Genomic DNA, 144179 nt, shown 5'->3' with positions numbered 1-144179 from the left:
GATGGATACAATGTTACACCAGTTTTGAATAATACTTAACTTTGTTTCACATTGATAACGTTGTTAAAACTGAAGTTTGCGTAATCAAGTACAATTATGTACATGATAATTGGAATAAATGATCGAATACGCAGCCAATTTGATAAATTATACACACGAGGCTATTAGCTGAATATCTTATCGTCAATGAGAACAGTATTTATATAAAGATTTTCGTTTTTCAAATGTCTCCAATATGTAGAACTTCACATCATTTTGTATATTGCGTTTAATCTTGAAAAATGCTAATTAAAACTAGACCACAACTGTGTAAATAAAACGTACATGAATAACAATTTCAACATCTCTGTAACATGATGTTGGAACAGTTTTCTTTGCAAACACACTGAACTAGCAAAATCAACATAGCTAACTAAATTAATAACTGACTTATGTTTTGCTTCATAGCCATAGTTTTAAGGTTTTTAAAGGATAAAAGTTATTTTCAAAATACATTTGTACGTTAGATAGATAAATAGATAATGATTATTTACTACTGTTACAGTTCTGCTATAATAAGGAAGAGCCATTTCTGTTCTGTGATCCAGAAAACTTAATGACGGATGCCTTATTGAATGATTATCAGACAACCTATTACAACGAGAACAACTATCTGAACAACTCGTTTTCACAAACTGTACTCACGACACAACCATATCTGAGTGAAAGATCAATGTACAGTGAGTATCCATTTTTTTCACGTGTCTGTATAGTGTCAATTTTATATACTACCGAAAGTTACTATCAAGCGGCGTCATCTAGTAATTCTGTCATTTATTTTGCACATCTTTATTGCTCAGGTTTCACATTGACTTCATACTTCAAACAGCAAGTTATTGTCATATTATTTTCTACTCAGTATGATATTGCTAAGTAAAGTATTATTCATATATACAGAACTTTGGTTTAATTATATCGCATTGAAAGTTAAAGATTGTTTATGATGAGTAAACTATAAGGGAGAATAATTGCCTATTGAGAGAAACACAAATATAGAAGATAACGTTTCGATAGTCTTCCATCTTCTGTCTTCAGGTCTAAGAGGAAAGCTTTGTAAAACGTCGACTTCTACAATTAGTGTTTTTTGTACAAAAGACAGTTGCAGTCTATTCCAGTTTATTCATTATAATTACTTTGCGTAAACAATCTGTTGAAGTTTGCTCATGTTATTTTAATTTGCCAAGCAACAGCTTAGGCTTATAATCAATACCATTAAAAAAAAATGGAAAGAATTTGTGCATTTCATATAAAGCTAAGAATTCAAACATGATTTTTATGAGCATATACGTACTTTTGCTCACCATATCTGCATTGCTTGAATGGCAAGTAGTTACCCAAATTACCATGCGAAAATGCTTGATGCACTTGTATGGAAGATAGTGAAAGTGAGTCAGGTGGCGTTCAAATGCGTGATGAAGAGGCAATGAGATGAGAATGCTAGCTCTCCATCTAATGATGATGCCTGAGATGATAAACCTGGACTCAGCAAAGGTAGGTGTAAACAGGTTTGACAATGGGAAGCATATGTCCCAGTTGCACTGCAATTAGGTTGGAGCATTGGAAATGTACGTCCAAGCCATAGTAAATGGGTTAAAATACTACATGCAGATATTATCGTTAGTGCAAACTGAAACAGAAAAAAACATTTTTTTTAAATGTTAATTAATACAAGAATTCAAGATATTGATATTTTAAATGAAATGAAAACTAAAACTGCTTCTTCAAAATGATCATGAACTAAAACGAAAAATCTCAAAACGGCAACAGTAATTGGTAAGAATTTGTTTACTGGGGAAGGTTTCAACCAATTTTCTCTCAAGACCAAATGCTTTAAGTTTTCTTATGGTATTGGAAAGACCAATAATGGTCAGTTTACTTATAACTGTCGGTACTGAGTAAACTTTTTTGTCACATAAAATCACAATGGCGACTAATTACTATAAGTTATTTTTATAATTTATACTTATTTATTTTGCATTTTATTCATAAATTTAACAAAGGATGGAATAGATTAACTGGATATTTGTTCTTGATATTTTGAGTTTGTCATAAATTTGGAGCATAGTTACTAAGTGATTTTTTTATATATCTAAATATAAATAAACCGATTTTAAACAGAACAACAGAGATGAAACTAATATATCTTATGGAACATATGAAGATGTTGCTTGGTAACACGAAGTGACGGCTTACTTCTAAAAAATAGTAATGCATTGAAAACTATACACTCAATAAGATTTTTCTCTTTCTCGCATATTGGTATTGCATATAATGCTTCAAGTGAAATAATCAAACAAAAGAAAATAAATTTTATATACAAATGAAATCCCAGATGGAGATAGAAGTGATACAGAAAACACTTTCAACTTATAATGACTAAATAAGAAACGAGCCACATTCACAAGAAATTCTCAATTGTATATTGGTAGTTATAGAGATAGTTAAGACATCCACACTAATTCATTACGTCATGGAGGAAACATCCGAACGCATGACATTAAGACTAATCATAGTTCTTTACAAATCTTTCTCTTCAACGAATTCCCAAGAAGGAGAAATGCAACAGAATCTGGACTGACGCACTTTGCGACACATGCCGTTACTAACGTAATCTTTAGTAGAGTACTTGAGCTCGTGACTTGTCTAGAAACACAACACCTAAAGTTAAATACCTTAATGTAATTAGTGGTTTCTCTGAGAATTTGTTACGTTCACAAACAACGATAGTCCACACAATTTGCACGTATATGACACTCACTGGTCATTACGTATCTATAAATCATTCGTTGATAATAATATAGCAGAAAAATGGTAAGAATATTACATATGTTGAGTAGTAAGTATCCATTTTTAACAATAAGTGATTATCAAGCTTACAGCCTACGTGCAAGTAGTTTCAACCAACGAGAAATAAGCTCTGGAGAAACATTTCTGAAAATATCTCCAGAAAGCTAAAAGTATAGTTTTCTAGTAACAAACAAACACAGTTAGTTAAATGAAACCTTTAAGCTTTAATGGATTAAATATACTTGTAAAGTTAAATATGATATTTAAATAATCATCATTTCCAGGGCATTAATTTTCATTAATTTGATTATTTGTAATTAAGCACAAAGCAACACAATGGGCTATCTGTACTCTGCCCACCGCGAACATTGAAACCCGGTTTTGGAGGGGTGCGAGTCCACAAACATATCACTGAAACACTGGAAGGCAATAATTTTCAATGTATGCAAGGTAAATTATTGACTACAATACTTGTCTCATTCAAATAATGGATAATATGTATGATAAAGACTGACATTAGTAACAGTGCTACAATAGTTGTCTCCTTAAAATAGCGTTTTGCTTGTAAAAACAAAGCAGATATATAAGTTCAAGTACTTCAAAAATATAGAAAATTGCGATTAGTTATAATATTCGCAAAGTGGAATTATTCTCAGTAAGATATAACAAAAATAACATCATTTTCCAATGGAAGCGCTACCAGTCTGTAAAAAATATGTATGTGAAAAGTACATGGTAATGTGTTAATTGAAATGTGTAGTCACGAACTGTTACACAGAATAACAAAAACATAGTTATATGAATACAGGAGAACCATATATAATTTATAACGTTAAACAACTGAAACTGTAAGCTTGTGTGTTAACTTACTGAATGATTTTTAGAAGTTTAAATTAAGACATTTTTTTAAAATATTTAAGCTACATTTGTAGACTGACTCGTCCGAACTTTCGACCAATTGTGTATGTTGGGTACAGTTTCACCTTACTGACTAGAGTATATTAAGCGTTTTTATTCTAGAGTAACCTTAAAATACAGGAATTGTACTCTATCATTTATAAACTAAGCTCTTTCATGTTATGGATTATTTAGTAAGCTTATTTGTTATAGCATAATAGTTGAAAATAGTATTATATTATATTTTTGTTCTATAGTATATCTGGTAAAGATAGATGGTAAATCTGAAAGATTTATAAATATGTCAGAAACTTCTGATATTTTGAATTTATCTAAATTATAACAATTTCATATCATGTAAACTTACTATGTTTTTCAAATGTCTTCTTTAACTTTTGTTTCTGTTATGAAGTAACTTAGACTAATCGGTCTTATTCTGAACACGTCAAATGAATAAGAGTGAAGTGTTTCCATGTGTTGATAACCCACAGCTACAAACGATCAGAAACTCGTATAAGTAAGAAACTTTAGTAGTGATCCATTAATAATTGCTGCAAATATTTTGATTAATTAATGAAAAGCACGGATAAAGTTTGTTTATAAACTGTACTCTAAAAACACAAAAAATTGACTTTTATTTACATGATATGTTTTAACTTCAAGTGAATCTTTTATAAAAATTGGTAAGTGTTGCTATTTTAAAAAAGTGACTATAATAATAAAGTGATTGGTTAAACAGAGAATCATTAATATATTATAATTTGTTGTTCAAAATTATTTACTACAGAGTTTATTAACTAGATGTTAAAACTAAAGATATGAACGAAAACAGAGCTATATATATAAAAGTTTAATAAAATAATATGTTGAATCCATAAAGCCAAGTATTATAACAAGTGAAATATGAATTATATTGCGTACATATTGTCATAAAGTGAAACAGTCAGTTTGTATATTAAATTATTCCATATTATTTAGAGATTTAAGCAAGCGCCCTTTTCAGTTTGAAAAGATGGTATGTAATGATTATAAAAATGAATTAAAATGTCAAAACATATAAATAAGTATGGTTAAATACTAAAAGTGAAAACTATAATAAGTGTGTAAAGCGCCTTGTAACTCAGAAAACACAATCAGCTGTCTGGTTCAACATTTATTAAAACGATACATTATATGTGATAAAATTTCTCAGCAGTACGTTAAATGTGGTAATAACACAATATTCCTACGAAAGACGGGTAATAAATCTAAATAAATAAACGTTATCTATAGACATAAGATGAGTCGAAATCTGTATACAATCGTACATAAACATTTCGAATTTAGCACCGAGAAATTGAATTTTTATATTAATCATTTTAAAACTTTACTAAAAACAATCATAACTTAATAGCTATTCTCTTAATTAGTTGTTCCTATGAATCTTCATGGATAAATATCAAGGGTAAAATTAACACCTGGTGTGTAAGCTCACTTTTTTTTTGTTTACAGCTTTTATGGCCACTAAGATGCTCTATTTTATTAGGTTACCTATGACATAGATAACAGAGTCTTCCCAAGCTCAAAAATATTATCTTTACGAAACAAATATCCAATTTATCCGGATCTTAATGTTTTCTGCTTTATTCACTGTGTTCTACACAAATAGGATCCGATTTTGCGTTTTCAAACTGCTTAATCCTCTTTTCGTGTAGTAACAAACTGTATTAAATTTCCATAAGATTTCAGTATTCTTTCACAATTTCCGTGCATCATCTATGTATTATATCAGCTAGCTTCTTTAGCCATATGTGATACGACGAAGAGTTACTTCGTTTGACCGTATTTCTATTTTATGATAAATATTGTTTGAAGGTTAAAGTATATACGATCGATGATTTTAACAAGTTATCTCACAATAGTTGTGTTCTTTAAATTAATGCAACTCTAGACATTCTGCTACGTATACTTTTTGAACAGAAAGTAGAAGCTTGCGTGACGTAAGTTACGCGTAGATAAAAATACGTATATAATTTTTTAATCTCGACTACTGTTAATTAATATCATATATGTCTACTTTCTTGAAATACTGTTAAGTTTAAAAAGGTATCTTCAAAAGAGCGTTTTTGAAAAATATAGATATTATCTTATTAGTTTTAGTTTCGTATAAATTGAGTCAAGGTTCTTAAACCAGTTTTTGTTCTCATTATTTAAGTTGAAGACATTTCGTTAGTTTTTATTGGAAATAAAATAACTGATTCAGTTATATCAAATATAAAATAAGAAACTCTAATAAATAATAATAACTCTTTTATTAATATTCAACGCCCTTGTATATATAATATAAAGAAACATGAGTATTACAAATGTTTAACATAATATATAACATAAAACAATTGTAGACAAGCCAATTTATTCGTTTGTAGTGTGGCACAAAAACTTAATGTGCTATCTGTGCTGTGCTATCCCGGGGCATCAAAACCCAGTGTCTAGGGTTATAATTTTGTAGGCTTATCGCTACTGTTCCTTAGGACAATACATAATACATAATCATTATAAGTAATCAAAGCCTTAACTAAAATGTTTGTATATTTTGTAACAAATAAGATCATTTTTATTAAGATAGAATACAAATACATTTAGCACTGTGAAATTGAAAAATACATGTTGTGTTAAACATCTACAACTGTTTAATCATATAGGTTTTACGAACGTTATGAACAAATTATTGGAACAGTAAACAGTTCATCAGACACCTGTAAAAAAATGTGTAATTCAACATTACGTCTAACACAACAAAACCTCATAAAAACATGTAGCAACAAATTATCATAAGTAGCATCTGTAGCCTTATATCAGTTCATTTCAAACAGTTAGAACTTGGCTGGCCCTCCACGTACTCTAATAGCCTGTACTAGACGACGTGAAATGCTGTCGATGAGGTTACTGAGGTAATCAAACGTAATTTTATTCCCAAATTACTATTAGAAAACGCTGCAATTTAGCTACAGTAGCTGGTTTAGAGTCGTGTTTGGCAATTTTCTGTCTCTGTTCTGCCCAACAGTTCTCAATGGGATTATAATCCGAAGACTTTCCTGGACATAGTCAACTGGTCGTGATAATCCAGTACAATACATTCACTGAAGGCAGTATCATTGTCATCTTAAAAGTTATCGTCAAACTTGTTCTTACATATAGAGCATTTTTTCCACCATGATGAATAGCTGCTCAAACTTGCACTGTATTACTTCTTATGTGTTACGTGTGGGAAATACAGTCTTTCCTCGAATTCTACCATAAGTTTTAACAAGCTGTAAACAGAACTCATCTGGAAAGATGTCCCAACTGTAAATCAGCATGTTGTCTTGCCCTGGTAACAGGGTGACGGTGATGAATTCTGGTTAATATTAGTTTGCAAATAACTCTTCTTACAGAATAACTTTATTTAGTCAGTCTTATACTCACTGTTCTTCTGGGTATCCTGAAATGAAAATGTTTATATTATTCCTGTCATAAGGTGTTGCAAGACTTCTTTCGACCTTAACGTGTTAACCTCATCAAAACACGGGCTCGGCATGGCCAGGTGGTTAGGACGCTAGACTCATAATCTGAGAGTCTCGAGTTTGAATCTCAGTCACTCCAAACATTCTGGCCCTCTCAGCCTTAGGGGCGTTATAATGTGACGGTTAATCTTACTATTCGTTGGTAAAAGAGTACCCCAGAGTTGGCGATGGATGGTAATGACTAGCTGCCTTCCATTTAGTCTTTCACTGCTAAATTAGGGACGGCTAGCCCAGATAGCCCTCGTGTAGCTTTGTGCGAAATTCAAAAACAAACAATCATCAAAACACGGTCATCTCTGACAGCAGATTTTCAGCATCTACCAATAGACTTTTCTAAAATAATATTTCCTGTATTCCTATGGCGTTACAGGATTATGGATCAAGTAAACTGAGATACATTACTGTTATGGCAATATCCATTGCTTGATACCATTTCTGGACAGTCGAGTAATTTGACGCCCTATAACTTCTGGTACTTGACGAGTCATGACTCTACACTAAATTCAGAGAAACTGTCTGAAAAAAAGCATCGATCTGTTCCTAAAACTATTGTACCAAAAATGAAAACGCCCTTTTGTTTAAAAAAAAACCACAAAAGCAGTTGTGTATAGATGTGTTTTAACGAAAAAATTGCTCAAAACAATGTATACAAACTCGAATTACAAGTCGTACGTGTTTTTTCGATCATACACTGCCATCTCTCTCTCGGATATTTAATCAATAATTACACTGCACAACATTTTTTTTTTTTAAGTTTTCCTTCCTGAAAAGTTTTTGCTGATTGTGACAGGTACCTGGTGGGTATGCACAAATATAGTTTTGGTTTTACTTCATCACGTAGGAACTCTGAGAAATAGACAGTTAACTGTTTACCGGCAATATCGTATTCAATTGTGTTTATGTTTCTAATACGATATTAAGTTCAACATAATTAAAGTGTTTTTCTTTTGATTTTCGTTTGTATTCAATATCCGGTGCATCACGTTGCAATGTCCAACAGTAGTCAACAAGCATTGACGGATTCCAGTTGTCCTGATATCGTTTTTCCATTGTAGCGATGTCCTGGTGAAACCTTTCACCGTGTTCGTCACTGACAGCACCGAGATTTGCGGGGAAGAAGTCCAAGTGCGAATGGAGGAAATGAATCTTGAGTGACATGTTGCACTTCATTGTTTTGTATGCTTTGAGAAGTTTGTCTACCAGCTGAATGTAATATGGGGCTCTGTAATTGCCAAGAAAATTGTCAACAACGTCTTTGAAGGCTTTCCAGGCAATCTTTTCCGGTCCAACTAACAGATCTTTGAACCACTTGTCACTCATAACATGTCTGATCTGAGGGCCAACAAAAGTGCCCTCTTTAATCTTGGTCTCAGTTATTCTTGGGAACATCTGTCTTAAATAGCGAAAACCTTTGTCTTCTTTGTTCATTGCTTTCACGAAATTCTTCATAAGTCCCAATTTTATGTGAAGAGGAGGCAAAAAAATCTTTGCTGGGTCGACAAGCGATTTATGCGCCACATTTTTCTGTCTTAGAACTAACTTTTGAAGGAGCGGCCAGCTCTGTCTAGAATAATGTGACTTTTGGCACGACTGTTCCATTCACAGATGAAACAACAGTACTTTGTGTAGCCGAGCTGCAGTCCCAGTAACAGAGAAACGACTTTCAGATCTCCACAGATATTCCAGTTGTAGTTGCTGTACTGGATGTGCTTCAGCAACATTTTCATGTTCTCGTAGATTTATTTCATGTATGCTACGTAGCCAGTAGGTAATGAAGGGTGAACGTTGCCATTGTGTAACAGAACAGCTTTGAGGCTTAACATTGATGAATCAATAAAGAGACGTCACTCTTGCGGGTCATGGTCACAACCCAAAGGAGAGAACAATCGTTCGATGTTAACACAGGAACAGAGACTGCCAACTTGTCCAAAGAATTTGGATATATCATCTTGGCGGTTTCGAAAAACAGAAATTTTCGTACCTGGTGACAGCAAACACTATTTCTGCAGTCTCGAACCCAGTAATTCGGCTTTTGCTTTTGACAGAGCCAAATATCTGACCAGATCGTTTAATTCTGACTGTGTTATAAGATGTGAATTGCCTGAGGAGCTCAGTTCAAAATCCGGATCAATGTCACTGCCAGTTCCTTGCATTGCAGTTTCTTCATCTGGTTCGTCTAAGGTCCATTCCTCTGGTGGTTTCGGAATTGGAAGACTGTCGTCATGTGGCACGGATCTCATTGCTGAAGGCAGATTAGGGTATTCAATTGACTTCTTGTTTATAGCAGAGAAACCAAGCACATTAGTCAAATAGAAGTAACAGTCCGTCACATGGTCTTTCTGTTCTCGTCATATCATCGGGACAGCAAACGGCATTGTCTTTCGAGTGTCTCTGTCGCACAACAAATTTGAAGCGCCCATTCCTGGTCTTGATCATCAATTTTACAGCCGAAGTACAGAGGATACGCTTTCTTCAGAAGAGCAGTCATTGAGCGTCTCTGATGAACAAGCTTATACTCGCCATAAATATAGCAGAATGTATCGCGGCTGTTACGACATTGACGAGACGTATTGACCTACACCAATCGTCCTGTAAAACGTCTATAACATCTAACTTACTTGTTACAGTGCTACTGAGCTAATGCTATATTCTGAAACAATACGTACACACTATAAGGTCTATATTAATCTAATGAGCAGCATATGAGTATGCAAACCACTTTTATAGCCTGCTGAGACAGTATCAAGCTGGCTCCGGACTGCCCAGGCGTGCCCGGGCTGCATACTTCCACAGAACAACTTCCAACCTGGTCTGATTTCATGCCTGAACATGCCCAGGCTGCATAAAACATTGTTTATAAGTATTTTACAGAAACGAAAATTTTTTGACACAAATATAAGAAAACACATGACAAAACTGAAGATTTTGATGAAACGGTACGTCATGGTCAAATTTGGATGTGATTTTTGTGATCAGAAGTCAAAAATCTATAAGGAACACTCAACAGTGTTCAAGAAGCAAAAACTTTGTTTTGCAGTGTTATTCACTGAATGTAGACCATAACATCAATTTTTTGTATGGTTATGGTTATGCAAACATTTTGACCAAGACTGTCTTGAAATAATAAGTTTTTAAAAATAATTTAATGTCGCTCACAATAACACCTTAGCATATTACCTATGAATAGTACGTTAGGATATGGCTCATGGATAATATCTTAAAAATGCTCATGGATAGATATAGGATATTAATTCAAGCTAACAAGTCAAAAGATTGCCTATGTATAACATTTTAGGAGTTTGCTCAGAGATAACACATAAGGACGTTGCTTCATGGACAGCTATAGGGCAGTGCTTAAAGTTAAAAATTAAATACACTGCCTGCGTTAAAGCACTTTATGATACTCCTGCGAGTAATTCATTCATTAGGATATTTACATGTAATTGCATCGAATATCATGTTAAAATGTTTACAGATAACACGTGAAAATGTTACTTACAAGTTACTCGTTACGACCGTATCTCCAGTTTTTAGTATTACACAACTAAATCTTAACTTAGAGGATTTATATTATTGCATAAGATATTTCTATATTTGATAGTTTCTTTCGCTCATAGTAAAACATCAATATCACGTAATCTGACTTTTATCACATATAAATTCATGTTAGTACACCGATCAATGAAATATAGGATACCAACAAGGGACACCTACACTTCAATTTAAAACTCACACTTCACTAAAATGGCTTCGGGTATCAGTAAACACAGTAATTTGGATTATAAGTCAGTTCATTTATAATACCGATTTGCTATTGCTAAGTTACACGGTGTTTATAACTCTTAACATGGATCTTAAATTGTCGCTAATTGTTAATCAATATAAAAAGTATAAACATTTAAACCTGTTTGTCTGTAGTTAAGAACAAAGCTACACATTGCTGAATGTATGCTTTGCTCAAAACATGTATCGAAGCCCGGTTTCTAGCGTGTAAGTCTGCCTACATACCGCCTTGCCAGTGGAAGCACATATAGAACTACACATACCAATTAAAAGTAAAATTACTCATTACTAATAACATTTATCTTTTGTACCCATTTACATTTACTTCCATTTATTCATATTAGTTCTATACAATTCTCTTGTTAAACCAACTCAACTTTTCTATTTTCCTATCAATTGTTATTTCTAGATAAGGGTTCTACAACGTCATCAGAATTTCTACCAGTAGTTACCCAACATAACACAGATTGGTCTGATCACAGACTTACTCCGCATTGTAAAATTAGTGATGTCAAGGTTCCAGACAATATTTTCTACAGCCCTATTGGTATGTTTCTATTATATTTAGCATTAATTTAGATATGAATTGATTGATTAACGATTTAGGTAGTGCGATGTTGCATGATTGAAATTTATTACAGAATATGCCATAAATGTCATAAACATAAACGTCGTCCAACGTAAAAATAAACAAGAAGAAATCTTTAATAGCTGCGGCTATAACCAGATCTTAAATCGATCAAGAGCTAAAAAATATGAATTTGAAAAACAAAACTCAGAACTATTCTATAAGCCGCAATGCCATAGCTATTAAAAACTTAAACTCTACAATTTCCTAAAACTATTAAATCACAGGCAGTATTATAATTTCATATTTTCATAAATTTAAATATTACTTATTCATAAAATTATACACAGGAAGTTCTGTAAATGCTTAATCAAAAAAATGTCCATTTACTTTGCGATATGCTGAGAAAAACTCAAATAAATTCTTGTTGTTTAAATCTCTGAAAAATTATGTTTATGTAAATATGTTTTCTTTTGTGATATGTTTCATATTAACAGAGACCCGAAGAGTATAAACTTTTTGCAACAGTACTTGTTGTTTTTTTTATAAAAGTGTTTCTAGAATATTGCAAAATAATTATAATCAATGACACCGAAATATATATGTCCATTTGTCTTAAGTTTAACATTATTTAAGCCCCTATTAAGTACAGCCTATATTTGATAAAGAGATAAACTAGCAATGTAACTTGCCTAAGTTTGTTGCTTTAGTTTAGTTAAGGTCAGACTTTACCGTACTTAACACTATCAGTAATGGAACCTATAATGTTATTCCACGACCTAAAGTTAAACCTTGTTAATGACTTTAATAAACTTTTATTATATTGCTATGCAAAATGTTTACCAAATCATATTTATTTAGATCTACCTTTTCATTAAATCCTTTGAATTGAAGTGCATGCGTATTTTCAGGACAGACAAAACTGAGTATTATTATTATAATAACTTACAGCATTTTTGTTATTTTTCTTAGATACTTTGAAACAGTCTATATTATTGATAGTTTCAGCTTAGTTATGTTATTTTATAATAAATAGATTCTTATACATGTGGTGATATCAGCTCCCAAAATCACTTGAATATCGATGTCGGAAGAGATCTGGTCTCATGTTTTTCTTTTGATAATGAAGAACACGTGCCGAATTCTGGTAAGTTTACAGCCTATTTTGTTCGTGATCGATCGAAATCACAGTATCTCAAATATATATATATATATGTGTGTGTGTGTTCCTATATTGAGAACTACCGCAGTGCTTTGATAATTAAGTATTATTTTTAACCTATGGCTTCAGAAACTCATCAAAGTTTTATAGACTCTTACTAAATAATTCCAAATCACTAATACTTCAGGTATTATGTTGAAATGAAGATTGTATTTCTCAGATTAGATTATATGTATTTTAAACTTGTGATTGTTTGCACCAGTAAACTTGTATTCTTTCTTTAGAGAATGGCATAAAAAAGTAATTGTTGTTTAGAGCCTATCATGTAGTGCCTATTGTAATATGTGTGATTTTGAGCACTAAAATAAATTTATTTTCATGTAATTTATTAAGAATATTTTGCGTCATTATTTAAATTTCATTCAACTGAACCTGGAAGAATTATGACTTACATGTCTTACTAATTTAACACAAAACTTACGCTAGAAAACAAATAATCTTGCATAGCTATAAGTTTTCATCGTATCAATTAAATATTACAATTCTGAAAAGAATGTAACAAGTTTTTGTAAACTTTACAAGATTTGTTCAGTATTTTTTCTCCCAATAATATCTTAATTATTATGTCTGATATTATATACTATCTTCAAAACATAAATGTGGCTCTTGTTTTAACAAGTAAATAAGTTCCATAAGTGGAGTTTTTGGAAATTGTATGACATACCATAACACAATAATTTAAGCTTTCTCTAATGTCAAACAAATTACTTAATTTGAAAAGATATGAGTAATAATGTATCATAAGCAGAGCCACAACAAGTAATTCGTGTAGAATAGAATGGCTAGACAGTTGTAAAAACTCACTAAGCTATGTTTACTTTTGAGTGCAAGTGAATCTAACACAACCGAAAGAAACAGATTAGTTATTTCATCTGTAGATGAATTTTGGTTAACACGTACTACAAAAGCATAATATAGGTTGTAACATTAACATATACCAACAAAATGTAATCTACTACTATGCCTCCGAACATATAACATAAGAGGTTAATCTAATGCTTTAACTAAGTACTTCTAATAGCACGTGAATATCTTGTGTTGAAACTATGCACATACACCCCAACGTGGTTGTCTAGTTCTGTAATTATGTGCATATAGCATAATGTCATAATATTGGTTAATACTGAGCTGTAAATATCGACAAGTACTAAAGGTGGATAATAAAGGGCTTTATATCATAGTCTTACGTATAAATATTTGTTTGTTTGCATTGACAACTACGGCGCTTACAAGGCAGACTAAATGATCTTAAAGTCCAGGCAATATTTCTTACAGCTCTATTGATATATTTCTATGATATTTAGGAGTTCTTTATATATAAAGTTTATTTTATTCAATATTTTAGGTTGTGCAATATTGTATGGTTGAAATTAATTACGGAATTTGGTGTAAACACTTGTGTTTATACAACTCTTTCTCGTGTTGTATTATATGTATATATCATATTATTGCATAATTTCGCAATTTTTTCTTCAATTCTTTCAAAAAGTCTGTAGTACTGACGCTTTAAGCTAACCAGATTACTTTACAATAATCATATTCTTGTGAGTGTGACGACGTCAGTCCCAAAAGTGACTTGAACACCGATAAAGAAAGAGATCTGTTCTCACGTATTTCTTTTAGTTATGAGAGATTCGTGCAAAATTCTGTGAGTATGCTGCTTTGTTAGTGATTGCTCGAACAAAGTAACTATATGCATTGGCTATATAAACTTATTATTACAGAATATGTTTAAAGGTATACTTTATACTATACCAAAATAATCCAGTACTGTGACTATGTACATGCATCACTGGAGGTTAATGTAATGCTGTGGTTATATCAATATATCGTAACAGCTTAATTTATTGATGCAAATGTGTACGTATAGAATAACATTATAATCTACTGTTGTAGGTACTTGCATTTAGCATAACAGCATAATTCAGTGGTATGATTAGGTACATATAACATAAAAGCGTAACCTAGTACTGTAACTATGTACGTGTAGCATAAAAGCATAATCTAATACTTTAAATATATACATGTACCACAGCTGTATAGCCTAGTACTGTAACTATTTAGATGTGTCATGACAACATAGTCGAACACAGTTTCTAACCTTTGTATTAGGAACATTAGAAATCGCTTCATGATCTAATTGTGAGAGAAAGATTTATAATTTTGACTAGGTAAACTAATACTAAATGTAAAATTAAAATAAAGTATTTAACAAAATTTTAGATAAAAATAAATATTTTTAAATATTCAAAGCTGAAACTTGAAGGCTATTAGAAATTAAACATTTTCGTGTCGATTATAAAAATAAATTATCTTCTCATTTTGAAACGTTTTATATGCATTTCATTTATATATGTCCTCTGCTGGTACAGCGATAAGTCTAAAGGTTTGCAAAGCTAAAATCACAGGTTGTCTTCCCCTAGGTGGCCTCAGCAGATAGCCTGATGTGGTTTTGAAATAAGAACACACACTCATGTATATGCATGAAATATAAAAATTAAAAATTTTGAAATTGAAAGTATTGTTTTACACGTCTATGCTACAGTCCTTCCAAACTGCTTTCCTCTTAGTTGTGTCACCAGTTACCAAAGACCAATGCATTGTTCGAAGAGGAAGGCCACCAAAAACTGATGCTAAATGTCGAAACCGTCAAGGTGAGGATATACAGTTATGTATATTTCAAAATATAATTGAATAGAAGCTGTAAGAAGTTTTCTTTTACAGTATTTCTCACGAAAATGATCAGCTCTAACATTATTTTATTGTGTTTATCAGGCAATATTTCTTACAGCTCTATTGATATATTTCTATGATATTTAGGAGTTCTTTATATATAAAGTTTATTTTATTCAATATTTTAGGTTGTGCAATATTGTATGGTTGAAATTAATTACGGAATTTGATGTAAACACTTGTGTTTATACAACTCTTTCTCGTGTTGTATTATATGTATATATCATATTATTGCATAATTTCGCAATTTTTTCTTCAATTCTTTCAAAAAGTCTGTAGTACTGACGCTTTAAGCTAACCAGATTACTTTACAATAATCATATTCTTGTGAGTGTGACGACGTCAGTCCCAAAAGTGACTTGAACACCGATAAAGAAAGAGATCTGTTCTCACGTATTTCTTTTAGTTATGAGAGATTCGTGCAAAATTCTGGTGAGTATGCTGCTTTGTTAGTGATTGCTCGAACAAAGTAACTATATGCATTGGCTATATAAACTTATTATTACAGAATATGTTTAAAGGTATACTTTTATACTATACCAAAATAATCCAGTACTGTGACTATGTACATGCATCACTGGAGGTTAATGTAATGCTGTGGTTATATCAATATATCGTAACAGCTTAATTTATTGATGCAAATGTGTACGTATAGAATAACATTATAATCTACTGTTGTAGGTACTTGCATTTAGCATAACAGCATAATTCAGTGGTATGATTAGGTACATATAACATAAAAGCGTAACCTAGTACTGTAACTATGTACGTGTAGCATAAAAGCATAATCTAATACTTTAAATATATACATGTACCACAGCTGTATAGCCTAGTACTGTAACTATTTAGATGTGTCATGACAACATAGTCGAACACAGTTTCTAACCTTTGTATTAGGAACATTAGAAATCGCTTCATGATCTAATTGTGAGAGAAAGATTTATAATTTTGACTAGGTAAACTAATACTAAATGTAAAAATTAAAATAAAGTATTTAACAAAAATTTTAGATAAAAAATAAATATTTTTTAAATATTCAAAGCTGAAACTTGAAGGCTATTAGAAATTAAACATTTTCGTGTCGATTATAAAAATAAATTATCTTCTCATTTTGAAACGTTTTATATGCATTTCATTTATATATGTCCTCTGCTGGTACAGCGATAAGTCTAAAGGTTTGCAAAGCTAAAATCACAGGTTGTCTTCCCCTAGGTGGCCTCAGCAGATAGCCTGATGTGGTTTTGAAATAAGAACACACACTCATGTATATGCATGAAATATAAAAATTAAAAATTTTGAAATTGAAAGTATTGTTTTACACGTCTATGCTACAGTCCTTCCAAACTGCTTTCCTCTTAGTTGTGTCACCAGTTACCAAAGACCAATGCATTGTTCGAAGAGGAAGGCCACCAAAAACTGATGCTAAATGTCGAAACCGTCAAGGTGAGGATATACAGTTATGTATATTTCAAAATATAATTGAATAGAAGCTGTAAGAAGTTTTCTTTTACAGTATTTCTCACGAAAATGATCAGCTCTAACATTATTTTATTGTGTTTATCACAGAAATAATCTGGTTTAACTTATATTTTTATTGCAATTCTCAAGAAAAAGCGGTTTCAACGATACTGTTGTATTTGTAATCAAACCTCACTTTAACTATATAGATCGAAAATAAATTAATTTAAAAACTAACAGTGAGGACAGTCCTACTATAGCAACCTAACTAAAAATATTTAATCACGTAAACTACAGAACTTTTCCCCACATTATTTCACATAGTGGGGAAAAAACAACATATACAGTTCACACGATTTTTATCAACATTTTTTGGCCTGATGGTTTCCAATGCCTCGCCAACTTTCGGCCTTTAAAGTATTATACTGTATTTGTAAATAACGTTCCATTTTCCAGCCCAATTGACGAGTTCTGATACTGTATGGAAGGCTTCTTATCCATTGACTTATGAGGGACAAAAGATAGATTTAAATGCTATTTTCATATACCTCCAATTCTGAATTTAAAATGGAGAAATTAAGAGCAGCATAGAAAAAACATTCTGATGTTTACACGGTTTTATCAGAAAATTCAGGCCTTTTGGTTTTAAACACTTAACCAGATTCTGACAGTTAAACTGTAAATTCAACAAATTTCATAAACCATTAGAACAGACGACTGAAACTCACAATGATTAAACCGTATTGATTTATCACTTGGTGTTGTAGTTGCGTTATAACACTGATGATCAAATCCCGCTACTTGACTGAATTAGCTAAAGAGTTGGCGATAGGTTGTGTTCAATAGCTACTTTCCCTCTATTATATCAGATCAAAAATACGGATACTTATCGCAGATAGTCCACGTGTAGCTATGCTCAATTTAATGAGAGATAAACTGTTTATAATAATTCTTCCATCGCCTTGGTGACAATTATTATCTTCCCTTGCATGAGAGTGTGGAATTTTGTAAAAAAAGACATTCCCCTCTTAACCTTTCCAAAGTTAGCGGTTTCAAGTTTCGAATGAGTAATATAATATAAATTCTTCTACGTTGTATATTATTATGCATCTAGAAACTAATCGGCCACCGAAAAAGTTGTTTATCATACACTTGGCAAAGATTTAACAATATTCTATTAATATCTTATAACATTCAAAACTTCAATACAAAAATAAAATAACGTAAATCAACAACTTGTAATCTTTGGCTGACATACCTTCCAAAGCAACAATTTAGAAACTGTCCTAAGAAACACATATAAATAATTGATAAATAAATAACAAGAAATGTTTCCTTGATTACTTCACAAGATAAAGGTACCTAGCACTATAATTCTTGTGCTTTACTTCCTTCGTATGTCAACGAAACTATGTATCAATTGCTTAAAATTGAAAATTATGTAATCTAAGACCACTAATGGTAAAATAACAAAACAAAATACAATGTTTTAAGGAAAATGGTAGGTTATATCCGTAGGAACACTAAATAGCCCCAACATTAGAGTTGTTACAAGCAGTTGCATAACCATTAAGTAGTAATTATTACACTTTCATTGTTTTTCAGAGTATTCAATCCAGGAAAACTTGTTAAATGTGTATCCATGTTTTAGAGATAATAATTCTGGCCAACCCTAATCTTTCGACATATACAGAAACAACTTTGGATTTCAGTCTTCATACTAAACGATTCCCACGTGTCTCCAAAGATATTTCTGTTCATTTTTCTTTATGCTACATCAAACTCACTTTATCACAATTTTAGAAGTTTTCTTAGAAAAATAAATTTCTTTGATAATAATAAATGTAGAAAATGTACATTATTGAAAAGGAAAGAAATGCCATTTATCCATTAAGGAAGCGATTTAGGAAAAATATTATATAATAAGATTCTATTATTTCTTTTAAACGGAACATTTTTCGGTCTTTTCCGTCAATCCTGGTACAAACACTTTGTAAAAGGTATGATGGAAAAACTTGAAGATGGTATGATTGGCTTGTTTCATCAGATAACTTGAAAACACTACTACGTCAGATAATTTACGACCACAATTTCGTTAGAAAATTCAGAGGTTTGTTTGAAAATTTGTTGAAACCTCTGCTGTTATGAGACAATGTCCGCTGTACAGTCAGTTACCCTATATAGATATTTATTTCAAGCAGGTTTCGAATAAAAAAATTCAGCTGACTTGATAGATGCTTTAGAGATATGACTTGTTCACTAACTTTCAACATTCTTATTTTTGGTTGGCGCTATATACTAAAAATTGGGATAATAACTTTATTCTACATGTCCATGTTTTAAGACATGTAAATGTTCTAATTTAAGAGACATGAATTTCTTTTCATATTATCAAATCAAAGATATTAATATCCCATAATTGAGCTTTGATCTTTTCTAATTTCTCACCTTTGTGAAATTTGAAAGCTGCTCTCTTAAGAGATAAGATATAAATTTAAATTACAGCAGTTCCAAATAAGGCCTTGTTTTGTGATCCGAATTATAGTTGTAAAATTCCAGGTGGAGCTGTTTCTAATAAGAATGTATTCCCAAGACGGATGGCATTCAATCTTCTTATGTCATCTTCAGGATAAAAAAAATTATGTCAAACTGAAGATGACCTGAGGAGATCAAAACGTTTTTCTGTACTTTATTTTAATTAAAAAGCTAATAATCATACCACTCCTCTTGAGAATACATTTTCACTTCGAGTGGGTTTCTCGTCATCACGAGTTTCTAATAAGGTCTTGTTTTGTAACATATATTATAATTCTAACACTCATCGGTTAAATAATTACTAATTTCACGACACCCCCTTTTTCACATATTTTTCGAAATAGTTATAATTTAAGCTATCCTAAATAAATGTTGTTTCAATGTACGATACTTATTAGTTTATGAAGAATGGTGCAAACATTTTAGTAATTCTATACGTATTAATGGATACCTAACATAGTTTCTAGTAATTTTATACGTATTGATGGATACCTAACATAGTTTCTAGTAATTTTATACGTATTGATGGATACCTTACATAGTTTCTAGTAATTCTATAGGTATTGATGGATACCTTACACAGTTTCCAGTAATTCTATGCGTATTGATGGATACCTTATATAGTTTTCAGTAATTCTATGCGTATTGATTGATACCTTATATAGTTTCCAGTAATTCCATACGTATTGATGGATATCTTACACAGTTTCTAGTAATTCTATGCGTGTTGATGGATATCTTACATAGTTTCTAGTAATTCTATGCGTATTGATGGATACCTTACACAATTTTCAGTAATCCTATACGTATTGATGGATACCTTACATAATTTTCAGTAATTCTATAGGTATTGATGGATACCTTACATAGTTTCCAGTAATTCTATGCGTATTGATGGATACCTTACATAGTTTCCTGTCCCTACTTTTTCAGGTGCAACATCAGGTAAATTATGGGAGTTTATTCGCGATCTTCTTCTCAATCCAGTCTACAATCCAGCTTACATTCGATGGGAGCGACGAGATGAAGGAATGTTTAGGTTTGTTCAATCAAAGAAAATCGCCAAGTTGTGGGGTGACCGAAAACAGAATGCTGAGATGACTTACGAAAAGTTTAGCAGGGCTATGAGGTAATAATGAAACATAAGTTTCACTTAATTCGTAAACATAAAATAGTTTAACGGTAACTAAGGACAATGCCTTCGTAATTTTTTTATATATATAGTTGTGAATCTTTAGAACGAAGTCTCGTCAAATTTGACCTTTTTTTTTGTACTCAACAATGTTTTGTTACGGTTTAAACGCCAAAAACTGGCGGGTCGTTAAAAACTAATACTTGTGTAAATGTTCTTATAATAATTGAAGTTAAAGCGCAGACAGTTTTTTTCCACATACTTCCATTGTAATATTAATTTAGCTTCCAGTCATAGTTCTCAGTATAGACATATATATATGTATACTAAGCTAACTTATCAATTGTTCATTACAATCATAAGATCCTTAAAGTCTGTTTCTCCACTTAAACTGAGAAACATGTCATCAGTGCGCAATACCAGACACACAAGCAAGTTGATAGTTATTTCCAGAATAAATCGCCCTACTATAAGTAATTTATACCATTGATGTCATGGTTCGTAGCAGTGAAGGCTTTTATTTCCCAGTCCTCCTTGACAAACCTGTTGGTAAGTCAGAATCTTCTTGGTAATCAAATGCGCATTTATTAAGTATGTTACCTTTGCCCACAAGGTCTCTTTTTAAGTAACAAGTTGCTATGATGTCATGCAAGTGACATCACAAAACTTCTGTTTCATTCAATGCCACTATACTTGGCTTCAAGTATTCCCTTATAGCAGTTCATATCAACAAAAGATTCAGTATAGCTTCACACGATATCAATGATGTAAATGTCGCCTTTGTTAAAAAAATATGGATCTGAAACCCATGGTGGACAGAGTACAGATAGTCCATTGTGTAGATTTGTGCTTAAATTCAAACAACATGTTTTTTGTACATAACTGAGTGTATTTATGATATCATATCACACAATATCAAAAAATAATAGTGATCATTTTTCACTTAAGATGAGTATTTAAGAACCAAATGTTCAATATGGTGGAGTAACATACAGATCAAGTGACATCGGTACAAAACATCTTTAGAAATGGGTCTTGTAAGGTACATTCAACCCTCGAAAAAAAGATATAGATATAATACCGTCCGACAGTTCAATAACACTTTGTTAGCATATTTCGCCTTAAGCCTGAACAGGCTAACAAATGAAATATTACCTATGTTAATAACATCTTCCGGAGTTATTGACCGATAATATTATTATCTCTCTCAAACTGAGAGATGCATAATATATTAAGCAATTTATTGGAATAGCAAACACTTTTATCAGACATCTGTATAAAAATATGTGCAATTCAGTATTTTATCTATTACAACAGAATCTTCTCAAAACATAATTACTGACAAAATATAACATAAAATTATTATAAATAGCGTGTGTAACCTTATACCAGTTCATATTAAACATTTGGTTCTTGTTTAGCCCTTGTTGTATTCTAATAACGTCTAAAAGGCGGCATGGCAGCTGTCAATCAGGATATTGATCTAATCCACCATGATTTCATCCCACCTCGTGACTAGAAGGCACTGCAGCTAAGCTACTATTTTTATGGTCATTTTTGGCAACTTTCAGGCTTAGTTCTGTCCAACAGTTCTCAATGGGATTACATTATAGAGACTTTAATGGCCATGGTAAACTTTTTGACGTCCTTTTGATCGAGGTAATCTTGTATAATACATGCACTGAAACACGGTTATTGCCAAATTGACGTTTCACTGGAGGATATAAAGAGCATTTTCCACATCATGATGAACAGCTGCCCAAACATGTACTGCACCATCTTCGTGTGTTCTCTGTGGGAAACACAATCATTATCTAGGCGAACGACGAAAACGAATCTTACGATCAACTTTGAAAAGCTAGAAACGTGACTTATCCTAAAAGATGACATGTCGCCAATTTCCTAACTGTAAGTTTACACGCTGCCTTGCCCAAATAATATTGTGAGAGCGGTGAATTCTGGGTAATATCGGTTAGCAGATACTCCTTCTTACAAAATAACCCTGGAGCCCTATAACTTTTGTCTTTACACGAACTACAGAAAAATTGTCTGAACAAAATGTTGATCTGTTTATAAGGTAATTATACCAAAAGCACACCCTCTTTTATATACAATAGGTTTGTATATGTGTTTGACTAACATAAGCTCAAAACACCTTATACATACCAAAAGAACAGCTGTACATGTTTGTCCAATCATACTCTACGCTGTATTTAAGTATGTTTTACGTTGTGCAGTTTAGAGTTCTTGAAATTTGTCCTATTTTCTGCACTGTTGTAACATGGCCCACTTTAGACTAAAACTGTCATACACCAATGTTTGTAGTTGTTGCAATATAGCAAACTTTATACCAGTATTGGCTTATACTGATTTAAGTTAAAACAAGATTTTTAATTATTATATGAGTTGTATACTTATATGTGTCTAAGCTGCATAACAATCAGTGAAGATAATATTTGTTACTACTTAATAATTTGACGTTATTTAAAAATTAAATATGTTTAGGCATCTCTGACTTTTATGTATACTTCATAAAATGTCAAGGGAAAGTACAAAAATATATTTTGAACGTTTCTTGATATACTTTATGGTAGAATTATGAAATACCATGAGGTTTTGTAACTATTTTATGTAAAGAGCTTTAGCATAACTTGAAGTGCACGAGCTCTTTCTTTAATAGGAAGATTCCATATAAGAATTTTTTGTTTCCAATATGCTTAATTATGTGATTTCTTAAATGTACATTTTGTGGAGAAATGCTTTGAATTGGAAAGCATATAAAACTTTCTAAAAATTTTAAACATGTTCTAGATTACAATAAATATATATTAATTTTTATGTTCAGAGCTTCAGTAACTGTTCTTTCGAAATGATATATTAGTTTAATAAAAATTAGACATTAACAAAAAATAACAGAATTCCTTTATCGCATAGATTAACAAAGATGTTAAATTTTGTTTTCCTTCACATTAGTTTTCCTATACGATCCAAAATAAATTGTAAAGATGCTTTCATGTTCTTTAATTTTTAAAGTAATCCTTTTGTTTACTAGAAGTTTTTCTGCTTTCCAGATGAATATTACAATTGGTAGGTATTCAAATGATACTCTGAATGTGTTAGTTTTATGCTATTGCGATCAAAACCCAAACTATTTATTTAATACGGTGTACTAAACTATCTGCATTTGTGTTTTTTATAAATATTTGCAAGCATGCAAAGTCTACACTAACAAATACACTTTTAAAAGATATTAATAAAATTCCACAGCTATAGATTTCAAAGAAACATTTGTATTGAAAGTTGTACAAGCTATGGAAATATGCAAACCATGAATAAGAATGTTATTAATGTTCAACTTATGTAACCACTAGCACTCACATTTTCACGTCCTGTGTTTTTATTTTAGATATTATTACAAGAGACAAGTTTTGTTACCAGTATTAGGGAAAAGGATGGTTTACAAGTTTGGACCTAATGCAACAGGATGGAAGCCAAAAGAATCGAATTATTTGTTTTAATTTCCCTAGTGTATCTCTTTTTTATATGAGTCATTTGAAGCATTTATACCTGTAGAAGCAAAATGGCGTGAAAAACATTTGTAGTCCGGATCCAAATGTTAACCAATCATTTATTTTCCTGGGTTTGTCAAGTTTGTTGATAGGTGGTTCACTTGTTTGCGAGTTATGAACAGGCACGCACGTACAAACTCCTCAAATAATGGTTTATATATATACACATATATATATATACAAGTGAAAACGCGAGAAATATATATATTTAATTAGCTAATCTAATGGTGAGGTTATTGTTGAATTTCGTTCTAAATGCATTGCTTACTCTGATAGGAAGTTATTATACGTAAAGAAAGCAAACACTTGAGAATTTTTCGTGGAAAGGTGTATGTTCATAAACAATCATTTATAACGTGTTGCGCCAAACATGAACACGAACTAAAAACAGCAGAGTAGATTTTTACTGCATGTTCCATAATGGGACAATGGTAAGGTTACGGGCTTAAATCCAAGATTTGACTCCCCTCGGTGGACACAGCAGATAATCCAGTGTGGCTTTGCTCTAATAAAAACAATCTTCACTGTAAAATAATAAGATTTATCAGAATTTCAATCCAAATACATGCGATGGACTGATTACCTCACATACGAGTCGAATGAAAATATATTTCTTTCTAATAAGATTCTGCTACTAAATCAAAATGTCTTTTAAAGGTTTTCCCCGACCCTTTGTTTAACCGTGTGTCTGACATATAATTAAATAACCGAATAGGTGAGTGATAAAAGGAATAAAAATACTATTTTTGTTTACTAACTTTAACTCATTTCGTGTTATTACCGTACTGTATACACACGCTAGTCGGTTTGAAGACAGGTGCACCAGGCCGTTAACATGCGGAAGTTAAAATAAGTAGAAGTACACCTTTGTTTTCTTCATAAAACGTCTACTAATATAAAAATTTGTGAGCTAGAAAAAAATAGTGAATAGGTACAAACTGCTTAAAAAGGATGAATGAACTAAAACATGGAAGGTCAGTTGAACTGTTTTTAATTCACGAAATATGGCATTGTTTTTATTATTATTATATATTTCCTTTAGCTTCAAGTGGCTTATGTGAAAGTTTTGTGTTGAAATGATATAGAATACTAGCAACATATATATATATACTTATGTGGTTAGTATCACAAATAAAATAAAAAAGTTGTTTTCGACATTAAGTTTTTCAAACTCTCAGACAGTAAATAGTAAAATGTAACCTGTAACCTGTTCACAGGTGAGCTTAATATCAGGGTGTATAGAGTTACGTGGTTGAAAAATTAAGTGTGTGTTCAGTAGATATGAATACAACAACTGTGTCGTCAACATACCTGTACCAGTATAGTGGTGGGTGTAAGGCTGAATTGATCGCTTGTGATTCAACCTGAGTCATAAAATGTTGACTAGAACTGTTGACACGGGATTCTCTATACTTAGGTTATTTATTTGTGAGTATGATTGGTTATTAAACATAAAGTTAGTTTGGTGGTAGTGAATTCTAATTGATTGATGGGGATGTGTATCAATGGGTTGGGGTCTTGGATATAAAGTTCTAAAGCCATCCTGCAGGCTTCAGTGGTTGAGACTTCTGTGAAGAGGTAGATTACATCAAAAATGGCCATTAAGGTTTTATGATTTAGTTGATTAAGAATCGATTTAAAGTTAAAAGAGTCTTTGAAAAAGGAGCCGGCTGATGTTACATATTTAGAAAATGCCCACGTTATGTATTTACCGATGCTTTAGTTAAATGATTCATAGGTTAATTCTTTACACCCCAACATTAAGTTCACCTGTGAACAGGAAAAAACTAACCAAACAGCATTTCTTAACCTTAAATCACTAGAACTGATACACAATTCAAAACAGTTTGTTTTGTTTTTAATTTCGCACAAAGCTACTCTTGAGCTATCTGTGCTAGCCGTCCCTAATTTAGCAGTGTAAGACTAAAGGGAAGGCAGCTAGTCATCACCACCCCCCGCCAACTCTTGGGCTACTCTTTTACCAACGAATAGTGGGATTTACCGTCACATTATAACGCCCCGACGGCTGAAAGGGCAAGCATGTTTGGCGCGACGGGGATGCGAACCCGCGACTCTCGGATTACGAGTGGCACGCCTTAACACGTTTGGCCATGCCGGGCCATCCTGTACGAGTGGAAAATCCATAGAAAAATCATCCATACTGGATTATACATTCCCTGGGACTCAGCACATGAAATAAAACAAAAACTCAAAATATTTATTTGGTTTCTTGATATTTTGAGTTCACCCGATAAAATTAACAATGAAATCAACAAAATAATACAACACTTCATCAACATCAACAAATTTCCTCCAAAATCCGTTCAAAAAAGTATACACTCACGCCTGGATCAACAACAAACAAACAACAATAAATCCTTAGATACAAAAAACTACAAGACTTTACACTGATGCATACATATGTTCCTGACATCAGCGAAAATATAGCCAACATAACCATAGAAAATACCCAGATATTAAGTAGGGAAACAAATATAAACAAACTCAAAATCAAAGAAGCCCTACTTATACAACAACTAAAACCAAAATTAAACCATTATAAAGGAAAACCTTTATACCTATACTAATAAATATTTAACTGTAACGCCCCCCTACAATCCAGTATCCGTTATACTCTCGTCCCTAAGACACGTGCCCGGCAACGTTCAGTTGCAAATCTCTCTTTGTTCAGCTGAAGATGGGCCTGGCATGGCCAAGTGCGTAAGGCGTGCGACTCGTAATCCGAGGGTCGCGGGTTCGTGCCCGCGTCGCGCTAAACATGCTCGCCTTTCCAGCCGTGGGGGTGTATAATGTGACGGTCAATCCCACTATTCGTTGGTAAAAGAGTAGCCCAAGAATTGGCGGTGGGTGGTGATTACTAGCTGCCTTCCCTCTAGTCTTACACTGCTAAATTAGGGACGGCTAGCACAGATAACCCTCGAGTAGCTTCGTGCGAAATTCCAAAACAAACAAACAAACAAATCACCTGAAGATGACCAAGGAAGGTCGAAACGTTGATCTCTGCTTTATTAATAAAAGTGTTAATGCCCATACCAACCGTTCTGAGATACAAAAATATTTCTGCTTATCGCTTCTAAACATGACATAAAGGTTATTACAGTGGTATATTTCCTAAAATGGAGGTATTTTTTATTACGTTATACTGTTATTGATAAATATAGAGTATTTTTCCTTTTGTAAATATTAAAAAAAACACAAGATGTATATTATATATTTGTTAATATATGCCTGAATTTAAATAAAGGTTTATATTTCGTGTGATTATAAATCGTAATTTAATTACCGTAAGATTTTGCACATGACGATTAGAACTGGAATTATCATTTACATGTTTTTTTTGCAGCCAGACAAAATTCTTTAAGAATATCAACTTGCCTTACACATTTTGTATGTATGCACTTATAACGTAACCTGTGTATTTTAAAGCAAATTCTGAAATAACAACTTTAAATACGTAGTTATCATTAACAATATAATTTGATAAAAGTCTTATTTTTATCCATAAACATCAATACTTTCCTTTGCTTCAAAACAAGGTAAAATATTTTGTCATTTTCCCTGACACGTTTTTTATTACTATACAAAGATAATCCAGTACTACGTTCCACTGAATAAGTTTTGTTAAATATAAAGGTTATATATTCTATGTTTTTCTATATTTTGTGCTATTTTAGTTATTCTTAACTATATATTTTTGAGTTAATTTTGTTTTAATTTCTTCAAAGTTTTTTTTGACATTCATCTTATCTATTCAGTAAGAAGAAATACAGTTTATTCTGTGCAAGCATCAGCTAGTTTTGGTACTCGTGATTGAGATCCGGCATGGCCAGGTGATTACAGTGCTCGACTCGTAATCTGAGAGTCGTGGGTTCAAATTTTCGTTACACCAAATGTATCCGTCCTTTCAAGTGTGGGAGCGATAAAATGTGCAGTTAATCCCACTAGTCGTTGGTAGAAGAGTAGCCCAAAAGTTGGCGATGGGTGATGATGACTGGTTCCCTTTCCTCTAGTCATACAATGCTAAATTATAGATGGCTAGTGCAGGTAGTTCTCGTTAGCTTTGCGCGAAATTCAAAACAAACAGACAAATATGAAATTGGAACTCTGTATGACGTCCTATCGTGTATTATACGGATTCATCATTCCATCCATTGATAAAGTTAATTTCTCAATAATGTTCATTCTTAAGTGGCTCTTGCTAAAAATAACAACAAAATACCAGGTTTTTAGGTTTTGAGAATAGATTACCAACTTAAAGGAGTTTAGTGAAGTGGAGCTGGCACGGGCATGTCCTACCTGTGTTTTTTTTTAGCCTGAACGGCGTACCGCCACTACTTCGAAAGAATCCCACTTTACACGATTAATTGTGTTCTGGTACTTCTTTATTTAGCATTACACCATTGTTAGCTTGTAAGGTGTTTTCACTATTAGAAATGAATGAAATTATTAAGCTAACCTGTGATTGTGTAATGAACGGGTATTTAAAAGTACTTTAGATTTGGAGATATATTTTTATTAAGGCTTAACAAATTGAGATTTTCCTTGTCACTTCTGCTAGGCAAATATATATGTATTAGAGATCGATATGGCTCTAAGGGTATATAATATAGGTAAACTAAATGTTATTTAGTGACATAAATCAGTAACTGATTCTGAACTCTGAAAACTGATTATGGCGACCTAGAGTTTCACCAAAACACGTAGAATAATTTTACGGCACACTTATTTTAATAAATAAGATTTTTTTAGCAATTATCAACACTGTGATTTCGTTTTTTAATATTTTAATTGTCCGCAAATGTCGTTTTATGTAGTTAATTATAAAGGCATGCATTCAGTTTTTTAAATAGCTCATTTTCTTACGTCTTAGGTTAGCTAGTGTCTTAACAAAGAATAAAAATATATCATTTTATACAGAGAACATCAGCTAATTCTATTAGGCCTTATCTAAGAGGAATTATATATATCCTTCTCTACCCATGAAATTAGCCAGATTTGTTATATCTCAGCCAAAGTAAAAGATTTACATTTATAAAACATGACCATTTAGCTTTGATTATAAATAAGAAGTTACAGATATCGTCCTAGGTGCATAACACGCGCTATATTTTTTGTCTTAATCAAGAACTAATATATTTCTTGCATACACACGACGAAAAAGAGATTTGTTATGTCTTAGCCAAAAGAAATATATTTCATTCTATACAAATGACATGAAATAGCTTTACTCGCTCTTACACTGTCAGAGTTTTAATTATATGAGTGTACTTGGATTTTCTACAAAAGGTGTCTGTGATTTACTAGCAATAAAGTCAAAGAATAAACAAACAGCACACGATTCATTTGTTTTAAAATAATATATTCAAAACAAGTCCGATATAATTGCAAAATTTCTTTACATTACAGGATATCACAGCTTTATTTAAAACTTTAAATAATTATCTTTTCTTGTTAAAAGTCCACATTGGTTGATTCAATTATTTTAAAATTTAACATATAGGATGAATTATTTTCTCTACGCTTATCACAATAGTATCAGTGAATAATTCACTTACGTTACCCAGTATGTTACCACATTTCTATCAAGAGCTTTAAATAATTTTCTCTTTTTCGTCAAAGTCCACACAAGCGGGTTCAGTTGCTTTAGAACACCCCTTGACAAGACAAATTATGCCCCTTATCTCTGTTAAGCTGTGAAACTCATTATACGACATCACCCGTTAACACTAATCACTCACACTCTGGCTAATTTAACGTTTTCTTTCACTAATAATTTTTTTTCCTGACTTGTGCTCGCTGGGTCACTATATGTACATATATACACATATATCTTACCTCAAACTTTCTAAGAATTACGAGATACCATGATGTAACAATACATTCATATAGTAAAAATAAAAAAATTGAAGTTTCAAGAAAGATAACATCGACAGTATTACAACAGTTAAACTAGCTACACACACAACACCCGACTCTTGCCGAGTTACGTATCGAAGTACGTCATAATTATTGTATAAGTATAATTACTTATACTATAAGTATAGTATAAACTACCATGCACACGGCATAAACTAGATTTTTGATGTCTCAGCTAAAAATGAAATATATTTCTTTTAGCAAACTCGACATGACCTGACTGTGCTATGACGTAGCGAAGAACAAATACATGCTATTATATACATACACAACATTAGATAGCTCTGTTACGCTTTAGCTAAGAAAAATCATATTTCTGTCTAAACACATGGCTTTTTATATCTTCCGTAAAAATAAACAGGAATGCACCATGTTAAATATTAAAGTGAGTATATTACAGTATCCTTCTTATCACCTAACACTGTTTACAGTTTCTAGGGTTATGTTAGTATATACAGTGACACTTTTTAGATACATGTATTTTAAAATAAACTAACTTCAGATTTCTCAGACTGATGCCGAAATAACGTGCCATGATCTGCACGATCGTTAGTAGCCAATCAAAACAATCCGGTAGTTCAAGTTGTTGTATTGACAACATAAGTTTTAGATGGCTGAGTAGACATAAATGTTCATTAATCCCACCTCGCGCCATCACAGCCACTTCTCAGAATAGTGTTGAACAAAGGCATATCAGTTTTAAAACTTTGATCAACAAGTACTCGCATTCAACTAAATCTGTATACATAAGAGTATAATGTCCGCCTACCTGCTCGAACACTTATCCCACACTTTTAGTCCGATTTGGATGAAACTTCACATGATTTTTCAACATCATAAAGGGAAGTTCATAACAAAGTTTCATTACGAGTTGGTCTCTTACAAAAAACGCTCATGTAGTGCATATGTTTACTTTATTTAAGAAATAAGTCGATAACAGCTTTATGTTGCACAAAATGAAAAATGTTATAACATAGACTTTCCTTAAAATTAAGAGAAGTAACAGAACCTTATTTTAAAACGCTTCCCCCTAAATCACTTCCTTAATAGATAAATGGTACTTATTTCATTTTTAGTATATTACATATTATTATTTATCTCGGACGAGTCTCAGATTCATTATATTGCATATGCTAACTTATTACGATTTCATACAGCCGTGAATGTGATTTGAGTTTAGAAGTTACGTGAATGTCAATACATATCAAATATGGGGCATTTCCTAACAACGTGTTTTATACAGAATTTTCTTTCTTAACAAAAATATATTTTAATTACAAACAAGAATACAACTTTTATTAACAGCTATTACATATAATGGTTCATATACAAGAGCTTCACAAACTTACAAGCAATAATACGTTTTCTATCTCTTTTCAAACTGAATCTTTTTCTAGACGTTTACGGAGAATAAATTAGTTCTATGTTGATAAACAGGTGCACTTTCCTTGACGACTAACTAGCTTGAAGCATACGGAACTTTTTCGTCGACCACTGTATCTAATGTCCTCGTAGGAAGACTAATGTTGGAAGTCAATTCACAGAAGTTAAAGAGCTTGTATATATAATGTTCGAAACCTACAAATGATCCTGTCAAATACCTGTAGTTTTCTGATTAATAAGCGTTTGTCACAATTCTAGCTTCCAAAGCTTATAGTATACTGAGTGTAGCTGACCAACAATATTCTCTTACTGTTTCTCGAATAAGCTAGCGTTTTCTCAAAACATATAATGTTGATTCTTACTCTACCGAATCTTCTACGAATTTAGAGAACAGGCGGGAGTTGCGCAATACACATCCAATAATATAAGTCACATGCATTAAACTGAAACAAATATATATATTAAAATAAATATATAACATTAAATCCATTACATATAATCTACATTTTTACATTTATTATTACTAATGAAATTAATTTTCGTAATAAAACTTTAGAGTTGTGATAAAGTGAGCTTAATGCAGAATTTCAAAGTGAGTATCTTACTGAAGAGGGACCAGCATGATCAGGTGGTTCAGGCACTCGACTCGTAATCCAAGGGTCGCGGGTTCGAATCTCCGTCGCACCAAACATGCCTGCTCTTTCATCCTTGGTGGCGTTATAATATTACGGTCAATCCCATACGGTGAAAGAGCAGCCCAATAGTTGGCAATGGGTGGTGATGACTAGCTGCCTTCCCTCTAGACTTACACTGCTAAATTAGAGACGGCTAGCGCACATAGCACTCGTGTAGCTTTGCGCGAAATTATAAACAAACCAAGAAAACCTATTGAAGAATCATTGTAATATTTCAGAAGTGTAGTGTTTTTTCTACTGTAGAATTCAAGTGTACGTTATGAATAGAACTGTTATGTGACTGAATGAATCGTAAGTCTTTGGTACAGAGTTTGTTGTATACAAATTTGAAGAAAGTTTGTAGTAACTCGATCTTCGTAAGTTTCACAATTTTTTTTTACTTCAGTATGAATATAAAATGATGAAAAACATCAAAAATCATGTAAAAGTGACTTATTACGGAGAAAGTCTGAAACTTTGAGAAAGAAAATGAAACGTCAGGATGTAAGTTATAAAAGAAAAGAACAAAAAGGAGATAGCCTTGTTCACTAAGTTATGAGGCAAGATTCAATGAGAAGAATCCAGGAACAAACCAGAAATACAGAAACACATCAAACTGCTGTTAAAAGAAGTCCCAAACAATTTCGTGACAAAGAAGCACATCGTTGAGCTCGCTGAGACCCTGAACGAACAGGAACAACCATTTGTTAACTACGTGAAGTTTTAAGGAATATAAGAAAAGTTTAAGCACCTGATGCTAGTATTGACAAGTGCATTTGTTTTATTCACAAACAAACTTTCACTTTAATACAGTAGTTAATCTATATGTTTAGAAGATCTCTCCCAGAAACAAAAATTCATTTTTGATCCGGGATCTACTTGCTATTTAAATTTTGAGTTTGAATTATGTTTTTCTCACTTCTTGATTAAGTTAAATTGTAAATTTGTTTGAACATAATAGACGTTTTTGTCATTCTGTCATATTCACCGGTGAGGCTTTACCTTTAATGTTTTTTGAATTTCGCACAAAGCTTCTCGAGGGTTATCTGTGCTAGCCGTCCCTAATTTAGCAGTGTAAGACTAGAGGGAAGGCAGCTTGTCATCACCACCCACCGCCAACTCTTGGGCTACTCTTTTACCAAAGAATAGTGGGATTAACCGTCACATTATAACGCCCCCACGGCTGAAAGGGCGAGCATGTTTGGCGCGATGGGGATGCGAACCCGCGACCCTCAGATTACGAGTCGCACACCTTAACACGTTTGGCCATGCCGGGCCCCCCTTTACCTTTAAAAAATAAAATTTTATTTAACGTTAGATAGATCTACAGTTTAACTCTCACCAGTAACGTGAAAATGTAAAAATCATATTATCATGTCAACGAACTCTTATTTATTATCATCTACCTAGTAATTTTATACTTTGTTTAGTAGTTTTACTGATTTTGTTTTTGTATCTACTCATGATGTTAATCTTTAAGTGGTCGTTAAAAAAGACAACTTTCTTAATATGATGCATCGAAAGCTTTGCTGTTGCTTTAGTTGTTTTTTAATGAAAAATTATCAAAACTACTTTGCTTGTTTGTATTTTATAAAGAACAAAGTTACTCAAAGGGTATCCGTGCTATTCCCAATGGAGACGAAAACTAATAACTGTTGATAAAATATAGACAAATAGATAATACATTCATTTAAATTTGTTACTGGACGAAACGTTTAAACATATTATCTCTCAGCAAACACAACCATTAACACAAAATCAGATCCTGAGAATGAACGTGCTGAGAAATTAATCATCCTATTGTTAGTAATATCAAATATGTTAGTTTTCCATCACTTTAAATTATGAACTCAAAATTATTTTAAATTTCCAAAATCATTAGAACTTTTGATAAAACGTAGCACTTAGTAGCATAAAGAAGAATGAACAGAAATGTATTTGGAAACACGTGGGAATCGTTCAGTAGGAAGATTGAAATCCAAAGTTGTTTCTGTATATGTCGAAAGATCAGGGTTGGCCAGAATTATTATCTCTCAAACTTGGATACACATTTAACAAGTTTTCCTGGATTGACTACTTTAAAAAACAATGAAAATGTAATAATTACTACTTAATGGTTATGCAACTGCTTGTAACAACTCTTAATGTTGGGGCTATTCAGTGTTCCTACGGATATAACCTACCATTTTCCTTAAAACATTGTATTTTGTTTTGTTATTGTGTTATCAGTGACCTCATCTGCTCTCAGGCTACATAATTTTCAATTTTGAGCAGTTGAAACACAGTTTTGTTGGCATATGAAGGCAGTAAATCACAAGAATTATAGTGCTAGGTACCTTTATCTTGTCAAATAATCAGGGAAAGATTTCTTATAAAATCAATAATAAGCCAAAATTTATCTATATGTGTTTCTTAGGACAATTTCTAGATTGTTGCTTAAAAGATTTTGTAGCCAAAAATTACAAGTTGTTGATTTATTTTATTTTATTTTTTATTACTATTTTTAGGAGGAATGAACAGTAGTGAGTTTAAACACATTGGTGACAATGGTTTTGTTATAGGCAACTGTCCAGAATCAGACTACAATCTTGTCTTACTCTTGGGGCAAGGATGAACCTTACTTGATTTTATTATTTATCAGAATCTCTATCATACCATAGACTCTTTAAGTATTTTAAGCTGTGAAATTTGTGTGTTTTTTTTCTTGTCTTGCATAGTAACTGTAAATTACACTTTTTTCTTAAGATAATGGTAAAACTACGTACCTCAAATATTTCAGAATAATCTTTTTCATAGAAGTATAAATACCAAAAATCATACGATGCACATTGCCTTCCTAAAATAATTTAGCACAGTTTTAAAACCGTGTTTAATAAATGTTAATTTACAGCACAACTAAAATAATTATTCCAAGCATGACCAACCCATCATATTATTCATATTATTATTGTTCATATTATTCAAGCTCTTTAACCTTAGCTATGTGTTCATTTACAACACAACTAAAATAATTATTCCGAGCATGACCAACCCATCATCGTATTGCAATAGGACAAAATTCATTATCAGTGTTTTTACTCATAATGTGAAAAGTGGTACATAATTCATAGCTTTCCATCGTTGCACCTTCACCACGCTGTAAAGCCAGATTCCAATGTATTCTTTTTCATACTCGTTTTTGGTAATTTAGCATGATATTCATTCCGTTTTATGAAATTACTTTATAAAATTTTGTTTCGCAATTTGTTACTTATTGTTTTAAACTAGGTATATTGTTTTGTTCAATATCAGCTAATTTTTCCTGCCACTGGTTAAACCTTCAGGAATAACAAAATCTATTTAAGATAATATCTTTATAAAATTTAATTAATTAATTACTGCTTTCATATCTTTTTGATGAAAAAAATCTATTTCCATCCAGATCTAGGGATATATAAATATGTACATAAGAGAGTCTGGAAAAGTCTAATATAACTTCACAGTTTCAGAAGTCTATAACGATTTTAGTATTGACATCAATGCATGACCACTTGGTGAAATAGCTCATTTACAAGTAAATGTGAAGACGGTTTGGCCTATTATGTTATATACAACTTTTTGAAAGTTGTTTTTGAAAAACATTTAGTTTACGATGTTGCAAACAGCTTATGTACAGGTGTGTATGAAGAAGGTTTAGCCTATGTGGTTGATAGAACTTATTTACAGGGAATTTACGGGTGGAAGTGAAAAAAGTTTGATCAGCAATGTCACATGTAGCTTACATACAGACATGTGATTAAACAGCTCTTGACTGTGACGTTCTGTGCATCTTATTTACGTATCTTCAATCTCCTAAAAGCCTGTTCTATGTGTTATGAGATAATGTTCATATTATTAAACTCTTTAACCTTAGCTATGCAATAACTTAGGTTGGTGTTTTCCAAACTGTGTGGCGTACCCACTGAAAGTATGTGTACAGATGTCTGGGCAGAAGAGCACGGTAATAACAACAGAAGAAACATAAGAGTTGGAAACGATGCTGTATGACAAAACTATCACTTTGTTATCAAACCAGTTTTTTATTTCGTATTTACTCACTACTTACAAACATTTTAATTAAAAATTATTACAAACAGGTTAAACAGTTGCTGATTCTGCTGTTGTCATTTGCGAAAATTCTTTTTGTTGTGAAACTTGGCGGAGTTAGAAAGCGCCGCGACTAAAAAGAATGGAAAAACACTGACTAAGATAAATGGAATAGAAAAAAAGAAATGCAATTATTTTATTCAATTTAAAAAAAATAGGAATACACATGTTGTAATATTAACTCGTTTCTTTGCAACTTTTACTTTAATCAAAGTATTTTTTGTCAATAAATCATTTCTGAGTTAAAATAAGCTTTCGGTGTCAACACTTTCCATTTTTCAATTATCAAACAAGATCACCGCAGTACAAAAGTTTAGAATACTTGCATTATATTTCTTCTAAGTATGTTATGTCTGAGGTTTTTGTGACAAAAAATGATTTATATGATATTGTTGTGTTTTTGTGCTTATATTTTACCAACAAAACAGAAATTCAGAAATTAGTGAACAAGGTTACCTTTCTTAGGAATTAAATGGTACATTTACACTGCTTGAAAACTACAGTTCATGGATCTTAAAGTTTACTATTTTCTCAAACTGACGAGAACTATCAACAGATAAAATTATTAGACTTAGGTAAGAGTAAAGTTTTAATGTATTTATAATTAATTACTAAAGCTAATATTTATCCAATGAAAATATAGATTTGAAATAACCTTTTATAAACATAGGTTTTATACATCTATGTTCGGCCCGGCATGACCAGGTGATTAGAGCGCTCGACTTGTGATCTGAGGGTTGCGGTTTCGGATTATCCGTCACTTTTAATGCTAATTACTTGTATGGAAAAATGAACCCTTTAAACACAGGTGTAATATTTGTTTTTGAATTTGGCACAAAGCTACACAAGGGTTACCTGCGCTTGCCGCACCTAAATTAGCAGTGTAAGATTAGAGAAAAGGCAGCTAGTCATCACAACCCATTGTCAACTCTTAGGCTACTCTTTTACCAACAAACAGTGGGACTATAACATTATAACTCTTCTAAGGCTGAAAGGGCGAGCATGTTTGGTGTGACGGGGATTCGAAACCGCGACCCTCATGGTCTATTGGAGAGCATCCTTAGATTATGAATCCAAGGATTCATGGTTCGCAAACGTATTTTCCAAAAACACACAACTCACCTCAAGATCATAAATGCTATATGAAAGTCACAGTCAAAAACAACTCTTCCATCAGATGAGGATAACCTAAGAGATAACTGTATGAGCTGTTTATCAAAGTTCTTTCTCAAGTCTATAAGGTCAAAATTGTGAGCATTTGTGCACAGATAGCCCTTGTGTAGCAGCGGGTAAAATTCTGAAACAAACAAACACGTTTCTAAACGAGAAGAATAAAATACTACTTAGAATGAATTAGGATGATTCTATTAACTAGTTGGAGCTATTTTTTCGAAATTCGATAGGTCTAATTTATTAATCAAAAATTTGGAGGGAAGGCAAATAATGAGTTTTCAAACAAAAATCATCGACCATTTGCTTAATAACAAAAAATATTGTTCGTCGAAATTTCTAAATCACCTGCACACCTCTTTGAAGAGATGGAATGTGCTACTAATTAGTTAAATTATTATGTGTGTGTTTTTTAATGGATTTTTGTATTGTTTGTTTGTTTTTGAATTTTGCGCAAAGCTACTAGAGGGCTCTCTGCGCTAGCTGTCCCTAATTTAGCAGTGTAAGACTAGAGGAAAGGCAGCCAGTCATCCCCACCCACCGCCAACTCTTGGACTATTCTTTTACCAACGAATAGTGGGATTGAGCGTCACATTTAACTCCCCCACGGCTGAAATGGCGAGCATGTTTGGTGAGACGGGGATTCGAACCCGTGACCCATATATTACGAATCGAGTGTCTTTCAAGTTCAACTTCTCAACTGATAAAAGACCAACGAATAATTCATACTTCAGCACTAGATTTGTAAAGAATACATCTAGTGTGTTAACTAACATTTCTTCCGGCAATTTTTTTTTTTTTGGAATCAAAATGTACGAAATGAAAGAAAATATGTAATTCCTTTAGAAATATATTGCTCAAACGCTGTAATACTTCCCAACGTCTTCAAGCAAGTTTTGAGTTGATAAAGTTCTTTTGGTTTTTAGAACAACAACAGAGACACCTTTCTCCAAGTTAGAAAACAATGCGCGTTAAAGCATTTGAAGTTTGTAAAAACACACTGTTTCAAACAGCTAAAATCTGTTTCGTTGTTGTTGTTATTGTTGTGGATGTTTACTTTCTGCGTCTATACATTGTAATATCGTATTCACTAGGCTATAATCTCGTAATTAAATATTACTGGTTTTAATTCAATAAGCAAATTAAGTAGCTTTAATTGACATTTTACTTTTACAATAGGCTCATATCTGATACTTAAATCATATAAACATATCAACTAAAAATATCGACAATAAAAGTACTATTTCGGTATGGAACAAATGTTTCATCTACGTAACAGGAATCTCAAAAATGTTTAAGCAAACCCTATTTAATATGTGTTTGTTACCGTGATCTTAAAACGAAAATAATTCAACTTCGACTGTTATTTATATTTTAGTTATAAGGTTCATCTTTATTAATATGTAGTTGTAAGTGTTTTAAAATTTTATACCCGAATCAACTGCTGAAAAAAATTATGAATTACTGTTGTAAGAATGTTGAAGCGTACAGCTATATATAGTAAACTGACAAAATGTTTAACATCTGTCTTGAATCATGAAAGGCACTAACGTATTCTATCTTATTTGCAATTTCTAGATGAATTCTGCATTAATTCACCTTAGATATTGCTGAAATCGTTTATCTGCGAATTCCCTTCAATATGGGAGTATTACAAATGAAGGCATGAAATAAAAAGTCGTCAGACTTCTCATTTTGCACATAGTAGCAAAGTGGCTAAACAGGTGTGTTGAAAATATCTATTAGAGTTTGTTTGTTAAAGGAATTCTCGCAACACTGCACAACAACAATCTAGACATGGTCGTCCTGAATATTAAAGAGACGAATAGAACAACTAATTGATTTGATTTCTCATGTCAGCAAATAGTTAGGCGGCCCTTGTTAAGTAACAAGATGAATAATAACACGAGTGGCATAACTGTTTATTTTCTAAGTTTATTTAAACATAGTAATAATTAAACTACTTATTAATGAAACACACACAACATTATAAAATGAAATCGACACATTATGCTTGCATAATTTTGTTTTTTAACGTTATTCGTATTTCTCACTTAAATACTAACGATGTTCTCTATAATGTAGGTAGTTGATTACACCAAATAATATTATCTTACAATAAGTTGTTTTGACTTATCAAGTAAATGATACGTAAGCAATCAAAAATTAACGTCTACAAATCATATTAATGTACAACAATCCAGACTCTTTTCTATCAGTATTATTTGTGTATGTCATATAACATTTCACACTAGTTATGTCCCTATTATTGAAATTTTTCGCGTGAATAACTTCTTCAGGTTTAAAGCTTAATTAGTTACTTTTTTCTGATATTATGGTTAGCGGGAACAAAATTGATGAGTTCAGGGATAAAGATTAAATGGAAGGCTACAATAACATGAGTGTACTTAAAACTGGTTAGATTTGAAAAATATTAATAATATAAGCTATTCTTGCTTAAAAATCCAGGTTATGAGTTATATAATAGTGACAGACGTTTTTACAAGTGTGGGGTAGATCATATACGGAATAAACATCAGTCTGTTGAAATTGAAGACAAAAAGAATGACATTCAAGAGGTTGAATCTGTATGGACTACAATCAGAGGTTTCAATTGTTGAAGACTTTGATTGGCAATTATTATGAGCCATCTGATCAAGCAGATTGTGACATTGAATGAGGTAAGAATTGTAACTGACGAGCACAGCAATGTATTACAATTACGAGAGACTTTAATTTTAAATACCTTGATTAGAAAGTGAGGGGGAGGGATTTTTGAAGTAATATAGATTTTTTTTTTTAATATCAAATGATAAAGAGTCAACCAAAGAGGTGCAATTTATCATTTATAGTAAACCATAATGGACATGTGTCTGCGAGAGTTGAAATGAGAAGACATTTATGAAAGACAAATCATTATAAGATAAGATCCTATATGTTGCTACACGTTGAAGTAAAAAGAAAAGAAATTTGTTTCTAATTTTAGGAAACTCAGTTTTGAGACCGTAATAAAATATAACGGCGAGCATGGCTAGGTGGTTAGGGCGTTCCACTCATAATTTTAAGGTCACGAGTTCGAATCCCCGTGAAACCAAACTACCCTCGTCTAGCTTAGCCAGAAGTTTGAAAGCAATCAAACTGATAAATTATATGTCTTGGTGAATTGAGATAAGAAATTAAAAATATGATGCGAGATTGACGAAAGATAAATTTCAAATTATATTGCTCTTAATTCAAGGTAAGCATGTTCCTACCAACAAGAAAATAATAAAATGGAAGATTAAATCTGATTGATTATATTACTAAAAATAAGATAAATAAGGGATAAATACGTTATGTTTAAAATATTTAGTGGCAAGTAGGATGGAATATTTAAAGAAATATAGAAAAGCTGAAGGTGTGGATAGAAAAGAAATTAGGAAATATAAAAGGTCTTAGGACAAACAGTTAGTGGAAATGTAGTTTTAACTGAAATTATGTTATAAATAGGCAAAATATTACAATGGAGATTAGGCACTTAAAGAATGCTGTTGACAACGTTTTTGTAAAATACTATGAAATAACTAAGCTTTTAAATATTTTATTTTTATTTTTACAAGAGACGATGTTAATAATATTTCTGGATTTGCACATTATATTTGAGAAATATTATAATGGACGTGAATTATATAAATTTTAAGCCCCTGACAGCGAAAAGCAATACTGAGAGATCAGGAAAGAGATAACGCATAAGTACGTATAATTTAAAGACAACAAGGGACCATTATAATAAACTATAAAATAAGAAAAAAACACTCAAAGCCTGTCTTTATTATTCAACTATTTTCAAGCCTTCCCTAAAACTCCTTTAAATTAACTGCATTTACTACATGTGAAGGCAACCCAATATATTGACTATCTACCCTGGATAAAACATGAAGCTGTCTTGATTAAAAATGACCTCTACTCAACCAAAATTTCTATGGATGTCACCTAATCCTACCATTATTACTATTTAATATTAAAAAGAAGTGATGCGTCAATTCTTCTTTAAAATCTTAAATACCTCAAACAGATCCCTCCTTATTCTTTGTTTTTCAAGATAAATAGATTCAGGGGTCTTAATTTATCCTTATATGACAACCTTTTCATTCCAAGCATATTATTATAGTAGACCCCTTTGAAACTTTTCCAATAATTCAATGTCCTTTCTAAGCAAAGTAGCCCAAAAATGAAAACACAATATTCCAAATATGGTCTAACCAATGACCTTTATAATGGTATTATAGTCTCTTTGAGTTTGTATTCAATATTTCTGTTGAAATAGCCTAAAATCCTAAGGCATAAGAGACTGATTAACAAGTAAATGTGAATTTGGTGTATCTGGATTTTCGGAAAGTATTTGATGAAGTGACACTTAAAAACCGTAATCTACACAAGCAATAACCACTTTACAAAATGTCAAAATATTAAAAAGGCAAAATATGTCTTTAGTAAAACAATGCTGACTATTGAACAAATTTGTAAACATTGTTATTTTATTTTAAAAGTATCGTTTATCAAACTATAAAAACCATTTATCAACACTGATATAAGATTAATAGGCCTTTTACCACAAGGAGAGTTTTGATCACCCCTGTATAGAAAAGTAACATCAGCCAACTTCCTTTTCCGGTATTATCCAATTATTAACAGACTTAGAAAAGATGGCAACAAGTGGCTCTCATATGGTATTCTTAATACTCTTCAAAACTCTTGGGTAAATATTAACTGGCTCAGAAGACTTATCATTCTCTAACATCCTTAGTTTTCTTCTGAGTTTGTTTAATCAGCTCTCTCGATCTTCTGTAATCCTCAAAATTTTCCATCATTACAACCATCTTAAAGTTTTATATTTATAATACCTTTCTTTCATTTAATCCTTTACACCATTATTGAGCATTCCTTTCTCTGTAAGGAACATGCTTGTCTTGAACATTTCAAACACATTTTCAAGATGTTTCCACATTTAATTAGTGGTTCCGTTAAATTCAACTGCTAAATTCACAGCACGCAACTCTTGTCTTACTCTCATCAAAATTAATTTTTTGATGTTGTTTTGAATTAAGTACATAGCTACTCAATGGGCTATCTGTGCTCTACCCGCCATGGGTATTGAAACCCGATTTTTAACGTTGTAAGTTCGCAGATATACCGCTGAGCCATTGCGGGGCTAATGTTTTTGAAACGGTAAATTAAATATTGTTTTCTGACGAGTATAAAAAAAAGACCAAAGATTAGATATGTGAGTTTCTTCCTTTTATTTTTATGTCTGAGGGTTGAAGAATCGCTATATTACTCATATTTCTAAATAGATGGATAAAAGTTTATTAGAAACTATATATATATACCAGTTAGCCTTACTTCTATAGTTGGAAAAATTGAGTTTGATAGAAGAAACTTTGCAAAATCATTTAATGAAATATTATATGAAGAAGGAATATCAACATGGATTCACTACAGGGAGATTTTTTTGTTTTGAGTTTCGCACAAAGCTACTCGAGGGCTATCTGCGCTAGTCGTTCCCAATTTAGCAGTGTAAGAGTAGAGGGAAGGCAGTTAGTCATCATCACCCACCGCCAACTCTTGGACTACTCTTTTACCAACGAATAGTGAGATTGACCGTCACATTATAACGCCCCCACGGCTGAAAGGGTGAGCATGTTTGGTGCGACTGGGATTCGAACCCGCGACCCTCGGATTACGAGTCGAACGCCTTAACACACTTGGCTATGCCGGGCCCACTATAGGGAGATCTTCACTTTCTAGCTTGTTAACTCTTGTGGATAGATGTGGCACTCGACTCGTAAGCTGTGGGAAAATTATAAATTATACTCAATCCCATTATTTGTTGTTGAAAGAATAGTCTAAGAGTTGGCGGTGGATGGTGATGACCAGCGAGCGTCTTCTCTCTAGTTTTGTACTAATAAATTAGGGACGGCTGGTAAACAGTATTTACTCCCAATTCGTGGATTTCTCTAATCAAATGGTTGAATTAACAGCCACTCTTATAACGCATCTACATTCTAAAGTTCAACGTCTTGTGACAATAGGATGTGAGCCATTGACCCTCAGATTCATAGTCCAACATGATAGCTATTAGGCCACGCTCTGCCTCTGGCGGACAATATCCTCAGTAGGTGACTATGTTGACGGCAATAATACTCACGTGAAATGATTTTAATTCACGTTACCGACCATATTCACCTCGCCTGATTATATTCAAATCAATTTCTAATGATAATAATACCACTTGACAATAGCCATCACGATAGTAATAAGAAAAAATATAATGATACGAATTGACAATATTCACAACAGTGGAAGTTGATGTGATAATAATGACATCAAATAGTTCACGAACACTTTTTCACAGGCCCTCTTAGAGGTTTAGAAAGGTCCCAGGCTATAAAAATAAACGATGCCACCAATAGCCTAAAAGAAATGAGAAACATAATTTGATTATTGTTGTGTAGCATACATTTATTACCATGATTTAAAAAGTCGTGAAATTTAAGAAGTGCCTAACATTGAGGCTCAATAACTGACTTGGTTATACTAGCTGATAGTATTCACAGTAGCAGTAACTGAAAATGCATCTGAAGACAGCTCCCTCTGCAAGTCATGATACTCTGCAGGCAAACACGTTTAAGTAAATACACAGTTTGAAATGAGTAAATGTATCTCTAAGATAGTGAAAATTCAAATATATTCACATAATTAAGGAAGTTTTTTATTACTGTTAATATTTAATACAAAACAGCTTTTATCAATTAAATGTATAACAGTGTCACCTGGACAAACGGAATTTTGTTGTTGTTTTAACAGTTAAAACTTTGACAGTCTTTTTTTATATGCATTTTTGTAGAATTACGTTTACAGAAGATCTTGATAAGTCTTTTCTTCAGTTTTAATTGTTTAGTTATATTCGTATAATCTCTCAGTATTGTTAAAATTGAGATTAAATATCTTTATATCCAAAAATGTTACAAAAATACACAGGCTTTCATAGGGTGTCCTAACTTTTTCACATGACTGTAGGTGTCAGAGTAACGTGTATGAGGCTGTTATAAAAGTTATGCACGTGACGTCATGCACCTGACCGGCTTTGTTTATTCTACCATATTGGACGTAATAACAAATTAGTGAAATAACGATGACCTTATTTTCTGTTAAATACTTAGAACTGAATCGTGTAAATAATATCAGTTGGTTGAACAAAATACAGGGCTGACGTAGTTACAATCACATTCCTAACATATTAAACGTATTTTCTTCCGGAGAATGAAATTATCATGAACATTGGGCTATCTGTTGTGTCTGCCAAGGGGAATCGAACCCCTGCTTTTAGCGATATAGATCTGAAAACGTCTCACCGTCTCACCGGAGAATATCATGAATGAATATTAATCAAAGAACCACAAAAGCTACAAGAACATGAAACATATTTTGATACAGACCCAACCAACTCATCAAAAACAACACTTTATCCCAATCCACAGTTATGATTATTTATATATATATATATATAAACATGTGGTTAATGTGTGAACTACTGGTAATGTAATTTAATTTTTACCATTTTACTGTCAAACAAGATCACTAGTTCACTAATCTGAAAATATAACTTTTGTTATAAATTGTGTTGAGTCATTTTAGCAAATTAATTACACATACATCAACACATCATCTCAAAAACTGTAAATATATTTAGCAGCCTGTAGGTGGTGCTTGTTTAATGTAAATATTTGGATAAAATCATACATTAAAAAACTTTACTAGTATATGTACATGTAGCGCAACATTAGAATGCAGACGTTGTGTAGATAAACAATTAGATCTAGATTCAGGTCTAACGTCCCGGCAGAGCGTGGTGGTTAGGGTACTCAACTTGTAATCTAAGAATCACGGGTTCGCATCCCCTTCACACCAAACATACTCACCCTTTCGACCGTGGGGACGTTATACTTGGTAGTTAATCCCAGTATAGAGGTTTTGCGTGAACCTATTAGTGTCACGTGACCACAACGAGGTTTGTAAACATACCGCCATATTGGGTGGTAAGTGTTCCGCATGACTGAACGAGTTAACAACTGCTGTATTCAGTACTATTCACATGTAAATGGATGTCGCTGGCTTTTCATCACTTGTAGCACACCTGACAGGTGCTGAAAAGGCCAGGTATGAGAAAAACGTGAAGGAACTGGGTGTAGGAGACCCGTATATGCTCCCGCCACGTGTATTTACGCCAGTAATATCCAGCCAAGACAACGTTGCTCAGAGTCAGACTGTTGCCGGAGTAGATCTGCCAAATATTACATATGGTGACATTTATATATATTTGATAAACAGGACTTCCACCTATACAAATGAAAGTCTAAAAGGTTACAAAAAACTTTGTAAAAAGAAACAATAATCACATCAGGTTGTCACTATTTCGTTATTGGCTTTGGTGTAAATTTTAAATTCTATGAAAGCAAGGTTAAGCAGCCCAGCAGCAGCTTCATGTCTCTTTTGTTGTTCTTTTCTCCTTTTGGTCACTTCTTTCCTGTTTTCATATTTACACAATTCAGCAGCTTTTCTTCTCTTCAGGGGAGAACGTGTAAAATGAAATATGGAAGGTACATAGTCAGGTGATAGGGGATCGTCACTCTTCGTCCCTGAAAAAGAGTACAATAATTTAGTTAAGATATAGATCTACAGGCATCATCAGATAATATTTATATATATAACAGATACACTGTACACTTTTAACTGAATATATATATATAACTGAATATGCTGAACATTGTTTAACAACTGAACGTACAGTTAAAAAAGTAATTATTTGCACACATTTTTAATCTTGTGCCAGTTGTGGTTTTCTGATGAATCACTTAAATTGGTCCTTTAAGAGATATTAACATTTTATCTTAATGTACAAATGGAACCTATATAACCTATTCATCATGAATGATATTGTTCCTTCAGTAAATTTACTATTCAGTTATTTAAAAGTAAAAGAAAAGTGTGCAAAAACATTTCTTTGACTAGTGCTGCAGTGTGTTCTGCTATACATATATCATGCATGTAAGTTTCAATTTATTCAGCCTGGCTATAGATGAATTATACATACCTGACACAAAATGTTTACTACAAAGTCTGGTGTGCTCTGTGGGTGTCCAGTTTTTCCTATTGACAGCTGCAATCCATCGTCTTCTTCGGTCGGGATCTTTAGGAAATCTGTAGTATGACACATTTTCCACCTGTCCATGTCGATTTGAACAGTTAAACGCACAACACGAGTGTACCATCGCGCACTTTGACTATGAATCACCCTTGTGTTGGAATATAAACACGCCGAGCGTGCCATCCATCATGGCGGTCAGCGGTAACTAGGTCAAGAGTGACGTCACACGCAAAACCTCTATACGTTGGTAAAATAGTATCTCAAAATTTAGCGGCGGGTGGTGATGACTGTCTTCTTTCCCTGTAAGTTTAAACTAGTAAATTAGGGTCGGCTAACGTAGATACCCCGGGTATAGCTTTTGGTGAAATTAACAAAAAAACAAATACACAAACAATCTAGACTTAAGAATAATAAATTTGATAAACGTTATAAAAAAACCTAAAACACAAGTCGATTCTCTTTAAAACGGCATGAATCGTCTAGATACGTGAAATACTGCTAAGTAAGTTTGTTTTTGAATTTCGGCCAACCTACACAAGGACTATTTGCGCTAGCCGACTCCAGTTTAGCAGTGTTGGACTAGAGGAAAGGCAGCTATTCATCATCACCCTCTGTCAACTCTCTGGCTATTCTATTACTAACGAATAGTGAAATTAACAGTCACTTTGCAATACGCCAATAGTTGAAATGGTAAACATGTTTGGTGTGACGGGAATTCGAAACCGTTACTCTCAGACTGGTGGTCGAGCGCCCTGCACTGGCCATGCAACGTTCTAATATAGCGTTAATGAAGGTATACCAGTGATATAGTGTTAGTGAAAGTTGTTGAAATTGTAAAGTAATATATAGCAACGATATACTGAAAGTAATATCCGTCATGTAGAACATTAAGTGATAATTTTTAACTGGAAGTCAGTGTAATAGTTGATATAGAAATAAGTTTAATAATGATTCTCATGTTGCTTCGTTTCTTAATTCAACTAATTTTAAAGACTATCTCCATCTTGAAAAGTCCTTCATCTGAACACATCTTTATAATCCACGTACATGATTAGTTTTCATGACCATCACATACTTTTCCAATTGTGACAAAGTCTTAGTGACATCAAACTACCTCCTAAATATCAAATAATGTTGAAATGTGGTTTTGATGCAAGTATTATTAAGATTTAAAATCTTTTTTGTTAGAATATTTTAAAGAACCCTATCTAATAAAAATACAACTACATGGAATCAGATATTACTGTGACGTCATATTAATATGTCATATCTGTGATCTGGCATTACAGATAAAACATACAAATAAGTTATGATGGTAAATATTTTGTATAAAGAAAGCCAAGTAATTCTACCTTGAAACTTACAAACAGAAGGATCAATATATATTTATATATATATATAAATCCAGATAATGCAAGTAAGAATAACTATAAGTCACAATGAAAAAATAAGTAAAGAAACGAGGACCAGGCATATGGTCCTGAGAAAGTAGTTAGTATTTAAAAAAAAAGCATGTAGGCAAATTTAAGGATAAAAGGAAATAACAAAAAATACATCATAAGTCAGAAAACGAAGCAAATCTCTCGTTTAAAACTCGTAAATTTCTAAAAACATCTTTTCAGGTGTAAAAAGTAGAGGGGAATTAATTTTAACAAGTAAAAACTATAAAGGGAAAGAAAAAAACAGGAAGGTGGTGTCTACTGCAATTGATGGAAGGCTTTTGCTGCATTATAAGAAATCTCGTGAGTTAAAATTGTAGTTGCTTAACGAGAAAATCTCTAAGGCAAACGGACAGAGAAGAGAGCTTATCTGTGTGAAAAGGTTTATCTTGTGTCAGAAGGAGCTGTACCAGCCAAGTAATATATCATTCCGCTGAAAAATCCCTGGCATACCATCTTCTGCAGGTTGATTCTTTGGAGATCTGGTATGGAAAGGAGGTGGACAAATTTCGGATGACTCCACCCAACCATGTGAAAGAAGGTGGACCAGTTTAGATGTATTGTGTTGACTGGGATGTTCCCCCCTAACACGGAAAAGGATGTATTGTGTTAGCTAGGATGCCCCTACCCGATCATGGAAAAGAAGGTGGACCAGTTTAAATGTACTGTGTTGGCTAAAATGTCCCCCTCCTAACATGGGAAAGAAGGTGGACCAGTCAGCAAATCTACACTTAAGAATGTCATTTTACACCCAACTTAGTGACGCATACTTTCAAGATGGGAGAAGATCGTACCTGGTATGTGCGTTTTTTTCACTAGTGTGTTTCTCCAAGAAGAGAAGAGCACACTCCAATCGAATTCTTTAGACACTTTCCGAGGAGTGCTCATCGAGGTTCCTACATCAAGTCAATGTGAGATTCTCAATAAGATTCCTGTTATTAGGTGTTTAGGGGTAAGATATCGTATCAATACTAATATTTTCTTACACTGAAAATATATTCCCGATAGATACTTTACTTTCCTCACATTTCTAGTGCTTCTTTTATGTCAACTTTGAAGACTGTTTTCTACTTTAAATAGGAAGCCAGCTGCCAGCTGTGACAGTACAATATGTTTCAATGGATCGTTGTGTGCTTGCTTATTTACATGATACAACGCAGCTGAACCAAGTTGAAACGTGGGTAGGTGAAAGTTTTAAGGCTAGTACGAGCAAACATATTTTCGCATATTAAAGGCTACACTGAGCAAAAATAGCAGTTATGTAAGAACAGAAAGATATTCTATCAAAAATAGTACGAAACCAGATATTTTAGAGTATGTACAATAATCTGCTATAACTTTCCATATGGGTATACTTTTAATTTTTTTTTAAAACGGTGGCTAACAAAAATTTTGCGAATCTTATTACATTATCTTTCCAAAATAAAATTTGTATCAACCAAGCAAACATTTCGAATATTCTGAATTCATCATGGATGGATACAGAGGGGGGAATGTGGTGATGCATCCCCCCCATTGGCCATACCAAAATTGTGTAGGTTAATGGGAAATCAGAAATATAAAGTACTGATGATCTCAATTAGAGTATTTTTGCTGTATGTTTACTTGTAACATGTTATTTAGGAATATATGAAAGTTCATTGTCACATGCACTATGTTGTGTGATTCAATATAATGCTGTACGATTGATTACTTTAACTTGATATTTTAGAATAAAATCAATAAATGAGAGTTCATAGTCATATATGTTTCTTTTCTTTGTTTCTAAATTAATTCCATGAAATTTACGTTGCAGTAACAAGAAAAAGTTTACTTGGGGTCGGGTTTAAGTCGCTGTTACTTAGTCGCTCATCCCCCCACCAAAAACTCCTGTATCCACCACTGGAACTCATCCAATTAAAGTGGCAGACGAATAGAAATCCGTTTTCTCCGTCGTCTCTTGTTATAATTTCCTTTACGTTTCAGCCAGTAAATTTCAACTTATCTCAGTTAATTATGCTGTAGTATATTTGATGTGTGAGTGTTTTATTATAGCAAAGCCACATTGAGCTATCTGCTGAGTCCACCGAAGAGTACATTTGGCAGAATTCTGTAAATCGAAACAAACCATTAACTATAAATATAACTATGTAAATAAAACTCAACATGTAACATGGTAAATGATAATGAATGTAACATCTAAAATCAATCTTTAAATAAAATCAGGAATAACAACTTCATATAAAGTACAAAATGTCTAAATAAAAATGTCAAAAAATAATTTATTGAAAAAATATTGAGAAATAAACATTTTTGCAAATATAACATCAAATAAAATTAACGTATATTATGTGTTTGTTATTTCTGTATTAAAGCCATATTGGGCTATCGCTTGCGTTCTTCAGTGAGAATAATTTAAACCTTGACATGGGAACTAAATGGTATTAAAAGATAAAAAAAAAACATGGTAGAAGTTGTATGATGGTAATCAAATGCTAGGATTAAATGTGTTCAAATTACTTGTATGCAATTGAAACCTAAAGTTGGCAAACATCTCATCCAGTTTTTAAGCATTCCGTTTCAATGTTTTCTTTATCTCTTTGTGAGCAGTGCTTTAACAAATGACTTTAATGTCTATAAACATAAAATTAATTGTTCATTAAACGCTTTAAAAATACCCTCTAAATATAATATAATAATAATAATAAATTTATTAAGCAATAAATTAGACACAAAAAATCAAATAACAATATAAAACCATCAACAAAGAGTTAACTCGTTCTGTGATGGTTAAACACATAATAAAGTAAAATCAAAACTTACAAAATCAAAATAAAGTTCCCAGAATATTATCATCAGTATTTAAGATCCATTGTTTTAAGTATTTCTTTTGATTAACACGATTAATAGAAGATCTTATACTATAAGGAATAAAATTATGAATACGAGATGCCAAATAAAGATATTGATGAAGTGTAACTGTTTTACGTGGTGTGGGTACATTAATTGGAAAAAAAGATTGAAGTCGTGTAAAATATAAAGTGACTTTAAAAGGCCTATTAAAAGAAACATGCATTGTAGATAAAGCTAAAAAATATAAATAAAGTTTATCATATGAAAGAGGGGAGTTAAATTTACTGAAATCGGTATCAAGCCTATGGGTAAAAATAAGAGAGAAAACACTTTTTTGCAACTTGTGAATAGGAATTAAAAAAGTCTTATATGTACCACCCCAAATTGAAATACAATATTGTAAGAAAGATTGAAAGAGAGCATAATATACACTTAACAAAATATGATAAGGAGCACAATGACTAAGTTCAAAATTAGCATAGAACTATATTTTAATTTATTAACTAAAGAATTAATATGAAATTGCCAATTTAATTTTCGATCTAAAATAATTCCTAAATATTTAACAGAGGAAACTTGAGTCAATTTGGGACACTTACAATTAGAGTAAGTATAACAATCATTGGAATGATAAAAAATATAAGGAAAAGCTGGAATGACACCATAAAGGTTAAACTGAAGAAGAAAAGATTTAGATATATTTAAGGATAAGTCATTACAGAAAAGCCAATTTTTAATTTTATTAAGATCACTAGAAATAATGGCTTCATTAATTAGATTTGGCTTACTATAAACAACAGCAATATCATCGGCATAGGCTTGGATATCTCCAGAAAACTGTTGATAAAGAATATCATTTATATAAATGAGAAATAATAAAGGGCCCAGAACAGAACCTTGTGGTACTCCAACATTAATTGTAAGCCAATCACTATAATTATTATGGATACAAACCGATTGCTTTCTATTGTGAAAGTAAGAAAAAAAAAACAATCAAAAACAATGCCTCTAAAACCATAATAAGATAATTTATTTAACAAAATTTTATGAGTAACAGAATCAAAAGCTTTGGCTAAGTCAAGAAAACAGCAATTGGATGAAGATCAGAATCCAAAGCTTCTGTAATACTTCCCACAAGTTTAGCAACAGCAACCTCCGTTCCAAGCCCAGGCCGAAAGCCAAATTGAGAAGGAGACAAAACTGAATGTCTATCAAGAAATGATAAAATTCTAATCTTCCTAAATTTCTCAAATTGTTTAGAGAAATGTATTAATAAGGAAATAGGTCTATAATTCGTAAAATCAAAAATATTACCAGATTTATAAATAGGAATGACCAATGATAACTTTAAAGCATTAGGAAACTTCCCTTGAGTAAAAGATAAATTAATTATAAAAGTCAAAATTGGTACAAAAAGATTAGCATTAGCTTTCAAAATCTTAACCGAAACACCATCTACACCATTAGAAGCTGAATTTGATAAGGAGAAAATATTATTCATAGTTTCAGATACAGTAACAGGATATAGGTAACAAGAAGAAGAAGGAGCAGGAGGCATGCCCTGAGAACAAAATTTAGGATCGGAGCAAGTAGATTTAGCAACATTAACAAAAAAATAATACAAATCAGATAAATCAGTAGTACCAAAATTACAAAATTTCTTTTTTTTTTTTTTAACATCAATAATAGAGTTAACAATATTCCAATTCTGTTTAATAGTTTTAGCATTCTTAAACAGGTTATGATAATAAGTCCATTTAGTCTTACGGGTCAAGCTAACAAATTCAGCACGACAATTTGATGAAGTTCCTTAAGACCCTAAGATATGTTATTTTTTTCTAGGAAATGAAAACACATAACTCACTAACAGTTTGAACAATAAGTTAACTGGTTAAATTAGAGAAATATTAACTTTTTAATGAATTATGAATGTTCCTATACTGAACTAAATGAATATTTATGGCATTAAAATTAATTTCAAACAAACAATCACAATGACAACTTATTACCTTTCCTTATTGAGATACTGTCATGTTATTAACAAACACAATTACAGTTCTGAATGTTTATGACACAATCAGTTTATGTGTGACAAATACAATTTCATTTCACTAAACTTAACTAAATGAAATAAATATGAATTTGAAAATGTGGTATATTTTGCTGTTATTTATCAAACTTTCAAAACCTATGTACCTTACTTAAGTTTTTATCATAGCGAAACATTCATATCTCATACCGGAAAAAGTTTGAGTTACAGTAACAATTTAAATTATTTATATCATTTATTATGTTTCTCTCAGACACAAACCTACTCAGATCGACCAATACAAGAAGTAATTATTGAATATTTCAGTTATATTAACAACTAATAAACAATAACATGTCACATTTTAAGATGTGAATCATAGTGTTATTAATTCATAACAAGTTAGTGTAGAATATCCTGTTTGTTGTCAACATTATACATACCTGTTCTACTGCTATTTAAAAAGTTAGTGTCGAACTTTGTCTTCATCCGTAGATTTTCACCCTCAACACGAGAAGTGGCCGTCGTAAACAGGAGACAGATGAACGGATAGACAGACACCACGGTTCACAGTATATATAAAACAAGTAGTAGGTGATGTTCTCTGTTCAATCTCGATTGGATTTCGTACTTCTTTGTGACCTAACACTGAATGAGTGTCACAAAATTATAAAGACTAAAGTATTTCTGAGAAAACCTGTTCGTATAAATTTAAAATTATGTTTTACTTAAAATTTAATATGTGGGTGTGCACTCAATATCTGAAAACTGCTCACAAGTTGGGGTAGTATAAAAACAGATAAGTTAAAAAGATGGGTTAAAAAACAAAAAGCACGGAGCAATACTGTGATAGGTAATGGCTCTTTTAAACTCACAATTTATGTTTTAGTTCCAGATTAGTTTTAACCACATATCATACACCTGGCATTTCGCCTGAGTGAAGACATCCGAATTTATCTTTCTTCATGGTTTGTCCATATTTTCACGTATGAAGACTGCGAGGCCTGTTGTACTAACAAAACAAAGCGCCATCTAGTAGTAAGAGCTAATGAAATATGGAATTGTTCATTAAAATACACAGAAAAGTTGAGTGACTTAAGATTTTCGTTCATACTCCAACATAGTGAAGAAACACACCACGAACTTTAAATTTTAAAAATTCTTTGTAAGGCTAACACTGATCTGGAATAAGTACTCAAAGAAACCATCTACATCAAATAACTTTCATAAGCACCGAATATTATGTAGTCTTCACTAAAATAGCTCATTTTAAAATGTTTACAGCATTTTTATAGTAAGTAATTTACTTAATCTGTATTTTAGTTTTTATTAAATGATCGTTGTTTCAGCACTGTATTTTATTTAGTTAGTTGGAAATGATGTATTTTTTATTTTGCTTTAAATATTGAAGATGGAATCTGTAAAATATTGGAAAAGTATATAAAAGAATTTCTTCATCTCAAGTGCAGTTATGCTATTTACCGTCAAACATCGTTTTCCTTCAAGTACACTGATTGCTAATGTCTTGATATGACTATATCTAAATAAACTGTCGCCTGTATGCTGTGCCTCTGAAACATGAGATTTTAAAGTTAAAAGGTCAACGTTGACATTTGCTTTCTTTCAGAATGCAAACTTCGATAAGTCATTCCAAAGTTTTTCCACTTCAAAGAACCAAACCGAAATGTGCAAAATTCGTTAGCTTATCAGATTTATCTTAAGAGATTATTGGTTTGTTTTAAATTTTGTTCAAAGCTATTCGAGAGCTATCTATACTAGCCGTCCGTAATTTAGCAGTGAAAGAATAGAGGCACTTAGTCATCACCACCCACCAACCTCTCGTTCACAAACGAACAGTCCGATTGACCGTGACAATATCCCCCCCTTCCCCGACTCACGTGATAAAGGGGGAGCATGTTTGGTGGAACAAAAGTTGGATCAAGGATTTCGAACGAAACATGGATAGAACAGACAACTTACTGAAACAGTTCAGTGTTATACACCAAATAAATGTTACAAAATTAAAATTATTGAGAATATCTGAGTAAAGCTGTTCGTACAGATTTATAATTATTTTTTGCTTAAAATTTAAAATGTGGACCAAGCCCCATCTATTAGTATTGTTTTTCAATTTCGCGCAAAGCTACTCGAGGGCTATCTTTGCTAGCCGTCCCTAATTTAGCAGTGTAAGGCTAGAGAGAAGGCAGCTAGTCATCATCACCCACCGCCAACTCTTGGGCTACTCTTTTACCAACGAATAGTGGGATTGACCGTCACATTATAACGCCCCCACGGCTGAAAGGGCAAGCATGTTTGGCGCGACGGGGATGCGAACCCGCGACTCTCAGATTACAAGTCGCACGCCTTAACCACCTAGCCATGCCGAGCCCTTTCTATTAGTAAGATCTAATGGACATATGAGACTTCCAAGAAAACACAAAAAATGTTGTGTAACCCCTGTTCTTCCTTTACAGAAAATTCTACCTCTTTTACTTTTTATAAATTTATTTCTAAGATTCATCATAATCCTCTGAGCCCTATAGAAATATTTTAAAAAAACTATCACTAAATAAATATATTCATGTTATATCGTCTAGCAATACTATTGTTATTCATAACTAAAATGACCACTTAATCAAAACGTTAGTTATTCTTGAGAACTCTCTCAGATTTAAAATCCTTATCAATGATCCTTAATTTATTACCACGGGTATGAAAACCAGGTAAGACGGTACAAATGACATTTTTTGATACTATTAATTTTTCTTTAAGGTATAACTGAGATCACTTCAAGAATAAAGTGGTAACGTTGGATTTTGTTGCTATGATCACAGAACTGTTTTACCTTATTAATGATATGTTTATTTACTTGTTTGTATTCCTTGTATTCTTATGTATCGTAAGATATTTGTATTTCAGTAAAAACGTACAGCTGAATGGTTTTAAAAAAGGGAGGGTGTTGACATTGAGAGAAGACTGGAATCTGAAAAGGTCACAAGGTGGAGAAGTGTCCTCTTGGGTATAGGTTTTTCACTACTGTCACGGCAGTGAATCATATTATACCATATTATAGTAAAGCCTCAAGTTTAGAAAGAAAAACACAGTATAGAATCTTAAGAGGTACTGAATAAACATTAAGCTGAAAATTATTCTAAGTTCACAGAAAGTATAGATAACTGACAATTTAACCTTTAGTTTGAGAGACAATCAGCACGAGGCGACAGCAGTAAGTAGTAGTACGTCGTTGTAAGTTCGTTACATATGAATAAAAGAAAGAAATACTTTGAAACTTATAACAATAAACTTCTTCTTTAGCATTAGTAGAGATATTATTAATTAAGATACTTACATTGCTTTGACATCAAAATTGTTAGTGATACGTCATAGTGTAGCTCTCGCTGTAAAAAAAGAAAAATTATAGTTTTGTTTTTGTATTTGTTAACTGAAGGTTTACCGTGTCTTTAAAGACTTCAAATGTTGTAAAATGAATGTAGATTTGGTTAAAACATAATAGAAGATCCTAGTCTTTAACTAGGTTTTGTTTTGTAAATGAAAAACAACTTGTAGAGAAAATGAACAACTAAGTGTACCCTCACTCACGTGTAAACACACGTTACGGGAATTTAGGTTAATATATGTTTCATCCCTGAAAGAGACTGAAATTTAACCAGGAGTGGTCTGAAAAGTCAGTTTCATTTCGCCTCCTGGACGACTTAGAATTAAGTGGTATCTAACTTTAGAGAATTTTGGATTATCGTGGAGGACCTTTCTGATATTGGTTTAACTAGTAGGATTGTCTCATCAGGAGAAGTTAAGAGGAGATCTGGAAATAAAAAACAAAGGTAGAAGAGTTACTTAGCTAACTCACATCGTACCTTTATACCATATTAACCTTATTCTTGAACCAGATGTAATTCTTGCAGGTGGATACATGGATTGTGTTGTTTGTTGGTTTTTTTTATAAATATATTCTAACTTGATTAGACACGTTTTCTGTCAACGTCAGTTATGTAGAGTTACAGTGATATGGAAAACCTAACACTTAGGGGGGTTATTTAGGTGAAGGAAAATTTGGTTCAATCCAAGTATTATATCAATCCTGGTTGTGGTTCTCTACAACAGTTAAGAAACTTAACCTGTCAGTACTTGTACAGATGGAAATTGAGAAAAACCGGTTTATCTCACATATTATATTTACCTTGGTTGTGGTTCCAGTAGAACAGTTAGAAAATGTAACCTTTAGTGTTTATGTAGGAGAAAAATGAGAAAGACTGATTTACCTCAAACGTTATTGTTGACATATTAGCTTCTTCTATATCTGTTGTTTACGTTTGATTGATTTATATAAAGAGAAAAGAAAATGAGCTAATACTAAAGATTACCGGACGTTAACTCAGTAAAAAGTAAAAATTTTCTGACTTTAAGTTTATAACAAGTAAGAATTACCAGACGTTAGCTCAGCACCGAAGTTTTCAATTTGGTACGAAATAGGTAATATACCTAATTTTGTTTGTTTGTTTCGGAATTTCGCACAAAGCTACTCGAGGGCTATCGGTGCTAGCCGTCCCTAATTTAGCAGTGTAAGACTAGAGGGAAGGCAGCTAGTCATCACCACCCACCGCCAACTCTTGGGCTACTCTTTTATCAACGAAAAGTGGGATTGACCGTCACATTATAACGCCCCCACGGCTGGGAGGGCGAGCATGTTTGGCGCGACTCGGGCGCGAACCCGCGACCCTCAGATTACGAGTCGCACGCCTTAACACGCTTGGCCATGCCGGGCCGATATACCTAATACAGAAAGTCGGAAGATATAAATAAAAGCACCACAGCTATCTACTACTCTGTTACTCATTATCCCCGAAACCGTTAGCCAAAAGGCCAGTTTTCATACATATAATATAGTAGGCCTAATGATGTTATTCGCTAGGAGGCCAGTTTGTTCAAAGAATTATTGCAATAAAATGGCGTCAGGAACCCTTTACCCCCTCGTAGTTACTATAGCGACACGCAGTTATATACCACATATGGATAACTGTTTAACATAATAACAAAGTTATAATAACGCACACCCCAGAATCATTTCTAATGGTAAAATTGAATACTGTTAATGCTTATTGATATGCTTCACAGTTATTACATTGACGCACGATACACTGACGTAACAAACTGGATTTCTAATCTCCAAAACGAAGCAGTAAATATACAAAAAAGTATGAATATTGAGTAACGTATGTAATATGATAGTTGCTATTGTTTTGATTATATTAAAGCCGGGATATTGTACTCTGTTAGTTTAAGGTTCTTAAGGCCGCTTGAATTGCAATACGAGGTTGGTGGGTTCGTATCCCTGTCCCACGAAGTATGCTCGCGCTTTAAGCCGACTTACCTGGAGATGCCACACCTTCAACAATGGTAACTAAGTTATTTTGAGTTGTTTATAACCATAATCTTGGATATTATGGAATGGGAAAATTAAAAAGTGATCAAACAGACAAGAACGCAGATTCCAAAGTGAGTAAAAAGATTTACTGTTGAATCTTTCATGTAAGTTTAATACGAATAACTCGATTAAGCCACTATACTGCTGGACGATATTCCAATACGCTTTGAGCCTAATATGCAATTTATATGCATTTGTACACAGTGACAGTAGCGCTCCCAACACAAACTGCTCTCCCTTTCTTCAGATTTGTTCTGGATCCTCCATTGTCCTTTAAAAGTCATATTTCGTGGCCGAGGAAGTTTTCAAAATCATTCACTTGGGTCTATTAGATATTCCAATCCATAAAAAAATGATAAGTTAATCAGGTCAAGAAGGCTAAAAATTAAGGTTAACTACACTGAGCACGTAGAACTAAAACAGTCATCATCAAAACTACTAAGAATAATCCTAAACTACTTCTCACGACAACAAAGTATAAAGGAAAGGGAACTAAAATACATAACAACAGTGCAGTAGCGAACAATTTTCCACTAGTTGCACAACTTTACAAAGGATTGTTGAAGCTTAAGCGTTTTGTTAAATTTTTGAACTTTTTCGAAAATAAATTCGAAGTTATCACTGCTACAAAAATGTGTTTGTTATTTTGAATTTAACCATTTTTCTTTATCTTAATTTAAGATGGTGAATTTGAAAATAAAAGTTTTCATAATACCACGCTGTCTTTAAATCCGCACCAAACGGAAATCCAATACAACAAAGTTCACGAGGCCAAAAAATCGAAGTCTTTCGTAAATACATAAAATTGAGATGGCATACTGTCTATTTATATGGTGAATTTTATTCTTTGTAAATATACATTCCTGTTAGCATTTAGATTTAGTGCAAGTGTTATGTGTGTATGTGTTTTTCTTATACCAAAGCCACATTGGGCTATCTATCAACTGAGTCTACTGGGAGGAATCGAGCCCCTGATTTTAGCGTTGTAAATCCATAGACGTACCGCTATACCAGCGGAGGACGCAAGTGTTATGACTTAAATAGCTTAAGTACAGCAAAATGTTATCGCAAGTTTATTTACGTAAATCTTTACGAATAATTCGTTTTGTAGCTCAGTTGTTGTGATTTTTCAGATGTTGTATTATTGCACCATGTCACTTAGAAGCTAGAACAAGTTTAGATTTTCCTCATTCTTTTAATTGAGTATTATTGCATGACATTGTGTGTGTAGAATCGTTTACGAAGTTTATAGAACCTGTCTCATTATACAAATTACATATTGTGATGTTTAATATAACAAATATTTCTCACTTTGACAGATGTAATTGTATTTGTATTCCATCTTAATAATAATCATCTTATTTGTTACAAAATACGCAGCTATATTTATAATAAAGGCCCAGCATGGCCAAGCGTGTTAATGCGTGCGACTCCCCGTTCGCATCCTCGTCGCGCCAAACATGCTCGCCCTTTCAGCCGTGGGGGCGTTATAATGTAACGGTCAATCCCACTATTTGTTGGTAAAAGAGTAGCCCAAGAGTTGGCGGTGGGTGGTGATGACTAGCTGCCTTCCCTCTAGTCTTACACTGCTAAATTAGGGACGGCTAGCACAGATAGCCCTCGAGTAGCTTTGTGCGAAATTCAAAAAGAAACAAAAACAATTTATAATAAAAAATGCGTGTAGTTTATATGTATGCAAATATACAAGTCACATATCCACGTGGGAACCTAAGTCACATCAAATTATATTTGCGATTGTTAGCCTTTCAACAAAATTATTATAATACACCTGGCTTTTTCGATAAGTTTTATTATCGCAACATAAAAAGCAGCATTGCCTGATCAACCAGAAATTATATCTGTACGGTCCAAGCATGGAAAACATAGTTTCATTGGCGAACAACGAATATTTCTACAGAGTTCGAATGAGTCAGCTATCGAATTATAATAATCGGTTTTCCAACAACAATAATTTAACAGACACTGAATACAGTCATTTCAAATAACCAGTGCTTGTTTACAGAAAACACTCTCAACAATACTTAGATCGTTTTCTCAGCAGCAGAGAGCGCTAGCTTTGTTACTTCAAGTTCGGTCGTGAGCAGGATCGCTCGGACGTGGTGCCGCCACTTTCGCCTGCAGCGTTCGACCGGATTTGGCGCTGATAAATTCAATATGGACGACCTATCCAGTACTAGCAGAACCTAAAAGTAAAAGATACCATTGTGAGATGTGAGGAGAGACATTTTATTCACGTCAGGCGCTTTTAGCGCTTCTTTTCGATATGGGAAAAGAGCAAGAGTTACTAGAGGCAGCAAGAAATGGAAATCTATCTGTTGTAGAAAGGATTTTAAACCAAAGAGCTAGAAAATCGGGACCACTTGCAAGGTTGGTTTAGTATTGAAAAAAAAAAAGCTAGTTCAAGCTTTGTGTGTTTCTGTGCAGCCGCCGTTATGGGAAGTAGTTGCAGACAGTGTATGTTGTAAACATAGAGCAGATTGTTTGTGGGATGTTAGAAAAATAAGACACAAACAAATCTTCTAATGCATAATAAGATTTTTAAATTTATATCTTTTTTATATTACAGGAAATATGTTTGTAATAAATTACTTTATATTGAATTAGAAACATGTTTAGAAAATGTGGCTTCGTGACGATGTTTCTCCTACTACGTTCTAGGTATATTTGGCTGACAAGTTAAATATCTTGTATAGTCTGATGCAGTTTTCTTACTGTCAAACTGGTATTATTAATCAGTTAGTTTTTGTTGTTGTTGTTGTTGATGTTTTTTGGGGTGGGGAAGCGGATTTTCTGTGAAAAGAGGAATTATTCATAAGTGGTTATCTCTTAAATCTGGTATTGTTGATGAGTGTAGGCTGTCAAACTCTATTGTTAATAATATATTTGTTATACTGGCAGTTTTCTGCCAAATTAAGTATTATTAATAGGTATAATATTGTCATGATTAACTACATTTTGTTAACAGGTGCCTTTTTTTGTCAAATTATGTACTGTAAAAAGGCGCAGCTTTTCTCACTGATACAGGTAATTTTCTGACAAATAAAGAATTATTGGTATGTGTCTACTATCAACATATATTGTTAAGATACGGTTCTCTGTAAAATTAAATATTGTTAATACTGTTGGTGTAGTGTAACTAGGTGCTTATTTTGTTATAAAAAATCAGTCTGGATTCAATAATGGATCGTTGTTCCTTTGTAATCTGTTAATTTTTTTTCCCCGAAATGTTGTCATAATCCAGATGACAAAGAGGATATAAACTTGATGTACTTATATTTTTAAAAAGTTTTTGATAAGGTGCCACACATATGACTAGCTAAGAAAATAACATTGGCAGGGTTTGTGGTAAAATATTAAATTAGATTGTAGGATGTTGGATAAGATTAATCAATACTTTATAATTAATGGAGTTCACTCAAAACGAACTCTTATTACTAGTGGAGTACCTCAGGGGTCAATACGTGGACTTGAGAGTACATTTTATGTCCGTGTGTGTTCATTAAAAGCAGATGAGATGAATCCGTTAATAACTACATCGATATTTACAATCCATAAAACATAATTATCCGTATTAAAGTGGTCAGAGTTGGTTTGACTTTTAATAAACTTGACTTAAAAAATGTTTAGCAAAAAGATATTCATAGTTACACAAATAGCAAAGGTGAAATATATTGAGGAAACAACTCTTTTACAGTTGGTAATATTTTGGACTGTTGATGAACTGAGGTAGCCCAAAATTGTTTGTTTGTTTGTTTTTGGATTTCGTGCAAAGCTACACAAGGACTATCTGCGCAGCCCAAAATTCCACTTGATAACAAATCAATTAGGTTTTTGGTAGTTTCAGCTTTTATTCGTGTTTGTCGTTAATGACTAAAAAGTTTCATTTAACTTTTAAACGAAATTATACGGAAATTGTAACTAAAACTGAGTAAATTATCAAAACAATAAATCGGGAAATGTACAAAGCTGAAGACGAATTAGGATGGAGGAGGGGATACTGTCCTTCAAGAGCGGGGAGTGTGTGTGTGTCCAATGTGCCGAAGCACATGACGTTTTTAAATGACACAGATTTTGAATTCTCTGCTCTTATAAGATATTTGAACCTATAACTTTTTAACGTGGTGATTTTACGAGCAATTACAAAGAAAAGAGAAATCCTGAATATATTAACGTACATCTTAACAAACGCCTCATGTGCGGCACTACTAGTCTAATGTTATTTCGTTTGCCATGATTGATGTGCTGTTTCTGAGTTTGGTGCGACTTTTTCATATCTAAAAGTAAATAAAAATTTTAATGGACAGCATGAATTAAATAAGATGTGCCAGTCATTGTTTGTCAACACTTTGTTACTTGAACAATATAAATAATTCACGAATCATGTTTCCTCTACTAGATGCTGTTGCTTGAAAATCTTCATGACAGTTATTAGCTGTCAAACTTTCATCAGCTAATTTCACAGTGAACAATTATTAAACTAACTACGTATCAAAGCGTCAAATCGATGCTCACTAAAGACTTATTGATTGTACTTATCAGATCTTCTCAGACGTTTGAAAGTTATGTTGTTACCATATTTCAAAACTATAGATGGATTGATAAATACATTAGTAAAGGAATATGAATAATTTATTAGATAGAGAGATAGATCTTGTGATTCGCTGCAGCAAAATAGTATTAATGTGTTTTTACCTCAGTTATTTTAAATTAGTTTGATATAAACTGTATATATTATTCATTTGTGCTTATTTTATGCAACTTTAAACGTACTTTGATATAAGGTTGTTGAATAATCGAAACAAGACTGTTTTCTGTTTGACAAGGGAGGCTAGAAAGGACATCCTTTACGGGTCGAAAGAGCCTTTGATGTTACTTAATTTATGTCATAAATAATCAGTTTAACATCTTGTAATAGTACGCATTATATACTTATATAGGATTAAGTAATAACACTGTTTAGAGGTACACCACATACCATTCTTCATAAATAAATAATATTTTTGATAGTATTTCGGTTATAATGTTATTAGTGTCAATACTTATGATAAACTGTGTTTTTAGTAATGAAATTACACATCAATCTACCTCAGAAGAAAATATCCATTTACAACTTGTTCTTGATTTATATTTACAGAAATAAAAACAGTAAATTATTCGTATTAATTACATCGATCAGTCCTACAGTATTACAACCACTAGAATATTCATATGAATCGTATTTGAGTTATCTATAGCTTTTGAACCAACAATATTTTGTTGCTCATTCCAAAGTGTTTTTATAGCGATAAATTTTAAATCCTTGCGCGTGTGGATATAATTTGTGCGTTCTACATGTCAACTCAATTATTTAAAACACGTTATATCTACTTATTCAAAATTGAGACAAATAGTTATATTTTGCTCCGAATGTTTACTTTTTTTTTAAGAAACCACCTACTAATTTATTTATATCCAGAGATCTCATTTACCTCTACGTATGTATTTTTATATACAAAACTTGTTGTTTTTCGAGCTTAGCAACTTTTACTTTACGAACCAGTTGCTTACTTCAATATTATGTTATTCTGAGTGACTTGTTCGGAAGCAAAATCGGTCCATGGCCTTAACTTCCTACTTAACTTTAATTAGGAAAAGTTGATTTAATTCATTTTACGAACGCTGGAATAATTGAGGCAGGAAGCGAAACTGACACTTGAATAAATATATTACAATCTCATATATTTTAAACATGTCATAAAGTGTTAGTTTATTGTGAAATAAAGACTGTATTCAGCGTTATGTTTATTAAAACTCCAGTTTTAAAATCGATATTTTCCAGCTTTTGCTGTCTAAATTACAAAATAACCGTATATGTAATTAAACTCAACATTACGTCTAGTTAATTTTTAGCAGTTTAGAAATTTTATAAGCCACTTCGGGTGAATTTAGTCAGTTTTTCTTCCACTGTTGTCATATATTGTAATTTTGTAGTTGTGTTTATCTGCTACTGGTATCCTATACACATGGATATCAATAGATTATTTGGACCTTCAAGGCTTCCATGGGACTCCGATCCTTAAGAGAATAAATATTTAAACCCACCCTTTATGATTTCCAGAAATAATCGATTCTCCCTCTTCTAGAGTGTTGTCTTCCACAACTCCGACTGTAGCCCCATCTGTAATTCATCTAATATGTCAGAAAAATAAAGCTGTCTTAACAAGAACCTCGCCTGCCATTTCCATATCTTAAACTTTTATTCTTTTGTTCTACTATCTTCAGAATACAGCAGAAATAAATAACAGACGTCCCACCCTCGTGGCACAGCGGCATGTTTGTGAACTTACAACGCTAGAAATTGGGTTTCGATACCTGTAGTATCGTACTATGACTTCACATAAAATTTGTCCTGCCCTCCTATAATATCCTTTACTATCACATATTAACGTTCAAATACATAGATAATCATATACTTATTAAAGATGTAATAATGTGACATTAGTTTGTTTATTGTCTCATAAAACACTGTTACGCGTTAGCCATTGACCTTTATACATGTGCTGTGAAATCATTGAAACGTCGTATATCAGCGTTCAGTACATAGTTATATTGTTATAATTGAGAAAATAATATGAAATTAGTTTGCTTTATTTCGGGATATGCGCTGAATGCCAAAAACATTTTTTTAACAATTTAATTTCAGTTTTGTTATGTCTCGAATTTTTATAGCTTTTATCGGTCTACACAGTTATTACTGTAACATTTCATTTACAGACACATTATCATTATATTAATATCTTAAACATAATTTTGTATTTTTTCAGACAATTTTGTTAAATAATTATCGTGTTTCGTGTTTAAGTTAATTATAACTGTAGAAAATATGATCTTTTATTGTCTACAACTGACAGTTTTACTGATTTTTTTCTATTGCAGATTGCCGAAAATCTTAGATTGTATAAGAAAATATCATTAAATACGAACTATAATGATTAGATGGTATCTATTTTTCATGAATACCATTCTTTTCTATTGAATGTTTCCAAACACACTCCTGATTTATTAAAGAAAATAATACATAATTAAAAGTATAATAATAAGATGGGATGCGTGTTTTATGAAAAAAAAATTTTTAATGTAACCAGGTTTTTTATTCGTTAGTTAACTGTACCGCATTGAACTCCAGAAAATTTTGTCATTTTAAACTTCACACAGTGTTTCAATTAAGGTCTAACTAGCAATTTGTATAGAAGTAATTACCTCTTTTGACTTGTAAGCACACACTAAAATTCTACGAGTTTTATTTATAGTAATATAACACTACCTTGATGGCTAAAGTTACTTATCTACTAGTTAATATCTCTTCCTCATGTGAGTCTCCGCTAGGACAGCTGTAAGCCTTCGGATTTACAATGCTAAAATAAGGGGGCTCGATTTCCCTCGGAGAACTAAGCAGATAGCCCGGTGTGGTTTTGCTAGAAGAAGAAACAAACAAACTTTCTTCATGTGAAGCGGTTTACAAATCTAGGTGTTTTCTATAATAGTTAATCATTCCGACTTGCTCCTTTTCTGCCCCCCGCTAGTACAGCGGTATGTCTCCGGATTTACAACGTTAAAATCAGGGGTCCGGTTCCCCTCGGTGGGCTGAGCAGATAGCCCTCTGTGGCTTTACTATAAGAAAAACATACAAACACACTGCTCCTTTTCTTATTTAAATATATTGCATAGTCACGTTTATAGGTATATTTGTATGTGTACAGTTGTCCAATAATATGCAAAACCGAGGTGATTATTTTGACAAGTGCTCGACATTCGTTAGTCAGTATGAGCTTAGACTTGCTTTCTTCTGTGCCGTTTCTTTCCAAACAGTAGCATCTTCATCTTATTTAGTAGCTATATCGTTTTGATGAACAAAGCATCATTATCTTATTCAGTCTAAAATTTTGATTATTATACTTATGTTTTCTTATGTGTTAAAAATCATCATACGGTATTTATGAATGTAATAATTATCCTTGTAAGTTTTTACAAAAATATAGAATACTGTACGTACATACGTTTATATCTGTTTGATTTAAAGCAAAGCCACATTAACCTGTCGGTTGTGCACATTATGGGGATTCAAACTCTGGATTTTTAGCGTTATAATCTCGTAAACGTACCGCTATTCCGCTGAGGGACGCAAAAATCAGTTTCTTTCTTCACTTTAAATTACAATGTCGTCAAAGACATTTTATGAAAATAGTGTTTCTGAGTTTTGATAAAGTAGTTTAAACATATACATTAGATTTGTTGTTGTTTGTCAAATGCAGTAATTGTATAGTTTAACCACACAAAGCTTTTAATATGTCTACGACAAAATGTGACTAAATAACAGCCTGAAACCATCAAGGCATAGACTCCGTTAGATTGTACATTTTGTGATTTTCCCTAATAGTATTGTCTGCTAATTCGTTAGGGTTTAAGGTAAAGGTGTAAGTGCTGTGTAAGCTTTCTCCAGTACATCTCCACAGATTACCAGTTTAGTTGAGACCGAGATTATGATGTCCAAGAAAGACAATGGAAATATTCTTCATAATCTTAAAACCAGTCACGAACAATACTAGAACATTGGGTAGTGAGTGGCATTGCTGTATTGGAACAACCCTTCACTCTGAGGATAAAAAGGAGTGCAAGCGGTGCACTTAATCCCTGAGGATACTCAAATATTTGCGGAATGTAATTCGACTATTCAAAGAAACCACGTAGCCAAGTCTTGTAATAAGAATGGATCAGGTAGTGTCCATCGGTTAGCTTTCACACTAAACCTAAGTGTTTTTTAGCCTTGGAGAAAAATCCGAAGTCAAAAGCCATTGAGATGCATTCTACATCATTACTCCACCTCCAGCAACTTGCATAGTGCAGGGTTTGTGCGGGCTTTAGAAAGTCTGGAAAATTTTGGGAAAATTAAGATTTACCTCAGGGTTTTGGAAAAGTCATGTAAAATGAATTTTTTCTCCTATTAGTGCTATAAATCAGTGTTCTCCACAATTTGTTTATTTAAACCATAGTTGGGGTACCCGTTTCCTTGACTGAAGTTATGTAAATTCATGATTAATGAAAGGTTATCTTAGGACATGAAAAGTTTCTTCCCTTATATGTAATTGAAAAAAATGCAAAAATATACAATACAGAATTGAAAATTTGTATGTATTCCTGCATGAATACAGTAAACGTCCATATCCTACGATGTAGCTACATAGACATACAACAGACAACAGAAAGTGCTATTATATTTATCGGGTCATCCCTTAAGAAACGTCCGATTTTAGAATCAGAAGAAAGACAAGATTTCAAACAATTTTAATGTTTTTTAATCAATAATGTTCCATTATTATTAATTACTTTCTGTCAACGATTCACAAGCTTCTGAATGCCATTTCTGTAAAATTATTGGGGTTTGGAGGAAAAGAATGTAGAGAGGGTAGTTTTGACATCTTCATGTTTTTCAAGCTCTTTTCCATCAAGGTAGTTCTGCAGACTATGGAATAGACAATAATCAGATGGGACAAGGTCTGGAGAATAAGGAGGACATGGAAGTTTTTCTAAGTCTAGTTCTTAAATCTTTGTAGATGTGATCCTTGCTGTATGGAGACGTGCGTTATCCTGGTGTAACACAACACCTTTACAATTGATAAAAGTAGATTGATAGAGATTTTGTAGGTCCTAGAGACGATTATTAGCTGGCACAGTTAGTAAAACTATGGAAACGTAAATAATTTGTTCAAAAATATGTTTCCAGATATTAAAATTGTACTCAAATTCTCTTGTGGAGAGAAAAAAATATGCATATGTGAATTGTTTTGGACTGGCCCCTTATATCAAGTCAAATTTGTATAAAAAGGTTCGAATATATACAGATTTTGTTCTCTTGTACGGCGACTCTTTATATGGTGAAAAACTAAAAGGACCAACTTAAAATGTATATTTAGTACTTTGACTTAGAAAAGATGTGATGACTATATTCCTTGATTCTGCATTCCTCGTCCACACACATTTTTTTTTACCACTAACAAAACTTAATTTTAGCCATCTTTCGCAAATAGGAATGGATGACCCAAATTCTCACTGGTCGTTCTATGAAAAATTAGAATCAGAATTAAAAACTACAAATGAACACTGGGTCTTATGATCTCCACATAGTCTATAGAGCACTTCGTACTGCTTTCACTGCTTTATTCTGATTAAAATTTAGGAGCAGCACTTAAATCAATCTACCATCTTTCAACGATTCTCCAGGCAGACAGGTAGACTTTGAAAAAAATACTAGATCTCAAACGTATGCATTGAAATTTTGTTTCATCCAAGGCGGAGAGAATGCACCTATTGCACAAAGGACAACTAAAATTAATCCGAATTCCGAAACCTAGATTCAAACAGCTGAAGCCAAATTCTTGTTATATATATGTTTCGATATATGAAGTACTCTGTCCATGTCTAACGATATATCAGATTGGCCACCCTGTACTGCCTTTTGTCAGCTCTAATCTTGAGTCTATGATCAGAATCTTCTGAGAAGTGATGTTAAATACAATTTGCTCTCCAACTTAGACACTGAAAACTGAATTGAGCAACACAGAAAATATCAAATTGGCTAAACATGTCGAAATCGGTCTGATTTTGAGCAACAGAAAATATCAAAGTATTGATTGCCACAGAGAAAAGAACATTTCCAAGGGATGATCTTGCTTTTGTTTGTTTGTTTAGAGTTAAGCATAAAGCTACACAATGGGCTATCTGTGCTCTGTGCACCACGGTTGTCGAAATTCACTTTTTAGTGGTGTGAGTCTGCTTTGCCACTGGCGCACAAGCTTGCATTTTGCGATAAGTGTTTGTCTGTTTTGATCTGTTTAATTGAGAAATTGCTTGTGAAGCGTCCGTTGAAATTTTCATTTACTTATAATATTATTTGTTTTTCTTTTAAAATTGTCTCAAATGCAATGGATGGTAAGGGACAGTGTGTATTGTTTACTCTTGTCAATTTAAAACGTCTCAAAGCAGAAAAGTGTGAACCCTTAATCAGACAGTGTGACTTGTTTTCATCTCAGGTTGTGAAGTCAAATTCTCGCATCTTCAAGGATTTTGACCTCAAACCCGAAAGGTTTGGCTGCTTTTTCTTCAAATACATGAACTAACGTATACCCAAACTGATGAAACAATCAATCACACATTAACAGTTTGTACAATCTGAAGGAATAGCACAAAAGAGGTCAGTATAGAAAACTGTTGAAACAGATATGTGTCTTTGGACTTTCCACATTTGATGTGATGAGGATTTGAATCCGCGACTCTCAAATTATAACTCGAACGCCCTAACCACCTGGTCATGCCGGTCCTTCTTATTGGTCACCTATAAGATGAATTTACTAAAACCTAATGTGTAAGTTAAAACATAAGTGTTATTACATAAAAATAAAACTTGTATTTTCTCACCCAGTCAGAAGAAAAAGGCATCAGTAAACTTACCAAACCCACCATCTTGAACATTTTACTGTTAAAACGCGCACCCAGTTAGACAGGTGACAAATAATAATAACTCGATCCTCATGGGATGTTTGTATTCTAGTTTTATTCGTCTTTTTCTTGTAACTCCACCTCCCAGTGACGCAATGGTGTTTCTGCGGATTTATAACATTAGAAACCGGATTTCGATATCTGTAGTGGGTAGAACACAAATAAGCCTTCACTTAGCTCCGTGTCTAACTACCAACTTCCTATCCTTTGTAATCGATGTGCTTAATTGAACCTTACGCTTAATGAAAAGCTATGCTGTAACATTACTGAATAAAATATTGAAGTAAGATTTTTTTTCTATATTGTGTATAAATATTTATCATTGTTAAAGTATTCAAGATATTTAGTTTGAAACAATCGATTCACAAGTCTGTGGAAGAACCTCCTTTTTTTATTGGATCTACAAAACAAAGGTTCTCAGTTTACAGGAAAAATTACTGTTGCAGATGTATGAACATTTTCATATCTGAAACCTTCACACTAACATACTTTCAACGTTTTCATTCCGTGTGGCGTTTAGAATGTACCACTGATGTATTTTGATATTGTAACAAAGGTTTCATTGACTTGCATCAAAAGACATGTTAGCATTGAACTAAAAATTTAGGAACAGTTATGCGTCTCGTTTACCATGGGGACTTAATTTTGAAGTTCTTTATATTAAAATAGTGTCTTATGTTTGGGTAAAACGATGTCTTTCAGTTTATTAACCTTGTTATATATATATGTGTGTGTGTGTGTATTTACATAACCAGCAAAAAGTGTGACAGTTAACTCCAGATTTAGTCAGTTTGATAGTGTTAATAAAGGATGTTCTAAGTAAGTAATTTATTAAATCTATTTTTAATTGTTACAGGTATTTTTATCCTGAGAGTAGTGATTTTGTAACTTGTTTTTTAAATACTGGTTTTCACTCTAATCCTTTGCCCAGTTCAGTTATAAACTTGCAAATTGTGTTATTCAGTCACGTTTTTATTTATATTTTGTTGATGTAGAATATAATGCACTCTCAATAGTGAGTTTCCATGGAAACGCGACAAGCAACTGAGGCTGTTGTAAACAGCATGTTGTATTTTCTCGAAATAACGGCACGGACATCCATAACAGTTTTGAGTGTATGTGTATGCTTGCGTTTGCGTCGAGTAAAAGGAAGTATATCTAGTATATATTGGTCACTACTAAAAAGAAACACATCAGCTAAATTTTATCTTGTATATAAAGCGTCTACATTATGTTTCGACAAACCTTGTAATTCACTATATTCGAACTGAAAATTTGATGATATTATAGCTTTCAAATGTTTACTATATAAATGTTTATATACCATTTAATTCCAAGGTATAAATTATGAGCGAATTCATATTTTAGTTTTAATGGTAAAGTTTTGTTATTTTAGGAAAACTCATTGAATGTTTTCCTCGCGCTTACACATTGAAAATTTTTCTGCCACCTGATTAATTCCTTTGTCATCGAGATCAGAGGTTACCAGACAGTCAAGCAATTTTATTTATATTTTAAAGTCTACTTTGAAACTCCACGTTTTGCCTTTAGGGTGTCTTCTCTCGAAGTCTCCTAGCAACCTTTGTGGCTTATGACGCCTAAATTTAGAATTCAATCCCTTCGGCGAACACAGCGTAAATGGCTTAATCTGTAGCTATACGCTAAAACAAATCTCTTTTATAAGAAATAAAAACAGTGTTTAATGTTTCGTTTCTTATCTTATCCATCCATTGTATAAATAGTGTTTTTAATTCAGTCTATTGTGCAGAGAAAAATGCGTGCATATTTTGGTAATATAATATCAGCATCAATCTTCAGTAGCCATGACAGCGTAAAGTCAAAGCAACCCGTTAAGTAACTCAGTCCACACCTCTGGTTTATCTCCATGAATGGTGTATCGATCGTTTATGAAATGCATTACATTTTATTAAATAGTTGAAACGTGTGTTTAATAAGTTGCTGCCTTACAGATTACATTATTTTAACTTTATAAACTACTTTTAGTAAGAAAATATTACGTTTATTGTTGGGGTTTTATTTATGTATGTGCGAGAGCCACCCGCTAAGTCTACAGATTTACAACGCTAAAATAAGGGTTTGATTCTTCTCGGTGGTCTCAGCAGATAGCCCGATGTGGCTTTGCTGTGACAAAACACACACTCTCTATGTGTGAGCTGCGTTTCTTTTACAGTAGATGTGTGTGAGTTGTTGGTGATAAATTCGAACAATAAACGGACAGCACACGCTCCACTTGTTTTAAAATAATGTATTTCAGACAAGTCAAACGTTTGTTTTTAAAATTCTTTATACTATAAGAAATCACAGTTTTATCTAACACTCTAAATAATTATATTTTCTTGTTATTTTAGAATCCAATCGACAAGACGGATTATTTTTTTTTATTTTTATCAGTCAATAATTCACTAACATTCATCCGTGGGTTCCAAGTTCACTGTGTCGGTATTTGGGTATTGATGTTGTTAAATACCCAGGAGGGTCAGGTACATTTGACCTCTTCCTCCCACCATCCATGGGTTACCATCTTTATATCTCGAACTTTAAATAATTGGCTCATTTTCGTCAAGAGTCCACGCAGACTGGTTCAGTTACTTTAGAACACTCTTTGACAAAACAAGTTATTCTTCTTATCTCTATTAAATTGTGAAATTGACTTTAAAATATCCTCTGTTATGACTAATCACACACACACGCTGGCTTACTACACGTTTTCTTTCGTTAATTAATCTTACTGAATTGCACTTTCTTTTTCACTCCACTTGGGCTTGAATGGCAGCCCATATTTATACGTTACCCAGCTGAGGCCTCGCACTTTCTCTAAACTACGAGCCCCCCAGTAGCTCAGCGGTATATCTGCGGACTTACAACGTTCAAAACCTGGTGTTGATACCCGTGGTGGGCAGAACACAGATAGCCCATTGTGTAGCTTTGTGCTTAATTCAAAACAACAACTCTTAAACTACGCGAGTGGCGCTGTAAGGCAACAATACTCACTTCAGGTCACGAGAAAAATAACGAATGCTCGAATAACGTGACGTCATCGATATTAGCAAAGTCTAGACAGCAGTGTAATTGCAGATATAACGTATGTTTGTACAGAGTTGCGTAACAAATATTTGTCACAAATAACTTATAACAGTCAATCTTCCACACTGCTGTCATGAAAACTAAACATCATTAGATATTAAGTCACAGTATACACTAAATAACACGCTAAATGGTCTTGCATATCCAACCATTAACAGCCCCTAATTGACGGAAAAGGTTTTAATGGTGATTTTAATAATTTAGCGACAACATTTCAGTCTATAAACGTCTTCTAAAAACAAGTATGAATTCTGTCTTTGATTCAGTGAATTACTTGCCACTGAATTATGCCGGTTTTGTGGAATTCTACCCATCATAATTGACTGTGGACAAGGGGAAATCGACAGAACAAAATTATGATGGTGGGGAGTGTATGGCGTTTTGAGTTATATTTTTCTTACCACAGTGAATTCATGTATGATATGAATAATATTCAATGCTGATGAGGGATGGAATTATCTGAAAACGATAAAAATCAGTGACAAGTAATGAATGGAATCATAAACTGCACTTCATATTTATTTTAAACACTATGCCTGCTGAACAGTTTACAAGAATCAGTTAGTAATACTAAATGTCAGATACTATTCGTATCCCAATATAATTATAGGTTTTCTATGATGAATAAAATAGACCTGAAAACATTTCTTATTTATAATATATCCATATTCTTAAAATAATGAAAGACATTTGATTATGATTTGCCATAACGACATTACAGTAAATATATTTTTATTTTGATACCATGGAAAAGTGTTTAGTTATCACGTTTCATAACGACATTACAATGAATAGGTGTATGTTTGATAACGTAGCCAGTCCCCCCTTGTGGCTCAGTGATATGGCCGCAGAAAGACAACGTCAGAAAGTTAGAAAGCGGATTTTAATATTCGTGGTGGGCACAGCACAGATAACCTATTGTGTAGCTTTTCGTTTAATTTCAAATTAATAATGTAAGATGAAGAAAGAAACTGGTTCGTTGCTAACATTTTTATTCAAAACTTAATTCATTTTGTATTGTTCGTAAACATTATGTGTTGGAACATCGTTTACACTGTATCTGGCTTTAACTGGTTTGGTTGTGTAAATTATTCAGTTGCATATCAAAATTTACAAACGTTAATATTTATAATATTGTAAGTGGAATACATAATTGGACAGCTATAGTGTTTTAGCTAGTCGAACCTAGTTTTGCGTTATTTTAATTATGGCATTCGTTATATTTCTTAGTTAGTCATTTTTAGTTTGTTTTTACCCACATATAGGAATTTTGAGCAGCTTTAGAAGATTAGTAGTTCGTTGGTATGTAAGAACACTTGCTAGCATTTAACGTGGATATGCACCAAGAGACCCGAGTATTCTTTATGACTCCTTTAATATGTAAATACGGACATACATATGCAAATATATACCTTTGTTAGGCTGATTTTCTCTCCAATGAGGGAGTCTGCAAAGTCAGCGAATTTTAGTGCATTATTTTACAGCATTTAAAAGTGATTTTTATCAATTAGATTTCTATTAATAGCTTGGTAATCTAAACTACAATTCTAATGTATCAGTCTTTTTATTCTACTTCCGCGAATATATCATATCAGAATGTGTCAGTTCGGTTCAGTTCAACTTCTACTGATAACGAAGTAAACAAACATGTCAAGTCTAAACCTTTATTAATTAGTTTAATAGCATTTTAAGTCTCACACAATAGATTAAGGTTTTAGCGTGTTTAATTTGCTAATCATCAAACGCTTTATTCGCCTGTGTTATGACTTCATACAAACTACTGATTCCTTACCAGATTTAAGTTAGTGGAACAAGCCATGCTTGAAGGTCCCAAGTTCGAATCCTTGTTGCACCAAACATGCTCGCCCTTTCAGCCGTGGGTACATTATAATGTGAGGGTCAATTCCACTATTCGTTGGTAAGAAAGTAATCCAAGAGTAGAAGGTGGGTGGTGCTGACCAGCTGCTTCCCTCCAGTCTTATACTGCTAAATTAAGGACGGCTAACGAAGACTGTCTTCGTGTAGTTTTGTGCGAAATTCAAATCAAACCAAACATAGCTCACTGTAGTGCCTAAATGAGTTTATAGACCCTAGGATGAAATTAATTCCTATTTAATTTTCACACAGACATCTAAGTTATTGCTAGGCCTTCTCACATACAGACAACTCAGTGTTACAGAAACTTTAAGTTGTTGAGATTAGTTGTGGAGCATAGATTATTTGTAATCTGAATAACTGCCGGTGAGGTTAAACATTTCACAGAAATATTCAATTTGTTGAATAGTGTTAAACTGCCTTTATAGATTTAAATTATTGATAAAATGTGTTACAGAAGCTTTCAATCCATTTGATAATCAAGTTCATCGAGTAATCTATTCTATAAAGTGACCGTTACTTGTATGTCCGTGATGAATCTTTCGAAATTTCTTGGATATACCCAGAGGGATCTGAAACTTCATTATTTATTTACTTTCTAATTTTAAACTGCTGCAAAGCCATTTCAGTTTTCATCGTTGTGCGGCCCATTCACGCAAAACTAATAAAATAATGGCGCAGTTGTCTGTACTAGCACCGATAACATGTCCCATAACAGATCTCAGATTATTGGCAGAATGACAGTATTAAGTGTGTCACAGAAACTGCTAATCCGTCGAATGCCAAAACAACAACCATATTATCTTACAAAGCAATGCATCATCAAGCACTCTCCAAGTTCTTAGAAAGTAAAACTGAGAAATACAAAACGAAGATCGATATCCACAAACCTAGTTGTCTTGGAGTCACAGGTCAGAAATCGATGTATGTAGCTGAGCCAAAAGCATATACTGTGTTCGACAATGAAAACATTACGTGGTGCTATCCGTCCAGTATTAGGTTTCACTGAATCAGTTTTTTCTCTTATGTGTAAAGTACTGAGATGTGCTTTCTTTTGTTGTATAAAAATGGTTTTAAAGAGAATTTTGAAGAACTACTGTACATCTCTCAACACACATAACTGAATAATTACTAATCTGTATCCCCGTTTTTTAAATAATTATTTTATTTGTCAGATGTAAGTAAGTGTTTCACATAAATTTAATACGAAAGTTATGATCTAAATAGTTATAAAACGCGAGTGTTAAACTTCGTATTTTTAGATACAATAACTAATCAAACCTGCGATAAATGACATCATTTCACAACAATTGAACAACGAAACAAATGCCTGTTCAGTTGTTGTGAATTGATGTCGTGTTTCTCGAACCTTCTGAATTTTTATTTATTCAAGTGAGAATTAGTAAATCGTAATATCTCGTAGCTTGTAAAAAGTTCTAGGTCTCAGTCGGGCAATGTATATATGCGACCAAGTTAGTATAAGTAAGCTACGTTAGAAAAACGTAGAAATGAAAAAAATGAAATCAGACTGCGTAATTTGTGTGGAAGTTTAGCCATAAACAGCACGTAGTGGCGATTTCTAAAGTGAGTTTTACAGCTCCTATTGCAATATAGGGTGTTTTAAGGGAATTTAACCTCTATGTGTGGATTTTGACGACAAAGAGATAACTATTTGATACTCTGAATACAACTATGATACAAACAATGCAGTAATTTCCAAAGTGAACGTCGCGCACCTTGGGTGCCATGTCATGCCCTAAGTGATGTTCTTATGTGTTCAAAATTTGCTTAAAATGTTTTCTTAAGTTTTTTTTTTATTTATAGCTGTTATGTAATTCTGTAATATAAAGTATTTTAAACTTTGCTTTTTGATGTGGCACACCCAAAAAATTATCTGATGTCTTAAATTTCTTTCTGGGCACGCGAGACGAAAAATGTTCGCCGACACAGCCTTGTGTAATGACAGGTAAAGTGAGGAATCCTGACGTGTGAGTTTATACTATTTTATACTGTTCTCTGCGGTGTCGTATCATTTTTTGTACATACAGTGTTGCCATTAAATAAGTTTGGAAAGAACTGTGTAACAAAAATTTTTTACATACGTTTTAATTATTTCAAATATATATTATTTTAAAGCAAGAGGATTGTGTGCTGTCAATTTATTGTTGACATTTGTTAACAGCAACTCACAGACACCTGCTGTAAATAATCTAGTCCCATTCTTGTAGACACAGAAAGCATAATCAGAATTTTAGTTTTCCAATGTATGATACAGTTTTGTGCAAATATTAATTATAGTTGGGCCCGGCATGGCCGAGCGCGTTAAAGCATGTGCTCGTAATCTGAGGGTCGCGGGTTCGCATCCGAGTCGCGCTAAACATGCTGGCCCTCCCAGCCGTGGGGGCGTTATAATGTGACGGTCACTCCCACTTTTCGTTAGTAAAAGAGTAGCCCAAGAGTTGGCGGTGGGTGGTGATGACTAGCTGCCTTCCCTCTAGTCTTACACTGCTAAATTAGGGACGGCTAGCACAGATAGCCCTCGAGTAGCTTTGTACGAAAATTCAAAACAAACAAATTAAGTATAGAGGCTCATTCTCTTCCAAGTGGCGTAAACTGGAAAGAAACGTTGAGGCGATAATTTGTTAAATAAAAAATTAACAAAATAATTTAACGTAAGAAGAAGTAAATTTTGAACTTTGATCAAAGACAGTCTTTATTGTTATAAAGAATGACGTAATAAGAGATGGACAGTTATTGTTTTAAGGAAAATATAGTTATAGCTATTAGATATATAGACAGTCTTTATTGTTATATGGAAGAACTAGACACTTTTTATTGGTATTAGAAAAAAATATCATTATAACTTGTTTTTATTGTTTATAAGGAAGAATGTAGTTATAACTAAGCGGTCTTTATTATTATAAGGAAGAGTATTGTTATAACTAAGCAGTCTTGATTATTATTATAAAGAATATAGTTATAACTAGACAATCCTTATTAACATTTATTTTTGAAATTTTCAACGTCGTTTGAAATTGGCAAGGCTGAGATGTTGTCTAGTGTTTAACGTGTCGGGACTATATATCTAAGGGTTTTCGGTACTCGATCTTTTATCGTGAAAACGCCTTCTGTTCTGTTATGTAATGGACTGGACGCATTCGAAGAGTGATTGTCAAATCCACTATTTGGTTAACACAATAGTATCCCAAGTGTTTGCGGTAGGTGCTATTATCCTACTGATTTCCCTCTGTCAGTTCCAGATTAGGGACTGATATGCGTAAACATTTCTTTGCGTAAGCTTCTGCAAAAATTTTGAAACAAAACTAGCCTTAATAGCAAGGTATAACTGCCATATTTATATATATTTTTGTTACTTTTCATGTCTCGGAAAGATATATCAAGTTACCAAGGGTAATTTTTAAGATGATTTTCTTCAACTTAATGGAAAACATTGTACTTTATTTGTTATATCTAAACAGTTTCTTTTGAACGAATGCACGATTTCTCCACGAGCTAAACAAAGGTTAATTACACATTATTTCTAATAAGAAATATTTTTTGGATTTACTACATTTCAAGTTGTAGGCTTAGTAAAATACCACACATTTTAATGTACGACAATGATATAGCACCATTATTCAGGTTGATGAACTGTTAGAATATAATGCAAATTTTAACTGTTTCATGATGTAGGGATCGCTAGAAAAATATGAAATTATTCCCAAGTAACCACTGTATACAATAAGCTATCCCAAGTAACCACTGTATACAATAAGTTAGTAACTGATAACTCATAAACATCACTTCAGATTTGCCCCACTAAGTCACCAATGCTATTTTCGACTGAAACCGATATGTCACCATTATTCAGAACTTAAGCCGATAAGGTGCCAATACTTCATCGACCTGAAATTGGTAACAACTTCAGACTGAAGTCATTAAGTTACTAACACTACTGTGTTTTAAAAAGAAACGGATAATCAATTACACTACTGCTCTCGAACTTGAACCGACATTTCTGTTCTAAAAATTATTGCTTAAATTATGTGGAAGATTTATGATACAAATTAAAAACCCGCTGGTAAAGAATATCTCACTATTATTTCGAATAATTGTAAAGTTTTTAGTTAAACTATTTGACTAAGATATTTCTAAAAGAAATAATAAAGATACTTACCAAAATTCAGTATTATTTACTCATGAAAACATGATTACCAAAAGAAAAAAACAATGTACCAATAAAATCATTTCTTTAGTCATAAAGTTTGTTTTTACTCTAATAAAAGGAACACATATATGCAACTGAAATGATCTTACACATCGAATTTTAATGGTGTATATCTTAGTTTTATGGAACGTTTTTATTGCTAATATTCGACCTTTGAGACAAAAAGCCTGATCAAGAAGCAACTGTACTCTAACACAAGAAATTGTTTAAGACTGCAGTTCTAAGATTTGCTTCCTTATTACAGTGGTGTTTAAGGACGATATTTTTCATCGTAATATCGCTCACACATAAAAGAACCGTGTGGTTCACAAGATAATGTATTCAATGACTCTACACAGAGTTGCTTTAACTTCGTTATGTTCAATAACAATGATGTCAGTGCGAAAGCTGTGCTTTGCACTGATTAATCGGTACTCGTAAGACATCTACTGACTTTTAAGCCGTTTGGCCTTCAAACAACTTTTATTTTGTTCACCTGTGATACCACTCAGTGTAAAGAACTGACGAGAACATATATTTTCTATGTTAAATATACCGGAAACCCAGCAGAAATTAATGACATTAACTGCAGTTTCAATATTAGTTTTGTTTACAGTTTTGTGTCAGTCTAACTTGTTAGGTCCCCGTAACCAAAAAGTCATGGACTTCAAAAAATCTTAGTATATGAATACCTGAGGAAGCTAAATGGTATTTCCAGGGTAAAGAGCTGGTGTTCGCTGCTATATAGAGCGCGAAATTTCACCTGTGTACGCATACGCAACTATTTATACAGTATAAATATATAATCTCGGAAAAGGATGACTGGTAATTAGGATGAAACACTTATAACCCGAAGGTTCACCAAACCTACTTAGTTGCCGCAAATTCGTGCTCCGTATTTTGAGACTGTGGGTACGTTATAAGAGTGAGATCAAATTCCACTGTTCGACTAAATTATGTCATGAGTTGGCAGTGGGTGCTGTTTATTAGTACGAAAGAGTAAAGTCATTTTATGTTAATACTTGGTGAACTAAGGGCTATGCTTCTAATGACTTGTCACTGAATTTGGTTTATCTGGATAGTAACTTTTGTCATAATACAAAAATATATAACGATTAGATTGTTGTTGTTTTTTAATTAAGCACAAAGCTACACAATGGGTTATCTGTGTTCTGCCCACCAGGGGTATCGAAACCCGGTTTTTAGGGTTGTAAGTCCGCAGACATACCGCTGAGCCACTGGGGGGCATAACGATTAGGAAGCATTGATTTATCAGTTTGGTACTGTCAAGGAGTGTCGAATGTTGTAGGATCGGTGTTTGACTATGTGGATATTTTGGCGATGGAACGTGACGTATATTAGTTGTTGCGTTTGTTGCTGTTTTTAAACCTACTGAAGCACATATCATGTGTTTAATTATGGGAGTGATACAATGAAGTTATTTTATACTGAGATGTTTTAGAGGTTAAGATGAAAGGAAAATAGATGGGGAAATAATAAAAGGGAAATACTTTTATGAATATCGTTATAACCTGTCTTGAATAAAATATATGTAACATGTAAAAGTTTAATGTTTTAACATCTACTACACATACTTCCCGTGAACACACTCACACAGAAGAGGATTCGTTAACATTGATACATCAAGTTTATATTTAGTTTTGTCTTATACAGTAAAACCTGTCTAAGGTGGAATCGCACGGGACCGAGTAAAATTTCCGGCTTAAGCAGGTTTTCCAGCTTAGACAGTGAACATACATTTCCTTAATTATATATAATTTTTGAGCGGAACGTTATACTTGCTTGACTCAAGGAAAGTAAGATGTTACTGTACTGTTTATGCTATATTTATTAGAATAAGAACAAAAACAGATATTCAAAGTATACATAAGTACACAAAATCTCAATCAAATTTAGTTGAAGAAAATGTCCAATTTCAAATGTTTCGCTTAATAATGGGCTTTCTCATGCGGTTAAAAGAGAATGTAAATTATACGGCCTTTTCGTGAAGTTCATTTTCCTTCTTCATTTTTACATACAATTTGATAGCGTTAATACAACTTAACACTTGTGATAAAGTAGGAATTTCTATTTCCTCACTATCTTTTCCACTTTGTTCATCTTCTGAATTTCTCACACTGTTACCATCTTGCGATTCTATTATAGATTTTAAATCAATTTCATCAGTTTCTGTTAAAACATTCTTATCAACGTTCACAAAAATCAGAGTTTGGATTTCACTAGAATCGTCATAATAAACAGCTTCTCCACAATCTCCGCCATTATTAAGAATAAATCCACAGTTTCGAAAGCACTTTATTACACATTCATCTTTTACGCATTTTATTGAATGACTTAAAAATGTAATTGCATCTAACACGTCAATTTTCATGGTCATTTCAGATGCTCTCTTACAGTCGTCCATGTTTGCAATAATATGCTGAAGCATCAGTTTTCTGTATTTCATTTTTATACACTGTAATATTCCATTATCTAGTGGCTATAGAACTCGTGTTCTACATGGAGGTAGAAAGAATAAACGAACATTTGAAAGTTGAACTTTTGGGTGATAAGTTGTATTATCTAAGAAAAGTAGAATATTCCTATTTTCTTGTTCCATTCTTTTGTTTAATTTGTTCAAAAATTCTTCGAATATAACACTTTTTAGAAGTCCCAACAACTGAAGCCTCCAAAATAGCTTTAGAACTTTACATCCAATACCCCAACCCATTGATACACATCCCCAGCAACCAATTAGCAACCCTTATAGGATTCAATATCACCAAATCCTACTTTATGTTCAATAACCAAAATTACCTACAAATAAATGGCCTAGGTATGGGGAATCCCATGTCACCAGTTTTAGCCAACATTTTTATGACACAGATTGAATCACAGGCGATCAATTCAACCTTACATCCAGCAATTGTATCATCAACATATCTGTACCAGTATAGTGGTAACTAAGTATGTGTTCTCAGTTTTTTTTTCAATCACGTTAACTCGATACACCCCAACATTAAGTTCACCTGTAAAAAAATTAACCAAATAGTATTTCTTAACTTCAAAATCACTAGAACTGATACACAATTCAACATAGAAATCCACAGAAAAATCGCCCATACTGGATTATACATTCCATAAGAAACCAAATAAACACAGCCACAAAACTCTACTCACCCAATAAAACTAACAATGAAATCAACAAAATAAAACAACACTTCATCAACATCAACAAATTTCCTAAAAAAAACCGTAGAAAAAATTATACGCACACACCTAGACCAACAACAAACACACAACAATAAATTCCTAGATACAACACACTACAAAACCTTATACTGCTGCATACCATATGTTCCTGACGTCAGCGACAAAATAGCCAACATTTGGAAAAATACTTATAACAAAACACAACATTCGAGTAAACACCTAAATTCCATACTATGTAAAAATTACACTGAGAAACACAACACCCACATAATTTATAAAATACAATGCAACAATTGCCACGACTTCTACATTAGAGAAAAAAGCTGAAAAATGGAAACTAGGTTCAAAGAACAAAACAAAAAACACCTTCACACGTTTTTGAACACTGCAAATCAAGTAAACAGAACATAACCATAGAAAACACCCAGATATTAAGTAGGGAAACAAATATAAACAAACGCAAAATTATAGAAGCCCTACTTATACAACAACTAAAACCAAAATTAAACCAATATAAAGGAACACTATTATACCTATTCCAATTAATAACCTGACACCCACTTGCAACACCCCATGTAATCCCGTACCCATTTATACTTTCTTCCCTAAGATACGTGTCCGTCAACAGTCACATTCAAATTCTCTCTTTCTCCTGAAGATGACCTAGAAAGGTCGAAACGCTGTTCTCTTCTGATCAATAAAAGTGTTAATACTCATACCAGCCGTTCTGAGATACATCTGAGCTATGTAGAACTTTTCTTGAATATACTTTACATCCAAGTTATGTGAAGCTATTTTTATATACTTTACATTTAAGTTATGTAGAAATATTTTTAATATACGTTACATCTAAGCTATGTATAGCTTTTCTTTAATATACTTTACATCCAAATTATGTAGAGCTATTTTTGATATACGTTGCATCCAAGTCATGCAGAGCTATTTTTATATACTTTACATTTAAGTTATGTAGAGATATTTTTTACTAATTTACATTTACGTTACGTAAAGCATTTTCCCCTGTATTTTAGCTTCAAACAACATAAAGCATTTTGTTCTGAATTTTAAAGTTAAACTGCGTAAAGCGTTTTTACCTATATTCTACATATAAGCTATATAAAGCTTATTTTGTTCTCTGTCTTATGTCTAAGTTTTGCAAAACTTTTTCACTATCTTTTGTATCTAAACTAAACAGCATATTGTTTCTCAGTTTCATATTGTTTCTCAGTTTGACTTCATATTATTATGTACATTGCTGTATTTGTGCGCTGTGAAGGTCGTTATTGTTGTTTTGCTATGAATTGTGTAGCAAAAGTAAGAAAAACTTTGTTTTATCGTTACACCTTACATTAGATCTTTAAAGGGAAAACAGTGTTTACTTATAAAAAATTCGTAAGGCTCTCATCATACGTCGTCCACGCTGAGTTATATTCCTGGATTCCTTTAATGTAAACAATACTAAAATGAAGTATATTTCACTTTCTTCTGCCTCACGGTGTATTGCCATTATCAATAACATCTAATCAGAGCAAGCTTTTTACATAGGTCAAAATAAATTTAACACAATAAATATTGTAGCTAACTTATTATACCATTTCTACCATAGGTATTTAAAATCGTAACACCAAAACTTATTACGATTTCAATGCAATGATTCGCAGTTTCTTACATTCGTTGTTAACGGTGTTTTCAGATGTAAACAGACGTAAGCATTTCAATTATTTACTATTATATGAGCTTATAATGATGTTGCCAATGTAATGGTTTTAACACTACTATATTAATCACATTTTGATTGGTTCAAGCTATAGTTATGGTGGTGATACATTAAAATATTCTCCCTAATCCTAAAAAGTAAAGTATTTTGATAAATAACTTTTAGTTACTTAGAAAATAAAAAAATCATTAATTAATACTACATTGAAAATACTCTGTTTCTCTTTTAAAATTTCACAAGTATTATTGGTTATAATATATAAAATGTTTATAAATTTGTTATTAGTATTCACTTGTACACTTATGAAGATAATTTTAGCTATATAGGTATACATATAATTTAAATACAACAGGGACCTGTTGATTTAACTTCGCAGTCTCGTCCTCTAAATTAAACTTTAAAAATAAAATAATTAAAATCATTCCCTATCATTCAAATGTTTTCAAGTATTCTTGTAAACTACATAAACTGTTTCTAACACATTTGAAGGAAGTCTATTCCAAAGACCAACTACTCTGTTAGAAAAATAAAGCTGAAGATGATTACTGTCAAAATTTGTATTTATGTCCCCAAGTCCTATTATTCTTATCATTAAATACGAAAAAATATATATCAACACCAACAGCTCCCTTAACAATCTTAAACGACTCACTGAGGTCCCCTCTAACTCTTCTTGTTTTAAAATATAACAATTTAAGAAATTTAACCTGTTCTTTCTATCTCAGGTACCATCCTAGCAACCCTCCTCTGGACCTTTTCTAATAATTCGATATCTTTTTTAAGATAAGAAACCCCATAGTGGACACAATGCTGCAAACGTGGCCTAACCAATAACCTGTAAAATTAAATTACAACCTCTTTAGAATTGTATTCAGTATTTATATAAATGGAACTAAAATCCTGTTTGCTCTGACATTAACTTACACATTGCTTAGTTGGCTTTAAAAAACTGTCAATCAAAAACAGCAGAGGTTCAACTGAGCCTTAAGATCGTGACATTAATCCAGCTTGAGTGAACTCCATTTATAACAATTCACTGTTTTCTTCCTTCTAACCAGTGTTCTATCTAATACACCAACATATCCTCCACATCTACAGAGATAAATTTTAACAAGCCTTGTATGGGATATCTTGTTAATTGCATACTGAAAATCCAGACACACTAAATCCACATTCATACTCTCCTCTGCTATCTCTTCAAAGAATGTCAAAAGGTTATTAAGGTAATATTTTCTCCTAGTGAAGTTATTCTGACTTTGGAAAGAATCTTTTATCAGATTTTCAAGATATCTTTTCGCCACTGATATGTGAATAACAAGTCTATCGTTACTGGGACATTTTTTAATCACCTTCCTTGAAAAAGAAGTAACATTAAACAACTTCCAATTTTCTAACACCTGTTCACTATTCAAGGTCTACTAGTAGCAAGTGCCTCATATTTCCAATTATTAACCTCCTTCAAAAATATTATCCGGCCAATGTGCCTTTTTTTAGTCTTTAAACTTTCCTATGTTTTTTTAACAAGTTCAAAATTAACACGATCGTTTAGCGCGATTTTGTTGCCATCTGTTCATTCCTACTGTCCAGGAGGAGTAAGTTTGTATTATTAGCTTAAGATATGGATTTAGGACTAAACCACATGAGATATCATTGAGTTTACGGCTGAAAATATCGTTAACAGCGAGAATTCCCAATTCAGTGTATTCCAGTTATTATAGGTTTTGTTTTAAAAGTGTATTGATTTATATCACTGTTTACTGTTGTATAGAATGGTTTTCAATAATTTATTTTTATTTCTGATTCATACAGTTAGCTTCCTTCTGATTATATGCTATTAACAATCACAGCAGTGTCAAATAAAAGTTCAATTCATTTTATTTCAGATTCAAATAACTTTATTTGAAATTTCTCTTCTCCTAAAGGAAAATATTAATTTACTTTGTATTTAAAGGAACACTGAATGTATACTCGACAAAATTGTCACTTACTTGATTGAAATATAGATTCTTGTTTGCTATGTTTTTCGCGCAAGGCTACATAAGGTCTATCAGCACTAACCGTCCGTAATTTAGCAGTGAAAAACTAAAGGGAAGGCAGCTAGTCATCACCACCCACTACCAACTGTTGGGCTACACTTTTACCAATGATTAGTGGGGTTGAGTATGACATAATAACGTCCCCATGGCTGAAAGGTTGAGCATCTTTGGTGGGACAAGGATTCGGTGATTGCGAATCGAATGATCTAACCACCTGGCTAAAATATAGACAGAAGTCTTCATTCTATAGTTCAAGTTGATGAAAGTTAAATTCTCATACATAATGCTGTACAACAACATGTCGTTCCAGAGTCCTGTATATGTATTCTGAACTATATATATATATATATATATATATACACACGTGGCAGGAAAATAACTTTTTTTATCTTAATAAGAAGTAAATTAATTATCTGAGAGTTTTTAGAATTGGTAAACAAATATAAACTAAAGAGTTTATACTAATAATAATAAAGAGTTTGCAGTTCTGTTCCGGTATTTACAGCATATTGGTTTATTGTAACACACCAGTGAAGAGTCAACCTAAGTAACTGATGGTAAACAATAACGACAATGCTTACTTAACAATTCCGTTGAAGTAATTCACTGGCGTTTCGGGACGAAAAGCAAAATCTTGTTTACTACGAAGTTGTAGAAAAATGACGTAAGAACATCGTGATTCACAATATATAAAAGGAAAATTACACGTGATGATATTGTTGTCATGTGAGGTTCTGAAAAGAATGTCCTAAAAACATACTATGTGGGGAAGACTGCACATTGTGGTATTGTTGCTATGTGAAGAACGTTGTAGTTCTCACTCTCTGATACTGTTGCAATGTAAGGTGAGAGAATGTCGTACTACGTGGGGAAGATTGCACGTCAGGATACAATTGTCGTGTGAGGTTGAGGGAAGAATGTTCTGAAACACAGTGATAATGCAGGAAGAATATAGTAGTTATGAGTAGAGCTCCCTAACTCTGAATAATATTATGTTTAAAATACCCAGAAATTAAGAATATCAGTCTTTTATCTTATAATATTGAATAAGTGTTAAATTTCCTTCTTAAAACAAAACTTGGATTAACGCTGTAAATATAAACTTTTGTTTGTGGGTACTTGTTAGATTTTTAAGACATATTTTATGGAGTTTTCCTAAGTATCAGACAATACCTTTCACTATTTTCTCATGAGTATCTAAAACTTGTATACCTTCACACTGACATTGAGACATGACATTTAATTGCGTACTGAATATCTTTTAATCAACGCAATCATGCACTAAAACTTGGTTTGTTTGAAAATATCTCACGCTAAACAAGTAGAAGGTTATACCGCACTAGGCAACGATTGAAAATATTGTTTTCTATTATTGACCATTGACGAAGAATGATTTTTCACTTTAATCAGTGACGGACAGAACTTGCTTTTTGTTTTTTGTGGTTTATCTCTATCAGAACAGTAAATAAAACAAACTTATAATCGTAATAGTTTTAACGCGTTGTTTTGTTAATCAGTTCGTTCTTTTAATGAACAATTTATTGTTTTAATTATCTTATTTGGACAAATGAAAGAAAACCAGTATGCTGACGGTTCTGTTTTTTTTTTTTATCAAATATTAATTCAGCTATTTATTAAAATCCATGTACTTAATTAAGAGTCTGTAATAAGCAGTGAGAATTTAAATTAATCAGATATTCTAAACGTACTTTTACCAAACATATAATTACTACCCCAGACTACAGTCCAGGTAAGAAACTGGTCCAGGAACATAACTTCATCATCCTTGATGTAAATACATCTAGGTCCGGCATGGCCGGGTGGTTAAGATGCTCGACTCGTAATCTGAGGATCTCGGGTTTGAATTCGCGTCATATCAACATGCTCGCCCGTTCAGCCGTGGGGGCGTTATAATGTGTTAACATAAACATTTGTAGATATTACAACATTAGCTGCTTGCAAATCAATAACTGTTACGCATATTTTTGTTCACAAAAAAGAATTAAAAGCAGTGTTTAGAAATAGGTTAAATAATACAATCAGTAGATCAGCATCGATATTTGAAAACTTTCACAAACGCACTTCCACTATAATAGAAAGTCGCTTGCGTATCATGAAACGACTAAATTCAGAGTAGATATTACCTACTGTACTGCATAACATTGGTTATTAGGAAACAATATAATATATTGTCGGTTTTATACTGCGTACTGATGTATATTGTTGACAACTAAGAAAACTGAAAGTCCAGAGTAGGTTTTTACTGTATGCACTATCCAAATATTGTTCAGTGCTGTAAAACGATTAAATCCAATAGAAATGTTACCCTGCGCACTGTAAAATATTTTTCAATACTGTCCAAAAACAGATTCCGAAGCAGAGTTTACCCTTACACTACCTGTGACGCTGAAAGCATAATCTTCACTTAAGCCATAAAGGAACTTGGAACGATTGTTTGTTTGTTTGTTTGTTTGTTTGTTTTAATTTTGCGCAAAGCTACTCGAGGACTATCTGTGCTAGCCGTCCCTAATTTAGCAGTGTAAGACTAGAGGAAAGGCAGCTAGTCATCTCCACCCACCGCCAACTATGGGCTACTCTTTTACTAACGAATAGTGGGATTGACCGTCACTTGGAATGAGTGTTGTACATGTATTTGACACATATTATTAAAAAAATAAGGCGAATACTACCATCCCCACCCCGCAATATACCCTAACCTAGGCCCGGCATGGCCAGGTGTGTTAAGGCGTTCGACTCGTAATCTGAGGGTCGCGGGTTCGAATCCCCGTCGCTCCAAAGATGCTCGCCCTTTCAGCCGTGGGACATTATAATGTTACGGTCAATTCCACTATTCATTGGACAAGAGTACCCCAAGAGTTGGCGGTGGGTGGTGATGACTAGTTGCCTTCCCTCTAGTCTTACATTGCTAAATTAGGGACGGCTAGTGCAGATAGCCCTCGTGTAGCTTTGCGCGAAACTTAAAAAAACAACAACTTAACCTCACGTTTCGCAGCTAATGAAATAAATACATTTTGCGAAATCTAGCTTGACCATCAAAGAAGCAGTAAAGCGCAGTCGAAGCAAACGTTGGTAAATTACCTTTGCGAGTTAATCAAAATTAAGATCATACATGAAATGAATTCGTTGCGTATCCGTAAGATTATTATTGGTAAAACTAGTTAGATTAGCAAATTCTAATATATAGAAAAGCCAGTGCATTTTGTTAACACTAAGTTCCGACTATGGCTTTTATGTTGTTAGTCTACGTAGGAAACATAAAGAATGAAGAAATTTTGACAACAGAACTAGAAAACCATTTATTAATTTCTCAATTTAAAGTCTCCATTAATTAAAGAGGGTTTTCTTATTATTAAAAACGTTGGTGATACAGCAGACAACAGCTTAATTTAGAAAGATCTGAGCTTAAAATTGAATCGATTTTTTTTCATTGTGTCTCTGAGTTATTGGTATTAGCTTGGTGTTTTAGTTAAGTTTGCGATATCATTGTATACAGTTTGTATATCCAGAAAGTCCTTATCTGTTAATACTAAGTTAGAATTGTTTGGCTATGGACTTGTTCTGAAAGACTATTAACTATCAATACTTTCATTGGAACTTCCCAGCTCTGAACCCATTTCAGATATCTCTTAACTATCAACACGTTCATCAAATTTTCCCGACTCTGAACCCATTTTAAAAATCTCTTACAAAACAACAATTAAATTAGAATTTTCCAACTGTGAACCAGTTTTGGGCTAAGCGAAATCTAGAGCAATGAAGTATTTCTGGACCCACTGGTGATTCGTAATTTACAACTGACGGTTAACGATACGGCCAAACCATACGAGAGACATTAACAGCTGAGGTAGGATTGTTAGATGGTTCGCAGAATTTTTACCCCACCGAAGTGGTTCTCGGATGAAAAACTTTGAGAATCATTCGTCTAGAGGCTGGACTACGAATACAGTGATTGTAGTTGCCAACCTATTGTCACAACTTAAACCTCCGCGCTTTGGGGGCGTGGATGCGCAATAAGAATGACAGTCAAATTACAGTTTTCCACCAGATAAAAGTAACCCCTTTGTCGTTGGAGCTGGATACAGTTAACAAACTATCTTTCCTTTAGTCGATGGTCATGCGCAGTTGACGCTTTTTGTGGTTTGCACGAAATTTTGGAGCAAGCAGACTGAGCCCTTTTATAATTTGGATCATTTATTTCTCTCTCGTGCTACTCTACGTGTAAGACAGTCGTTAAGCTTACCAGAAATGTTCTCTATAACTGTTTAATTTCATGTTTTATGCTCATTTGTTAAGGATATTGGTGTTTATGATAATTTCATTATCGTGGCTTATTACTATTCATTTAGTATTATGCGGTAGGCCGTAACAGTGTTGAGTTATTTATGTTTTGTTGGGTTTTTTCTGTTGGAATGAGTAATTGCTTTCCAAGAGCGATTTTAGTTATCAAAAATTTCAATCATCTGATTTATGAAATGTGTGTTTACAGTATGTTATAGTAATCTTTCATTATCTCTTTTGAAATCTGCGGTAATTTGAGGTTAGTTTTTGTTTCTTTACAGCATTAAATATTTTACATTTAATTACAATAACAGTTTTTCTTAAGCTGTCGTGTGTATAGAGCTTTTGATAAATCAACATTTTAAGTTGTTTTCACTTAAATGTTTATTTCCCATGTTTGGCTTTGTTAACGATTTACTTTTAAATCAATCAATGTAATAATCATAAGTCGCGTGATGAACAGTTATTGATACGTGTTTTCATTTCTGAGTGAATACAATGTCATAAATTAAATTTTAGACAGATAAAAGAGTTTATATTTTTGTCCTTATGTTATTTAAATATTCTGAATGTAAGATTTTTGTGAGCGTGGATTATTTATATATATACCAGCTGGAGTACCCGTCGCCTCGGCAGAAGTTGTGTAAATTCATGATTAATGAAAGGTTATATAAGTACATGAAAATAAATTTCTCTTATATGTAAATCTAAAAAACGCCTATAAGAATTGAAAAACACCAAATGTGAAACCGCAAATGTGCATATATATCTGCTTGGACCAAACTAACCTTCGTGCCAAATTTGGTAAACATCCATCTGCAGTAAACAAAATAGTAGCAAAAAAAAAAAAAAAAAATATTTTTGTCCAACTAACTTCATTGTAAGGTGTGAATGGATCTCCACCAAAATTGTTTTGGAGGCTCATTTGGTCCACGCGGAAATATATACAAATTTTCAGTTTTATATTTAGCGATTTTATGAGCATTTAGGCGTTATTTTACCACTATTTCGCCCCCTGTAGATGGATCTTCACCAAATTTGATATGAATGTAGAAGTAAATGAAAACTTACAGTTTCACATTTTATGTTTTGCATTTTCTTGTGAGCGTTTTTGCGTTTTACAATTACATATAAGAGAAACAACTTTTCCTGTCCTAGTATAACTTTTCATTAATCATGAATTTACATGACTTCCGGTGAGGGAACGGGTATATCCAGCTAGTTACCTAATAAACCTTAAAGTCGATTTAGAATCATTAGTTGATTGCTGATGTATCTACCTTAGTAATACCTAAAAATATAAAAAGCAATAAGCCCAAGTAAATTTGTGATGAATTATACTAATGTTAAAGCTCTGCACTGTTTTAATGTGATAGATCATACACTGCTCTTATATTAATGTTATTAGGTGGAGATATAATGAATTTCAATAGTGTTAACTTTCCACATTGTCCTACCCCTTTTCATTTTATCCTTTATATATATAATGAATTACTGTAATTTTAATTTTACGAAGTATAATAGATAATACAACGTTTTGTGTTGTAATTCGCGCAAACCATTATTAGTATTACTATTATCATTACAGTTTTATTTTTATCGTTTTCAGGTAAAGTGCCAATATCAGACCAGCGATACTTATATTTTCTGTACAACAATGCTATTGATGTATGCTCTTAGCTTATGTAAATCAAAAAGGGTGTATATGAAGAGGTTAGCTGAAAATATAAAAACCAGCAATGTAGATTTTTGTTTAAATACATGAAAGGTAGACAAACTCTTATGATGGGAAGTAAGACCCTTGATGGATGATAATCGTATCGAATTATTTTGAGATGACTGGGTTATTAAATATTGCATTTTCTTCAGTTTTTACCAACGAAGCTTTAAGCAGTATTCCGCATCTTGAACAGTTATCACATGGAAACAACAATCGATCAAGATTATTGCATTCATTCTGAGTTTTTTAAAGAAACATCGGGAAGTTTGAAGAAGGATGAGGTTCATGGGCCAGATAATATTTCCCCAATGGTTTTAAAGGAGATTAAGGTTTGGATATATGAACCACCTTCTACTATTTTATTGTAAATACTTAGATAGTGGATAGGTAGGTACCAGAGGATTGGAAGTTAGTTAGCTAATGCCACTAATCGTTTCAAGGCAATTGATAAAATTGTCCAGTAATTACAGGCCCATTAGTCTGACATCAGTTGTGGGAAACTGTTTGTAAAGTCTGATAAGAAAGCTTTGCAAAGGTGTTTAACAAAGTTTAGAATTTTATTGTATAGTCAGTATTTTTCACTAACGGAAAATCTTGCCTTATAAATCTTTGAGTCTCTTTGAAAAGTTCCCTGCTTATGTGAATAAGAATAAGTGTGGAGATTTGGTGTATCTGCATTTTAAATGTCTTGTGCAACGCTGCATTTGTTTTTAGTTTGTAAATGGGAAGAGAAGCGCTTTATGTCTACTTAGTTTTAAAGAATTAAGAAGTACTGCCATTAACACTATACAAATCAGGTCTGTAGGCAGAATGTTTGAAAGAGGTGTTCTAATTTGCGAGATAAAAAGCCAATACATATTGTGCAAAGCATAGACAGCATGCTAATGCTACAGGTCTCTGGGAACATGCGACTATTTCAAGCCAAAACATGTTAATATTTCGTCAGAAGAATGTAGACTATCCAGATGTTAAACCATAAGCAGCTGCGCCATACTTGCGTGACAATTTTCAGCCATCAGCTTATCGGATTTAGGTATTGACAATAAATGATGTTATTCGTTGACTTGTGTTGCATAACCTTGCTCTGAAACAAGTCAAACGTAGCTATGCCAGTTATTCCGTCATTTTTGGATATGCTACCTGTAATTATTCGCGTTAGACATGACATTTTCACTTGTTATGTATTACGCGAGCGACATGATCAGTTATCTGTAAGCACACGTGTGTTATATCCGATTACAACGTAATATGTCAAGGTATATATTTAGGGAGTATAATCGAAAATACATTATTTCGTATTAATTACTTAAATGGTATCTATATATAGAATAAAAATCAATAATTTTGTGTGTTCACTTTGTTGGGAATGCTATAAAGCGCTTACAGCTGACCGGTATTGACTACAATAGCATTTAATAGTAAAACTTTGGTGTCTCGTTTATGGAATCAGTTGGCTTTAAATTAATAATGTATTTTTTTAAATTATGGATACTTATAACACATTCATGGACTTAGTTTTATTTTAAGGGGTCGTGATAAAACGAACAAGGCGTAAACAATAAACCTGGTGCCATCTTCAGAGAAAAGGTTTCACCCTGGAAGCTTCAATGTTAATTAGTACTTGAGTTATCTGTTTTAACAGACGATGACGTAAAATATTAAGTGAATCCTAGCTTGATCAAAAAATGAAAAACTTTTAAATTACATTAACATTTCAAATGATGAAGTGTATTATACAGACTACATTAGAAGGTAGTTTATATAAACTTAAGAGCGAGCTTAAATGATCAGTTTCTGTATGGCATTTAGTGGCTACAATTGTTTCGTAATTTCAAGAAATAATATTTCAAATCAGAATAGAAAAATTATTAAATCGTTTTAGAATTTTATGAGGAATAGTTTTATAAGTATATACCTTTTTAAAAGGACGGTGTTTTCATGTTTCAGCGATAAGTTTACAAGCTCATTATGCTAAAAGCTAGAGTTCAATTTCCCGTCGTTGATACAGCACATGGCCCTACAGAAAAGTGACCATTCACACTCGCATTTGGCCTCATCAGACAAAACATATCATTGTTTGTTTTTATTACTCCATTGGAGATTGATATTTTTAGATTAATTTATTTAGTGATGACGTTATTGAATTTCAACCATAGAATTTAAGTATGCTTGTAGAGAAAAATAAGACTTTTAAAGTCAATTACGCTACCCTATGAGGTAAAAACAACACTATTATATTGTAATCATTGTTAAAGTGCACTATAATAGTCGTTTAGTAGTTATATAACATGCTGATATTTGTTTTCTTGGAGTAATTAATTTAACTGACTTCGTAGAATTGAAATAAACAGTTATGATTGTTTAAACTCCAGTTTATCAAAGCTAAGATCGAGTTGAGATACCTGTGATAGTTCTTAAATTATTAGGATTTGCCGCGAAAGAAAACATTCAAACTGTTACAAGTACACACTAACCATGAAAACAAAGGACAGTATTTCTCAGGGGTGTTCACATGACATTATGAATATAATCTTGGTATTAGAGATAATTAAGATAGTGCAAACTATGTATTGTTTGCGGATACCGTCTTGGTGTTACAGTTACAATCAGTTATGACAACACAAACTGCATTTCTCACAGTTTTCTCAGCGATTTTCAAGTAACGTAAAGAATATCATGTTCCAGTTATGGTTATTTTGGACAGTACAAACTGCTTTCTGTTCAGTCTTGTCAGGTCGTATGTGTATGACATTGTAATTGTGATATTGGTATTAGATTTATAATCAGTTGAATTTCTGATAAGTCGTTATTTGATCAGTGAAGCGTTTATGACATTTCGAAGAAACGTCCTTTCATTTTTCTACACCTCTTGCAGTATAAAGGTTGTATTTTATTCCTAAGAACTTATCTTCACTTCGTCTATGTAGTAGTGTCAAATTTTCAACGACGAAAACACTGGAAGATATATGACCTAATTTTAAATCTCTTAAAAATACATATTATTTTTCTTGTTTTGAGAATTGGTGTGTCACACATTCACGCCCATTGTTCGACATGAATAATGATTTCACTTGAGTGAGACTGGCTGCACTGGCTGGTTTCACCACGTATTTTCTGATTACGCAACATTTTTCATACACATCCGTACACATGATGAACTTACAAAGTATAGAAACCTTTTTCAACACCATTTCGTACATATAAAACAAAATAAATGTTTAGATAATAAATATATTGCTAGAGTTTAAATAATATTTATATAAACAAATCTAAGATGTTCGAAAACTAATATAAGGTTCTGCAGTTGTAATTAAGAGCCAGATCTCTTGTGAAACTTTTTTTGCAGCGAGATTTAATTATACAGGGTGGTCCGTAAGTCCCTACCCATCCATATATCTTATGTATCCAGTGTATCTGTGTGCTGTCCCTCATTCTCGCTGCATAATATTATGTGACGCCATGTTCTGTGAGACATTTTCCTCAACATAGCAGGGATTATTGTTCCAAATGCCGCGGTAACAGCTGCCTTCAACTCATCATTAGTATAACATAATATAACGTAATAACATATGGATGGGTAGGGACTTACGGGCCACCCTGTACATAAAGTATATTTTTTTCGCACAGAAAGAATAAAGATGTTATTTATTGCATAACATCTTTTTTTTTTCCAGCCTTTTGTACTTAGTTATTTGGTACAAGTTAGGGTAGTCACAGCGTATTACTACACTTCTCATGGCCCACTGGTTGAGACTCATCGAGTGTGTGACGTGTGAGCAACAATTTTGTTTTGTTACAAAGTAACACGTTGTTAAATAGCACTTTAAGAATATGTTATTCTTATATTTTTCAGATGTGACATTGTGACTCGTCATTTTGTTCAGTTAGAGTAAGGCATTCGTTTTTCTTCGTCATTTGTATCTGTTAAAAAATAAGTAAGTGTTCACACGAATCGTATTTATTGGATTAATACATTAAGTATCTTTGTGTCTTTGTTTTGAACTTCTTCTTCCACGACTAATAATACAGTTCATTGAAAATTGTGTTGTTCTTATCTTCCAGCTTAAGGAGAGGTCCTGGAGCGAATACCCAAGACCCGAGTGGATACACCTCACTCCACCACTCAGCTCTTAATGGGCACAAGTAAGGGTTGCTTAATAGATTTCTAGATGAAAAAGAAATTTGGGTTACGACTAAATTCTGGTGTAATTTTTGTGATGTCAAAAGTTCCTAGATCGTCAACCTAATTTATAAGTGTGTGTTTTTTTACTATACAAAACATCAGAAATTGAGAGCGCCGTTCACAATGACCTTGACAGGGGCCTTGTTGAGCATAGAACGCTCAAAGGCGGATTGCCTGTTTCCTGCGGCAGGAAGTACAACTACAATATGTTTAAATACAATTGATACCCTCTATCAGTTAGTTTCCTTTTTATTTTTTACCACAGTTTTATATATACGGTTGAAGTTTTTAGTGTTTCATTTCGCTTTATTGTATTTTCGTTTAGACGAAATTTTATTTGTTTGTAAAGCATAAGGCTACACAATAGGTTATTTGTACTTTGTCCATCGTAGGCATCAAAACCAAAATTTTAACGATATAAATCAACACACTTACCGCTGGGCCTTGGGAGAGTACAGAAGTAAACCTGGATTAATTTTAATAATACTGGTCGTTCGTCATCCAGTTCAAGGTCACAAAGTTACCAACATATCATTACTCTCTCCCTCTGCAAGTTTTAAAAGTTGGGAGGTATTTTTTTCTGCTTATAACTGACTACAAGCGTTTTTGTCATTATTGTATAAATCCTGCCATCAAAGAAAGATATAACTAAGCAGGCGATATTTTGTGTTTTCACATTAGTGCAGCAAGTTGTTTAGAAGGAACTTATTTCTTAGCAATTGATATAACTGGTATAAGTTTACACCATCTGTATACAAAACGACGTAATTAGGGTGACATCACAGATGACTTTTAATACTTTTTATAATCTTTTTCATTGTAATCGCAGCTGAACCTTTTTTGTTGTTATTCTGCCGAATCGTTTACTAATAATACCAGACATTTCTTGTTGTTGTACCTTCACAGACCTTCTGTTAATAATACCAGCCAGCTGTTGTTGTATTTTCACAGACCTTCTGTCAATAATCCGAGACAGTTCTTATTGTTACATCTTCACAGACCTTTTGTTACTAACCCCAACCACTTGTTGTCTCTGCCGAATTTTTACTAGCTAGTCCTTGTTGCTCGGCGCAGATAGCCTATTAGCTTTGCGCCATAAAACGCCCAAACCAACCAACCAGTCCTTGTTGCTCTATCTGCACCTATTATTTTGTTTTCTGTGCGTTTATTTCTTTAGTATCACACCCTACAAGGCTGTGCTGTTTTCTTCCATAGCTAGACGCGTAAGGAGAAATGAATTGTAATCACTCATTTAAATGAGTGAAATTTAATGGTAATATTTTAAGCCTTCTTTCCTGTAAATTGTAGAGTAACAGTTGTGATAACATGAGTAACATACTTAAAATTCTGTATTTCTTATACAAAGGAATACATGTTTGCCTTGAAGCGAGCTTCTTGGTTTATTTATTGCTGATATAAACTTATTTTCGTCACAAGAAGTTTATAATAATATTATTCTTACCTTCATTTCTTAGAGATATAGTATCACTTCTTCTAACTCACGAGGCTTCCACAAATGTCGTTGACAACAAAGGATCAACACCGCTCCACCTAGCGGCATGGACAGGGAATACAGAAATTGTTAAGTTACTACTCGTCCATGGTCCTTCTGTACCTAACGTTAATCATACGGTAAGTCCAAACTTTAGTAAACATTAACCTAATGATATACAGTTCTATAGCTAATTTCGATTTTTTCCAAGTGTCATAGATGTCAAAGTAATGTTTGAATATAATAAGCGATTTAAAAATAAACTGCTTTACGGGAGCGAGTAGAATTTTCCAGTAAGCGATTTGTTCATTAGCACTTGAATGCTGCACTGGAAGACCTTCAGAACCACGAAAGTAGAAAAAGAAATGGAAGAAGTTATCTGGCAATATACAAATTGAATTTGTAAAAACATCTGTTACCACAGCAACATAAAACCAGAATTGAGAGTAAAATAAACAGGTGTAAATCCGAAGTTTCCACTGTAAATAATATTGTTTCAAAGCCGAGTTTTGTTTCATTGTTATTGTGTGGTATTTTTTAATTTGTGCAATATGACAAGGAGGCTTTCTGGAAAAACTTGTTTGGTTTTATCTAGTAGCTATTGAGAATGACACGTGAATCAGTGCACCTGTAATAACGTTTTCACCTAATCTGCACGTTTCCAGCGTTGTCATGGTAACCAATTCTCTGGATTTCTTACTCAGGTTAGGATCCTGGTGTTGCGTTATCGATCTCAAGAAACGATAAATATTTTACTGTAGATTTACTGATTAAGAAAGAAATGTCATTGAAATACATTATAGGGCTGCATTAATCTGAAATCCAAAGGTGTATGATAATTAGCCTCAACGTAAGTAGAAATAGTGTACATATTTAGTACCAGTGCTAAACTATATTGCCAAGAAACCCATATTAACCAACTAATTGGAATTATTAAAATATTTATGAGTAGCAACTAATATTTTAATGGTTCGTTTGCATCTTTTTCGACTATGTGTAGTTATCCAGAAGAACACGCGTTGGACACACAGAATTATACTTTTAAGAGTACAATATTTATCGTCGATTAAACTGATTCTCTTTGGTTTGCTTGAGGCTTGGTAGGTTTCTTGCGATTATTGTTCGTATTTTTATTAGTTGTTTACATCTCGATATCTAAAGTAGTTTACTATAATAATATGACATATAGAAGGCGTCATCATATTATGCCCTTTAGCAGACAAGAAAAGCTGCCACCATCTTCCATGGTTAGTAAATGGTAAAACGTATTTTGGAGAGTGTAATACAAAATTCTACTCGTAGGCCTTTTTTTAAATTTCTTTATCTGAACTTGCATACAATAATTTCTTTTTTTGGGGGGAGATATTGGCTTTAGTATAATTTAAAAGCTAGTATTCTTGTGAACCATTTTTAAGAAAGTTTTTTTTTCTTTTTTTGCTTCTGCAATGCCTAACACGCTTTGTAATTGACAGTTTTCCGATTGCCTCATATTGCTGGCAATACCACGAAAATGTTATTCGAACATTATATCTCATAAACCTTTGTCTCTGGGTGAAAATGTTTCTCACTCTTATTTAATTGGCAGTTTCATGTTCTGTAAAACGGCAGTATAATGGTCGAAGGTATTTGGAACTTTTTTAAAATCCAAACGTAACTGAATAATTTTTATTTCTTTTAATGTTGTATCGTAATCAATTTTAAACTTTTTTTTACAATTGTGTTGCATCCCAGTGATTTTACTCGATTTTTAATAAACAGGTTTTATATACCTTTAGTGGAAAGATGATTGAGCAGTAGTGCCTTTATTCTTTGCTTATAACCTTCATTAACTGTTACTTATGCCATTTAGTTTCCATAGAAACTTACTGCAGAAGTTTCCTGCCATTTTATTATGCTTCTTGATTAAGTAATTTGGGTTTTTTTTTTACAGAATCACGATCACGAAACGGCGTTACATTCGGCCGCTCAATATGGTCACACTGACGTGGTGTCTTTATTACTTCAGGTAAGAGCTTAGTTTTTGGTCTTCACAAATTTAGTTTTCTTCAATTCAGTTTTATTATGCAATATCTTCCCGAAAACTGATAAGCGAAAACCAACATTACTTTGATCATATTCAAATTACCGTAGTTCATAGTAGTGATCGCAAGGAATTACACGAAACTCTAATAGAACGTTCGGGTAAAAAGCACCTTAAACGGTAAAGATTCAATTCAGACAGCAATTTAAAACTTCTACTATTGACTACTAAGGTTGTACAACCATAAAGAAGCACGCATGTTAAACAAAGAAAATCCATTTAAAACGGCCCTTTGGTAACTGTTATTATTTTCTTGTCAGCCTACAGCAAAAACGGCTTGATATATTGCACCCAAACCTTTTGTAGAACATTAAGTAAGGTGCTGCGAAAGTCACAGAGGTATTGAAAAAGTAGGGTTTTTTATATTTTAAATTTAAAATTTTAAATACTAGTGTAAACAATGTTATCATTACCCTTTAAAATTAGCTTTCTTGTAAATATCAGGTGTTTATTTAAAAAGCTTAAGTGAAGCGTGAAATATGAACTATTAGCCAATAATACATGAACATTAGATGACTTTAACAACGCTTTGTACACTGTACAATCGGTATCTTTAGAGAACGAACCATTATATTATACATGAAGTGAAGGAGTACACGAAACTCAATACACATAATATTAAATTTCATTAACCACATTCGAAGAATAACAGCTTTAAAACACACGTTTACAATCTCCAACTGTAGCTTAAAGTTCATTTCTTGAACTAATATGGTTCTATAGTCATTAGCTACAGTTAATCATCATGAACCGCAGTTACTACCTACAAGGTATGTTTATTATCATTGTAATGCACAAGGTTAGCTACCAAATCAAGTAATCCTTTATTCTGGCTCCATACTGTTACCTAGAATTACATTTGGTGGAGTCAAAACAGAGATTTGCTGTTTCGCTAAATAACGTCCAGAGTATCTTTAGCCTTGTTTGGTTACTTTTTTTTTACAACCCCTATTTGCAGATTTTTAAATTCCCAATTGGTTATTTAACTTATGGTATTTTGTAGAATTATTCATATAAACGTACCAATATTGATAATTCATAATTATTTTAAACTCGCATTTGACAAGAAATGAAACAAACAGGGAAGGAAATCTGAAGTCTAGCCACACCTTTCTTTCTTACAGAAATTAATTTTACCTGTTTTTGATAAATATTGTTATATATTTAAAAAAAAAACTCTAATTATTGTTTTTTGAAAAGATGGCATAATGTAATCTGTTGTATAGTTACTATATTTGTGTCGGATACAAGGAGACTTATTCAGAAAGGATACGGTTTAACTTGGCTGTTTGTGGCTGTATTGATGAATTCTTTACTATTCCATTTTATTAACCATGATCTTACTGGTGAATTCTGTGCTACTTCACTTTGTTAACTGTGATCTTACTGGTGAATTCTGTGCTACTTAACTTTGTTAACTGTGATCTTACTGGTGAATTCTGTGCTACTTAACTTTGTTAACCATGATCTTACTGATGAATTCTATGCTGCTTCACTTTGTTAACTGTGATCTTACTGGTGAATTCTGTGCTACTTAACTTTGTTAACCATGATCTTACTGGTGAATTCTATGCTGCTTCACTTTGTTAACTGTGATCTTACTGGTGAATTCTGTACTACTTAACTTTGTGTTTGTTTATCTTTTTAATTTCGCGCAAAGCTACACGACAGCTATCTGCGCTAGCCATCCCAAATTTAGCAGTGTAAGACTAGAGGGAAGGTAACTAGTCATCACCACCCACTGCCAACTTTTGGGCTACTCTTTTACCAACAAATAGTGGTAAAAGCTCTATTTACACAAAGGTAACTAGTCGTCACCACCCACTGCCAACTTTTGGGCTACTCTTTTACCAACAAATAGTGGGATTGACTATCACATTATAACACCCCGACGGCTGAAAGGATGAGCATGTTTGTTGTGACGGGGATTCGAACCCGTGACCCTCAGATTACGAGTCGAACGTCTTAACCACCGGGCCCCTTAAATTTGTATCCCGTGATCTTATTGGTGAATTGTATAGTGTTTGTCTGTATCTTGTAACCTTCCACATGAGTTATTCCAGTTTAACTAGCAGTTTTGAGACCTTACTAGAAAACAATAATTTTCAATGATAAATGTGTTGTCATTGTTTTTATCGTACTTTTTATCTCAGTATGTTTTATTACAGAATAATTGTGATCCTACTGTTCGGAACTTCAAAGAAGAAACAGCACTTGACTTAGCAGCGCAATATGGTCGATTAGAAACAGTGGAACAGCTCATTAAATACAGCCCTCAACTATTAAGAAATAATATCAAGAAACATTCCCCTCTCCACCTGGCATCAAGAAACGGGCACAAACAAGTGGTTAAAACTCTGTTAGATGCTGGATTTGACTTTAACTTCCTGGTAATGTAATGTTGCTGTCACTAAAAATATCACGTTATTATAATTAGTTATAAACTGGTGTATCACACATTTTGTGAGTTACTTTTAATAATAGTTTAATGTTTATACATAAGGAATTCTTATATTTTAAATATTTCTTAAGTACATTTTAAATCCTTTTTAATGTACTTACCCTCATAAACATACATGTTTCGGATATACTTAAATTTTGAATTGTTGATAAGTTTTTACGTTCCTTATTATTCGGTTGGGAACAGCTTAGATAAGTTGTGTTTGTTTTCTAATCGTACAGACAGAGGGCGGTAGTGCTCTGCATGAAGCTGCTTTCTACGGAAAGAATGAAGTAGTGAAGCATCTCTTAGATAATGGAGTTGATGTAAATTTACAAGATCAGCATGGAAGGACAGTTTTTGATTTGTTGGAAGATCTAAATACCAACATTGCCAAAAAAACCCTCAAGATAGTTAAAGGTAAATTATTACCTACGACAAGCATAATTTGTACAATACACGTGTAAAAATTGTTTCAAAGTAACTCATTGGATCTGATGAATTGATGATTGATGACTCGCGTGCCACTCCTTTCTATCTAGTTTAATTTCAAGAGAATGTTTTGAATGTGACATTTTAAATATATTTTTGTCGCAATATGCTTCTGATAGTTTCTTTTGTTTGTGACTGTAGCGGGAAATTACCAAAATGTTACATATGATATGAGTTAGCAAGTTTAAGTGCAATAGAAACACTGAATCCATATCTTTAAATACGTGAAAGTCCCTGACGTAAACTCATTAGTATACTTCCCTTCCTATTGCTTCAGCCTATTTCGCTAAAAATCGAGTTTCGATAATTGCAGTAGACAGGCAGGCAGAGCACAGATAGATCATTTTGTGTATTTATACTTGACAACAAACAAACAAAAACTGATTAGTACGTATGTTTTATTCGAAGCTCAAAGACAGGCTGTGCTGTTTATGGTAAGATAATAATTTATTGTTGAGAAGGATTGTGGGAGAAGACTTGAATGAGGACCTATGAGAAATGTTTCACTTTTGCAGTAACGATCTGATATATGATGTTCTAAAGTTTTTCATAATTTTATTTAATTTTTGTTATCTGGCAATATTTCTAGATCATGTCACCCTAGTTGCTACTGATGATGAAGTCACAGTATCTCCTTGTTCTTTGTCACCACCACCTGGTTTTCTGTCCGGAACTTATGGCAATGTATTATTGCCTGAAAGGCTGTCTTCTCACTGTGTAACTTCTCTACAGCAAAGTAGTTCCCCTGTATCAGATATTAACTTTTACGAAGTCCCGCCTCCACCTAGGTCTTTCAGTTCAAGTAAAAGGTCATCTGGGTACGTTTTACAATGTTAAAGTAGGTCTTTTTTAGTTTTACTCTTGCTAGTTTTGAATCATGCTGATGTAGTATCTAACTTGATTGTGTGTCCTTAAAGTCCCACTTAAATAAGGTTACCGTAACAATTTCAATACTTGAAAAAACAAAAACATTTCGAATACCGATATTATAACTATATTTTTTATTTTAATTATCAGTTGTTTATTTATGTGCATGCATATATTTGAAAGGTATAAAAAGTGACGTATGTTTCTGTTCCTCATATACGTAATCTGTACTGTATGGCCAAAAATGAAGTAAGCCTTGGATCACGTGCTTTAGCATTGCATTCCGTCTTAGCTCTCCAGCAGAACAGCAGTATTTCTGCGGACTTAGAATGCTAGAATCCGTATTTCGACACACGTCTTGGGTAGAGCAGAGATAGCTCTTTGTGTTTAATTATAAACAAGCATTCTGTATTTCCCCGTACAGTATTCAAATTCTCCATGACCTTGTTGTCAAGACTAATTGCAAAAGTCTTCTGTCTTGCAAAAACTACAGTCTACCTTTTAAACTTGAATTTAAGGTAGTACCCATGCTGGAACATTAGGTGTTCCTGACAATATTCGGAACTATGCAAGAGTATTAAACATAATAAGTTTATTATATCAAATTCGATTGTATTTGTATATCTTCAACACTTTGTGTTAATTTTTGTCTCTTATGTTGTTCGTGAATTCTCACCTCGGTCATGCTCAATGCTGTTTGTTAGCCATACTTAGACAAACTAAAATCTATCTACAGTAGCTTTCACAAAACCAAAAATCACTGTATTCATAATAAAGTATGAGCATTGTTTTCTAACTTAATGTAAGGCTCCGTGTGGCAAAATTGAATTAATGTCACTTTTAGTGGATTTTGTTTTTCTGGTGTTATAAGCAGGCAGATTATTCACACATAATTCCTAGAATAGTTTCATATAAACCCATTGATTGGATAACTGTTATCATAAACTGCCATTTTTTTGTTTAATTAAGACCGTTTCGTGTTATCTTTCTCTCAGGGCAACAGACTCTTATCAAACACCACCATTTTGTAAATCCCATGACTCCAGTTTAGACAAAACGCCCTCTAGTAGTAGCAGGAGTCCATCAATTTATGAAACGCCTCCTCCTCCTAGACAAGTAGACATTCTTGCTGTCAGTTCAGCCTATCAACTTACTCCTAAGCCTTGGATCCAGTCGAGTCGAATATCTCGATCATCGGATTCTGAAGCTGTCTTATATGAAGTACCACCACCCGGGAAGCGATTTTCTGATCCAATAGAACAGAACTCCACTCTTCAAGTTGCCAGACAAGGTTAAGTTTAAATTCCCGCTACGTAACGATCAAAATAAAAGTTCCACATTGCTACACATATCTTAGTACTGTTTCACTACACACCTGAATGTTGTTACTTATTCATTATACACCTGAGTTTATTAAATCTTATTACGTGTCCTCAGTATATGAGGTAGGTTTAGACAGAGTACCATTGTCTTCACTAGTGCTTGTTAAATATTAAGATTATGGTAGTTTTTAGACTTAAACCAAATTCGTACTGTCTGTGGCATTCGTAAATACACCAATTATGTTAAAGTTAAGAATGATAACTGCAGTAGCAGGAAAGAATAACAAAACGTTTTATGTGGAATTAAATTTGAATTTTTGACTTTGAATCATAGAAAGAAACAGAAGTTGATATTAACAAAAACAGTTTGTCTATACAAGGCGCAGGACAAACAAATGCAATTCGGCCAAACAACTTACAGGACGAAAAACATTCTCACTTCTTTCTAAGTGTAGAAAGATTCTAAGCCAGAAGAAATTCTTGATCAGGTTGAGAAAATTGAATGTCATATAAAGAATTTATTGTCATACAGAGAAAATGACAGCACACACCATCTTCTCCCTAGTCACTTTGGATCAGGTCAATATGACAAAACAACAGCACACAGCATCTTCTCTCCTAGTCATTCTGGATCAGGTAGATAGTATTTACTGTCATATAGAGAAAACAACAGCACACAGCATCTTCTCTCCCAGTCACTCTAGATCAGGTCAATAGTATTTACTTTCATATAGAGAAAATGACAGCACACAGCATCTTCTCTCCTAGTCACTCTGGATCTGGTTCAAAGAATTTACTGTCATATAAAGAAAACAACGGCATGAGATTTCCTAATCACTCAGGATCAGGTCAGTAGTATTTACTGTCATATAGAAAACGACAGCACACACCATCTTCTCTCCTAACTACTCTGGATCAGGTCAATATGACAAAACGATAGCACACAGCATCTTTTCTTCTAGTCAGTCTGGATCTGGTTCAGAGAATTTACTGTCATATAGAGAAAATGACGGCAAACAGCATCTTCTCTCCTAATCACTCTGGATCAGATCGATAGTATTTACTGTCATATAGAAGAAACGATGGTAAACAGCATCTTCTCTCCTAATCATTCTGGATCAGGTCGATAGTATTTACTGTCATATAGAGAAAATGACAGCACACAGCATCTTCTCTTCTAGTCACTCTGGATCTGGTTCAAAGAATTTACTGTCACATAAAGAAAACGACAGCATGAGATTTCCTAATCACTCAGGATCAGGTCAGTAGTATTTACTGTCATATAGAAAAAACGACAGTATCATTTCTCCTAATCACTTTTAGTTGTTTCTTCAATAAAAATAGAGGACTCAACCTACAGGTAGTCCGAAATCTCTACACAGTTGATTTAGACAGAAAAATACATAGTACTAAAGTGCAAGTGTTTTGCAATATCCACCATGAAAGAGCTTAACAAAACCAAAATCGAATAATGCTCAATAACGTGTAACTAGAACACTAGTAAGTTAACCATATTCAAGACCTAATCTTACTGTATGTTAAACCTATGCATGCACCCGAATGCACGTAAGTTTGAAAATTTTGCAGAAGAAAGAATTTAAAAATACATCGAGTATCACATATCACACAGTTCAGATCAGGATCATATCGGTTTCAATAATTATGCAAATATATGTACATAATTAACACTTGCCATCTAATCAAAAGAGGATATCATAATACACCAAATGCAGTTACTTTTCATGTCACTTCACTGTGTTTATAAATTTACAATTGGATATGGTGATAAACACTGTACAATTTTCACCACAAGGTGACAGAATTGGTAGGTAGGGTCTAATTGGAAATTTATATAAAATGAATTAAACATCACTGTAACCTCTGGTTAGAATGTTCCACAGTGACATTGTCTACGAAGTTGATTACAAAGTTTGTTTACAAACTAAAGGGAAATAAAACTGAATTATTTTTTATGTTAATAAATTTAGTGTCTAATATTATAGAAGTCTCAATAATTTTTCAGATTCAAGTGGAGCATTGTCTTCCAGAAGTAGCAGCACAAGCAGTTATGTTCCAATAACACCACAACAGCCATCAACTGGAAAACCCCAGGTATGTAAAACTCACAAGATTTCCACGAGCTTGTGAACTTTGAGCTCTACCATAAATTACTTTGATGGGTATTCCTTGCTGATTCTTGCATCCAATAATCAGTTACTGAAATAAAAGCCTTTACACAGAAACTACACAATAGGCTATCTGTGCTCTGCCCACCTCAGGTATCAAAACTCGGTTTCTAGCTATGTAAATCTGCAGACATACAGCTATTTCTTGGGGGGAGGGGGAGTAAGCAGTGGGAAAAATATAAGAATTATCCCATAAAATTCATATATCTCCAGAATGATGCTTCATCATAAACAAATCAAAATATCAAAGAAAACATACAAAATGAAGCTTTGTAATTTAAAAGAAAATCTTCTAACCAAGCATCATCTAGTTTTTCTCTGTAATTTGAAAAATTTTGGTTTATGTAAATGTGACCAGGTATCTTTATTTTGGCACAAAGCCACACCTTAGGTTATCTGCATTGTTTCCAACATGTGGAAACAAAACCAAGATTATAGAGTTGTAACTGTAAATGTACCTCCCGCTGACCCTTTTGGAGACATGACAAAGATAAACTAATTTAACATTTTTTTTACTAGTACCCCTCTCCATATTCGTGTATTTTATCAACCTGTTTAAAGGACTTTTCTCATATGACCCAATGATGAACAGTGAATCTGAAGGTTTATTTTTCGCATCACATAACCACAAAAACACACTTCATGCACTGTTTGTGCACTGTTATTGTGACAATCATATCTCAGGATCAGGCAAGAGCAGTCAAAGAATGGACAGTAATTGTTATTAGGTAGCTATATTTTTCCTACTCTGTCAGTTTATAAGTAAGAAATGCTCTTTTTTAACATTTATGCGAAAAATCTAACACAGTCAATCCAACTATATTAGAAACTTTATAGGACCATGTTCAGTACAGAAATCATCTGTCAGACAGTATGTTACAGAGTGTAAATGTTTTATACATTTATTGTAACGTTAATAAAATAGTAAAACTTCTGCACGTTTGTTGTATACAATCATATGGAATTATACAATTAAACACCTCTAAGTAGATCAGATTACTGAATAATTAAATTATTCTAACGACCCAGTATAAAAACTTTACTGAAATGTCTGTATTACTGTCACACAGAAGATTTCCAAAAAGACTGTAGTGTGATGTACAGTAAAGAAATGCCCTCTAGAAGCAGTTTTAAGCAAAACTATCTAATGCCATCATTTGTGTTTTTGTTTAGTGAAACGTTCTGTAGTTATGCTAAGAGTAATTGTTATGAAATTTATAATTTGTGATGTGTTTATGATTTCTGGCATGTATTTCTGACTCAGCATGTTATAAAGACTACTGAGTAATTTCGTTTTTAAAGCCATTTAAAATGCACGCTGTCCAGTGATTAACGTGCCAAACTTTAGAGTTGTAATTTAGTGATTCACACACTGTTACCTCCCAAAAAAAAAAAAAAAAAATTGCGCTCAGCAGTTTGTGGCCTTGGGATCATTCATAAGAATGTCGGTCAGATCCCATTATTCGGTTTACCAAGATCTGACGTTCGATGGTGTTGACTAGCTTCTTCCGTCTTGTCTGTCACTTTAAAACTAAAATTTTAGTACAGATAGTCCTCACGTAGCTTTGCCTGAAATCTGACAAGTGAAGAAACCTTTGGCGAAGCCTTCAAGGCGATTAATGTTAATTGTAATCTTGTTTTTATGAACATCATCCCAGGCTTCAAGACAATCAATAGTGCGTGCATATTCAATAGTTTTATTTTTTATAACCACCAGCTAAACCTCTAAGACAATCAGTAGTGTATATATTTATGTTCAGTTGACTTGTTTTTTATAACTGCTAATTAAGTCTCCGAGATCATCAACAGTAGCTATAATTATTATTTTTAGCATTCAGCTAAGTCTCAAAGGTAGTCATTTGATAGTGATTATATTCAGTATTTTTATAGCCTCCAGCTAAACCTCCAAGACGATCAATAGTGACTATATCACCAGGCAGCAGACCCCAGAGTGTTCGTCCAGGTTCATCTTACGAATACCTTTCATTTGTAACAAATACCAACGATCAAGCTCCCCCTCTATGGACAGAAGAAACTTGTGGTAAGGACCAAGTAGTGAAACACATGAGTAGTGGTGAAGAATATGCGGATGTGAAATTTGGGAAAAGTGTCGTAGAAAATCATGAGAAACGGGATATGGTTTCTGCAAACTCTGGTGATAAACAAAAGTTAATTGAGGAAGAATCTGGAAGGACAGAAAGATATCTAAATGGAAATGGCGTGAAGGATTATGAAAGTGACTTTACTGAAATGTCATTTAGCGCTCTTTACGATGATATAGCTAGTGGAAGAGTAACCACATTTGGAACCATTAGAGCCAGTTCTAAAAGTACAACAGCCCTACCCCAAAGCAAGATGTCCACCTCTTCTAACGATACTCTGAGTCGAGAAGATAGTATGTCAGCTAAGCCTAATTTCCTAGACTTTCGAAATAAAAGGGCCACAGTGCATATCCCACTCAGCCCAACTAATTACCATCAACCTCCTACTCCCGATTTTCCACCTCCTTCACCAGCCACTGCTGAGTATGGAATTCTTGAGAAAATACGCCCCCTGAGTCAGGTAATCTATGTTTTCTACATTTCTTTAAACATTCGCTGCATTAGTTTCGTATCTGTATTAAAATAACAAAACTTTACGATAAAGTGAAGTATAAAATTTGAAGCTAATCATTTTTCTGAGATACCTTATTTGTTTGTTACATTTTACAAACGATACATTGTTTTAGAAATATTTAGAACTAAGAAAGTTTGAAATATGTGTTCAAATCACAGAATACATCATACTGACCTTCTCTACTATCTGATGCTTCATGTCGATTGACTCCGTGACTGAACCTGAATTACTTCTTAATGAAAACTATATTTGTTGAGTTTTCTTTTATTCTTACAAACCTAACTTCTTTGCGTATGACACCGTGCATAACAATGAATACAGTTTTCTTGATTTTAGAATAATAAAGTATCAACGTAAAGTTTTTAAGCTGTAACTATTTTCTGATTTCCAATTCTTGTTTTGATGTCATTAGCAGCTTGACTCGTGGATTTATTAGTTAACAAAACACATTGTTAAATAACAACCTTCATTTGTAACTAAAACAATTAATCCTTTCCATCTAGATATCTGACCTAAATATACCTGAGGCAAGTGTACTTCCATGGAACAAGCAGAAATTTTGGTAGAAGATTCGTGTGAGGGGGGGAGGGGTGTTACTCTATATGGGAGTTTCAGTTTATGTTTGAAAGAACGTGTGTGACAGGTTTGCAAGTATCGTATGATTCGAAACAGCTATCATCGAATCTAGTGAGATTATAAATATATATATTTACCCATGCTCATCACTTCCTTCATGTAGAGATACATGGTGCACGTGATAATATTACGTCATGTTTTAATGAAGCTGAGAGATCATACGTATATACAAACATCCTCGATAAAAACACAGATTTTGTGTGTGTACCATATAATGAGTTGTATTTTAGAATTTATTAGCATGTATGTGCATATACTGTTGTCAAACGTACCGTCAAATTACGTAATAGCCCTAATGTCTGAACTCTTCGATTAACCCACCACTCTTACGTTAATCAATTAAAGAACACTTTCACTTGTGGGTTGAAACATACGAGTTTTCGTCAATTAGCATCTTTAGAAATTGTCGAGAAGGAACGTATGATGGTGTAGGGTCATAAACAAATAGTTCTTTAAAATATTTCGTACAATATAATTATCGCTAAACATTATTTTTATAGAAAGTTATAAAGAAATATATTATGGATAGAATTATCACCTGACAGTGTGCTTATAAAATGTTAAATGTTAAAAGAAATGTGCAATTGTATAGTTAATTCTAGTGTTTTACAAATGAACTCACAAGAGTATAAACTCATTATAAGAGTGGCATACTGTTCTTTCAACTTTAACATGATGTGTAAATAACTAAGTTGTAGGTTTAATATATACTAATAACTTCCATTAACATTTGGCCGAGACAGTTAGCTTTTCCTAGCCTCCATATGCCAAATTTTAAAGGAGTCCTTAAGTAACATGAAATACTTTTGAAAACACTTTTATAAAAGAAAGCGTGTTTCAATTTTGACTGCATTCAATCTTTGATGTTAATATTTTCCATTGTGTGTTTTTATGAAAAAAATCCTGATATGATAAACTTACGAAAAAGTTACTTATTATTGAACAGTACAGTGTTTTGTAACAAACCTAATAGTACTGGAGAATACAAGATATTCGCAAAAATAAACAACTCCACTCTAAAAATTTGTTTTCGTCGTTTCACCCTTAAAACTTTCAACCATCATGTACGGGGTTATAATAAGATCATATTTCTAAATGCTTTTTTTTTTGCAACTGTTCTTGCATTCTGAGATGAAAATTTTAAAAAGTTGTTCAAGTAAGTTTAAATTATTTCTGTGCAGAAACTTTAAAGTAACTGAAAACAACCCAATATTTGAAATTTATTTATATTAATTTTCCGATAATTATTACATATTATTATACCACGTATATAATTTATGTCCTTCAGTCACGGCTCAAACCCGAATAGCAAGTTACTTTATCACCTAAACTTTAAACATTGTAATTCGTCGGCATACACGTACCAACAATGAAGCTAAGCCTTGTAGTAATATTCGCACAACTGAAAATAATTTAAAACTATCTCTGTGTGATGTTAAGTTTTTTAGAGAAATTGAACAAATATGTTTTTATTTTGTAACTTTGTGCCTTTTAATTACGTGGTGAGTTGTTTATGAAAATTTTAAACCAATCATTCTAGAAACTCTTAGTGTTTTGTAATACAGTTCCAATATGACTATAGTAATTTTGTTATTATGTTCAATAATTTATTAGTTATTGTAAATTTGTGTTGGTTACTTGTATTATGTTTTTTGTTTGTACGAAGTTTTATTTGATTTGTTATTTTTTGTGTGTGTTTTGCGTTTGTTTCAGCGTAAATTAAGAAACTTGTAGCATATTTTGATCAAACGCATAATTTTACTTCAATGGCAGTATAGGCAGGTGTAAATGATGAATCTCTCGAGACGGCGAGGTGAGTGTTTTATTTATTTTTATTTTCATTGTTTTGGTTTTATTAATTTTATTTATGCAAGTCTCTTGGTCTGTCAGCGATAAGCTTCAAGGCTTACGATACTGAATTCCGCGTTAAACAAAGAAAATAGCCTAATATAAAGCTTTGCGTTAAACAACCAGAAAACATTATATATATAATGGAGAATAAACATAAGCTATTATTTTCCTTAATTTAATTTTTATTTTGTTCATATATTATTTGCTTGTTTTCTGAGCAAGAGTATAGAGGTCGCTTAATATAAATTTTGAAACAAGTTGTCTTTTTGAAGAGTTCCTGTAAAACTATAGTACTGCCGTTTAAGTCAGTATTAACAAAGTTATAAGTCAAGTGTTTATGAGTACCAAGTGATATGTTCTTTTAAGAGAAAAAAAATAGCAACAAGTTTAAGGTCAATAATTAAACATAAAAATGTAATAGGTTTGAAGGTTTCTGACAGTTCCAACCTCATTCCACCCTCAAACGTCTTCATAAAATATAATTTTAACACCGGTAGACAGTCAGTTATTAACATATAAAAAAAAGGCCCTTAAAAGTAGATAAATTATTTCTGCTGAAACAGTTTGAACGAAATGTGGTCATTCTGGTACCTTGTTTCTAATCTGTTGTGTGTTGACCATATATTTTCAAAAAGTTTAAAGACGGCTTGAATGGTATCCAAACCTTGTCAAAACAGTGTACATTTGTTAACATGTTAAACATGTAATAAAGCCTTCTTCATTACTTGTTCGAGCCGTCTACAAATGTTATTGTCTCAAAGTGGATTCTTTGTCATCAGGTATATTTCACAAGTTTCTACTGCATGTCAGTGACAGATTGAATACCGTATAGGACATGTTAATTCATATGCACAAGAAGAGACTACCTTATTTAATATGTTAAATGAATTTTTTTGGTACAAGTTTCTACCACTTGCATAAAATCTCAACATCTTATGTATAAAACCAGTTCAAATTCCAAGAGACTGTACATGGATCTTGCATAACGCAACATCTGTTATTTTGTTCTTGATACTGAATTCATAGTGTATCGATTCTGTGGAGCTGCATTTGACACCGTCAGAGAACTCGCCATATCTCCGTTCATTTGTGTGAATCGATGACAGGTGTTTACAGCGAAAATCCGTGTACCATATCGTTATTTGCTGTCTCTTTATTAAGGTTGGACACGTGTCACCTATTTGCACACCCTAACGGAAATGATGAAACTCGTTACAGTGCTTTTAGTTCTATTCTATAAAGTTCTTTGACGTGTGAAATATATAAAAGTAACTTCCTCCTTAAATTACTTTTTTTCTTTCTATTTATTTATCTGGTGCTACTTATATATGAAACAGTGTGCGTGTGTGAAAGATTTGATTTCAAATGTTAGATCATATAAGCCTGAGTACATCTGATTATAAACGACGTAATCATTACGCTTGTTTGATTTTTGTTTGTTTTTTTGGAATTTCGCACAAAGCTACTCGAGGGCTATCTGTGCTAGCCGTCCCTAATTTAGCAGTGTAAGACTAGAGGGAAGGCAGCTAGTCATCACCACCCACCGCCAACTCTTGGGCTACTCTTTTATCAACGAATAGTAGGATTGACCGTCACATTATACGCCCCCACGGCTGGGAGGGCGAGCATGTTTAGCGCGACGCGGGCGCGAACAATCATTACGCCCACGTCACATAGTATTAATAGCATATATATATATATATATATATAAACCTCTAAATTAATTATACTGTTGTAACTTTCTTTGGGGGGGCATCACTTCTTGTTTCTTAAGTTCTGGATTTATTTATTTTCCCCTACATGAAATTGTATTTTTCTAGACATTATTTTCAAGCCACGGTACAACTTATTCGTAGAAAATACCATATAAATAAATACTGAAAATCAATATGTATTTCAAGCTATAATTTGGACTTAGTGGTATTTTCCGCTGTTGTTAAGTGCATTAGAAGTATTAGGTTGAGGAATAATTCGTGAGCGTTTTTAAATAATTTCATTCAAGCATTACATGCAAGACTATACAATACTTCAATGCATGAACACATTACACCCAAAACATTTATTATGATACTTTATTTCATGTAATACCTAGGTATATAGTATGCATTGTTGTAAACGAAATTGCAAGAAATTAAATGCGAAAAGCAGATGGTGTCGAAAACGCTCGATTTTGTCCACTTGACATTCCATTTAATGAGCTGAAAATGAAAGCAAAAATTAAAGACATGTGAAAATCAAACACACCATCTATTAGAGCAAAAAATTATCTACCAAATGACATGAAATATTTTGCGAAAGCGTTTCATTTATGAATATATTTTTTTAACTTGAAAAAACGCTCACGAATTATTCCTCAACCCAATAGTTTTTTGTGGAAACTTCGAGATTAAATATTATGATTAATGGTGCATAATCAGCTATAAATTGGACCTAGTAGTATTTTCTGCTAATAGAAAACAGATAAGTTGTACTATGACATGAAAATGGCGTGTCTGGGATAATGCAATTTCATGCAGAAGAATAAAAAGCTGTAACTTAGGAAACAAAGAACAAGGCTCCCAATAGAAAATTACACCGGAATAATTAATTTCCAGGATTATTTCTACGGCATGTTAAAACACCAATCTAAAGTTTAATCAATTTATATATCCTGTTGTCTTAAGTACCACCAGCTAAGAATGGTAGTAGATTTCAAGTCCTCCTCCTCAGTGGATATCCATAGTGAACAAAGCACAGATGGCGCTTTGAGCAGCTTTATGCTTAACAATGAGCAAGTTTAGAGCAAGCATAGTGAGAAGTTTGGATACTGGAATGTCATTTTCAGTATAATGTTTTTAGGGGGGGATCCATTAACTTTAGCTTGAAATAACAAACGTATCCACTTGTTGCAATCCTTGTTTAATGATAAAGCTTAGGTCGTGTGACGTGACGTACTTCCGCTGTACGTGCATTTCCTGCAACTTATTTATGGTATTATAGTTTATGTTGTCAGTTCAACCTGAAATAATAAACTCGACTGTTGTACTGTAAACAGAGATAAAAACAAGTCATCACTGTACATTTGCTTTTACCTTTCGACGAATTGAAGACAAACACGAGACAATATCTTACATTTGGTACATGGCAGGTGATACAAAAATATTTTAAAATGTAAAGAGCCTTGCAGGTAAGGACGACATGTTGTTGTTAAGTGTAAAGTTTGGAACACTTTATAGTGTTATTATACATATAAGTATTTTTTTAATATTAAAATAGGACAAGTCTTTGTTTTTAAACGAAAAGCCCGGTTTTTAATTTCTATCCTGTTTATCACAAAAAAATTAGGCTTTGTTCCACTGTATTAAAATACAATAAAAACTAAGCTCCTTTTTTGTACACGAAAAATATTGTTCGATATGGTAAGTGCATTAAAAATAACTTTTCGTGGACACTTCGAGATTAAATATTATGATTAGAAATGTAATATACGTGTTTTGTGGTTTTTTTATAGCAAAGTCACATCAGGCTATCTGCTGAACCCACCGAGGGGAATCGAACCCCTGATTTTAGCGTTGTAAATCCGTAGACATACCGCTGTACTAGGGGGGGTATATGTATTATTCCTTTTATTTGAATTTTTTTTAGGTGTACTCGAAAACATTTTTAAATCGTAAGAGCGTAATATTATAACGACTCCAATCTACATTAGAATTGTCTATCAGCCTAGCTAGTCTGTTTAAAGAATGTCGTGAGCTTGGAACAGGGTTTTTGTTCTTACTTTGCGAATAAATGAGGGACTTAACCCAGTTTTCCATCCTTATGATTTGTTTTTAATTTTCTTTATGATATATTTGATTATAATATGAAATCTTGTTTACTTGTATTAAAAAGTAAGCCCCAAGGTTTTGGATAAACACTGGTGGTAATAAAAGATATTCATTAACTGTGTTCAGAAATGTAGGAAGCAAATTGAAAGTGAAGAGCTCAAGGTTTATTTGAACGAACGAAGCCACAAGAACATTATTACGAAGAGAATTCAGAACTGGCCCTGGAAGCTCTCCAGTTCTGGATTAAATCTTATGCATTCTTCTGCTTTTCCTGGAAGTGATGTTTCTAATTTTAAAGAATTTTAACTGGGACAGATTGAAAAGTGGAGGCAGACTCTACCCCCCGCTTGTGTTTTAGTGGCTAAAATAGTTAATTATAAGGTTGTTTGTTCTCAGTTATATCCCATAGAACCATATTGTATGAATTCTAGTTTCTTCTTTCGTTGTTTTAAAAATATTTTGTGGTTTATGTTTAAACTGCAATTCAGTTGTAACTGTTGGACATTGTTGTTATATATAACTACAGGTAGTCATGGTAATTGTTTTGAGAAATAAACTTTTAACTAGATAAAATAATTTTTGTAGTTAACTCCACCTGGAAAAAAAATACATGTAATTTTCTTAGTTCCGTAATAATGAATCAATACTTTCCATGTACATTTGTAACCAGTTTAGTAGCTGACATTTTCTTCAGATGGTTGGTTGGTTTAGCGTTTTATGGCGCAAAACAACTAGGCTATCTACGCTTCTTCAGATGAAAGGTGTAGGAAATGCAGTAATACAATTATTGCGCCTTTTCGTGTAATTGGAGAATAAAGTTGAGATATACTTTGTAGTCGCAGGATCGATGTGAATAAAGTGATAGATTTCTAAGAGCCGGTTTAGCCAAGTGCTATTCTCTTAGGTGATTGCAGGATTAGACACCTAAAAAAATCAGAAAGTATGACATTTAGATACCTAAAACTTTTACATGGGTGTTAAAATCTTTAAAACCTCACAACATACATAGAAAAACTTGTAGATCTATGTAGGACAGATACTATATTTAAGGAAATAGGTTCAGACCTGTGTAGTTCATATTATGTAGTCAATTAAACTGATAAGGTAGTGGGAAAATTATTGTAATTATTGCTTTATTTCATAATAAACAAGTGGTTTCTAAACGACCTACTTTGTAAATTTTTTACGCGTTTGTCCTGGAATCGTTTTCAAAAAGTAGGCTTAGGGTTAAATATAAAAGTATAGACGTGTGCAAAAATATTAGTAGAAGACTGGCAGTGATAGGGGCACATATAATTCGTTAATATAACTTAGTGTTGTTTCAACAGCTTTTTTAACACTTAATTTATGAGGTATTACCATGAAAAGACAAAAGTAGATTTGTATCTTTAATAACAGAAAGACTTAATAAAAATGTGTGCAATGGACGTGTATACGTGGTAGTCGTAGATTTTCGGATCATGTACAATTTCACTTTCATATTTTTTTATTAATATGTTGTGAAGTTTGCCTTATATTTTTTTCTGGAATTATGTTCCAAAATGTTCACTGTTATATGTCTGTGTCATTCAGGTTCACTATATCTTAAGGTTAATCTGAAAATTCTGAATAAACTGAACCCATACAGTGAAGAAAGATAAGCACATAAGTCAATAATTATCAAAAACAAACTTTATTCACAATTAAGAGTGTATGTCTTTCATTTTACACACTTTATGATCAACTTACACAAACTTTAATTTTTTAACTGGCAGCTGGTATTAAGAGGCTTTATAAAGGCTTCTTTACTGAACAAAGACAGAAAACAGTTTATGTCTGTAAAAAAACAAGGACAAATTCAGCTTAAACTTTGAAATGTGGTATAGCAGAATTCACTAGTGATTGATTCATTGCAAGCAATATTTATAGGGCATTAAAAACCAACTTGTACCACTTTGTATTTGTAACATCCTCTGGGATGGGCTTGACCACATGAGTGAGTGGACACAAACACAGTATCATACACTGCCACATGCAACCTTTACCTGAGTTAAAAAAGGGTACTTAATATGTGATTTCAGCATTCAGTTGATTAAAATGTCATGACTACATGCAGAAAACTATTAAAATTTTAAAAAAATTATGTAAATATATCTAACTAAAGATATGCTCTATACTAGTTATAGAACTAGTTATTAAAAAGTGATTTAATATTTCATTCTCTTGAATTGAGTTAATTTAAGCTTTAGCTGTTTTATTTACTTAAGTTCATTGTAAGTTACATATTACATTTTTAATCATAACGTGTTTAATAACTGAGCAAAACTTGATACAAAACACCATAGTATTTTTGTTTTGTTTTTTCTCCAGAAGGAGTGCTGTTTTTAATGTTAATAACTTTCCTGGACTTTGTACAAAAATTATTGTTACAATTTTTTGTTTAAGTTGCTAATAAACATTGTGTATTTATTAATAAAGTTTTTTTAGAGGTTTGCTGAACTTTTCAGGAATACCAAATCAGTAAACGTGCATCACGTGACATTGCCACACTTACAGATGATGATGAGATATTTGCTACTGTTGACTCCAGAGGTTACATTGAAGTAACTTTACAAACTCGCCATCAATCTGTCTCAACCGACAACATTGAAGAAGTTATTGATGATGATCCATTTGCAGGTAACTGTTTATTTTGTCCACTACTCTTAATTACATTAAGAAGATATTGATGTATTATAATTAAAAATGATTTGATTAATCTGCACTGGTATTTTGAGAATACTTTGATCCACAATTTCGGTTCATTTTCCATATGTAGATTGTATTTAAGACTAATAGTATTTCAGTAGTGATGCTGTTTTTGTTTTTAGTTATCATATATAGTAGGTAGGGATCTATCATTTTATATTAACAATTTCTCATGAAAAACATTTTTTTAAATTTAATATTAACCATTTCATAAAGAAGCACTATATATTCACAAGAATTTGGGAAAATTTAGAAATGTGATGAAATATCTACAGTTTTATCTTTGATTTGATTATTGTACATTACATTGAAGGAAGGTCCTACAAACCACATAACACTGGATTCAGGGAAAAAAAAAACCCTTATTAAAGTACACTGATGTGGTCTCTGGAAGTATAAAAAGCATGTATACAGATATGCCCCTATAGTATGCAAGGGGACTTGAAAAAACCGACAGTATGTAGAGATTTGCATAATCTCGTGTGCATTTGGTTTGCTTTGAGTAATTTGTATATACATATTCACTATTTATAATTAGCATTTGTCTATATTATGATAGTAATATGCTGTTATATTTATATAGAAGAATGGCAAAATAATTGTTGATAGCTAGTTGAACTTGCTTTGAAAATTTTCTGTTATGTAAACAAATACATAATGTAAAGAAGGCATACAGAAAGTAAAATGTAACATATGTCACATTAATTTTTAAATACATCTACCATTAAATATATTTGGTATTTTGTAGGACTCTGTCGTGGTTCAGTGTGTCCTGAGAATTCCAGTGATGATTTTAAAATTTCATTCCATGTAAGGAGCCCCAAGAGACCATCTCCTCCTTCCAGAAAACCACCTATTCCTCGAAAGTCTCAAAACATACATGAAAACATTGGTATTGAAATGGAAGGTATAGAGAAGAGTAGTGTTGTGTCAGAAAGTTCCACTGATGGAAAGATTGATAATCAGAACAGCTTATCTGTAATGAGTCCTTTTGATGAAAATGCTGAATGGGCTGAAATTGCAAATATTATGGCATCTTTTGGAAGTGGAATAGCACAAGAATCGGTCTTTACAAGTGAAATGGAAGAACATTTTACAAATGTTCTATCTTTAGATAATAAAGGTAATCAGCATGTAAGCATCAAACAGACTGAATTACTAATACTGGGTATAACACTCAACTGAAAATGTTAGGAAGCTGAACATGTGACAGTATGCTGAGTCAGGGATACAAAATATATCACAAACAATGAATTACTTAAAAAGACACAATTTACAAAACTTTATTAGGGATCAGTAGAAATCACTATGAGTCTATCTCACGCATAGCCAGTTGTCAGGAAGTTAGAACTACCACAGGCAATTAGCTTTTGTACTTTGCACATATTCCATTTATAAACCTTAACTCAGTACATTGTATGTACATCAAGTGCTCAACCTGTTGCACATATCCATATAAGGAATCACACACACATTATACTTCTGATATAAAGTCACGTGGAATAAGTTCATCTTGAAGAGCGAATGGTATTATAAGCCTAAATACATTATTCTTTAGGTAAATTACTTACATATTAAGAATTTAAGTGCACAACACAATGTAGGCAATTCAAATGAATAGGAAAGTATTCTAAATATAATCACAGTTGATGTGTCATGTGTATAAAGTATTCTTGTTTTATGATGCCAGCATTCCAAACTGATATAATGTAACTATAAACCCTTTCACCCCTTCCCACACAAATCCACATTCTAATCAGGCGTAAGGAATAAATCAAGCGTACTGGGGAGGCTCCATGACAAGAAAAACCAATCCACATCACACAGGGATGCAGTTACATGAGGGAAAAATTTATAACCAGCACCAAAACTGGGAGTGGGTTAAAGTTTAAAATGCATATATACAAATGAAGAAAGACAAAACTTCCAACTTCTAGAGTGATATGAAGAAGAGTTAAGAATCACACTGATCAGATATTACATAACACACACTCAAATAATTTTTACTATCCACCATAATGTCAAGAGTCAAAAGAAATGGATCATATATCTTCAACAGAACTTAATTAAAAAAGAGAAGAAAGAATTTTTAAAGATATGTTATGAAACATTTCAAATTCTACAAATTTCATCATCAGCAACTAGTAAAAGTATACATGTTGGAGATATGTGAACTGTGTACATGCAAGCTGGAAGAGTATTGAAACGTTAAAAAAAAAGTACTGCAGTTTAACAATATATATTTATAGGATTTACAAACAAAAGTTGTTAGGTTTTACATGTATATAAGAAAATATAATTTAAAATAAATTTTAGTGAGAGGTGCTCAAGTTATTATTTCAGAATTAATGCTTGTTCTGCATCAGTAAACTGACTGGTGGAACATGAAGTTACAAATTTGAACAGATGTAGAGTGGTTGGCATTTTCACTGTCTATACAAGTAGGAGAAGGGTAAGTATTATAATTGGTTTGCTATGCGTCACACACCTATATACATGTTCAGAGGCACATTTTTAATTAGCATAAGATTTTGATAATACAGGTGGCCTTATAGTCACCACAAGTATATTTGTATATGAGCTATGAATGTAGACAAATGGAAGGACTGTTCTTTGTTTTAAACTTGTTAATTGAAAAAAACAAGTCCAATTTGTGAATAAAAAGTTAAATTTTGAAACTGGGTTCTAACAACAATGATTTGTTTGTCTGAGAGAGGGAGGTTAACAATTTACAGAAATTTTGAGGCAGTGGAAAGTTTCTTAGCAGGTACAGTTGTATTTCTCAGGAATGTTTAAATACTCTAAAGACAACACTTATAAATGATTAGATAAATCAAATAATGTTTAAACAACCTTTAAGTTAGCAACCTTTAAGTACTTTAAACAGTTATAGATAATTTGCCAGCAAAGATAAAAGTGATACATATAATAAAGAAATGAACATTGAATTTTGTTAAAAGCATTAATTTTTACATATATTTATATATGTTCATGTGAAAGTTTTACTATAACTTTTATGATTAGGAACTTGTCTCCATTTCTTTTATATTAATATTTACAATAAAAAGGTAATGTTCACTTATTGCTGTTGCATGGTAGTTTTGTTGTCAGTTTGGGGCAACAATTTTGCTTTTTGATGAGATTTATAACCTAATTGGAATTTAAAATAAAATATTGTGTAATACTTTAGGAATTGTAATAACAGTCACAAGGTTTATTTTATGCACTTTGAATGAAGTCAATTCACATTAATTTAAGATTTTATTTAGAATGTTAAGCCATTTTAAAACTATGGGTTTGTGTTACTTATGCTGAGATTTTGTTCACCAGTACCTTAATGTACTTTGTAGTGTAATAAAATCCTAAAGTTTGGAAAGATACCTAAGCCATTCTTCATAGTTGTAACAGGTAGAAATTGTTGTTTTTAAAGAATAAACCTACACAGAGTTTATGAGTGAAGTGAAACATGAAAAATAGCTGTCTTTTTAATATTTGGACTTAAATCGTTATTCCTATCAAATAAATATGTCTTTTATTTTTGGGATTGCAAAAGCATCAGAAATAAAGAAATTCAAAACTGTGGAGGAGTGGCTGACATATCTTGGACTGTCTTATTATGAAAATCTTTTCATCAGTAATGGGTTTGACGACATGGAGTTTATGGTAAGTTTAAAAGCTTTTCTGTATTAATTCAGTTAGTTTCTTTAAAGTTGAAATTTCATCCATACATAAATTTGATATTTAAAATCTGCTCAGGAATTGGAATGTATGTGAAATATTGTATTTTTATATAGAAAATAACATACTGTAAATTACTTAACTAGCTCTATACTTTATTACAGACATTATATGGCCAAAAAAGTATAGATTTTCAGCTTTTATGTTTTGTCTGTCTTACCTTCTCATTTATGTATAACATAAAAAAGACCAAACTATGTTAAATACTTTATAAGTTTTCTGTCACTTATTTATTTTGATAAGTGGTAGGCTGTGCAAGTTACCGGTTTTTGACTGTAATTGAAAAATTATTTTTCATCTAATTTAGCATTTATGAGTTAATTACAAAAAAGGTTTCTCTGGTGGAAATAACACTAATTTATTGTAATGTATAAAGTATATTTTAGTTGGAAACACAGTTTCTTGTTTTAAATTATATTTATACTACTAATTTTAGATTAAAATGGCAGTTTCTAGATTTAAAATGCATTTTATAACAAAATATGATCATGGCAACCTTTAAGTGAGATAAAAATGGATTTTAATCACATATTCTTGTAATTTATTGTAGGGAGGAAACATTGTAGAGGATCGAGACCTTAAGAATATTGGCATTTCTAATAAAGAAGAAAGAGAGAGAATTTTAAAGTATTGTAAAATGTTACAATCTATTCAGTCAATTGGAAAAGATAAAGAAAGGATAAGGATATCTGAATCAGTAAAACAATGGTTAAAATCTTTACATCTTGAAGTGTATTACGATATTCTACAGAAGAATGGCTACACAGATATGGAAAGAGTGTTGAAGATCTCTGTAGTTGAACTAAATATGGTACTACTCCTATCTTAGAAAGATTTAACAATCCAAATTAAGTAATTATTTTATCATAAATGTATTTGCTTGAAACTAGCCAAATTTCTATCAAATTAAAGTTATTTTAAATTTAATTGGGTGAAAAACAATTGATGGAATTCTTCAAGTATTGATTGAAGAAGAAAAGAAAGGTCTTAAAATAATCAATAATAAAATATATATTTCTTCACTTTAGTTATTACCTTTTATTGTCTGGTTTACCTAAACAGAATTATCTTGTTAATGTATTAACAGAATTTAGACAGTCTGTATTTATCTAGAAAATGAACTTTCCATACTGGTGAAGTTTTTATTTCAACAATTCTTTATCATAAAAATGAGTGGAATATTATTATTTTGAAAGTAGGCAAACAGCATTCTATCATACATCAATTCTTTGTGGTATTAAATATAATAAACCATTTTACATAACACAGATTTTTTTTTTTGTTCAATTAGACCCAGACTTATAAAAGAGAAAAAAAATTGTTAAAATTTTTGTTTAAGATAAAACTTAAGTTGATTTTTTTAGGAACTGAATTATTTAATTTCTTATAGTAACCTTTCAACTTCCAAAATCTCTGACCTAAATAAAATCACAAGGGCATTTGCTGATTATTTCACTATTTTACTGTTTTAATTTCAAGTTGAAAAAGTCTCAGCTTAGTGAATAGTCCCTTATGTTACTCCTTGTAATGAATATATTATTCTGTACTAACTAAAAATGATATAAATGCCAGTATTAAGATTCTAGATAAAAAAAAACAAAGATAGCATCAATTTTACACTAGGCAGGTTTTAATTTTAACAGCACTCAGACAAAGCATCCAGGATTTGAACTGTATGGCATCCTTAATATATATATATGACATAATTCCAAACAATGAGCTAAACTATTTTTAGAATGTTCAGGTTGAACTAAAACTCCATGTAAAGTTTTATGAAAAAATTTGCAGATTTAGTGACACTGTCATGGGTTTTTAACTGTATTAAACTTAGACAATGTACATGTGGTGTTGTTGATTACCCTCTTGACTAAGATCAGGCACAGTTTGTTGTGTTCTTAGCAGTTTATTTTTAAAGTAGATATGAAGACCTTGATGTCAGTAGGATAATTCTCACCACCTCGATTATTGGTAATCTACCATTTTCAGTGCAACTTACTTACGGTAATGCTGAACAGATTATACTGTAATTCTAGATAAAACTTCAATTGACAGAGGTTCCATCTAACTGTTTAAAAAGTTTGTTCTCCAATCTTCAATCTCTCTTTAAATGTCATTGACTAATGTAGCACTGGAAGTATAACTTTTCTCTGGATACATTTCTTTGACAGAGCTTGTTACATACCGTTGGCAATTGAAAGTAGTCTTGTATCATCAGATTTCTCACAAATGTCATTTCCAGTTATATTCATAAGACCATCCAGATGTCCTGGGAATCCTTTAGAATGTCCATAAAATCCTTTATACAGTCATGCAGAACACAACCAATAAATTGTTTTTGTAAAGGGCACTGAAACTTGCCTTCCATCAAGCTTATTTGTTTCAAAAGTTTGAGTCACTGTGTATTTGATACCATATAACTGCTGAATTGAATAAACATCATTACTGTGCCCTCTTGGAGTACTACAACAAACCTTGAATGTCTTGCTTTCACACATTAGTTCTTGGACAAACTGCATCAATTCTTCAGTGTTATAATATTCCAGAGATCCTTAAAAGCATTTGTAGGCATGTCACCTTCATTATTCTTCAAAGGAATAGTGTAATCAGTCATTTCTTTTTTCTTTCTTTGTGCCTCTATTTTTCTCTGTCGATTTACCACTTGCTCTTCATGCCATTTTGATCTCTGGGTTTAAACCATTACATTCACACTAACATCGAGGGCATTTTCCTCAATGTATGCACTTTGTACTTACAAGCCATTTCCTTCTTTTCCTGTATTAGCATTGTCTTATCAATACAAGACCATTACACTTACACACTGGATGTTGATGGTGTGTTTTGTAGTCAACCATGAATCTATTTTTCATGAAGGTGTGGCAATCACCTGCTTTTTGTCCAATCAGGTTTCAGTAAAAGTGTTAACCAGTAAACAAATGATGATCCAAAAATTAGGTTCTGCAAAATCCTGGATGCCTAGATTGTGGAAGCACTGGTAATAATTATATTTTTGCCCATAGTATCAAGACATCATCAGGTAAATATTACAATAATAAAAAAAAAAGATGTGTAAAATATCAGCATAAGAATAAGTAAAAACAAAGGAACCTCAAAATTGCTTTTAGTAATATAAAAATTATGTTTAGTTTATTATCTGAAATAATTTAATCATTTTGCTAAGATGATTAGTTTTTATATAGCATCTCTGTATACCAGTGTATCTGTTTCAGGAACATTAACATAGTTTTAAATTTTACTGATCTGATGATTCTAATACTAGTACTACTATCAGTAGCTTCCAGTTCTGGAGAATAAATCTTCCTGAAAAATTAATCTGAGTTAGATATAGACAACCCATTATCTGCTGTTTTATTTAATGTAAAAACAACCTGTTGCATTCAGTACTTATTTATACATTCATTGCTTTAAAGTGAGTTTTATTAATGATATTGTTTTCATTATTCTTGAGAAATTGATGATATATTTTCCTTTGGTTATTTAATATCCAAACAACATAAATGCAAATGTTAAACCCACTCATGTAACAGAGAATTAAATTAAACTGTAATTATTAATGCAACAAGTAATACCACAAACATTCGTAATTATTTCATTAAAATTTTCTTCATTCTGTATCTCAAAAACAATAACAAAATATTTTGCATAACACTAAAGTTTGCTTGAATTAAAATTTTGTCTCAATACGTTATAAGAGGGATAAAAAGTGTATTAATTTGATGAATTTTTCACTATATCTATCTGTGTGTGGGTTTGTCTGATACAGTAAGACTTACAGTCCATTATGAAATATTTCTAATAAGTGACAGCAAAAAGTGTTATTTCCAAGTGTTGCATATTAACACTGTTACGTGTATCAGTTTTTTCACAATAAATTATGCCTGATTATGAACTCTAATTTATGATAAATTACTCATAAAAGGTATTAGGGATCAACAAAATTGGTCATCAGAAAAGGATATTGGCATCCCTTCAAGAAAGAAGTTCAGAATATTACATTGGTGAACTAGAAGATTTTGACCTTTTAAAATTGGTATGTATTTGTCAAAAAAAAAAAACGTTTTCCAGAAAGAAATACCTGCTTTTTAATATATAATTGTAATGTGTGTTTTTTCTATCTTCATGTTATAACACAAAATTGAACTCCCAGTTTTCCCCTGAAGAAGAAAGGTCCACCTTTCAAAAGCACTTAGGTTATAGTGTTTTTGTTTCATTTCTGTGTGATTTAAATTATTTTTATTATAATATTTCTAGTTGTACAACTCAACCATTTCTTTTTACATTTAGAAACATTTTAAGTAGTTGCAGAGTTGTTAGGTGTTATTATAATAACAGTCAATCTTATGTAGTTAATTTTAGGTAACTTTATAATTTTTAAAGTATTTCAGTATGGTATATGATTCATTGAAAATTTTTAACATAACATTTTTTAACGTTTAGTATTGGTTATAACATGTCACCAAAGATATAGGTTTACAATCCATAGAAACGAAATAGAAAAACTGAAATTACAGTACTTATTAGTTTATAGTTTCATTAACTTAAAAGTGAGAGAATATTGTGAACTTGGTTAAAAATTAGAATTATAAAGAAGTCAAGGGAATATGGCATGTTTAATTTTTTTGTTTCTTCACATAATCTGTTATTTAGTAAAGCTGCTTAATTTCCAAGTAAAATTATTTATTTATTTTTATTTGAATAATTTATTTCAATTGTAAAATTACTAGTAATAGTACATGCACACTCTCTCAGCTTGCTAAACATATTTCTCTAATCTGTTCCCCATCCTTGGTGGCTCAGTGATAAATCTGAGGTCTTATAATACCAAAGATCATATTTCAGTATCTAGAGTTGACAGACAAATAACCTGTTGTGTAGCTTTGTGCTTAACAATAAATAAACAAAGCTGTTTATATACAAAACCAATTGTAGTTCAGGCATAGCCATATTAACCATGGCACGGTTGCACCACAGCCCCAAGTGATGAGGAGCCCCCTACTAATGATCAGTTCCATCATCTTAACTCTCTTTTTTTTTAATAAATCTTTTCATATTTTATCTTTTAATTGTTCTAGTCTTACTCAACATAAACTAGATCAATTTGACTGACCTCATTTTTTATTTCTAGAACTACTTCAGGTTGTAACAGGAAATAATATTTTTCTACACTAAATATGTTTAAATGTCTTAAATCTTATACAACTGTTTATAATTACATTTTATTGTTTTTATAACATGTTTTTTTTAATTTCCCACCATAAGAAATGTCAAAATACACAATAAGATGAAATATGTGTTACACTAATAAAGTTACATAAATCTTGTAGTACTTATGAGCTGTTAGGCCTCGTGAGCATATCTTACAGAAAAATTTTATTATTGTTATTGTTATATTCGTTTATATTACCTAATTTAACAGTTTTACATATTTAGTTACTTTCACAACAATAAATAAAGAATAGATACAAGAAAACAAGAAATGTGTAGCTTACCTGTGTAGTCATTTTGTTTTGCTTTTATCTGTGTTTCTGTGTTAGCCCTATTATTTTACATGAATGCTACGAGTCCACAAAATATTTTTTAAAGTAAGTAATATAGGGAATAACAGAATAATTTCGTGTGAACAACTGAGACTGGCCTTTATATGAGAAATTTTCTGGCTCTCTAATCACATGACTTGAGCAGTTAGGAATTCAACTTTTAGCTTCCACTTTGTTCTTGTGGGGAAAAAAAATTCTACTCTTTAGTTAAATTGTTAATTATCTGTAATGTCACATGATGTAAAACATATTCCAGTCAATAAATGGAAATCTAAGCTAGCTATTATTTGTAAACTTAATAGAGTTGGCCTTAGATAAATCCTATTGAAATGGCCTCAAAATCTTTTAATGTGGGCTTTGGTTCGTGACTTGTTGGTTGTAGGATTCTTAAGAATATTGGAACACAAAACAATTTAAACAGAAATACTATCAACTCTGCAGTTAATCACATTATGTGTAGTAACTTGTTTTATGTGTACTTTACAAAGAATTTTTATCGGTTCTTTACATCCTTTGTGAAAAACCTACAATTACTTAATATAATGTGATCCAACTCAACAGTAAGCTGGAAGTTAAGGTTCTGTAGCTATTGTTAGAACCATGCAGATAGACGTTTATCTATATGTAATCATGCTTAATCACAAATAAATAATGTGATGCAATATTTAGATCCCAATTGTAGTGAATGATATAAAAACAAGTCAGTATAATTTGAAGATTAACCTGATACATTCTACTGAACGTGTTGAATTAATACTTTCTGTAAGTAATAGTTTTGAGTATTTAATTACTTTTGTTAACAAATTATAAATTTTTTTAGAAAAAGCACTGAAGATAAAAGGTAAATAAATTACACTATTTAGTGTAGTTTGAATTATTGTCTTGACTTATAATTGGGAAACTATTTTTTAATACTTTATTACTTCACCATTGATAATTACTTTGAAAATGTAGTTATAGAAAAGGAATAATAGCTTCTTTGTGATTTTTTTATTGTATACTTTTTTAGTTTGCTATAATAAAGGTTTTTGAATGAATTGGTGGATGTGATATTTACCATCATCATAAGTAGGGCCTTTGTTTTAAGTATTTCTTTCATTTTCATGAAAACTGCCAATTCTGACTGTAGAAAAAGTTATAGTAATTATTTGGCACTGGATTATACAAATTCTTTTCAAATTAATCAAATTTGCAAAAGCAATACCCCATTTAAATAAGTTATTTATTATTGAAAAAAACAGAGTTATTTTGCTATGTGTTTTGGCCACAGTTGTTCAGGCCATCATGAAGCAAAATAATAAGATGAGACAACAATATTTGTATTCTATATAAAAGAATGTGTTACAATAACATGTGGTACATAGCAATTTTGAATTGACATTTTGTTTAAATGAAATGACTAATTTAACTATATAATTCAGAATATTCAAATAAATATAAAACAATATACAAAATATATTTTAATAAGCACACACACATGTAAATATATTTGTTTGTTTGTACAATGTTAATCCAAGTATAACTGCTCTTCTTTTCGAAGTTTGTATGAAAACTACATATTTCACTTTCCATGAGATTTCCTCTGAGGAGTTTCACATTCCAAGCTCATTGGATTATTTAAACTTCTCTTTATCTTTACATAGAATATCTTTAATTTCAATAGGTTTTCACTTCTGTGAAGATAAAAAACAGTTTTAGAAGAAACTTTTCTTTCACTAAGAAGGGTTTCTTACTATTATGTATTTTTTTTAGAATAAAAATCTTGGTGACATAGTATTGGAAGAAATGCCTCCTGTTGATTCTGTTAAAGAAACTGGACTATTTAAAGACTTTAATAAAGCTATATCCACAAGGAAACAAAATAACTTATCACAGTTATTGGAAGTATCAAATGGACACAGAGAAGAATTGAAAATTCGACCCCCTACACAATTGATGAGCGAACCAGGAACCAAGGGAGCACATTCACCACAGCAACAATTGAGTAGGATTCCTGGTTACTTAACAACTCAGTGGCGCCACCAACCTGATGTTCTGATTAAAGGAAACTGCAATTATAAAGCACTGGTAAAGTGTTGTATAATAAAAAGTTTCCAAACAAAACTTTACAAAGAAAAATGTTAAGACATTACTTAGTTTTATCCTAATATAATTGGGAATCCATCCAGTGGTGAAAGTTGTTGCTTGTTATTTTAATTCAAAAATTGCAATTAAAGGATGTGTGGTAGTGTTACTCTCTGGACTTGACTTGGAATGGGGTTATATAACAATTAAGTTGATATTGATTAACTTTAGAAATCGTGGTCTTCTTTATGTAATTTTGTGCTCACTTGTGAGTGGACTTACTTCACTTTCTTATGTTGTACTTTTTATTTTGTAATGTTTAAATTCTAAAGTTTCCATGGGCCTCATTATCTACCCAACTTGACATTATCTTGGAATAACACTTAGTGCTGGAGATAAATTTTGAAACTTTTATTTTAACTATGTTTTATAAACAACATGATTAAAATTCTGTGTTCTTTGAAAGAGAAAATAAATACTGTTCATCATTCTAACTGTGATTACAGATGTGAGCATGCAGTTCATTGTATTACTAGGTGTTTGGAGTTTATGCTTGCAATTTTTTTATTTGACACTTGATACAACTTTATTATTATTATTAAATGTTTATTAGTGGTCAAGTAAGTGTTTTCACTTTACAGTATCTGGGGTCAACTCTAGTAAAGGAACTGAAGGGACTGGAATCTACCCGAAAATCTATACAAAAGCTTAAGCTGTCTGCGAGAGGAATTGTAAAAGCCCCTAATGTTCTGCTGTCTATATCATACACAGGAGTTAAGTTTATTGATGGCCGAAGTAAGGTATATTTTCTATGACTTGTATATAAGAGTCTCACTTTGGAGCAAGTAAAGTATATGTATTACAGAACAACTTTTACCAGTGTAGCTAGTTTTAAATTATAGATCAAGCAAAACAGCAAGTTTCTGCTTTCTTTTAAGCTTGCTAAACAGAGATTAGTTTTGAATTTTTTTTTCATAAATGACATTGTTAAAGTTATGAATTGAAAACTTTTGAGTAAGGAAATTCTTTTTTTAAAATACTATAGTAATTCTTTCTCATAAGTAATATCCCTGTGCCACTCATTAGATCAAATTTGAGTCCAAATTTAACTATTGAAATTAAAATTTCAAGTATTTCATGTGAATATTTATAAATATAGAATGTTATGTAACCTTCTTAAATGTAATGTTGTAAGAAACTGATTTATTTTCTGTTAAATGTAAAACACTATTATTGTTTCTGTGGAAAATATAAAAACAGCACAAAAGTAAAAAAAAATAGCTTTATTGTATCTTTTTTTTAAATTTTAGCTTAATTTTGTGTGCATGTGGAAGTAAAATAATTACTTTGTGTTTAGCAAAAAGTCTGTGAACATGAAATCCAGAACATTCATTGTGCATGTCAAGATGCTGAAGACCTTACCCACTTTGCCTATATCACCAAGGAACACCAGACAAATTTTCATTATTGCCATGTATTTTGTGCTGAGAGTATGGTAAGTTTCTTAATTCTTAATGGCATAATGTCCCCCAGTGGCACAGCAGTATGTCTGGAGACTCACAATGCTGGAAACTGGATTTTGATAACCATGGGTGTGCAGAGCACAGATAGCCTATTGTGTAGCTTTGTGCTTAATTGTAAACAATCAGTCAATCAACTTTAATAGCACAAGTAACAATTATTTGTTTTTTTATGATATATGTTTTATTTTAATCAGTGTAAATAGAGGTTTATGTTTGATATGTTATTTAATACTCATACTAAAGATTGAGTTAGTTTGTAAGTATATATATCTGTGTGTGTATACTTTAAAGATAATTATTAATACTCTAATGAGGCATGGCCTGGTGATTAATTGATATACAGTACTGTGGCTTTAAAGGTCTGTGCTTCACACCTCATTACCACAAAAAAAAATCATTCTCATTGTTATGAGGCTGTGGGTGCATTATCATAATGGTGGTCAAATCGTACTATTTGATTAGTGTCCCAATAGTTGGAAGTGGGTGCTGTTCACTAGTTGCCACTAGTTGCCTTTAAGAATTAAAGTATAGTTTTTCTTTTTATTTATTTATATTTTTGTTGTGGTGTTTAAGAATTTTAAAATTAATTTTACCTTGGTTTAAATTTTTATATACTTTATTTGTTATTGACAAGCTGGTCCAAAGTCTAGTAATATATATAAAACAAACTAATACACAAACACAGAAAAAAAACTAACACAAAATAAATAAAAAGATTGTCTCAACTTAAAACTAGGCACACAATCAACTGAATCAGCTTTGAAAAGAGTGCTTTTAAGTCTTAAATTTATTATGCATGTCAATCAATCATTTTTACATTTTAATTTCTAAAAATTTAACATATAAAAATTTTTAACAAGTACTAGGTCATATTAAAGAATAGTATAACATTGTATTACTTCTAAATAAAGGTCAACAAGCTTAGTACTTTATTTAATGGACATTTTTTAATTAGTTTAAACATCTTTTTGAAAAATTAACTCAACAGAAAATGCATTTCTAGTTGGATTTTACTAGAAAAACATAGTTCAAAGAAATTATAGGATTACTAGAAGAAAACTAGTTAATTGCATTTGTTTACGATGCTCCTCCTTCTGTTGTCTTCATTTTAGAAATATATAATTATGAAAAATTTAAAGGGCAACTTGTAAAATATAATACAATTTTTCAAAAGCTGAATTATACTTCCTTCTAGCAACCTCATTTTCTTACTTCACAGGGTCTAGCTACTGAGGTGATACTGACCTTAGGACAAGCATTTGAAGTTGCCTATCAGATGGCTTTGCGAGACAAAACTAAAACTGCTCAAAAATGTGAACAAGCTCTAAACAAATGTCACGATTGTAAATTGGCTGAGAAGGATCGAAAGAATGAATCTTCTGCTGATAACAACCTAGTCCAGCAGGGTGAAAAAGAACATAAAACAGTTTCTGAGAAGACAACATGACAAAACTACCACTAACCACCCGTATATATTTTTAAGTATGTATGCATGTTTTCACCGTGCTCTGACCTCCACTAGTACTACACAAAAGGAAAATTTTTCAAAATATTTTTCTCACTTGTTGAGGACACAGACCTTTAGTATAATGGTACTGAAAGTTGTATACGAGTACACTTGTTGAATACAATAAAAAAAAACAAAAGCATTTCTAGAGTTCACAAGGGTCAAATTCTAGTGCTGTGGTTCTTTAATTCCATCTTAAGTATTTTCTGTTGAGTAGATGTGATTCGTAATTTCATGTATCAAATTAATTTATGAATCTATAGTTGTAAATAAGTATATTATGCAAGTACGTTTTTTGCTTATGTATCATTTTTCATAAATCACACATTCAGTTTGTTTTCATGAACACATTTCATTAGGCAAACTTGCTTACTTTATAAATGTTTTGTACTAAACTCTTGTTGAATGCAAACAGAGCAAACTTGATTACAGAATATAGAGCATTACTTTAATATCTGTAAAGTTCAAACCTTTGCAAGTCATTAAACTTTGCTTCTAAAACAGGATTTTCAAAAAGTTTCTTTCCTGCATATTTATTCTTTCTTAAAGTACAACTTTAATAGGCATTTAATGACTGTTGTTTAATATATTTATATTATTTAAGGAAGGTGAATTGCTAAGCAATTAGCACATTATGTGAAACATAATACCATCACTGATTTTTCATTAAGCATGATTAAACATGTAGAATATTTAAAGATATTAATATGATGAAAATCATGTTTTGGGGAACACTTAGGCAGTAAAAGCTCAAAATATTGTACATATTTCTGGAGTACTCAAATAGATATAAATCAGAAAAATAGAAGAATGTATTGACACTGGAAAATTTGATCAATTCCCCTTTTACAGGATGTTTATCTTATTAAGTTTTTTGGATGTAAAACAATGTATTTTTTACAGTTTTTTCTTAAGTGATAGTTGATCAGAAAACTTCAAGTTCCTGTTGATGTAATGCACATATAGAATGAGATTTAGCAAAGCAGATGCTATACTTTAAGATGATTTTGTTTCTTTCCTTGCTACATCTTTGCAAGCTTAGCTTAATGGAAACTGATTTATATATTTGATCTAGTTTGAAATTCTGATTTATAACATAAGTGGACAAAAGTCATTATGAAAGTTAGTATTTAAATTGTATCTCAACTTTAGGTTAATGTGGTCAGTGGAATTAAAATGACAAATGTTTATATTATGTTTGAAGAAGATGCTGTTGTGTTCTGTTTGAATATTTTGATTTTTTTACAGTATTTCTGAACAAAAGTTAAAAAAAGCCAGAAGTTTCTTACCCTTTACCATATTGTCACTTATACTGAGTGTTCAAACTAGTTTTTAACAGAAAAGTATCTTTATAAAGTTTTTTTTATGACATATGTCAAACATATAAACAATACAAGTTAAGGAAGGTTGAATTAAATATTATGTCAAATCTCAAGAAACAAGAGTTAAATAAGGAAAGAATATGGAACTGTGAATAAAAAAGGTGAATTTGGACTTTAAAACATGTTTTCATGTGTAGCTTCATTTTGTTTAATGTGTTCTACAATGCACGAAATAAATACTATTTCACATTACAATACCTTTGAGATCATAGAGGTTACTATTATAGTTTTGTCATAGTCTCGTGTTTTTTATTCCTTTTTGTGTATATTTTTTATTGTTTGTTACCTTTATAAATAATGTTAAACAAATATACCTACTTACTATGTGTATGCAAAATATATAAAGAATAATTTGTTATTATTATTATATCTAAAAATAAAAATTTTACATTTGATTAATGTAAAAAAATAGACATTTATATATAAATAAATGAATGAAAGATAGACCAAGACAAGCACAGTAACAAAATTGTCATTAAAAGTGACCTTTATGACCACAGATTTAATAAGGATATATCCTAGAAGGAAAGAACTTCATATCAAGCATTACAGAAGATGTAACACAACAAAACAAAGCCATATGCATGAAAAAAAAATTAAATAGTCCAACTTGTATTCATGGCACTATATCATTTTACCTCATTATGTTCAAATTGGTATTTTTGGCCACTGGTCACTATATTACAACTCTTTGTTAACTTGTATTGTTTAAGCATTTTGATATGACAAAGTACTTTATAAAAATGTTTGCCTGTTAAAGCTGCATCCAATGCTCAAAACTTTGAATTTGTTATTTTCTTTGATATATTATGAGGAAATTCTGTATTTTTTAATACTTTTGCCAATGGCATATTCCAGTTTTTGTTTATGACATTGTTAAAATTCAAAATATCAAAACAGGACATCATAATCTAAATGGCATTTCCTTCAGTTTTCCCTCAGCAGTAAGTTAATGGGCTTATATAATTCTTAAAATCAGATTATGAGTCAATGTGGTGAAAGTTTAAATACATAAACTGCTTTAAAGCAATCTGTCTAGTCAATAAAAAACAAGAAATAAAATAAATGATATGTACACTTCTCCAAATATATCATTCTTATGTTCTAATACAAAGATAATAATGCATTGTTTGTTCAGTTGAATACTTTCAATGCATTTTATTAACACGTACCATATTATATTCACCTGTTTTGTTTTTTTAGATTATGTTTAGTGCTTTAAAATTATAAATTAAAGTAAATACTTTTTTTTGACATGTGTATCCAATTTACCAGTAATTGTAGCAAATAAAATATTAATTGATTTTTGATTGAATGAATTTTTGTAATTTAATTATGTAATTGTTTTTTATTAATCATATAAAATAACTCATTAAAGAGCAATATATATATTGGCAAAAGCAAAAAAGTGTTTGCGAAGGATTAAATTTGAACTTTTTTCTTATTTTAGTGAATTTCTAGTATTTATAACAAAACAAAGAGAAGGAACATCAAATTTTACTAAGTTATTTCTTTATATTTTACTATTGATAAAACTTGTTTGAGGAATTTAAATTCCCTTAAAAGTACTTGGTTCGTAAAGACTTTGAAGATGCTTAAACTGAACTAAAACACTAGACACCTGAACTTTTATTTTATTTCAAATCAGATGTCAGATTTTTGTAAATATGTCATTTGAATGTAAACTACTTAGTGTATTATATGAAATTATTATAATATTTTTTGTATCTTGTGTTCATTTTACCAGTTTCAAGCTGTTTGTATAGATATTTAAAGTGTGCATTTCCTCTCCTTTAAATTTTTTTAATCTACAACAGAGAAAAATAATAAATCAAAGTAAAATATTATAGGATAACCTTTTTTCTTAATTAATTTAAAATTATTTTGTTCACAATTTTACTAAGATAATTAAAAGTAGTTGTTTTTGCATGATGATAACAAATAATAATTAACTGTTTTTAATCAAATATTTTTCTTTTATAATAGCAATATTTATAGAGAATTATGAATTCATATGACAAATAACATGCATTAAAAATGAATACCTGCATTAAAAAAAATGAAATTTTGTTTTGAACATATGGTTGGGGCCCATTATAACTTTTCACGTGAACTTGCAAAATAATTAAATCATGACTAATACTCTTTCAACATTCAACACTTTTTTCACATCTAAGAAAGAAAGAACAGAAAGTTGCTTTCATAAAATGAATTGTTTCCTCTTCAAAACAAGGAAGATTGTACCTGTGGTATATTCATGTCAAACTAAGTTAACCTTTGAGCACATGGAAATTTGTGATATTCTCAAGTAGAACTGATTTCTTCACTTGTAGTAAATACGTTTGACTGAATAGGAGGAGTAATCAGTTTTTGGAAACTTGACTTAGTTTTAATCTTGCGTGAAAAGATAAAAAAGCTGTACAAGTTTGAAAGATAGATAACATAATCTTTATTAACAAAAAAGAAAATAGTTTACATAATTGCACAAACAAAATGACAATTGCTTCAATAGATCAGTTGAGTAGGTCATCAGCTTTCTGTCTCTCAAGATGAATTTGGTGAAGTAGTTATGATTAAATAACAAGTAGAACTGAAAAAGAACAAATGCTTCTATTTTGAACACAGAAGATCACATTCTTGCTGTTGCAAGGATGTCACAGTATTTTTCCTGTTGTAACATACAGACATCATCCACTTTGTAGCAAAGAATATTTAAGTGATATATACTGTAACATGCCCTTGAGCAGAGTAGGTACTATCTGCTATAGAGAACAATACCTAGTACGAGGTAAATATCAATGGTAGACAAAAAAAAAAATTTTGTTTAGATTCTTACATTACTAAAGACAGGTAGAAATGATATATTTGGATGTCGCATATATCCAGTAAAGATACCAGTTGCAAAGTAATGCTAAATTACTCAATTATAGAGTCATGATGTTGAATGAAATAATGTTGGGCACAAAGTGAAATATGAAACACAATCTACATTACAAAAAATGTGAAACATAAATATAGCCATGTGTTTACACAATTTTGTAGAAAGGTGTATTGTTGCTTTCACTTGATTCACTGCTTTCATTTCCTTTTCCAGACTAACTAAATCTTATTAGTCTCCAAGAAACATCCTATTTAACAAGAATGACTTGTATTACTCACTGGTTATTCTCTTTCCAGCACAGATATCATATTAATTATTGAAGGACACTGCTGTTGACATCCTTGCATGGCATGTGGTATTATAGCAATAACTTTCTTCCAAGCTGAATAGCCAGGTATTATCTGCTTACAGATAAGAAAGTAACAAAGGCATTTAGAAGGAAGTCGTCTAAATGACTTTTTCAACCACGTGTGATGTGAAACCAGCACATATACATAATTCAGAATAAATACTATACTATTATAAGAATATATGTGACATATTTAGACATAACTCTTTCCTACTTCAAGCTGATTATTAATTTTAACTTTAAAAACTCATAAAATATAAGCTCGTGCTTGGTTCGAGGAACGTGATAACCTTCGTCTCTGAAAATATACACAACCCAAGTGTCATACCCTTTGATCAAAGAAAATTATATAATGAAAATTGAAAGGAATGTGCTTTAACAATGAGTTAAATATCATCTTAATATCCTTGAACATTCAAATAATATATTTGTATCATAATTAAAAAGTCGTTTATCAAAGAAATCCTAATTTACATACAAATACATTTATTACAATAAAACCTCTTAATACAGAAATTGTTCATGGTTAAAAATAAACCATTTTACCCAAATGCAAGTATACAAAATCTTGCAGTTTAGAAGAACCTTTTAACAAAGAAGAATAGGCAAATTATCATTATGTCAACACCCAATAATCTGTAACGAATAGTCTTTGGTAGCAATAAAAAATAAGCTTTTGACTAAGATATACTTCATTAAACAGTTTAACCAAGTATCAAATGCACTGGTGAGGCCTTCGCATATAACATCCAACATACCTTAAGACACATCAAACACCTATATATACAAACGTGCAAATATAAAGAAAGAAATATGGTCATGTTAGATAAAACTCTTTGCAAAGTATGAAAATTACAAGCAAAGACCCACTAACAAAAACAGTATAATCACAATTCAACGTGATACAAATTACAAAATAAACCACCAGCCTTAAATTAAAATACAAAATAAAAACTTAAAACGATTCTAAATTACTCATTCTGTAGCAGAATAAACTTCAGATTTATGCAAAATAACTTCTTTTTCAGTGATCGTAATGTTAGTATTCGCAATTACCCTCACATTAAAAAATCTTAACATTCAGACCAAACACTCATCTACATTTAAATTTAAATGTTATTTAGCTTTCTTTGTTTTGGATTTCGCGCAAAGCTACTCAAGGGTTATCAGCGCTAGCCGTCCCTAACTTAGCAGTGTAAGACTAGAGGGAAGACAACTAGACATCATCACCCACTGCCAACTCTTGGGCTACTCTTTTACCAGCGAATAGTGAGATTGACCGTCACAATATAATGCTCCTATGGCTAAAAGGGTGAGCATATTTGGTGCGACGGGAATTCGAACCCGCGACCCTCGGACTACGAGCCGTACGCCTCAACCTACCTGGTCATGCCAGGCCGTGTTATTCAGTAGTTACGTTCATTATGTACAGCCCCCGCTAGTACAGCGGTCAGTCTACGGGGTTACACCGCTAAAATCAAGGGTTCGATTCCCCTCGGTGGGCTCAGCAAATAGCCCGATGTGGCTTTGCTATAAGAAAACACGCACGCATACCCTTTATGTACATGTTCATGTTATTTAGTAGTTATATTCATTGTGAAATAAATTCACTTTTGTTTTACAACAAAATCACATAAAATGGCATTGTTTGACATTCTTAATTATGATGATCAAACCAAGAAACGTAAACCGTATATTCACTGCATTTAAGATATAAAACCCAAAATAAAAAATATGCATCTCTATTCTTATGGGTCCGGCATGGCCAGGTGGTTAAGGCACTTGACTCGTAATCTGAGGGTCGCGGGTCACACCAAAAATGCTCACCCTTTCAGCCGTGGGGGTATTATATTATGACGGTCAATCCCACTATTCGTTGGTAAAAGAGTTGGCGGTGGATGGTGATGACTAGCTGCCTTCCCTCTAATCTTACACTGCTAAATTAGTGATAGCTAGTGCAGATAGTTCTCGTGTACTTTGCTCGAAATTCAACACAAACTAAACCAAACTATCGTACCATTCTGATGACAACTACCAACACTCTTATCCTTTGAACTAGATTTATTTCTCACACTACCACCTAGTTATTACACAGTGTTTAATTCAAATTAGGAAAATAATAGGGTAGATACTGCAAAACATAATCCTATACACATAGCTGACACAAATGAAGTCAACTGTCACTTCTGAAACTTAGAATCCGCTAATAAATTGTATTTCCCTCGAAATTTTTTTCCAGCTACTGGTTTAATACTGTTTTTGGTGTGATTTACATAGTTTCATCGTGTGGTTGCTGCATTTTGTCTCCCTGTAATACACTTACAGTACGCATTTTTATGTATCTCACACAGTATTTTGCACTGGAACCATGTTGAAACAATATTTCAATTTGCGCAGTTGAAAATACACAATCACAACCAAGTAAAGCATTTTGTAAACCATGACTAAGTATGCTGTAATATCTAACATATTCTTTGTTAATTTCATATATTACTGATAATTATACTTAATCATAAATATTTCAATTCACACTATTCAAAATTTCTTGCAAGTCTGTTACAAAAAACAACATTTAAAACTATATTTACTCTCGAACACAGAGTGAGTTTTTTCTGGTATTCTCATTCTTTCATGAAAATGCACTTCACGAATATTTCAGTGCTGAAATTTAAATATTTCTCTCTCATAAGCAGTAACAAAAATAGCAGATACGATGTACCTTCAAATAACACTTTACATGCAATTATTTACAATTAATCTCATATTAAAAATCTTAACATTCAGATCAAATACTCTATCCACATTCACGTGATTTTAATGGTTATGTTCATTATGTAATAAATTCATTTTTGTTATATAACACATATGAATAACTTTATGTAACATTCTTATATGTGCATGGGACAATAGATTTGTATTTATTTAAACAAATGTAATGCTCTATATTACATCTACATTGTGTGTCATCAAATACATAAGTAAACAACCTGTCTGGCTTCCACTCGATTACCTTTTAAGTATTTCGGGTTATCTCCTGAAGCTACTGCTTTGTATTTACTGCCTGTAAGCTCTCAAGTCTATACGTTTTTTGACATCACAAAATGAATAGTCATTGAAATGATTCACCTAAACTAAGACTTAGTTAAATTTTTCATAACTCCAAATTAACATTATGCTTTTACTGTAGTATATGTCAACATGCATCCTGATGAAAAACAATTTTCTTACTGCATGTAAAGACCTTATACATCTTTCAGATATCAGATACTGTGAACATCCTTGCACAATGTAAATTATTATAGAAATATCCCCCTCTCATTATACAGAACAGGTATCATATATTGAGAATAACAAAAGTAGTGTTTTTTAGACCATATTTTATGTGAAATCTGCGCTTATACAAAATTCTTGACAAATTCAAAATAAATACTATAAGAATATTCTTTCTTTTTAAATTCATGCAAAGCTACTTAAGGGCTATCTATTCATAATTTATTAATAATAGATTAGATGGAAGGCATCTAGTTAACACTCTTCGGCTACTATTCATCAACAAATAGAGAGATTGACTGGCTGAAAGGGTGAATATTTATTAATACGAAATAGTCTTAAAACTTAAAACAAGTCTATTATCTAAAGATCCATGGATCAAAACTAACTGCTACGTCACTTCAACAGTGCCCAGTCTGTAGAATGTTGTTGTTTCCCTTCTTTAATTATGCGTTCTTCCTACAAAATACACGAAGAGTTTTGCATCAAAGCGCTTAAGAACTGCTACTCTAGAAAATAGACCTATTTTCTATTCATTGGATTGTACTGGAACGTAGTAACCAGTGAGACTAAATTCAGGTTTAATTTAGATAGAAGGTTTGACTTATATTCACTGGACTTTCCTGAAAATATAGAACGGTTGGGTTCAATAGTCCTTACTCTAAATAACCAAAAATTATGTTCTATTCACTAAACTACAGACAAAAACAAAAAGCACGTGACTGAATTTATATTCCTCTAAATGGTAAATTATAGCGCCAGTTGTGGCCGAGTCGTCAACGTGTTGGACTGTCAATCTTGCGACCATAGTTTCTTCTTGATGACGAGAAACCCACATGAAACAAAAATGTATCTTAGAATGGCTGGTATGGGTATTAACATTTTTATTGATAAGGAGAGAACAACGTTTCGAACTTCCTTTTTTCTTAACTTGAAGATGATCTAGGAAGGATTCATAGTTTGCATCCTTTTGCAGAAAACAGTCTTACTCTGCTCTGAGCAATGTTGAATAGCTGCTTTCTTTCTAATCTATTAGTTCAAAATCAAAAATGACTAATACAGCTCGCTCTTTTGTAGCTTTGCAAAAATGTACTAAATAAATAAATAAAAACATTCACTAAATTGTGCTGAAAAAATACAAGTATATTTTTGTAGATGGCAGCATAGTCATATATTTTTACTCTAATAGAAAGATGTAAACAAAATATTGTTGTGATCGTAAAGAAGGTTCAGTATAAGTTGAATTTATAGCTGTAAATGAACAATTATCATTTACAGATATTTTACTGTGATATCTAATATTTTCTGCCGAGGAATATCATTCACAAACACTTTATTCTAATGTCTACTTCTTTTTAGTCAGAACTATAACATACATTTTGTTGTGACATCTAATTCTTTCTGACCAGGTGCATTTGAAACAATTTACTGTGTTGTTTAACACTTTTTGGTGAGGACTTGTTTATTGGCCTCGTGATGAACCTGGATCAAGGTCATGATCACTTGTTACGTCTAATATATTCTACCAAGAACTTATAAAGTGATCTCTTGATCATTTACGAGGTATTTTCCATTATGGAATTATAAGGTGATATCCTAGTATTAATCCCGTTTTTTATAATTAATTCATGAGTAATTATTTGTAAAAAGACATATACATAACTTACTGATTAAAGCTCGTGAAGTTGTTTCTTTCTTTAAAAAATCTTTTGATAAGTGAAGTTACATAAAGTAATATAAAACACTTCTTATACCTCTGAATTTTAAACTGAAATTATCTTGTTGTGTAGCGCCATCTGTGAGAGAAAATCGATTACTTCACTTTAATCGGCAAAATTCTTCCCTCAAATATTAATTTAATCATATTATTTAAACCTACTTCACAAACCGGACTGGACCAGGTTTTGCTGAGTAAAAGGTAATACCCAGGTGACGCTTCCAATCGTTTATAATTCACAGTTCGTGTTTAAGCAGTAATGAAGTCGTCCGTAGTAGCACTAGTGATTTTCAGACGGCTGTAGGCTATCGTATGGTAGTTTTTATGTAATATATTTCATTTTTATCTGTCGGTTTGTCACTAGAGAGCGACAACCAGAGAGTTTTGTTGTGTTGTTAGAAATATCCCCTTTCGAGAGCCCCTGTTGATAAACTCTAATAAAAAATGCCTTAAATAACCGTTCAAATTATCGGTCTCTCACAACAATAATTCTGCTATTTGGACGCCTATTGTCTTACCTATTTGTAAGTTAGATAATTACCTGCTGTATTCAGAACTAATTATAATATGACGACACACTGCAAAATAAATAGCATTCAAGCAGTCACTCACAGATTAATTAATGAATTTATTTTGCATATTGAGTGTTTTCATATTTATGGAAAACATGGAGTATATGTGAAGTTAACTACAATCAGCAAATGTGAATATAGTCTATATCAACAGACTCCTCACGAGCCAGTGGGGGTCATTTTTATCTAAAAAAAAACAAGCAAATACCCAATCCGAGTCTTCTTAATTTGAAATGAATTTTTGGGACATTTTTATTGGCTAAAAAGAAGGCATTTCCCGCACTCTTTTAGCGTTTGGACTGCGAAAGGTGATTTGAAGCGGGCTTAACGGCAAAGCACAAGAAGCACGGGAGTCTTCAAATAACACACAGAGATATTCAGGAACCGTTTAAAGCCACCATAGTAGATACTGTGCAGCAAACCAAGTACAATATTATGCCTATAGCTGCTTTCAAAGTGTCTGCTCATCCTACTGCTGAATCTAGTGATGCTTCAATCTTCCCTGCCTTATCAAAGGTGAAATCATTCGTATCTCAGTTGAAAGCTAAACATAAAAAGGTGATAACAGAAGCATAAAAGGTTGGCAATTGCTTAATTAATTAAACTAAAAATGTGGCTTTTTGATATATCCGAATTTACACCCAGTGGGTAGACGTTAGTAGAAACTAGCGGAAACTTAAGAATGCTGTATTTCAACTTAATCTATTAGTTAAC

The 144179-nt window shown here is 32.3% G+C and overlaps 2 protein-coding genes across 4 annotated transcripts; one reads left to right on the top strand and one right to left on the bottom strand.

The window, feature by feature from the left end:
• Window positions 1–41072: 41072 nt before the first annotated feature.
• Window positions 41073–54042, bottom strand: LOC143225785 (THAP domain-containing protein 2-like). 2 transcript variants are annotated; one of them, XM_076455779.1, is made up of 4 exons: window positions 53917–54042; window positions 53485–53689; window positions 46688–50269; window positions 41073–46232 (listed from the first exon to the last, which is right to left on the bottom strand). In XM_076455779.1, exons 3-4 carry the CDS (start codon window positions 46863–46865, stop codon window positions 45994–45996), a joined length of 417 nt encoding a protein of 138 aa, XP_076311894.1. In that variant the 5' UTR covers window positions 46866–50269; window positions 53485–53689; window positions 53917–54042; the 3' UTR covers window positions 41073–45993. The 2 variants fall into 2 exon arrangements, with proteins under 2 accessions (XP_076311894.1, XP_076311893.1); XM_076455778.1 differs by having other exon boundaries at window positions 53485–54042.
• A 6584-nt stretch (window positions 54043–60626) lies between these two features.
• On the top strand, window positions 60627–136394 carry LOC143225784 (ankyrin repeat and sterile alpha motif domain-containing protein 1B-like). 2 transcript variants are annotated; one of them, XM_076455775.1, is made up of 19 exons: window positions 60628–60872; window positions 96272–96352; window positions 97868–98024; window positions 99815–99889; window positions 102133–102354; window positions 102647–102824; window positions 103486–103714; window positions 104759–105054; window positions 107109–107197; window positions 109162–109833; window positions 118667–118838; window positions 119656–120030; window positions 122461–122570; window positions 123196–123456; window positions 126583–126693; window positions 129953–130267; window positions 130906–131064; window positions 131622–131759; window positions 133007–136394. In XM_076455775.1, the coding sequence occupies exons 1-19, from the start codon at window positions 60769–60771 to the stop codon at window positions 133232–133234; spliced, it is 3972 nt and encodes a 1323-aa protein (XP_076311890.1). In that variant the 5' UTR covers window positions 60628–60768; the 3' UTR covers window positions 133235–136394. The 2 variants fall into 2 exon arrangements, with proteins under 2 accessions (XP_076311891.1, XP_076311890.1); XM_076455776.1 differs by lacking the exon at window positions 129953–130267 and having other exon boundaries at window positions 60627–60872.
• Window positions 136395–144179: the final 7785 nt, after the last annotated feature.

The sequence above is a fragment of the Tachypleus tridentatus genome, chromosome 9 (assembly GCF_004210375.1).
Source record: "Tachypleus tridentatus isolate NWPU-2018 chromosome 9, ASM421037v1, whole genome shotgun sequence".
In the NCBI taxonomy this organism is placed as follows: domain Eukaryota; kingdom Metazoa; phylum Arthropoda; class Merostomata; order Xiphosura; family Limulidae; genus Tachypleus; species Tachypleus tridentatus.
Note: the sequence above shows the minus strand (reverse complement) of the source record. Positions and strands in the feature narration are given on the sequence as shown.

Coding starts and splice junctions, on each gene's coding strand:
- LOC143225785 (XM_076455778.1), bottom strand. CDS start 46,865: ATGGTACACTCGTGTTGTGCGTTTAACTGTTCAAATCGACATGGACAG. Junction 46,233..46,687: donor TAGTAAACATTTTGTGTCAG/GTATGTATAATT, acceptor ACTCTTTTTCAG/GGACGAAGAGTGACGATCCC.
- LOC143225784 (XM_076455775.1), top strand. CDS start 60,769: ATGGGAAAAGAGCAAGAGTTACTAGAGGCAGCAAGAAATGGAAATCTA. Junction 126,694..129,952: donor ATTTTGACCTTTTAAAATTG/GTATGTATTTGT, acceptor TATTTTTTTTAG/AATAAAAATCTTGGTGACAT. Junction 130,268..130,905: donor ACTGCAATTATAAAGCACTG/GTAAAGTGTTGT, acceptor TTCACTTTACAG/TATCTGGGGTCAACTCTAGT.